The sequence below is a fragment of the Labrus mixtus genome, chromosome 20, assembly GCF_963584025.1.
Source record: "Labrus mixtus chromosome 20, fLabMix1.1, whole genome shotgun sequence".
Classification (NCBI taxonomy): domain Eukaryota; kingdom Metazoa; phylum Chordata; class Actinopteri; order Labriformes; family Labridae; genus Labrus; species Labrus mixtus.
This window is the reverse complement of record NC_083631.1, coordinates 12,812,555-12,956,733: the sequence shown is the minus strand read 5'-3', so window position 1 is coordinate 12,956,733 and position 144,179 is coordinate 12,812,555. Positions and strand designations below refer to the sequence as shown.

At 39.4% G+C, this 144,179-nt stretch overlaps 1 protein-coding gene across 1 annotated transcript; it reads right to left on the bottom strand.

Moving 5' to 3' along the window:
• Positions 1-44,933: 44,933 nt before the first annotated feature.
• Positions 44,934-123,460, bottom strand: hs3st4 (heparan sulfate (glucosamine) 3-O-sulfotransferase 4). The gene is made up of 2 exons (XM_061026616.1): positions 121,959-123,460; positions 44,934-47,084 (listed from the first exon to the last, which is right to left on the bottom strand). Exons 1-2 carry the CDS (start codon positions 122,555-122,557, stop codon positions 46,430-46,432), a joined length of 1,254 nt encoding a protein of 417 aa, XP_060882599.1. The 5' UTR covers positions 122,558-123,460; the 3' UTR covers positions 44,934-46,429.
• Between the last annotated feature and the right edge of the window lie 20,719 nt (positions 123,461-144,179).

Sequence of the window (144,179 nt, the reverse complement as noted above, 5' to 3'; positions counted from 1 at the left end):
GCAGCATAACTTTTGGTCAAATTAACAGATTTCTGTTGGGGTGAACAGATTGTTGCCATCATGACTTATTGTGTTGGTTTTGGTGTTGGATGAAGTGTTTATTGTTGGTGGTCTGTTTTAATTATTATTTTTACAACTGTAGATATTTATGGATAAACACAGAATACATGCTGCTTTAACATACTTTTTTTTTTAAATTGAACACAACGTTGATGGATTACTTTTGTACCAGATTTTAAATGTTGCTACCATGACAAGAGGTTAGTCAGTGTCAAAAGTGGCTTTGATTATTATATTGATAATACAAAACTATAATCCAAGGATTGTAATTAAAATCTCTAATTAGGTTTTTTAATGAAGTCTCAGTTGACAAAGAGCAAATAATGAGTTTGTGTGCAGCAGCACCTTAAGAGCCTCAAGGGGCAGCACTGGTTGCAGTATGAAATGCTAATGAACAGACTCATTCAAAGCCATTCAAATGAGAGAGGATATAAAGCATTCAAGTCCAGTTCTTTCAGGCTATTTAGGACAAAATAAAGCTAAAAATAAAAGTCTACAGTATCCTCTGCAGGCTTGTATGTTTTTTTATCAAAGACAAAGTGCCAGACATTTGAAAAGGTAACGTGATCGTCATCAGGCAATAGAAAGAACAGAAAGAAAGTCTTTTGTCTGTAGAAACAGACAAAAACAGCTCAAAACTAAACCTGACCAATGTTCTTAAATCATGTTACTCATCAGGTTCACAATTTAAAATCTTTGGCTCAACATTCTTTGATCAGGGTCGCCAGATGGCCAAAGAGTTTTAAAAAAGCGAATGCAGGAAGTGCTGCACGGGTGTGAAAAAATACTAAAATAAATAGTGTGCTGATGCTCTTCAGTGTGGGGATCCAAGTTTGAAGTTATTGTAAAGGTCTGCGGCCCTCATAAGGGTCTAGTTATTAAAAAGGCTTTATTTCATCAAGGCTGCAGACACTGCAAACATGCCTACATGTTTCAGCTATACAGGCCTTCACCAGGGCAGGTCTCTGCCATTATATCATGTGCCCTGTGTACACAGGCTATAGTCCTCAAGGCAGGTGGCCTAGGTCCCACTCTGACCCTCAGCACTCTGAGGTGTCATTCCTTGCACTCTCATCCCAGTTTAGAATAGAATAGAATAGCTTTATTTGTCATTGTACAACAAAATTCGGTCAGTGCAAAGAAACCTTTATAAAGTATAAGTTTCCTATTCATCCCACTGTCATGTCCTCTGAATAAAGACTTAAACGCCCCCAAAATAATATTTAAGAAAATAAATGGTCAGACCCATAGAAAGTATAAATAACCGAGAAAGCCTCTATAACATCACCCACTGGTTTGATATCTTACTTTTCGGGGTCTTACGTTCGGCATTAGGCCACCACCCTGTTGTTGTTGTATTTATGTGGTTCTAAAAGTTACTGTATTAGAGCAAGAGTGTGGTGCTGGAGAGGAGCACAGGGATTCCAAATGGCAAGGTGTCTTAGCTGTATATGTTTTGAGAGGTTTGAAATTCCTGTATATTCACAACACAGAAATTAGACTACTGGTATGGGTTTTGTCAGTGGGCATGGCTAAATGGCTCAGTTGTGCCGCTTTTAAATTCTCTAAAATTCAGCCCCCGCAGCAAGTTGAACCAAGGATTTTGAAATTTGTTAGGCAGATGAAAGAAACCAGGACCTACAAAAAGCCTTTTGGACCCCATCATAAAACCAACAGGAAGTTCTGCAATTTAAATTTCCTGTTTAAAAAAAGGGGAAAGCTTCAGTCGATCAACATGACATTTACGGAAGTGCTCTCACTGCATGTTCTGTCTAAAAGACTTGACAGTTCACAGCTTTTCAATTCAAGTCAAGCCCTACATGAACCTGTTCCCTGCAAACAGTTATTTATATTATGTGTTGCGTGAGGTTGAACCCACCTTTACAGCTTCCATTATGGAAATTTTCCAACAGATATCCAGCAAAAACTATATAGTATAGTGTTGCCTTTAAAACATTAATTAAATTAAAAATACATTCTTAAAGAAGTCAACAGTTATATCCAGGTTAGCCCATATATAATGCAAACAAAAATAATTCAATCAATTCATCATAACCCCATGTTCATGATAAAAACTATCATCAATGTTGCTATCATATTTACTCTAATAGACAGCTGGTCACACAGAAAATACAGCCAACTTGTTTGAAACAGAGACAATAAAGCTCTGCATGAATGTTTACAAGCCCAGTGACACAAAGCTTGAAGGATAATCTAAAACCAGCAGCAGCTTACCTTGTCTTTGATTACATTTTAAGTTAAGCATCTTACCGGCTGCCTCCAGATGATCAGTCCACCGATGTCATGTAATACGTATTTGTTTTAACAGTTGATTCTTCACATAATGTATTAAATATTTTACTTTTTCTAATACACATCTACATACCACGTTCAGTTTTTTTATATTAATCTAATCAAACTTACTCAAATTTAAATCATGTATCTTTTATTTTTTCTTACTTTTGAATGTCTAATAAGAGTTAGTTTTTTTCTTTGTCCAAGAACTCCATTTTAACTAGGCACGCCCTATGCAACACCTGGGTTATTGAAGCAGTCTAAGCCCCGCTCCCTCTCTTTTGGCCTGCTAACAGTTCAACCATCTTTTGTACAAGGACTTTGAAGAAAGAAAGGTGCCTTTTTATCGAGCGACTGAATTCATTTTCTGTTGGTTTAGGGATGACTGTGACCGCTCCTTCAGTTGAACAAGCTAAGTGTCTGCTGCATTGTGCTAACATGTATGTCCATGTCTTGGTGTCCATTTCATGTTCAGTGTTTGTTTGCTCAGCAGTATTAGCCATGCGGCTAATGATGATACTAGCTGTTTTGTATATTGCCTGCAGGCAAAAAGGTAGACGCTAGCTGTTACTTTCTGCCCCTATGCTACATGCTATGCTTGCTACTCTTTTATGCTTCCATTCTACATGCAACTTTTGACTCATTATGCAACCTGCTAAGTGCTACTATCGGCCATGCTGCATGCTAGCTGCTACTTTCAAGTCCTAGGCTAATTTCTTGCTGCTAGTTCCTGCTCCTATGCTGCTAGCTACCTTCTGCTCATATTGTACAAGATGGGCGTGTGTTATCTGTTCCTCTGCTATGTTCTAGCTTGTACTTTCTGCTACGCTATATGCTCTCTGCTAATTTTTGCCCATTGTACTACTGGTGGTTCTACTTTTGAATGCCTTCCTTCTATTATCTCTGCTTATTTTCCTTTTCGTCATGTACATTTAGCTGCTTTTCATGCTATTGAATGTTATAGGTCTGCTGAAAATACTCATGTTCCAGTGTAATGAATGTTTTGGGCTGGATTGCTTTTTGTAACATCGTTGTCTTTGTTTTATTGGGTTTCTTCCTTTCAAGGTGCAAGATCTTTGTGTGTGTGCTTCAGGTATAGAACAACAATTGTTTGAAACATATCCCTTCAACATGCAAGCTGTTGGTAAACAATGGTTTAATGGGAAACCCGACATTGCTTTTGCCATATGGAATTTACATTTTCCTAGCTACCTCTTCCTCAGTTAACATATCATATTTCACAAGTTAATTGATTGTAAAAGATTGATTGCTTAATGCACTGACTTATAGCCTTGCTGTAGACAAAGTGTTGGCACTTTTTTACGGGATCCCTGAATGATCTCCATATTTGCTTTTCGTAAGAAAAGTACATTATTATACAAATCCACATCCAACATTAACAACTTTTGCTGTTTTTGAAAATGCAATATAATCCTCTTTGTTCCATCTGATTAGAAGCATGTTTTGTGAGAATACACTGGGATTACAAAACAAGAAAACTGAGTGAATCTATTATTCAGACACTTTTCTTTTTAAGCTAGCTTTTAATAGTGGTCTCATTTAGGACGCAAACAGCAAAAGATCTTAAGCCATCTTGCAATAATTTGTGCAAGATGGTGTCTAAACGGTATTCCTGGCTGTGGGGGGTTCTGCATCTGCAAGTGTGCATCAAATCTTTATTCATCTTTATTCCTTTGCTGTTGCAAGTTTAGCCTGAATCATAAGGCTATGATTCATATAAATGTTGCATTTCCCAGCGGCATTGGTATAATATTGTCTAAATTTGTATGATTATTAGCTTTCTACAAACTTATTTTAGACTTAATATTCCCCTTCTGAAATACCCAAACATTTATAACATTCAGCTGTCATAATAAGCAAAGTGGCAATGAGAACCATTCCCCCTTCTCTTTCTCATTATAAGACCTTTTCCCGCAGACAAATGTGCTGGATGACAGCCCACAGCCCTGGGACTACATTTCTGCGAAACAAGTCAAAGTAAAATATTTAATTGAACACACTTGCCTGCTTCACTGATCACAAATCAAATTTTACTTGTCCTGATCATGCCTCTCTTACCACACTGAACAATCTGACACGGTGCGGGACCTGGGATTTTAAAAGCTGCCTCTTTTAGAATCATTCAGACTTTAATGTGGAGTGAAATGGGAATAGAAAAGTAGCCTCAGGACCACACGGCATTTCAACTATTGTTAGCTTAACATTACTGCTTTTGACTGTTTCAAATGTATGTTCATAATTCAGGATAATAACGAGAGAAGGAATCAAATATTTGGCATGAACTTCCACTTAAATTAATCAAACACAAGAACTAAATGAGGAGAAGATGTCATGCACTAATTTACTGAATTTAAAAAAATAATTTTGAAGGAAATGTAATTCTTAAATCTCTTGGCCTCTTTTGGTCCTGTTGTCTTGCACTGTCTTGTGTGTCTTGTTTACCAGTATTCAATGTCTGATGTGTTTAACATGGTCTCTGAAAATTCTCAGTTCAGTTTTTGGCTGGAAGGATGCATTCAATTTCAGTTGCTGTAAAACTACAATTTATATATCTGTTAACAGTTCCAATTCTGTATATAATAGTTCCAGTATATAATAATGAATGTTTTTATTGTCTCCATGCTTTCTTATTGGGGCTGCTGTGGTTTTAAATATCCAAGTAACAACTCTATTGAATGTGTTAAACATGTAAAATGAAATGTTAAAATGGAAAAGTTAAAATGTTTAAATGGATGGTGACACCCTGAGTTGTCAGTGAAAGGTAATCTTTAAACTCTAAAGAATCTGACTGAATAAAATGGCAGCCTGTCTCTCAGGATTGATCACACTAATCAACCAATCTTCACAGCTAGTTATTTTCAATTGTTATGGAAACTTCAGTCAGAGAGATCATTGAATATTGCCATCAGTGAGTCCTTCAGCAGCTGCATTTTACTTGTCAGACAACATCTGTGAAACCTTTGCAATATACAAAATAAGATAATGAGTCATACAATATTTTTTTAAACCAGCTACCAATTATGGCTCTCTTTAACACCATAAATCATTTTTTCCTGAATTCCTTCCAAACTTCAGAAAATAAAGCTTTGTCAATGTTGCCTGCAACAGTACTTACAGCCTTGAGCTTTGCTGAATCTGCAGCACATCTGGGGATTAAATTACTTAAAATATTGCACAAATAAACTGTAGGTTACAAAAAGAAACTCGTGCAACACCTTAAGATTTCCTCTGCATCATCTTCATCGTAAGCTGCCATTGGCCGGTAAGAGTAGCTGTCCATGCAACAAACAGGAACAGCTGATACCATTTATTTGGAGAGAGCTAAAGAGGGAGAGTAATAATTGTAACCGAGGGATACAGACTCTCTCTAACATGCCTCTTTGCATGCTGCTAATTTATTATTTAGTGCCAATGATGTCTTGATTATTTGTTAAGCATTTGGCCACCTGACAGAAGCATGAAACAGTTGGTTACTGGCATTAAATCAACAACGGCTCCAGCAGACTTTTTTAGATTTGAAAAATTCATAGTGAAAGATTGTACTGTTTACTTGGCTGTGTTGATAAATTCCTGATATTTGTGGCCATTAGGTGATGGTCTGTGACAAACACTATATACAAGGATGAATTTAACAACACACATGCATTTATGCATATCTGGCCTTATAAAAAAAAAAATCTCAGAGGTCTTCTCACAAGGGTCTGCCTGTCCTCAGGACGAGGGCATAACTCAAAGGAAATGTGTATTCACCATCTGTGCTCAAAAACTTTGGAACAGCCAATCCCTTGGTATTAAACAAGCTATGCAAATGTTTCTTTCCTTTCACATTTTTTTGGGGGCATTTTGTAAGCTTTGCAGATTTATTCACATAAAAGGACATACGTTAATCATAGGGCTGTTCTCAAAAAATCAATATGGCAATATATCGTTATCTGCTCTTTGCGAAAAATATGTATCGATGCAGATGTTACAGAATCGTTATGGCTGCAAAGATAACAATCGACCATATGGTGCAGTTTACTTTAAAGGGTTCATATTATGCTTTTTCTGGTTTTATATGCTCTTTAGTGTGTTTTCAAATTGTCCTGTGCATGTTTAGGCACATCTATGTGCAAAAATTGAAAGTCCGTGGAAACGTCCTCCTGTTAGCTGCAGCATTAGCTGCATGTAACGCTCGGTTCTAGCCCCCCTCGATAAAAAATTGCCAGTGTGACGTCTTGTCAGTGTGATATCACTGATCTAATCCCATTGGCTCGTTGTGGCAAGCCCAGCAGCTCATGTTGCACGCCCATTAACTTCTGTAGCACGCCCAAGATATGCCGTAGCTTGCGGTAGCACAGTCATGCTAAGGTGCTAATGTTTTTGCTCCACTCGGAGCCAAAGTGGCTGCATTCCCAATATGGTAAAAGGGGCGTGACATTTCCGAGAACCGTGCTGAGCAACTGACCAATTACGGCAGAGCCGACAGGCCGACCAATCAGATCAGACTTGGCACACGTGGGGACTCTGAACGTGGGCACTTCAGAACCTTAGAGAGAGAGTCAGAAGCGAGCCGGTGCATGGAGCGGCAGTACATGAAAACAGACACTTTTTTCGAACTTTAGCTATTGTGAACATACTTTAGTAGGTACATAGATTAAATATACGATCCCCAAAAAGGGCATAATATGACCTCTTTAACACCATAGCCGATAGCTCTGGGATAAAAATATTTGAATGTATTTCTAGGATCTCTAAGGACCTGAATTGAAGTGTTTTAAGTTGTAGGATACTTCTGTTTCTGCTGTTATTCTCAACAATAAAGAACAGCTGTTGTAGTAAAGTATATGTAGGACTTGGTCGTTATCCAAAATATTGTATATCACGATATTCTACAATTCTACAATTCACTTAGCAGACGCTTTTATCCAAAGCGACGTACATCAGAGAGTAAGTACAACACAAGCAAGGATCTAGAAAAAAGGGAACAATGACATGTATCGTATGGTGGCCTCTGTATCGGGATACGTATCTTATCGAGGGTTTGTGGTGAAATACCCAGCCCTAGTTAATCATAGGTTGAAAAGTGATAATAATTGTAAGGAAATTGCAAGTAAAACAGCACTCAGCTTATCAGACTTATAATAGCATGGTTTTGGTGCTTTTTGTGCTTTTACATTTATACATACAAAGAATTTAACTTGGTGTTTTGGTGCAAAATAATTGGCAAAGAAATAAGGTAAAGTGGCATTCAGTATTCATTTGAAGGTTTTCATTTTTCCACTATTGTGTGAAACACACTTGTCAACAGTGAACATTTACTTTGTTCTTGAAATACAGAAACACAATTAGCTTAGCATAGTTGAATATTTCTGGACACCTGGTTCTACTTAATAATGTAGGATATGTGTGCATCAAAAAGACCCCAAAGCTATCCCAAAGTACAGTATTTGAGCTTTACTCATAAAACCACAAATAAACCTACAAAAATATCAAAGGTTCTTATACATGAATATAACTCATCACCACTAGAGGTGGGCGATATGGGAAAAATAACATATCACAATTTTTTTTGGGCAAAATCACGATTTTATCATGATTTTTTTCATACTGATCTTTAGACAAATTTGTAAGTTACTGACGAGTTCAACCAAACTTATTTCCATGTATAATGTTTCTAAATGCACAAAAACTGTGCTGACAAGTTTTAATCTATTTGAAAAACATATTTGTAGGAGGTCTGGAGGTCTCCCACCCAGAACATCTTTAGCAACAGAAATGTCTTTCCCTCAATTTGATCGATATTTATGCACAATTTGAAGGTTTTCCTCACCACTTTGAAATTATGATTTAGTTATGTGTCCTCTTTTTATGTTCATCAGTAACATTTTCACTCAGTGATGCATTCATTTGAAAACATGTAGACTTCGTGTTCTTGTGTTTCTGTTCTATTTAGCCCTGCAGAGTTCCTACAGCTATAGCTTCATACAGGCTCTGCAGCCTTTGTTCTTAGGCATTGTTTTTTTTTATGACATCATTGGACTAACTTTAGTTTTGTTTATAATCAAACATAATACAGAATGTGTTCATTCTGTGACACATGATCAAAGTAAGTTTTACTGACGGAAGAGTTTAATTCATAGAGGGGGCGGGACATTGTTGATTGACAGACAGACAGTCACCATGGTTACTCACTCTCACCTGGCTGCTGCACACAATGTGTAACATTGTTTAGTGTAATCCCTATAAATTTGGTTATCACAACAGGTGAGCTTCGGGTGGAGAAGCTTGATAGTAACTTCTAAAAACTGAGAGAGAGCAGAAAACACTGACAGCAATTTTTTAAACACCGGGGTTATATCTCCACATACTGTCTGTCTGAGCTCCGCTCTCTGACTCTCTGCAGACTGTTAACGTCTCTCCGGCTCGTTAAACGGTTTGTTGTGTCGCTATCCGAGATGTAAACTTAACTGTGCAGGTAAGTTAAGTGTTGCTCACAATGTGTCAGTTTGGAAAAATATCAGAACAGTTGCATATCACCGGGATGGAATTGGTTTTTCGGACTTTTAAGTTTCATTTTCGTTTTTACCGCTGCAGAGCAAAAAAGGAGGGGGAGACGCGTCTTTGTCGGAGCCCGGTTCTACGATTTCCCTGCTTTGGCAGATCGTCAGCACGTTACAATCCTTCACGATCTAAGATCGTTATATCGCCCACCACTAATCACCACTGAAGATAATGTTCAAATATAAATATAACATATTAAAACATGAAATGGGGGTGCCCAGTCCATAAATGTGCTTCACATTACTTTGGATCCTCACATTAGCTTACTTATGGTGATTCTATTGGCTGTTTGTTCTGTAAATATGCTGCATTTTATGTTTTATTAGTACAGGATTATTACATTCCAGCTCCCCTATCTCCTTAAAAAGTGAAAATAACATGAATTTACTTCCTGTGTGTCAGAGTCGACAGTCCTTCTCTAGTGTTTGATTAGCCTTGTGGCTAGTGTTCATTTGCAGCCCCGTATGCTGAAGTGCTTCTCTCTGAGTCACCATAGAGAACAACTGCAAAGGACTTACTGATTTGTAGTCAAGGACATGGTCCAGATTTGATTAATAGACAACCAATACGCATTAAAAGTTTAATACTGGAATAGAAATGGGGGAATTAACAAGACATCCCTCGAACTATATATAAAAATATATATTTTAGATTTATTGCATTTTAAATGGCATTTCAGTAACTCAGACAATAAATATATTCATTTATGTACTACAATTACTTGCAAGCGTCTTTCTCCCAATACAAAGTTGGTTCTTTTACAAATGTTTACTATAAATTAAATGGTATCATTATAACTCTAATTTTATATGGAGATTTGATTCCTCTAATGGGTTTACAGCATTTATTAAGCATTGTGTTTTCATGGCCAATCGTGAGAAAGCTGCTGCAGTGATTTACCTTTTATTTATCTATTTATGGCCATCACAACCTTTTCTAAGTGATCCACCAAGACAGAGAGTCCATGAGCAGCTCAAACTTTATTCAGAGAACTGAGTTTACAATGTGTAACCTTTTTTTCCCCCCACTGTTCCTACATTCTATGCAATGATACATAACACCGGGCCATGACCTCAGCTCAGTCCAGAGTTTAGGGTCACTGCAGTATCATCCCTCGACCTTCTGTGCACTCCAAAACTTTCTATATTTCCGTCTGTTCCAATGATTTATACATTTCCTCCTAGTGAACCATGCCTGTTATTGGAATTTTTGAGAGAAATGTACCTTCCCTTTTTTTCAACTAAGTAAAATAAAAAATGCCTGTTTTTCTTTTTGACTGATGTGAACATTTTGTAACAAATAACAGCCATTATTGACCTTTAGATTAGAACTCAGAAGTTTTCAAACTCCTCCCTGTCACAAAGAAATCCTATTTAAATTTATGTGTCATGCTTTGTATTAGAGCGTCTGTTTGCCAGATAATTTTTTGCATGACATTATTATTTACATTAACCCGCTGCACACTCTCTGTTCTGGATTTAAAGCAGATTTCTATAGGATTTCTGTGTGCACAGGAAAAGGTTAGGTCGGCACCCTCTCTGCCACTGTCTGGATGTTATTCAACTTCAGCTGTTAAGAAAGCCTGACATACTTCCTTGAAAATGATTCAGAGTTGGCCCAAGAAAATAATACATTTTGTGAATCTCCTGCGATCAATGAGGCTGCTAATATTAGCCAAAGTAAAAATTTGAATCTTTTGAGGCCAAGCTACACTTCAGATAAGAGGACTGTGTTATTTCCTCTTCTAAATCATACTTATTATAATTTTTTCCCATCATCATCTCCTACTGCATATTTTCTCCCTTTTTTGCTGTTCAAGTGCTGTCTAAGTTATTTCTTTACTTCCATTGTAGCATAGCAAGCAGTTCAAACCAACTTGAAATACCACCGTGTTCCATCAAAGCCAAAGTGCTCCGACTGAATAGAGACAAAACTCCTCCATCTCCCACAGCTCCAAATGGCTCGCTCACTATATCAATGCTATTGTTGGGTACACATTCTTTAAAAATGGGTACAAATCACAGGTTGCAATTTTCAGCCAGGTGACAAAATGAATGAAAAACGATGCATCCATATGTTTCACAGCTCAAGGGGTCATTGCAACACTTGAGGATTAAACATCTGTGAATCATGTGTGATGATTCACTGAGGTATATTTTTTCCTTTATGACTAAAAGCAGTAAAGTGGGAAGCAGAAGAGCAGAGAACTGTAAGTTGTTCCTCAAAATATCCAACTTCCAGCTGAGTGACCTGAATTAAGTATTTGGAAAGATGAGAGTTTCATCAGACACATCCTTGCTTGAGTTAAAAAATGAACTAAACCTCTACTTACTTACTTCATTACTAACTTAATGACGATGGTCTCAATATTACTGATGATGATGATGGTTGTGATGATGGTTTTTGTTTGATAATAACGACTTATAAGATGGTTTCTATACTGATTAGAGTTCTCAAGAACTGTCGTCAGTGTTGTGCTTTGCCTCTGTGCAATGCCTGTCAGCACCTGTGTGTCCAATCGGACTCAAAGCTGATCGTTTGCTCTTACTGACATTGTTCCCTTTTTTCTAGATCCTTGCTTGTGTTGTACTTACTCTCTGATGTACGTCGCTTTGGATAAAAGTGTCTGCTAAGTGAATTGTAGAATTGAATTGTAGAATACTTTTGAGTGTTTCTGTGTCATGTAGCTTATAAGCATCGAGATTGTCTGACGTCCCTTGAATGCATCACAAATGGTCGATCCAAACTTGTTTAAAACGACAAACATTATTATTTTTTTTTTTCATTCAAGTTGTATGCTCAACGGGCCTGAAATAGCAGCCGCTGTTTAGCTGGCTAGTTACAGTGAAACGCCACACACTGGAGAAAGAAAGACATTCACCGCGCTACCAAATCTGAACGCTGATAGTTGACTTCCATCCATGAAATCCTGGTACTCAGCCCAACCAAGCCTGACCTAGACGGGTCATTAGACATTAGACTATTTGCCCTTAAAGAGTTAGAAGCAGCAAAGTTAATCCAGATGCAAAACCTTGAGGTGGACAGTGAAATTCACGGTTTGTAATTATTATGAACGCAGACACGACAAGTTTCTTTAGAAGGGTGAATATCCCCAGTCACCTTTAATCTACAGGAACAAACAAAGAGGATCCGGTGGTCAAATCCATGGGGGTAAAGCGTGGCATTTATTAGCTTGGCTTTTGTTCTGAACAAACCCTTTGAAAATATCCACATTGCCCCCGGTAGGCTACATTACGTAGCCTACCGGGGGCAAACGTAGCTAAAAATCAATCAATAAATAAAATGTTTAGGTTGCTAGTTTGGAGGTCATTGGTGAATGTAGCAACAGTTAGCATACTGAGGACATATCCACCTGGAATAAGCACTCACCGATGTCCTGAGTGAGTCACGCTAGTCCTCAAGCATCTCCATTTTACAGGTAGCAAAACAAGTCAGAACCTCTTTGGTGCACAATTATTTTTAATTTCAAGGTGATGGAAAAAAAAATTAAGCTCAGCCACTTTTCCTCATTATGAATAACCTCAGGCAATAATCCTCTACAAAAACTTCTGTCTGGAAACAAAATCTTAGAAATAAGAAGTTCATCAAAATGTATTTATATTTGATGTGTCCAAACCCGTTTAGAAAACTTCTTTTCATTTAACCTTTAACACTTTTTTTTGTTGCATAATCCAGTTTAAATAAATAAAACCAAAATCTTTGCTTGTCCTCCTTGGAAGGAATAACTTTCATCTCTGGCTCCAGTCCCTCTGTCCTACGGCCTCAAGTTTTATTTAATAAAGATTAGTAGCGCGGAGAAATGTGGAGAAACAACATACTGGCTGTATATACTGCGGAGCGTCAGGAGAGAAAGTCTTCAGCTCTCCTGTCATCAGGGCAGTGGAGCGACCCACAGGGCGCCAGAAAAAAGGAAATCCATCCAGACATACTAAACTTCAGATCAAAACAGAAGAATATTCAACATAAAGAAGAGGAGCAAAAAAATAAAAAGGCTTCCTTTGTCACCTTTCTTCTGTCACACAGTCCAGGAAGACTAAATGGACACAAACAATTATGTCTAGTGTTTGGTGATTGTTCTTTGTGGAACACATTTCTACCTCGTCACAGGTGGGTGCTGAGTAAATGCTAAATAATACTTGATATAAAAGTGAGTAAAGTCAAAACACGACCAAACTATTCATTTGTATATTTATGTGCTTCCTAAAATATATTGATCAGTAATGGTTACAAAATATTCGTCTTTTTACTTCAGTTGTTAGCTTGATGTACATTGTAACAGTACGTTTTTACCCCAATAAAATAGTAAAGAATAAGAAACCACCCTATGTAGATCAAGATGAGTTTCATTAGTAATGCACTGAGATAAGACAAACAAATAACGAACCAGCTACAAATGTCTGATTTATCTCTGGTCCAGAAAACAAATGTTTTAGCTATTTAAGGGGTAACAGAGTTATTCTTGATTTGTACCAGTTACAATACTAGATAATAAAGCTATTAACAATAAAATCCTCTAAGATAAATAAGAAATACACCTTTTCTAAAATGCAGTGAGATCCCATTTAGAGTAGGGGTGCAAATGAGTACTCGGGTACCCGAGTCATTAAATAATAATCAGTTACAAAAAAATGTAATTGATAATCGTTTTGTAGTCCACATTTTTGTAAATGTTTCTTGTTGCATTGTGGGTTCTAGGATAGGCCTAATTCAAAACAGAAAAAAGGAGCACACTCAAACAGAAATAAAACTTCAGGTGCACGAGCGCAAAAAGAAAATAGATGACAAACAAAGTGCTGATAAAGGCTCTGCGCTGAAACGCATCCGTTGTTGATCCATACGCTGCTACCCTAACAAAAATATCCCTTTAATTTACCCCTTTATGAATTCACAATGAACAAAAAGTCCCAAACGAAACAAAATATGCAATATGATCTACGAAAGTTCAGTTCAAATTGTCTTTTAAGTCCAAAGAAAAAGAAGGACTTTGACTTTGCGATTACCGCTTTACCCCGCCAAACGAATGACGTTTGATCTTCCAGGACAGAGCAGCATAACTAGATCTTTTCCTATATTTTGGAATTTTAAATGATTATTCTTTTAATAACTACAAAACGGAACAACCTTATAGGGAGAAATAGCTCACAACGGATGGACGAGCGAGATTGAGCGAGTGTGTCATTATGCACAGAGGAGAAAGATGAAACAGATACTTAAATCGTTCACCTGTTCTATTGTAACTTAATTTACCAGAGTAAAGTGTGCTCTACACTGCAGACTGTAGTCTTTGTTAACAGAATGTTGCTGTCAAAACAGCTTCAACGTGCGATGAGTACGCATTGATGTCTGTGCGTCCGCTCGCCTCTAATTATAATAAAGTGTTAAAACGGTCATAAGATACGTCTGTGTGAAGTTTTATTTGTGGTTTGCTGTCTGTTTAAGTAATAAATGTCCTAATTTGAACGTTAATACAAAGTAACAATTATTAAAATCCCGAAGATTAAAATTAATCTATAGATACAGTCAGCAACGCGTCATAGTTGGGGGCGGGGCCTCCCGTGGGGAAAAAGAATCACAGAAAAAAAAAGAACTACAAAATGATTACTCGAGTACTCGCTTTAACAATGGGAATAGTAACCGATTAGAGAAAATTTTGCATTTCTGCACCCCTAATTTAGAGTACATTGGTTTGGAATCTTAAGATGTTTTACTTCCTGAAGAGTGAAGACCAGAGTGGTAGCAACAAATCCGAAGAATTTCCATGAAGTAAAAATGTCTGCAGAACAGAGGGCAAGTGTCTGTTCACTGTGTGTCGCATTTAATACAAAGTATTTCACAATCAATTATATAACACCAAATCTAAAGCAACAATATGTAGGAATAGGGTTTGGTGCGCTTTGGTGCCCACCGAAGGTCTCTGAGTTTAACTGCACTGTCAGGAACGTGTCTGGTAATGCCCAGTCGAAAGATGGATAAGTTCTGTCAGGTATGAGGGTAATTTTTCTGTGAGAGCTTTATAAATAAAAAGATGCCAGTGCATATCACGTCTTTCTGTTAGAGATGACCATCCAACCTTGTTGTACAAGATACAATGATGTGTATTATAGAGGTCACCTGTAATAAACCTTAATACAGAGTGGTAGACAGAGTCGATAAGTTTAAGCGTTGTGGCATGTGCATGCCTATAAATAATACCATGTCCAAGACTGACATAAAAACAGACTCCACAACCCTCTCCCTACAGAACATTGGAAAAACAATTTTATTTCTGTAGAAATAACCAATTTTTTGCCTGAGTATTTGTATAAGATTATTAATGTGGAAGTTAAATGTCAGTCTTTCATCATTCCACATGCCCAGATATTTATATTCTGTGACTCTCTCAATCATTAGCCCATTTCTGGCAACTATCTTGATATCGTTTTTCATTCTGTAGCTCTCGAGAAAAGCATACATTTAGTTTTGTCAGCATTGAGGACTAATCACAGGTCATTTAGGGTATCCTGCAGTACATTAAAAGACTGCTGCAAATTTGTGGCTGGAAGATGTACAGAGTCAGCCGCACAATATAGAACTGTGTCATCAGCATATAGATGGGCATCACGGTTTGGTAGAGATGAGACAATATTGTTTATATATATATAGTAAGTAAAACCGGGCCTAAAATTGAACCTTGTGGAACACCTTTTGTTACTGTTAAAAGATCGGAACAGCAGCTTCCTAGTTTTGCAGATTGTTGTCTATCAGAGAGATAACTCCATAATTACATGCATTTTTACTGAAACCAATATTACACAGCCTTTGGAGGAGCAGGGAATGATTCACATAATCGAATGCCTTAGTTAAATCAAGAAAGAGTGCCATGCAGTGCTGTCTTTTATTTAAAGCAGAGATATTGTCATTAACAACCTTTGTTATGGCAGTAACAGTACTGTGCCCTGTTCTAAAACCTGACTGACATGGACTTCGTTCTGGAAAGAAAATCTTGTAACTGGTCATTTACTAAGGATTCCATCATTTTTGCAAGACAAGGCAATTTGGATATAGGCCTTTAATTATTGAGATTGCCCTTGTCACCTCCCTTATGTAGGGGTGTGACATGAGCCTTTTTCCAAAGTTTTGGAATTATACCATGAGATGGAATGATTAAAAACGCTTAAAAAATATTTTGGATGGTAATTTCTTAAGATGTGTACTCCTGACACAAGCCACCAGGCAGTGATCACTGATTCCAAGGTCAAAACAAGGTTATTTTATCACTTCTATTAGTGATGATCAGATCAATCAATGTGGAGTTTTGAGGGTTTTTTAGATTAGGTCTTGTCGGCTCGGTGATCATTTGAGTGAGATTTAAACTGCAACAGAAGTCTTTAAAGTAGTGTGAAGAAACAGAGAGCCAGTCAATGTTAAAATCACCCATGACAATTACTTCTCTGTAAACATATTTAGAGAGAATGTCTCCTAGATCCTTGATGGAGCTAGAGGCAGCCGATGGGGGCCTGTATATTCCAATTACAACAAAACAATCATTAGAAGCCAACACTATTTCAAGAGCAATAAATTTGAAACAGTTTGGCACAGAGACAACATGTAACAGGGAGACAGAAATGCAAGATTTTATATAGACCACACCCCCTCCTTTTCGGTTTCTGTCTATTCTATACAGAGTGTAATCATCAATAGCCACATCAGAGTCACTAACACTCTGTTTTAACCATGATTCAGTGAGAACCATAACATCAGGGTCTGCCTGAGACACTAATATCTTAACATGATCCAGTTTTTCATGCTTAAGCAGACTTCTGATGTTTAAATGTAGAAATCCCAGACCTTCCCTAGATTTGAGATTGTGTGGTGAATTTAGACTGAGTGAAACAGCACACTCAGCTGAAGGAGGGGTCTCTGGTGATATATAGTGGAGAAATTTATGCCATTTTGGGACCAAAATGCCCCATATTTATTTCCTTTAAATCTCCTGGTCCGGCGGTAATCCATTGTCACCGGAATGTGACAAGAGTATTTGTCAGTACTGAATGTGAAAATGTTAGATATTGGATCAGGTATAGAAGGTGAGATGTGTAATTTGGCGTGTGGCCGACAGGGGGCGTTTATGTTATTACCGACGGTACCATGACGGCACGGAGAAAGAACCACTGACAAATGATGAATGAGTATCCAGAGCGGGTGCACACGTGCCATTGATTGTAAACAGTCACACAGGTAGGCTGGATAGAGTACAGTGAGAAATGTTCGCCGACAGCATCCGTGTGTCCTGTGGACTGAGATGTAGACCATCTCCTCGGAACAATTCAGAACGTTCCCAGAATAAATTAAAATTGTCAATAAAAACAAAGTTAAGAGCTCTGCATTGGGTCTGCAGCCACTCGTGGAGGCTTAATAACCTGCTAAAGCGCCCCACCCCCCGGCCCAACGTGGGGACTGTCATGTACCCGGGGCCGATGATTTGTACCCGAGACGGAGGACACATCTCGGTGTTGGATGCTACCGCTACCTGGGTTTGCTGGTTCAGAGCTGGCGCAGTGTCTAGCCACTGCTTCTTTCAGCAGCCTGCGCCGTGAGGACGAGGCTTCATTTCGGGGTCTTGGTTGATAAGCGGTGGCTGATGGGCAACGTTACTCTCCTGATAGCGACACTGTGGTCAATGGAGGGAATTCGTTGAGGTCATCCGTGTTGTAGGAGCCCACAGTCGGCGGGCCGGGATCAGGATGAGCATCCGAAGAGAAGCCAGCCAGGTCCCGGTACACAGGTGAGGTTGGCGATAATACGTTTTCCAGGACTTTAAACTTATTTCCAAGCTGAATAGCCTCGCCAGTTGGGGGACAGTTGGAGACGATTACACTGCTTGCTCTTAACCTGGGCCCAAGGCTCTTTGGTGAACCTAACTTGGGTTAGATTACTTTCTGCCCCTGGTAAAACTGCTTAATATGAGACTTGGGAAGCACTGATGCATCAGTTCAACATCGGCCGATATTGGCTCTGTTGACAAACATCGGAACATCGGCAAATAATGTGGCATGAGCCAATGTCGGTCGCCAATGTTTATTTGTTGTGCCAAATCAATTTAAGGCTGGTATCTAGTACATCTAACTAATTCAGAGAAGAGGTTTTTTATTGAGCAGATGAAGTCACCTAAATAAATTGGACATAAATCCAATGTGTGGAGCAAAAAGCACACAAACAAAATAATTACACTTCTGTCAGAATACATCTGTCTTCATTCCTAATGTATATGTGTTGAAAGCTTAGTGATTTCTCAGTTCCTTATGGCATCAAAGCGGCTGGGTGGGTCGTCCTCCACACATCATATAAGATCTTCTCATTTGTTTGCTCATTTCCAGGTGATAAAAAAAAGAAGCCAGAGGCACACATCCGAACATCCTCGCTCCATATTACACTTGATTCCTTTTTATTGCTTTACAACATATTTTTAAAAGGTAAAGCAGCCGGTTTTTCTTCCAGCACCTTTACTGATTTTTATGTGAATAGATATGTTCAAATAATGAGTCATGAATCCTGAACACGTTTAGACCGCATTCTCAGCTCTTACCTCCGCCCACTTGCAAATAAGCCCCATCCTGTTGACAATACAGAGAAATCGTGAGTGCTGTAAACAATGAGCTGTAAAGGCCAACACACTGATGTCAGGCTGCACGTCCTTGTTTTAACTCTGCAATCACCAATAAGGCCAGGGGTAAACCACTATCTCTGGTTGCTTTTTCTGACAGTACCACATTCAATCTAAACCTCATTCTGTCAACACCAAAAACACCTAAATTGAATAATTAAAGGTATTGGCCAGTTTTGGAGCCTGAATGTGAGATTTCTTTCTTGTGCAGCTTAAAGGTTTGACAAAAGACTGAGAGTGATGTTTATAGGTTTTCTTAGTTCTTGTGGTTATAAAGCAGTTGATTCTGGGTGCTCTCATATCTCTCCTGAGCGCTCAGGATGTCCGCCCCGGCCCCTGCAGGAACGAGTTCATTCTTTTCAAGGAGGTCAATATGAAGACAATTTTAGCCAGTGATGTATCCTCTACGCTGCAGCCGAGCATTTCTCAACTGTCATAATCAGCCTGGCTCGATAACTTTGAAAGATCGTCCTGGGCAAGGTCAGTCCTCAGTCACTGTGTCCCAGTATAGTTTCCAGCAGCTGATCTAATGTAATCACAGGAAGCTGGAAGCAGCTAAGGGGGCAAGAATGATCAAACACATGCTTCAGTATTGTTACAGAGAGAAAACCTGATTTGGATGAATAAAGTAGGTCCTGTAAATTCGCTTAGGGGAAGAATATGTGGAAAAGAACACAAGACCGACAATATGCATGTACTCCTGAACAACAGAAGACTAAGAGCTCTTCAGTAGAACCAGAGGCGTTGCAGACAATAACTTAAGCATCTCACGTTACAGGTAGCAAACACATATTACAAGTCTGGAGGGTTATCTAGTCTTGGTATCTAGTAGGATCATAAATGTACCTTTAAATCTCAGAGTGGCACACTAATTACAACATTAAGACATTTTCTCATCTGGTATGTAAGAAATTATAATTAAAGATGTCTTCCTGTCTGTTATGAAAACATGTCCGTGCAACAACTCTTAAACCACACAAAGATGTATTACCAGTGACAGCTTCTTCTCATCCGAACACCGTGTGCAGAAAAGCTGGTTGGCAATCATTGGAACTCAGATCTGACAGGCATTGGTTCTTATGATTTCTTAATGAAACTGGACTAATAGTCTTAATCTGACTCGCTCCTGTGATGAGATCTAATGCTCCAAGACTTTGAACAAACAATAAATTAGCAAATCGTTCTTTACTTTTTATGCTGCATTAAACAATAACCTCAACACATTTTTTCCCGGTTCAATTGAAAAAAGAACAACAACATTATAACAAACAACTCTGCTCATTAATACTGTTCTTTATGAAACACTTTATTATCTTTTGATAGTAATGGGTTGGTTTGACGTGACAGCAAACTGACAGTAAAGCTCCTAAAATGAGAAAGCCTTGAATTAACTTCAGTGATTCATGCTGGATTTACACACAGGAAACTCCTACAGTACTGGATGTTATTAAGGGATGGCTGGTTTTTTATGAAGTGGAGCTGTATGAGGTACTTGTCAACAGTAAGCGTATTGCCCACAGGAGTCAGCATATTGTTGTCAGTGGGACTAGGTAACAACTTCAGCACCTCTCTGAAACAGAAGATACCAGCGGCTCACATGTGCTTGCAGTCTGCACCACTCACCATCCAGAGTTTCCTGCTTTACTGAACGCCTGTGTGTTTTCTTTAGGCAAAATTCAAGTTGACTTATACTCTTAGATCAGAACAGCTGAGCAGTGTGCTGCAGGAAGAGGGACACGTACGTGTTGCATCCACTAAACAGTGTTAAACAATTGGGCTATCTGACAGCAAGAATTCAAAAAGATAAAACAATCTAAATGAAGTGTACACTTACACGAACATTGGTGTTTAGGTAACTAAATAATGGAGTACCAGCAATGTGTAGTCTATAGCCTACATGTTGGGGCTCTAGCAGGTTTCTCAATAGAGGGGCCATGCTGACTGGAATCTTCTATTGGTAACACTCTAACTGTTAACAAGTACCTCATACAACTCCAGTTAAAACAACAACAATTATCTAACAATCACAGTCAGGGGTTTGATCATACCGTCTCAAGAAAGGCTACAGCTAACACGAGCTAAATTGAGTGCTGTGATTTATTAAATGCACTGATAGTTTTCAACGGAGTGTAAAAGTGCAGCAGCAGAGTCTATTAAAACAAATACATGGGAGGATGATGCATGTTACATAAACCCTTTTCACATATACGGAAATCTCCTGAAAAACTCCGGAGATTTGGCTACCCGGAGGTTCTTTAGGCTATATGTGAACGCAAACAGCCGCATTTTTGGCGTGGACTTTACCCGGAGTTTCTCCGGCCAGACCCCTTGTATTTTATCCGCAGAATATCCGAGTGAGCTGATGTCTGAACGCGGCCGAATATACTCCGGAGATTTCAATTTGAGCAAATAGGAAGAGAATGACGTTTATATACAATGACCAGTGTCTGCATGCGACCACTACGATCTCCGTGCACGTAATTAAACGGCTGCATTATGTTTTCTGTTCCTCAGTATGTTGTTCTCCTCTCTTTTGTGGATGTTGTCATGTTGTTATAACTTCGTGTAGCGGACTCTGTTGCTACGGCCGCTACTTCCGCGTTGTTTTTTTATGTCACGTCTTACCTCGGGAAATCCCCCGAGCCCCCTCCCCTCTGACAGGGAAAGTCCCCCGCTGTGAGGAGCATATGTGAACGGCTAGGTCGGGAGAATCTCCGGAGAAGTCCTCCTGTAAATATCTAGATATTATCCGGAGTGCATATGTGAAAACGGCTATACACATTTTACCCCATGTGTGTGTGTGCTGATTCTGGTCGAATATAAAACTATAAATACATGGATCATATTTTGGTATTTAGCATATCTCTGCCTATTTAAAGCTCTTATGCGTATCCCTTTAATCCCACGACAACACAAAAAAACAGGCCTGTCGTTCCTCTCTGATTCCAACAAACATGGATTAGCTACGGTATGTCAGACAATAAAGATGGTGAGATGAAGATGGCAAAGCAAGGGCCGAGTGGTTTGACAACAGATTGAGAGAGGGAAAAAAAAAATCGTTTTTTATTGAATGGGATTAAATCATTGGGAGTGTAAACATGAATAGCACACTATGCCTCCAGTACAGAGTGAAACACTCGATTTCCCAGCAGTAGCTTGATGCGGCCAGAGAGTAGCAGGGACTCGACTCAGGGGTAATGATGCTAACTCTCCTTCCATTAGACAGGTCCATAGGAACAAAGGTCGCATACAGTGACTTTATTCTATATGATCTATATGTTTGCAGCAAATTATGCTGTGAAATGTTCACAGGAGGCCACAAAATGTCCATATCTCACCATCTCACCCGTCCCATGATGCAGACTGCGGCTGCAGTGTCTGCACTAAAATAAAATATGCATCGATTGGAGAAGCCACAGGGGTTTTGCTCTTTTGTTGAGCGTATGCACTGGTACTTGAATTGCTGCTATTGGTTCATTAGCAGTGTTCATGCTGTGCACACAAAAATAGTCTTAAAAATAGTGGAAGCAAAATGCACGGATTAGGTTTTTTGTATTTTTGTCTTTAAGCTAGTGTTAAAATAACTGCCTGACACTTATTTTTTTAATAAAAAAAAAAAACAAACTAGGAAAGACAATCAACAGCATGTGGCTAAAAAATACTTTAGCTTCCTCTGTGTCCATGTAAAGTGAGAAAAACACAATAAAATGTGACATGTGTAGTACCTTCTTGAGTGATTAAGTATTGAAACCCTGGTTTCCTACCATTGTAATTCTTCATCGACCTGAGAGATGTTTAAAATCCAGCCCTTGCTGTTTGTAATTACTAGTTAAACCTGGGAGTCTGTTTATGTTGGACATTAGCGCTGTGACGTTTGGATGGAGGACCGTCTATTAAATCCAGTGACCTGAACACCCAGAGGGACTGAGCCCTTAAATAAAACTAAATATCTTTGTCAATATGGTTTTACTGTATTGTTTCTACTTGTATTGCTGCAGGTTCTGGTCAGCCTTTTTAACAACCTATTCATCAATACTTAAAGGTCGCAATATAAAAATGGATTTTCTAAAGCTGCAGAATGTTTACAAGACCAATACATCATTTTAAATAACAGTGGCGTGGCAGCAACCTGAAAAATGCTGTTTTAAACAAGCACCTGGTTTGAATGTATTAAAACACAAACCGGCCGCTCACTATAAAACACAAACGTTCATTCAGTGTATTGCACGTTTTTTTTGTTTTTTTTCCCCCTGACATTGTGGGCAAATTGCAGGTGCATTCATTATCCAGTAATTACCCCGCAGTTAGTCTTCTGGTATATTATTCATTACATACACACTCTGCACAGCGCTGTGACAGGAGAGGTAAAATGAATGAGCTCCGCAGATAGGATCAACCTGCACTTGCATCATTAATACTGAGCTACAGCTTAGAAGTAACCTGCTCTCAAGGCCACTGCTAAGTGACCGCTCACAAACACACAGACAAAAAAAAAACACTCACTAAACCTCAGCCTCCTAATAATGAGAGCACATGATGGCTCCTCCGAAGTCTGTGAAAAAAAAAAAAAATCTCTAAAATCTATTCTTCACATCACGCTGCAAAGATAAAATTCCAGTCCATTATTGCGGGTACAGGTGGCACTTCATTCTTGGAAGTTTTTCATTTCTCTGCCGGAAAGCGCCAACAGCTGGAAAATGTAATGTCTCCGTAAATGATGCTTCGCGCTTGATGGTGAACAGGATGCTTGCAGACTGATAATGTTTCGGGGAGGGGGTTGAAGGCAGGCCAACAAAGAGGGATTTGGGAGGATGTAGCAGCGAGATGGGACAGTGAATCACACTGTAGGGATCACTGCACAAGAGGAGCCGCTCACCTAAATGCAAGCAAAGCTGCAGGGTAGAAGGATCCTTGTGAATGAGGCGAGAATACATCCACATTGTATTGATCCACAAGTGATCCCCGCAGTGAATAAAGCACACAGCACCAAGCAGAGATGTGACAAATCATTAAAGAGAAGAGAAGAGAAGAGAAGCCAATATATGCAAAATATGAAAATATAAGAAACAGAGAAAATGTTGATGGTAAAAATGTTAAATATACAAATAAAATAAGATGTGTTCAATCTTTTTTTAATAATTTCAAGGCTTTGATGAATATTCAACCATGATTGGTCAATTATGATGTTTTACATTCTGTACTTTCTACCATTTTGTATAGCAGAACAGTGCGGTGGCTGCTGTTCTGGTCAAAGATTCTGGAGAACTACGGCCTTCAAATCCATCCGCAGAAAGAAGATATGTGAATTTAAAAGTGTTTTTTTTTTTACAGTAGCTGAAAGGTGAGGGAAACAGAATAACCAAGTGAGATAAGACATAAAAATGTTTAAATGCAACACTTTTGCAGACCACAGTATTATCATGGCAGAATATTCACTTAACCATTTTCATAGCAAAATGCACTTATTTTACATAACAGCCAAGTCATTTGAACTGTGAACACATTTCTTTATGCAACTAAGCAAACACATCTTATCAGGTATTTTTTTTAAACAGCCAAGTACACTCTTTTTAACAGCAAAGTACACTACAAAGCAAAGTACACTCAATTCAGCAAAGTATGCTAATTTTAACAGCTATGTGCAGCAATTGTAAGAGCCCAATACTCTTATTTTAACAGCCAAGTATACAAAATGAACGGCCAAGACATCTAAATTAACAGCTAAGTACACACATTTACCAAAGTACCCTAATTCTAAGAGCTAAATACACTTATTTTACCAGTAGAGAAAAAACAGTTTTTATAGCAAAGTTCACTGATTTTTAAAAGCCAAGTATACTAGTTCTAAAAGCCCAGTACAGTAATTTCAGTAGTCAAGTACACTAATTTCACCCAGCTAAGTACACTAGCCTTTGTCCTCTACAGGCTGGATTACTGCAATACTCATCAGGATCTCCAGCAAGAGCCTCCAAAAAGCTCAAGTATGTTCATATCAGTGCCACGAGGATCCTGATGAGAGTGTGGAAATATGACCACATCACACCTATCCTTCACTCGCTCACTACACTGGCTTCTCATCCATCTCAGAATTCAATACAAATGTCCCTCCTCACTCATCAGTGCATCCACAGCAGCGGCCCTGCCTACCTCAATGAACTCCTCACGCCCTGAATCTCTGCAAAAGAAAATCTCTGCTTTGGCAAGAACAACCGTCTCCATTCACAAAGGTTATGGAGATTACCATTCAATGGTTGCATTTCCAGCAGTAACATACAACAGACTCTTGTTAGTGGGGGAAATTAAATGATTTTCAATCAGTAAAATCATTTATGTAAAACATTCCATGTTGTTATTGTTTCTTTTCCATTAAGGTATGAAGTAATTAACAACTAATACTGCAAGTGTGTTAAAATTATTCCCTTACATATCTTTGAAAAACACTTCCTTTTCCTGATCTGCAACAGAAGTACATTTTTATGTAACTCTAAGCTCTGTAAGAAATACTAAACCAATAAGTTAAGGGCTTACTGTGCAACTTTCAGAGCAGATTTCAGATCAGAACAATGCTCTCTTCAGACACACATCCCTCCGCTACCCCCCCCCCCCCCCCCCCCCCCCCCCCTCCTGTCTCCACACGTCCCCCGCCCCTCCCATCCTGTTTCACTACCAGGGTTCTCTGTAAGGCACAGACAGCAGCAGACGAGTGCTAATAAACAACTGAAAACAAGATTCCAAGACCAAAGAACATCATTACAAGTAATGATATTCATCTCAAAGTTGATTGGGTCTTTTCTTCTGTTTGGAACTCCTTCACTTGTCATGACACACCATTATTATGCACCAAGAAACAGATTCTCTAAGTGGGCGGGGCTCTCTTTTCCACTGTGGTGGCGGGACCAATGGTTGGACAGGAACAAGTTCACTAGAAAAAAAGGTTTTTGCCTCTTTGAGACCTTGACAAGCTGAAGGAAGAGCTGCCCCTTCAATGTGAACACAGAGCAGTGATCACAATTTTCCAGAGGGAGTTTAACCTAAATCTATTTTTAAGGAGTAATTACTCCTGATATATTTACATACAGTATTAGCTTTTTGCTATATTAATATTCAGAACGTTGCTTATTATACATTTAACTTGCATTACTTGATTTGTTTTGGCCACTCAGGAGCAATTCAACAAACTGTAACCGCATCACTGACATAGAATCACTTTATAAATCCCCATTTACAAGCCAACACTTGTCTATTTTCATATACAGGAGACACAGAAGCACATCAGCATTCATTTGAAATCAAGCTCATTCATTTACAGTCCAATTTGCACTCTCTTTTCAGCCCTGGCTTGCTTTCTACTAACTCCTGAGAGAATTATGTGGCTCTGTAGCTGCTAAATGCTCCACTGTGTTCACCAGCCAGTCCCTGACTTTGTCCGTCTGCTGTTTGCTGATGGACAGTTTTTCTTTTCTTTACAAAAAAAATGTCTCCTGTCTCATTCTGAAATGATACTGAAAGCAATGAGACTATGAAACTGAAAGGATGTGCTCGAAGACAGTAAAGCAGTCCACAGAGCAGAGGGGATCTGCCTCCTTGTGTGAGGAGAACATTTGGCTTCAACACTACCCACACCTCTTTCTCTTTAGTAATATTCCTTTTACACATTGTTAATATGAAACTTGTTTTTAAAGCAGCTTTAATAAATCTGGTCAGTAATGTGCCTGAATGCACGGAGGCAGTGGTTCCCAAACTTTGTCTGCCGAGCCCACGCTCTTTGCCAGATGAAAATATTAACAAGCCCCCCTCAGACAGACTTTTTAATCCAACTCTCTGAAGAGGAACAACTCTCTTAAAATGATCAAATGTCTAAAATCTTTCGATTGATTTTTACTTCCGTTCCTGCAATAATTTGTGTAACTTGTTTGGTCCTTTGCTGTGCTACAGATCTCAACATGAAGTCCATCTTTGATCTGCATCTTGATTGAGGCGACTGCAGAAAAAAGCTATTGCACAGAGGTAGGATGTGGCAAAAGGAAGGCGTGTGGCTCTCTTCATTACCCACCGTCGTAGAGGTGAAGCCAGATTTTTTCACGTCGATGTCTTAGTAGTTGTGACGTCCGGTGTAGATTCATTGTTTGCCTTACATTTACTTGGCAGCGTTCACACAAAATTTGCCATGCTTTGCTGGCACTTCAAAACAGTGTGCTTTGCTTTCATTTAGCCTTGCTGTGCCACCCCCCCCCCCCCCCCCCCCCCGGGCGACACTTTGGGAATCACTGTGCTGAACTTTCATTGAAGGGGCACATATTTTCATTAAATGGTGAACTTAACGAATCAACGTGAATGTAAGCCTTGTTTACTGCGTTTTTTCAAACAATGCCTTTATTCTGAAATCTGTACTAGAACGATATTCAGTGAATGCATTGCAAAGCCATTAGCTCTTTCTTAGGGCAAACTGTCTTAAAATAACATAATGATAAATCACATAAGTTGTAGGTTAAGCTATGTTAATAACATATGAACATCAAGTTACATGCAACATTAATTCTTGTGCGATTTCCCTCCAGATCTCTGCCTCCCCTCTCTGACTCTCCTTCTCTGCCCCCCTCGGCAATGCAATGAGTTATTTTTTGTGCCTGTATGTTAATGAAGCACCTGTTTTTAAAGCCCAACACCTGAGACCTGTGTAACAACTGAAACCACTGTACAGATGTGCCAAACAGCCTGTAACATGAAAAGTGATTACTATGTACTGTATATTTTGTTGATGCGTATTGTAATTTACAGTGTACGTCTTTTCCCCCTTTCCTGTATATAATCAATCCTTATAGGATATTTATTAAACCAATGAATTTAAATATCATATAGGCTGATTTATGGTAAATGGACTCGAGCTTGAAAGTGACCATCAGAAGTAACTAATCCTATTCATACATTCACAAGCCGCAGATGACGCAGTGGGAGCAACGTGGGGTTGCCCAAGGACACATCGGACATGTGGCTGCAGGAGCTGGGGATCGAACCCTCGACCTTCCTGTTGAGAGACGACCGACACTTCCAACTGAGTCACAGCCACCCCACCCCCCCACCCCCCCAACCCCGCTTTGGCCCTGATTTGGGTCGAACTTGAAAATAATTTGATGTTAATGACATGCCATAACCTTAAAAACATTGCAAACATAGTTACTGTCAGAATCATAATATTCTATCGGAGCTTTTAAGTTATATCTTTATAGACCATAATGTATGCAGAACCCTCAAATAACAAAATGTCTGATGGTTTAATTCCTTAAAGAGCTTCATTAATACTTGCTTTTTGGCAGTCATGGTACAAAAGGGAAAATGTTACTCTTACAAGAGAGATGGTGATGAGTGTGTTTCTCTTTTCACACACTTTCCTTTAATATTGTCTCTGTTAAGGTCAGGAGTAACTTCTTTCATGTTTAGACTTCTTATGCTGCAATCATTTTTTGCACTACTTTTTCTGTCTTTGGTCTGACAAAAAGGATTTATTTTCCTTGTTTTAAACTTTCCGAACATCCTTAGTCATGTTTCCTCTTATTATACAAGACAGGTATGAGGAAATGAATCCGAAGTTTAGTTACAGAATGCCTTTTTTTCATCCTGCCTGTCCCTTCAAGGAGCAAATAACTCTCCCACTATGAATTTGATATCATACTAACATTTAGTCCTCACAGTACAATTTGAGTTAAAAAATGTTTCACACAACCACCAATTAAAATCTGTCTTTGTTTATCTGTGCCTGCTGCGTCTCAGGAAGACACTGAAAATAGATTTTTGCTGCAGGTGATTCAGAACTGTCCAAACGAGTCCTCACCCGCACATTTTTCTTTTTTTTCTTCCTTCTGCCTGGAATCCCACTCGAGGTTTGGTCCTGTGCCGCGGCCTGGCAGAGTTTCTTGCAACACAGCAACATTCATATTTTAACGGCAGAATATGAATTATGCACAATAAGCAGTGAGAAGGAATTTAATGATGCCTCCCTTGTACAGTCTGCCTCAACAAACGAAGAGTGATTCCCCCTGTCTTAGCTGCGGGGCTGGAGGTGCTGATTTGAACAAATCTTTGACCTCAGCCTGCTTTTCTGCTTCAGGTTTGCAGTCAGCGCACAGGTTTCTGAGGAGGGAGAGGAGAATGAGGCTACCTCACCCTGTCAGAATATTGATCCACTCTGACATCTAATGTAATGATTCTTTGTCACTAAAGAAATGACCGGACAGTCTGAATTTGGGTCCTATCACCAGTGACTTTTAATTAAGACTCCCCTGTCGTCCCCTCCTGACCTCGTCATCTATATCACACGGCAGCCAATGAGAGACGATTTTACCGCCAGCCCAAGAGCGAACGCTTCTCGCACAGAAATTGGATGAGTTATCCTCTGTCGCTCAGTGTAACCTTGATTTGTGTGGCAGATAAAAAAAAATAAAAAAAAAACCCTCTGCCTTGAAATCAAATATTATTTTGTAACAGCAGCAGCATAAACAGATTCTTGTATGCACAGAGCGGTTTCTTTGGATCTTGAAAAGCAGCTCGGCAATCGCGTCTCTAAGCCTCACAAACAACAGACGGACTGTTTTTGGGCTTCCTTCACAAACATTTGATTTGAGCTCCTGGACAAATTTCAACATTTAAACATTCATGTTCGCTCAAACATGCTTGGGGTGCTTATCAGAGACACAGGGACATTGCGCTGGAACAGAAAAGATGCTTTCTTACATACAAATTTGACGATTCCCCCTTCTTGTGTGACTGAACCCATTTCTATTCCATTTACACTTATTAACATCAAACTACTATTTTTAGTAGCGATGAATAATTGAGAGATTTGTGTTGTAATTGTGAAACGGATGAACATTTATATTTAATGTTACATTAAAAGCAACGACCGCACAGTCTTTACGTTGTCTTTCTCTCTTTCTAAAATTTTTTTTCCTACTATCATGATATTCCCCTCTTTCACTGCCTTTTTTTATATGCATAAACATCGTGGAGGTGCGGTTGACGTTATTAGATAGGACAGCTGAATTGAAACAGGGTACAAGGGGAAGAGAAAGTGAGGTTTACATGCACCAATAAGTCACAGGACTGAGTTGAACCCGTAACCAGTGAGACCAGGCCTCTAGTGGGCGCCTTCACTAACTGAGTTCAGCCCGATTCCCACACCTCTTCATTTCCACTTTTAATCAGAGAAAACTTTAAATATCACCCAAGAGCCAATACACAAACAATGAATCAACACTCAAACTCAAGTCAGATACAATTTTAACATTAATACAAAAACATAATAAATTTAATAGGTATGAGTTGCAGCAAACAATCTTCTTCTTCTCCCTGTCTCCTCCTCTTCCTTCATCTCCTTTGTCTCTTCCTTCATCTTCTTGTCCTTCATCTCTCCTCCTCCTCCTTGTCCTCCCCCTCCTCCTCCTCCTCCTCCTCATGCCCAAATGCATTTCTTTTTATTCTTTTCAACTTTAACAAGAAGTGATGTTTCCTGCAATAGGGAGGGAAAAAAATATGATCCTTTTTTCGTTTAAAGCATTCCTCCTTTCCACCCATCAGTTCTTTATTCTGAGGTTAATGAGAACATGTCTCGTTCATTGACAGGTGGTACATGCCTTGTGGTTAACATGATGTTATGTTTGCACAAGCAGTTGTAAATGTATAACATGCCTTTTGATGACTTAGACAGAAATCGTTAACAGGAAACAGCAGGAAATGGATGTCTGAAGGAGGAGTCATTAGTTTGATTCTCCGCCAAATTAAACAAATATAAAATTAGAAGCGTCTGTCTGTGAGTCAGTCTTTATATAGAAAGGTGAAAAGCCTGCTGACCTGTTTGTGTACCTGTGGTGACCATTAATTACTGGATCCTGACTCTGAGAGATATTATTGTAATTATTAATCATGACCCAACGCTGTGAAAAACGACACCAAATCCTCCGTATTGCATTTAATCTTTGAAGTTTGTGGACGCAGACATGATGTCGGGCTGATGACACTGTTGTCCTCAGGTAGCCTCGGCTTTGATGCTGTTTTTCTTAGCCATTAAAAAAAAAAAAAAACAGGTCCGAAATAAAAAGACATTTTAGGTGTAATGTTGAAGGCGTCTTCATTTTTTAGTAGCTGAAATGGTTTTCAAAGTGTTTTAGTTTGTCCGTGCATGGCCCCGGGCTTCCATTTGATTCAAGTCACAACATTGTGAATGCCTTTGGACGTTCAGTCATAGTGCTGAGCTATATTCAGTCCACTGCAGGCTGACTTTTTCCATGATGAATTTAGGCTCAATTTAGGGACACACTGGGCTTGCTGTGTGTCTGGTTTGCATATCAGTGAAACAACAAGGAGTGTTTATTTTTTATGCTCTGAATGAGGATTTTTTAGCCGGCTATAGCCTGCACATAACAAATCCCCTCCTTCTGCAACAGATCAATGGCTCAGACTCTGAAAGCTATGCATCTAAATTATAATTGGGAATACACATACTGTAGTTTTACTGTGCAAAACAGCCCAGCCACATATTTCTGTAACAAATGAATCTTCCTCAGTGGAGTCTCTTCCAGTTATGCATCACAAAAACTCAAACTCATTCCTCCATGATGAATCCCATCTTGCTCTGTCTATTTAGAACCCTTATGGGATGGCAGTTATTTCGCTTCTTCTGCACAGTGTTCCTCATACTACTATCTGCTGTCAATTCCCTATTCAATTAAATGATAAGCCTTTTATTTCACTGTTCAAATGAAAGTAGAGTGTGCAAACTGTTATTTTGACCTAACACATATACATTTAAAACCCCCCCAAAAGTTTTTTTTTGTGCATTTTTTATTTCCCCACGAACATCAGAATCAATATTTTTTGCGAAATCTGCGCGGTAAACGTGGATCCTCTTCTTCTTTCGTCATTATATGAGAGTCTGTGAGAGCTGCTTCCTCCGGTAAAATACATAAATTGGCTCTTCCAGCAAACAGGGGATGGTCTTATTTGTTCAAGACATTAACATATCGCTTGTTGTTTGACAGCATGGACAGCAGGCTGGGAATTCCTGCATACACCAGCGTAATCCCAGGAAGGTTCATTACGCTAAACCTGCTCAAACCTTGTGTACTCGAGGGGATATGTCTTAGAAACCCACACACAACAGCTCGACATTTGAAGCGGTTTCCCTTTTGCTTTTTTTTTTTTTTTCATCTTTCTCTCATTGTCATTACATTATCATCATCATACATTTACCAGTAATATAACCCAACGTGTGACTAATGATGTTTTCATGCACAGACCATATATCTCTCTGCAGCTTTGGTCAGCACTGTTTTGCTCAGGAGTTGGATTGCTCGAGGCCAGAACCTGAACTTTTGAGTCCTGCATCATTTATGCATTGTCAACATCAGGATGCAATGGTTAGAGCAGACTCAGTCCACTGAACAAACATATTGATGTATTTCCACCCATTGAAAGATTAAATCAGAGTGACTGTTTGCTCCATATCGTTCCAATGAAAACAGATTTCTATTTAAAGTTCAGAATGAAGTCAACATCAGCTGACGCTAAAAGCAAAGGAATTAAGCAAAGAGGGGAAAGTCAAGTTTGCTACAGGAAGGGAAGAAAAATATCCCCAAGAACCAAAAAGAACACGGTTCATGTGCACACAGTGAGCACAGCATGTTGTGTTGGCACAGGAGGATTTCAGCTTTTCTACATTTACTTTTATGTTTTAGAGCTCATTATGAATGCAAGACTTGTGAATAACATTTATTTTGTATAAAACAAGGTCATTTTTAACAGTTCAGTTAAAGAGACTTTTCTGTGGTTCAAAGTTGATGCTAAAATTTAAGACTTCATAAGATTAAGATTTACTTTTATTGATCCCTGCAAGGGGAAATTTCAGTTTTTACACTCTGTAGTCATGCAACACACACATGCACACAAACAGGATCCTATGGACATGCACTAGGGGAGGGATGTCAGGGTGACGGGGCGGCCCACGGCGGGTGCTCCTGAGCTGATGGTGGGGAGGGGGTTTGGTGCCTTGCTCGGGGGCACCTTGGCGGTGCTCGGGAGGTGATCTGGCACCTCTCTAGCTACCAGGCCAACTTCCGTGTTTGGTCCGCACCGGGACTCGAGCCGACGACCCTCCGGTTCCCAACCCAGGTCCCTACAGACTGAGCTACTGCCACCCCACGATATGTCACACAAAGTCATCTTACATGCTGTATTATTAGGAGAGAGCCTAAACTATGAGTACAGAATTAAATGAGTGAAATATATACATCAGCACATTGAAGAAACTTGTGCACAATGTTATTCACTTATGATTTCGGACATGACACTGTGCACTATCTGGTGCCTTTTAAATATCTCAAAATATTGTCAGCAATAATGCCACATAGTAGTGGATTCAGGTGAAGGTGAAGAAGTTATGTAGGATCACTGACATATTTGTATGCTGTGTGAAGTTAAACTGGCATACATCCACTTAACATTAGCTTCCCTCGGCAAACCAATTTGACAGCATATGCCCACAGGCGATGTGACACTGTGTTTAGCCCTGTTAAATTGTGCTTCTAGTCTGAATGTAAAATTGTGTTTAATCGACAGAGACATGAGTCACTGGGAACATCCCTGGTTGCAACAGGCTTTATTTTTATTGTAGCAAATTGTATTTGTTAAATCCTTTTAACGTGACTTTTGGTAATATTGCTCAAATTTTTTTATGTCGTTATTTTGTTGTGTAATTTTATAGTCAAAAAGAAAAAATCCTAAAAAATGTAACAACTGTAGGTTACCTTGCTGTTATTCTATGAAGTAGATATAATAGTGGGGGCAGGAATTATATTTAAAATGCTACTCAGACATGTGTGCACACACTACTTCATGCCCCCCAACCTCAACCCACCCCAGTCCAAAAATCCTGGACACACCCCTGTCTTCCTAATGTATGTCAATTTTGCGCAAGTTTTTATTGTAGATTTGGAACATGTAACGGCAAATATAAAATATAAAGGTGAGGAAGATAAAAAAAAAGAAAAAAGAAAACAGTATTTTCTGATGTTGCGTCCAATGCCGAGATGATCAGGGTTGCTAATTTGAAAGACCCAATCAAATATGCTGCTCCTTGCTCTCAACATTTTTTCCTTCAAAAAAGCCAATTATTGCGTAAATTATGACCCATAACTAGTCCCAGTGTAAAGAGGAGGGATACTTTTATTGAACGTTATTGCTCCAGCCGCTTGATCTGAAAAATACACGTTTCAGAAGAGAGCTGTCTGCATCCCTCGCAGCAAAATATCATGAATTTGGTCTTATTTGCATTCAGGCGCGTGATGCTGTTCATCTTCTTAAGATTTATGCCTGCCACATGCAGGGTCAAGCGTACTCCTTCAAACTTTATCTGCAGGCTGACAGAGGCAGTGCGGCAGCAGGAGCGGATAGGAAATCATTTACTAACATTTAGCGGGGGGAAATTTATGTTGACAAGAAACGTAAACCTTTGTCATAACTGGGTAGACAAGTGAGCAATCATACATGATGAAATGGTGCAGCATCCCCTCTTTGGAACAAGAGCATAAAACTGGAAATGACAAAAGATATCAACAACCATTATATCATGAAAGCATTGCATTTGCATGTGAGCAATATCAAATGAGATGTTTAATGAAGACCAGAGTGTTAAATTCATATGAGTCAAGTAGCTAAATGCTGTGTAGGTTGTGTTGTTTCTCATAGTCTGCATCTTGGGCTTCTGTATCTGCCAAGATGCTGCCAAGAGACTACCTGACTCCCTTTGCATCTTTAAGAAAAAGCTAAAGACCTCGCCCAGTCATGAACACCTACACACTTAAAGATATTGATGTTGACAGTGATCATTTTGATGATGAGGACGATGGTTTTGTTTGACAATGACGATGACGATAGTTAGCAAGGTTTTGATGCTAATTAGCTACAACACTCAAGAACAGCTGTGGATGTCGTGTTTGGTCTCTATCCACCTGCCTGTCCAGCACATGTGTGTCCGATCAGACTTAAAGATGTCTGTTTTCACTTACTGATGATGGTTACTTCTTTCTAGATCCTTCCTTTTTGTTTTATTTACTCTCTGATGTACAGCGCTTTGGATAAAAGCATCTGCTAAATGTATTGTAGGCTTACAGATAATGTCCCCCACCCTCCAGTACTGATTGCACAAGGTCATACACTGTATCTGAAGTTCTTGTAAAAAAAAAACATTTCAACCTAGAACTATCTGCTTTTAAACTTTTGGTTTCCTTTTAGAATGTAACTGAAGGTGAATATAAATCAGAATGAGAAAAGAACCTTATGGAACTCAGCTTACTCTTGCATTTATTGTGGACTGAGCAAAAAAGTAAGATCAAACCAGCCAAATGCAGTTCCCTTAACGTAAGTGTTCTAGTCTCTAACAGGATATCACGTTTAATTTTGTCAAATGAAGCACTAAGATCTAACTGGAAAAGTAAAGCAAGACTTCCTTTGGCAACATTCAAACATCACCTCCATGATTAGATCCATCTCCCTTACAACACTCCAATCTAAAACCTGAATTACACTTGAATCTTGTATCAATTATAAAATTCAAATTGAAAGATGTTTCATATTTTTTGCATTCCTGCAAAGTTACTCAGAAAATGAATGCATACACTTGTGACACTCCTCCCTCGCACAAAATAGCCTCATTAGTGCCAGACAATGGGCCACTGGGTGTTGATTCCCTGAAGTGTGAAAGTTTCTGCCTCTCTTTAGTCTCGCTGTAAAGCTACACACTCACTCCTTTCTTCTACCTACGCAGAGTTTTTCTTCCTCCACACAAACACTGTTTGAACAAGTTCACTTCATTTAGATTCTAACGGAGAAATGCAGTATTCTTTCATCGTCTCAAAACGTACACATTTAACAGGTTTTTTGTTGCGTTGCACCATATTAGCCTCGCCATTCTGAGGACTTGTATTTTATGCGTCTTTTTTCCAGTAAAACTCTGTTTGCTGGAGGATTTACTGGACTCCTGTTGTCAGTGTCTTTCAGAGCAGTCAGTAAAAAAAGAATGAGTGCTATATTCTGCTGTGGAAGCACATAAACTAAGCTGAGGCTCATGTGAGGAGTACTGAGAACAAAAAAACTGTAAATGGAAAGAACCCCTTCACTCGACAAAAAGCCCGACGTAAATGTAGGGTTTTTTTTATAGAGTGTAGTGTGTTGTCAGGGACAGACACAAGCGGTGGTGGTAGACAGGATAAAAGTTGTACTTTCGTGACTCTGGCAACTATAATTACAATCACTTTAAAAATCACTCAGAAGCCATGCAGTTTTCCTCTAGAGAGGTGGTGCCAACAGGCGTCAGTTGTAGTTCAGTTTGACAGAACTTAAGAGTGAACAAACCTTTATTGGATTACTACAAATATGGTCAACAGGAGGTTTTTGGCAGCATCTTTTAAAAACAGACACAATGTCCATCTTCACTGGCTTTGCAGAAAAGACGCTCTCGTGCCTAATTGTCTTTTAAGAGGCTAATGGCTGAAAATATCCAAACAGCTGCTCCTCCTCTTCACTTCAAGTTATCCCGACTTTTAAATACCATGACAACCATATTTTACGGAGGAGCTTCAAGTTGTAAACTGCCTACGTTGAAACTGTTTCAGCTGGTGCAACACCTTCCATATAAGTCTGTCAGCTCTGTCCTAAAATAGGAAATGACTAAACTAGGCTACATTTGAATGTACACTAAGCTGGTGCAATCCAGAGCTGACCTTTAATACTCCTTTAATGATGGTCTCAGTATACTGCGCCTAGTCGTTCAAAATATTTAACCTGGATAATACGATCTGGATTTTGGAATACACTTTTATTGCTATCAAGGATCATACTTCATACTTCTGCTTCTACCCCCAGTCCAAATAAATGTCCGTTAGGTAAACTGGTGACTCTAAATTGCCCGTAGGTGTGAATGGTCTGTCTCTATATGTCAGTCCTGTGATTGACTGGCGACCAGTCCAGGGTGTACCCCTCCTCTCGCACAATGACAGCTGGGATCGGCTCCAGCCCCCCTCGACCCTGAACGGGAAAAGCAGTAAAGAAAATGGATAAATGGATGGATGGAACTTCATACACATAATGATGACCTATTTTGGATAACCAGAACTATGAATGGGACTTCATTTGTCCACAAGGGCCCCAATCAATTCTAAATGTTCCTCACCTCTTTTTTAATTTAAACATTATATAATTGATATTAACAGATATTTGGTGAAATATCTTATAGCAACAAAACATCACAACTCTATATTTTTTCCATGCAACTATTCAGCAGTTCAAGAGCAAAATATGAAAACAATTACAAAGAATCAACATCATTGCAAAAATTTTAGTTTTTGGCCTACATTTCGGTCTCGTATTCGACCCTGAATCCGGATCCAGATGTTCTGCTTGGATCAGGATAATGCAGATCAAAGTCAACCGAATTCTACTCAAAAGTTTTGAACACACTTTGGAGGAAGTAATCAATCCTACCTTCTCAGCCCAACCGGTCAAGGCAGATGGCTGTTTTTCAACACGTCTGTTTCTGTCTCTTCAAAGGATATTTTTTCTTGTCAGGTTCGCAAAGTGGTGGCATATTGGTTGAGGGTTTTTGTAGGTTTTTTTTTTTTTTCAAACTTTAACTGATCATTAATCATGCCCTTTGTGTCGCTGCATTCAGTCTGAGGTGTTCTGGAAACAGTGACCATGTGCTATACAGTTTTCCCTGATTGCCCGATGCATAATTAAGTATTCAGAGCATGATAATTGTCCTGGAAAAACATGCATGACTACACAAAACAACACAAATAATCCCCCTTGTCACTTCTGGGATGAAAACAAACTGTGTGTGTGTGTGTGTGTGTGTGTATGTGTGGTGAGAGATTAGAGCAGCTCTGGTGGTGGTTGTATTAATCGATCATTCGGGTGTAAGATGTCAGCCGGACATCATGAAGGACCTCTAACGTCGGGCGCCTATTAATTGTTTTGTTTATGCGGCTCCAATCACAACATACCACACCTCTCCCCACAGAAAATTAATGATTACTGGCAAAAGGTTAATATCCACTCAGCTGAAAATGCATCAACAGTGAATTAATGAGATCATTACCTGCATGGATTGATCACGAAATTAGTCTTCTGTCAGAGCAGGACTTTCTGGGATGTGCAGGTATTGATTTGAAAAATAATGTGTTGGTGAAGCCCTTGACCAGATGGCCTGTGCTGAGGAATACCCTCTGTCTGAGGACGTTCCAAGAAAAAAATAAAAATACTTATATATAATGTGAAATAATAACTTGGGGGAAAAAAGGGTTTTCGCTTAAAGTATTCAGATGAATCTGAAAAAGTAAAAATGCTGCTATATTTCAGTCTAATTTTCTCAAATCTGAAAGAAACTTCTTTTCTCCAACAATCTAAAAGTTTTATCATTAACTCGTGTTTTTTTTTTTTCTTCCACTGGCCTGTTTTTCGCAGTCTTGAGGAGCTAAACTACCAGCAGGTCCCCACGGTAATTTCAGGAATGATTCATGCGCATGAAATATGTCTCTGCAGAAAAATCGTACTGGGTTATTAATTGGCAGGGAGTCAGACATTACGGAGGACTCCAGAGATAAGCTGATTCATGTATCAATCCGTCATTTGAGCAGCACTTCTAAAGTTAACCAGTCAATCCGAATGTGCATCAGAAGTGGAATGTCTTATTAGAGCCAGGCTGTGGCTGGATTGTGCTTTAGACTTTTTCAAAATGTTACAAATTTAAACCAAATGTCTGCAAGAGGGGCAGCTGGTCACCTTCATTTCTCTATCATGAGATCAATCAGCATTCACAAAACTCTTATGTGTCTGACTTGTTAATCCAACAAGCAGAGCTTCTTTTTCTTTTAGTTAATTTGCTATTTTTTATTTTTGCAACCTTACAGAGTTTGTTCTTCAGTTTGACAACTTTTTTTTTTTCCCATTGAAATATTTAAGTTTTTAGTATTAACACCAGCAACAAATGTATGAGACCAACATAGCCTACGTACTGGTCCAGTATGAAAGCTTTCTCATGGCTCTTGGCTGCCTCGTTAAGACTTTTTTTGTAATTTGTAATTCTTTAATACAACTGAAAAATCCTGACTGTTAATTAAAACACAACTAGTGCATTAAATGTGTCAAATATCAAGATCATTAATACATAAAACAGACTGACAAATATAAGTTACTTTGTAAGCCCTGTTGGATTAGTCCAACTTTCAGTCTCTTTGGCCACTGCTAAAACATTTTGTTCAATCTTTTCAACATTTAAATGTACCTGCATTGTAGTTCGAATAGAGATCTACGGTGTTGTTTTTGAGATGTCGGTTCCCCCGCCCGCTGCCGCTCCTCCTATTGTGAGTATTTATGTAAATGATGTAACGGAGCACAGACGCTCTGGCTGAGCTGTGGCAGCAGCAGCGCTCTGTGATGGGGAGCAGAGACTATATGTCTGCTCCTCTCTATCCAGAATAAAGAGCTGTTAAGGAAAGGAAAAGCTCACGTGTCAAAAGGTGAATTCATTTTTTAAAGGGTTTAATATTTAAAAGCAAAAACAAAAACAGCAAGGTCAGACAGAGGTCGTGTTAAAGTTTCAGTGTGCATATCAGACGCTGTCATTTAGAGAAATTGAACTGGCATGTTGAAACTCGAAGGAAACCAGTTTATCTCCTGATTCCTTTTTTTTAATTCTTAATACTGACTGAATGCATCATCTCAGTGCATCTTTGAAAAAAATGAAACATGGCATTTTTTTTTTAGTTTTTTGTTTTGTTCATTTCCTCAGCTCTGGTTTTGGCCGTATCCTTATAATACTGCAGTCTCTTGTAGATTTTATTTCTACTTTTGTGTGTTTATGCCTCAAAATCTCTAATCTTTGTCTGACACCTCATTCTAATATTACATCTGGTTTATCTGAGGATTTGTTTTGTTTCTCTTTACAACTATGAATGAGTCACTTATGCAAATGTTTCCCAAGCATTAACCAAATGTCTGCTGAGATCCTAATTTCTGAGATGAAATGTCATTTATTTCTTCACAGTTTTTAATTTTTTCTTCGACAAACAACACAGGCTCATCGTGAGACCACTGATCATATTCTTGTTTGTTTGTGCACACATGCGTCACACTGTGAATGCTGCATTTGGTGTCGTTCTTAGTAGCAGCTTCAAAATGGACTATTTTGCGACATTCGCTGTTTGCTTGTTTGTCCTCTGGCTTGGATTTTCCAACAGCACAGCTCATAAATATAACTCACTGTCCTTCAGCCAACTCAGAAGTCTCTGACTATGTTCATTAACACCGAGGCTTGGCTTCTGGAGAAGAATCCGAATGCATCCAAGTATGACGTAATCTACCGCAGGCCTGCTCATAGAGGCTGCAGAGGGCTCAGCATTATCGGAATTTTTTTAAATATATATATTGATATCATAAAAAAAAAAAAGTTCCCAGTGTTTCTTTTTCTTCAGTGTCATTACACAAGACCTTGAAAAATGAGACAGCACTGCCCTTGTTCCTCCACTCTGCTGTATGACGGCCCTTGATTCAAGGTGACACAGGACCACTTTATGGAGCTTCCCTGCCAGCGGAGAGGAGAGCTGGGCGTCATGACAAACCCCTGTTCTGGCCTGCAGCCTGAAAACACTCAACTCTGCTCCTCAAGGCCCAGTGTCCTTCAGGTCTCTGATCCTCGTTCTGATCCTCCTTGATACGTAATGTGCCTCACAAGGAGCCAGTAAGATGCAGAACAGGTGTTGCCGGGTAACTATTAGGGAGGGATCAAACGTCTGCAGGACACTGGAGAACCATATTGATACACACACGGGGGGCTGGAGAAGAAGACATGTTGAATTTATCCCTACAGAGAAAAGGGGGAATGAAATCCAACATGTCTTTTGACCCCCCCCCCCCCCCCCCCCCCCCAAAAAAAAGGACATTTTATTTTAACCTTAACTTGATTAACCAGGATTATCATGTGACACTCCTGCTTTATCCAACCACCTTTCACCCCATCCACTCTCTCAGCTATCCTAGGCTGCACATTCACAAATACAAATCCTTATTCTTGAAAAACACATTTGGACATATTCCTGGCTTTGATAACGTTATTCAGCATAACATATTTAGGAAAGCAGTTTACTAAGAGACATTACTGCTAGGAAACCAGGTTGACATAACTTGCGCTGATAACTTGGCAAATTATTCATACTTGTTTCTCTGCCTTGATTCTTCCCTAAACCCATTTCCAGAAAGTTCCATGCCCACTTTACGTATGAGAACTAGAGTTCAGTAATCACTGTATTGATTGAGGAGATCATGGAATGTAATTGACAATTGCACATGATGGAATTGTTAGAGGAAGTAACACAGGAAATGATTTTGAAAGATAATTGTTTTGCTGCACATCTGAAAAATAAAGTAAAGGTTTCTTAAGAACAAGACAACTCAATCATGCCTGAACATTTTCACCACCCCTGTGTGTGTACGTGTGTTCGAATAAGTTGTTGTTGTTGTTGTTGTTGTTGTTTTGAGCATTATAAAACATGAGGGGTAAGGGGATAGACTTCTGGGTTAATACTATTCAGCTGCGACTGGATTACTGCAAATTATCATAGCACAGCGTGAGCGGCCGATGTGATTTCCATGCCGATTTCATTAAACATACATTAATTATGAATGCCTCATTTATTGGTCTACATTATCAACAGGTTTATCTTTCACTGATTACTGTTTAATTGGTGATTAGATGATTACTGTGAGCGCCGACGCTGGAGTGGCTCGTTTTTTTTTTTTTTTTTTCATTTTTGTTTTGAAATTATCTTTGCTCGAGCGGACCTTTAAACACAGTGAACACAGAGCAGCTCATTAATTAACACAACACAGAAAAGTGGATACATAGTAAACAACACAAGGAAGTAAAAAAAAGAGGAGCTAATAATAAGTGTGCTGGACTTTGTTGTGTTTCATTTGCAATAATGAGCTGACCTGTTCTTCTGAGTGTCAAATTTTCATTTTAACCTTCTTTTTCAAACAGTTTCTTTGAGTTGTTTACTGAAGCTGTTGTGTTGACTCAGATTGTGGAGCTCATGGTGGAGTTTTTAAGAATGCAATTGCACACAAGACTTATATTTGAGTTAACGCTAGGACTCCAGTCGGGATCGTAAATCACCCAAACAGAGGAGAGATGAGATGAGGTCTGGAGCACAGATTCATGAAAGGGTTCTTTTTCCTCTCCTGAGGTGGTTTAGGAGGAAGTTCCTGATTCAGGAAGCTGCAGCAGATGAAAGGATTTTGCCAGGTGTCGACTCTGATCTGTGGAAAAGGCATAAACTGTTGGTAGGAGGATGCAGGACACATTTAGGGTTCAGGACAACACCTGAATGTATTTGGTATATAGAGAACATTTTGAAATACCGGTATATGGAAACGACGAGTGTCTTTCAGAACAAGCAGAGCAGATAGACGTTATTATGTTTGGGTCATGAACCTCAATATGTTCAGTCACCGATGTACAGATTTTCCTTTGACACTACCGGATGCATTGTCCTAATTTTCTGTCACTGCTTTCATCCTTTCTTAAACCTGAAGATAAAAAAGAAATCCAGAAGCAAAATGTGAGTGTAGAGAAAAAGATTCTGGTTCATAAAGCAGCTACATTCAACGAGTGACTGAACCATTTTCAGAACATTCCCATGCAGATACAATTTCAAGATGGTAAGATCAGTGATTTAATTTGGGCTTAATCAGATTAGAGTGTAAGGAGAGTTTTTCAGTTTCATTTTATATTCTGATTCTTTCATTTTTTGTTTTGCAAAAATTCAGCACTGTTTTTTCAGAATTACCCATCTTTGCTAAAACTGCACTCTTAGTTAATCTTAAGGCCCTGACACACGAAGCAGACCGCAGAGAACTAGTGGCGACAAAGACCAACTGTGGCGTTGCCTCACATTGCCTTTTGTCTTGGCCAAAAAGTTGCACTTGAACACACTGCAAAGACTACAGCCAACCACCACGTGTGGTCAGTGTACGCGTGAGAGGAAATAACTCTCCATGCCAGCAGGTAGCGGTAGTTCATTAGTATGATACGAGAAGTCCATTTTCACACCACTGTCAGCCACCACTGTTTTATAGGTCGCCTACTAACCGAGAATAGTGTCTAATAAAAAGTTGAAAAATGGCACTGGCGTTGTCAGATTTTGGTCTGTTAGTGGAAAAAGAAGAGGCGGAGGCGACAAATAAGGAGAAACCGCGTTAAATTGATGAAAGTATGGAGCGGCATGCTCAAGGGGCTTTCCTGAACCTGTGTCGAAAACAGGCAGACGGGGGCTGACGGTGCCGGACACACTGCAAAAATAGGGTGACAATTGCTCTGCGACGATCCAACAAGGACCAACGGCCGACGATCTCCTTGGTGCGTCAGGGCCTTTAGTATTTTGTGTATAATCTTTGGTGTCAGCAATGGAGTTGTAGTAGGGCCATAGGAAATAATAGCTATCTATAACAAAATAATAAAATCATGTGTGAATAAAAAGATGAATTAATAATAGAATTGATAAGTACAATTAAAAAAACATGCAAATGAATAACAACTTAAATATATATATATGTATATAGTGCTTGAAATATTACAACTTCAAAACACATTTTATTAAATTATTCAATACTTCTGTTTAAATATATGTAAGATATATATCTATATTAGTATTCATTACATTAGTTGTTGTTTTTTTAATTTAAGTCATTTTTTTAATTGTATTTTTCCTTCCTTATTGCTTTTCCTTTAAGAGCTAAGCTGTCAATAAGCTTTGTGTGCAGGCCTTCCTCTGTAAATACGCTTACTGTATGATTACTCTTATATATGTGTTTGTCATCGTAAGACATTTTCTTCCTTTATTTATTCCCCTTTATACACATGCACATATTTATTACACAGCTATCCAAGGCACTTCCATGACTCCATCAGTCGGTGGATATAAAGAGGACATTTAAGAGACTCTTTCAAAGTAGATTTATACACAAAGTTGACACCGTGTGTGAACTTTTTGTAATCCTTCAGTCAAATGAAGTGAAAAACCAATTAACTGCTCTTAATGGAGACTTCACTCCCTCTGCAAACATGTACCGTTCTATAGTTCTACTTTTCACTTTTCAAACTGAGCTGGATGTTTTTCTGTATCTTTTTCAGCTGTGTTAATTATATAAGAGACGCCTGAATGCAACACTTTGAACCACCTCTCAAAAAAACAGATTATAGTCCTTCACCAACTGCTCCTCTGACTGCAGCTCACTTTGAGGTACATCCAGGAAGCTTTATTTTCACACCATGTATCACTGTTTCAACTCTTTGCCAAATTATCAGTAATGACTGACAAATATGTATTTGTTCTTTATTTTGAAGTGGTGGCTCTTCAGCGGTGACAGCTTGATGAGGCAGGCGATGCTCGTTCATCATCTTCTTTACTTGATGCGAAAAACCACATAACGCAGCGTGACCCCCAGCGGGAGGAACACATGAAGGACAGCTTAGCATGTCTTTCATGCATCGTAACTCTCCCAGGAAATATCACAGACACAACCCTGCCTGTACCCAAACAAGCAAAGAGGTACCAAAGAGAAAGGTGCTGCGCGTTTCTGTTAATGAGAGGTTGGATGTTTTGACACCGCAGAGGAATTCCCCCACATGTGTGATCCTGGATATGCAAATGACAGCAGGATGCATATTACAGATGGGAAACAGAGTCCTAGTGTGCCTAATAACTCTGTTGGTTGCCTTTTCTGGATTTCTTTGAGTAGCTCCACACTGAGTAGGAGGGACTGTCTTGTTTGAAGGCTGGCTTATATGTGTTCTTGTGCTCGAGGCTAATGAATGTAAATTAAAAAAAAGATTAAAAACATCTCTTAAATGTGTGATTAGCAAGTCTTGATGAATCTTTTGTTAAAACAGCTTCCCACCGCAGAATACCAGAGGTGCTTTCGGAGAAGACAGGAAGCTGAAAGGTAAAAAGTGCAGAGAGATTGTCAGGAAAACCCCAACAGATGGCTGCACAGAAAACGCCTCAAAGTGGAAGTAGTGACTGGGGGGGGAGTGAGACTCTGAGGTAAGTGTTGAGGCTTGGCGCTACAAAGGGCAGTATAGTGCTTACTTTGATTGAATCAATGGCTCTGTGTAAGTAGCTGCTGGTGCCGGGCCTCCCCAGGGTGACAGAGAGGTCTGCAGAGAGTGTAACAATCCAGCCATCCATGGCCAGAGAACAGGGAGGATTAACAGAGCAATGCATCATAGCTGTAGCAAGCAGTGATGTGGAGCAGACTGTATTTATTGACTCATTGACTGTATTGATTGTCTCAATTGATGAAAAAGTCCAGAGACAACAGACAGACGCACAGCGAGTTATGCAGAATGAAAAATAATAGAGAAAAAATATGACGTTGTAAAGGAGCATTGCACAGCAAAACAAAACAAAACAACCCTGTTGTTTTTCCACAAAAGCAGCCACCAGTTATCCCAACGTGTGTGGCAGTAAACCTCTGGTTACAGCACATTTCCCTGGCAAACAATCATCTCATTCAAGTTAAGTACACATACAGTAATGGCTTTGGAATCTACCTGGGCATGTATGTAGCTTTTTTCCTTCACAGCAAAAATTCTCTCTGACATTGACATTGTTCCAGCAGCAGCGGTTTATTTAACACGCCATTAATCTCCAACGACAGAAGAGCGCGTGGCAGCAGATGTTGGTTAACAAACTTCTGCTCAGTCCTGCGTTGTTGTTCTTCACCCTCATTGACATGTATTACTGCGAAGAGGGGGTGGGGTGGGGTAGGGGGGGAGGTTGCCAAGCAAGCAGTCAAGGACTGGAAGAGTTAACGGATAGTTTTATTTTTTTTTCGGGAGGCCACAGGAAATTGTTTTTGTCAAGATGCAGGATTGTTTTGATCCACAGCTAACCCTTGATATTTGTAGAACACGCATTCATTTGTCAAATTATGCCAAAACCACTGATACTGCAGCACATCTGAGTGCATGGTCATCAGTATGCTAATGTGTAGCTATGCAGCGAAACAATCCAATTATTGACTGATGGCCACTGTACATCAGCTCCCTTATTGAATATGTGTGCAATTAATGAGTGCAGGGAAACCAGAACACTGACACTGAGGAAATTAACACTTTGGTAAACTCAGACTGACAAAACAGAAAAAGGATTGTCTCCACTCACAAACGGAAGGATGAGCACATGTCAAAGGATTACTGGACTGTGGGTCTATGATTTTCTCTCTCTTCTAAAGCAGCAGGACAGTGTGAAAAGACATAACACAGAGCTCTTCATGGCCTCAGCCATTGAAATAGAATATCTTTTTTGTACTGGGTGCTGGTAAGTGGGCGTGAGGGCAACAAACTGCAGGAAAGTAAAGGGAGAAGAAACAGGCAGAGTTTGCCCTTAGGGCTCATGAGGTAAGGACACTTAACTCATCGCATGCATTGCCATAGTCGACAGGATTTTTATATCAGCTCTATGCTTTAAAAACAAAATGAATAAATCATCTCCTTTTCACAAATATAAATATATTTTATGTTTGGTATGTACAATATGATTTGCCATCATCAACCACATTAGTATTGAAGGGAGAGAAAAAGCATGTCAGTAAACTCTTGCTAATGGATACAGACACTGCAAAGACGGCCATGATTGATTGGCGTGCTCGAGCACTCCCCCTGTAAGAGGAGCGAGACAATAGTTTTTATAATTGAAGGCTGGTGGTGTGGCTAAAAGCCGTTGCCATGCCGCAGTCTGCTTAGTCCTGAGAGCTGCGAGATTCACTGTCCTCCTCCAGCTCCCACTCAAAGTTCTGGCCGGTCATTTGGTAGAACATCATGTTAAAGGGTTTGTAGAACTTGTGCAGCCGCCGAATCACGTCTGGGTCGATTTTAGGGTGAGTTCTCCCTTTGGATTTGCCTAGGCATCTGGGAGTGCTGCTGTCCTCCGGCTTCTTCAAACACGGAAATCCTTTAGTCTTATTGAAGTAAAAGTGTTTGTCTGTGACAATCCTTTTGAGGCCCAAGAAGTCCTGCACTTTGGCCATCTCGCCCGCCGGGTCCACGATGAGCCTCTCGCCGCTGACAAAGTGCATTTGGGAGAGAGGGAAATACTGCATCCAGCTCTCCAAGTGGAGCGCATATATTCCGATACGTAACGCACTCCATGAGGCGTCGATAAGACCCAGCGTCCGGTTCTTGAAAGCCAGAACCTCAAAGGTGGGGATCTCGGGCTTCTTGGACAAAGTCTGCGTGTAGTCTGAAATGGCTCTGGTGACAGGATTACGCACCACAATAATAAGCTTGATGTCCCTGGCCATGGTGTGGATGCGCTTTGGGGCATGGTTAGTCACAAAGTAGCTGGGTGTCTTCTCCATGGTGATCTGCCCCTCCAGCGTTGAAGGCATCAGGTCTCTGGGAACACAAACAGGAAGAAGAGGGGGGGGAAAAAAAATCAGCTTAGCATGGTTTTATCCTGCACACCTCTTGCAGTGCAAATGAAATACCCAAGGACACTGTGCGAGCAAATTTGGTACATTTATTAAGCAGTACATTATTTGAAATTACAAGTGAAAATAGCTGTTATTATCACTGGACATTATGTTGCGAGGAGAAACATACAGCTAATTACACCCGCGGAGTAATATTCCAGAGATAAAAGAAAGGAGATGAAACGGCAGGCAAAGCAAGTATGCTCATTGCTTAATTGACTCCATCTGTGTTACTCCAGGAGCTGTTTTGGAACTTTAATAATGAGTGCGCTGCATATCATTAATACCGGGGTGCCTGGGGTATTGTTTTGTCATACATCTATTATGCATGCATGGCTCACACTCAGGCAGTTTTATTTCTTATGCACACACACTTCCAATGCAATGGGTGCAGGCTGCTCTTTTCTTCTTCTTCTTCTTCTTCTTCTTCTCCCTGAACAATGTGCAAGGTTAGGGGCTGTCCATTGAAGGCAGCCATGATTCATTATAAGATCCAATGTGATAATTTGTAGCACAATAGAAATGTCCCCACCCCCACCACCACCACCACCACCACCTGAGAAATGTATTAGCCAGCCATTTGCCATTGCCACAAATATGCTGGTGAGAATGAGTTGTAGGATGTGACAGTGCAGAGGGAACTATATCACACACACAGAGACGGGGCTCATTTTTACAGTTTCTATTTTCATATCAATAATAAAGCATAGCATTGCGCCTTGAGCAAATCCTTATCAAATGTTTACACTGACGCTCATTCCAATCCGTGCTGTTTTCTTTGTTTGTAGGCTATGTGATTCAGTGCTAAATTGGTACATTAAATCCTCTGTGAGACACACCGTGTATTTAACTACTCACAAATAGCTGCACAGGAGCTCACAATATAATGTAAAGTGAAACAGAATCCAAGCTCACACAGTGTTTTTTTTTTTTTTTCCCTCCCCAAATTAAGTAATGTTAGCTCTGGAATTAACGTATAAACAGCTGGCCAAAATCCAAATTATTCCATGCGGGGGACTCCCAGATTTAGTGCACAAGCTTTCTTCATAATTCTGCCTTAAAACCTATTTCCTTCCTTCCTCCCTTCCCTGCTATATTTTCTTTCCATCAGGCTGCTCCCCAAACCTACAGTTGTAGCGATATAGTCACATCAATCATTTGCATCTTGGACATATTCTAAATTAACTGTTCTCTGGCAAAGAATCCAATTTACTCTGCAAAACATAAGAGCTGTTATGCACATATCGACCACCCTCACACACAGCCATGCACCCATGGATACCAGGCCTGAAAGTCTCACAAGTGGCCTGGTAATTGCATCTCAGTAACAGTATTGCCTTCCTGATGGGTAATTTCCCTCCGGATTATGTTTTTCTCTTGACAGAATAGAACTGTGGTTACTTCTGGGCCTGTAATGGGATATTAAACATATCTACAGATAGAGTACAAAGAGTATTAGTTCCCATTATATTTAATCTTTTTGCACTCTTCTCTTAAATTAATGAATCACTAAAAATGTATTTTTAACCTGTCAAGGACTTCCGCTTTAAGTCAACTCCAAAGAAAAGTTGGTGGTCTGACGGTCTAACACAACCATGTATGTCACAAAAAAATCTCAAATACACCACAGCAAATCACCTTGAAACATCCTGTTTGGACATGAGCTGCAGCTTCTCTAGTAATGTGCTGTGCATCTTTGGAGCATATCCAATTGACAGGACAGATGCACGATGTTCAAGGTAACCTTAACATAAGAAGCCATTGTCCCTGTTTGGCTCAACGCTAATCATCCTACACTTAATTGGAAAACAATGGAAACTGCACAAGCCAAATGCTTTGTTATGTTTCAGAGGCTTCGCTCTCATTGGGAATCAGTCATGGATCATGTACGTCTCAAATGTCAGCGGGACGGAAATCAAAATGCTGATAAACAAGCTAATTTCTCTGTCCGTGGCGAACGACTATTCTGGCCTTGCAGTGTTGTGGAACTGGAGTAAACAAGAGCAAACTGTTAACTCAAGCTTTTTTTTTTTTTTTTTTTTTGTCTCCGCATCAGCTGCACAGCTCCACACAGGTCATTCAGGTGGGTAGCTAAATGAAATCCATAGCGCTAAAGAGGCCCCGCGAACCATCTGCTGTTTACTGCCTCACACTGAGGACATTCAAATTGACATTCACTTTCTTGCATTGCAACACATGTCCAAAGCTTCATTTGAGTTAAAAACATACACAGGGAGAACATATGCGTTGTTCACAAGATTTCTCCTTTGAGAGGTAGTCTATAGAATGTGTGCAAGAGAATTTCCTTTGTTGCAATGAGAGCTAAATGCAAACAAGTAATACAGATGGACTAAGCTGAAGAGTGCGAGTCCGTCGAAATTCTTAAAAGGTGCGAACAAAATCAGTCCATTAAATGCAGCAAAAATATAATCCGAGTCAGACAGATGAATAAAGAAGTAGAAAATCAACCTTTAAAACTACATTCCTCCAGTCGTACTGAAGTCATGTACCTTACTTAGGGAGGAAATTTCATTTCACACCCACTCCACATAAAAATTCGGATCCACACCATGTCCAGTCGTCTCTTAAAAGGTGGATTCATCATTCAGAACGCGCAGTGCACCAAATCCCGGCGAATCTTTGTGTTTGTTAAGACAGAAGCTAATCTCCGCGGATAATCACAACTCTTCATGCCTAAACGCCCACCGTTAAAGTGCTCTGGAACATGCCCAGCCGGTTTTTCCCTCCATGTTGCATTATGCTCCCTGAAAGCAGAAAAGAAGGGGGGATATTTTGAGGTATGATGAGATGAGGGATCATGCTAACACACATCGCAGATACTAATAGGTCCAAGCTGTTTCTGGAAGAAGAAAAAAAGCATCCCTCCAGAGAAGGGAAGTTCTCCCTAATAAAGTCTGGCAGAGGAAATAACCCCCCCCCCCCAAGTCTCTCATTTGGATTGATCACTGCTCTGCTGCAGAGTATCAATCCGCCTGAGCTTCCTCCATGTCATGTCAAATACAATCAATTATTCTAAAAGGAGTCCACTCATAATAAGCTTCAGAGTCCTTGGAGAGAACTTGTTGAAGATGGCGCCAGGGATGTGTTGAGTACTGCTGTGATTCTTTGAATGGTTCCTAAAAACATAATCTATCAACATTATGGAGGTGTGAATTAAAAAAAAAATGTCATTATTTAGTCCTTGTGAGTCATTGCCTTTTGCAGAAGAAACATATTTCATTCAGCTTTCATGAAATTAGTGACAAAAAAATAACGCTGCAGTCCTTCTTACATACAAGTATTCTCCCATAAAGTTGTTTGGACATATTTCCAGTAACTTGGCGCCTTCACTGTCACAGCACGCTGATAATAGAACGGATGACAAAAGGTAATTGTATTGAGGTGTTTCTCTGAGTCTCATTGCAAATATAAATCGAGGGTGTAAGCGGCTATTCATCAACAACAGTCAGTCAAGACCTTTTGAAGTGAGAGATACCGGGGTCAGTTTGCAATGAATAATCCTGGTATTACACTCTGAGTGACATGTTTGTGATCACAGCAGCACAAAGAACAAATACATATATATATATATATATATATATATATATATATAAAGAATGGTCAAATGAGTCATTCTTCACTCTGCTCTCAACAAATGGATGCGTACATGTTTGGCACACATAAACAACAAGCCCACAGGCCACAGCAAAGGGTCTTACAGGGTCTGTTTTGGAGTGGGAGGCACTGTGTTTTCACGGTTAAGGTGCAAAACAAATACAGAGTATACTGCCATTCTCAGCGATCGGATCAGGCTCGAGTAAAGGTGGAGAGTTTTTTTTTCTTTTTTTTTTTCTCTCTCACTGAATCTGACCTTCAGACCTGAGTGCAGTCAGAGGATCCTATAGGTCAGCTTTTCCTGACACTAAACTGTGTCTCCATATGTGTTATTGCAACATGTCCGCACTCTAAACTTGTCCATTAAAGCACCTCTTCATGTGGCCCTAAGCTTCATTTTATGACTACCTAGCTACGACTGTCGCATGAGTTTGGCATATGCAGAGTTTGCTGTCTTCTAGCTAAAATACATATTATTAAATGTCCATTAAGACAAAATGGAATATACCGTTATGTTAGTAATTATAAGTAGACAATAGCTGGTTACAGTTTTTCAAGTCATTGTGCTGACAAACGTCAACATGAGCTTTCTCAGTTTTGCTATGCTGAGCTAGGGTTTGAATAATTACTGACGTATTGAGACTGGTTACCTAGCCAATAGATGTTGGGTGATTATCGAGTGAGAATCCCATGTGTTTTATTTTATATACTTATTTATCTAATTGGGGCAAACCATGTTAATCATCAGTATAAAATACAATATGAAAACATAGAATAGTTAGCAGCAATACCAATTTAACCCTAACCCTAGTCTCAAGATAACATAACCTTCAAAAGTAAAACATAAAAACCTATCAAACGCAAGTAAAAAAAGATGCTTCAGGCATCATTTAAATTGAAATTAATAATATTTCTGGTTTGAACCCCTCATCCCCCTGACATCCATCTGGAGCTGTTCTTCATATATGAGTTTTAGTGATGATAACTTAAAATGTAATGGCAGAAAAAAATAGAATCTTATTTATTTTTATTTTTTTGTCTTCTCTACATTTCAGGATACCAAATCTGTCAAATATTGGTGCAATTTTAACAACTTAATTTGTGACTTTACATAATCTTGACCAAAGCATTTTTCAATAAGGGGTTTTTGTTGCCCCCTCAGGACCAAAAGTCCCCGAGTTGGGAGGGGTCGTTATCATGTGTGATGGCCCAAGGTATGGGCTAACTAAATATACTAGTGAAAAAAAGGTATAGCAAAAAACATCCTGAGGGATAGACCTGGTTCCCGGACTAGTAAGTACAGATTTGATACTACAATGGTGTCCAGTAGTGAGAGTACAGGTGAACCTCCTGCATTTCATTTTGACTCACTGGGCCTCTGACCAAGCTGCTGTTTTCAGGGGCTTGGGCGTATGATTTGACTGAATATTCATCCACCTACTGTGGTTTGTAATATTTTTCATGATTTATTTATTTTTTAACCATGTGAGCTGTTATTTAGAGAATAATGAAAAACTGACAGTCTCCTACTAAATGAGTAGCAAATACAAAAACGTTCAGAAGAAATGACAGTAATTAGTCTTTTGAAGGGGCCTTGAGCAGCAATATTTTTAAATTGATGTATTGGTCCATATATATTTTTTTTTTGCCCACTACTCAAACTATACTAAATATAACTATACTATGCTTATTATGTCTTCTGTCTGTTTGCTACATACATAAGTCTGATATCTACCAACTCCAGTCCATTGATGGATCACAAAGTTCATCATCATACCAACACAAAATCATGATCAGATTTCTCATTGATTAAATATAACAGCAGGATTTCAGTCATGTGATACATTATCACTGTTTGTCTCTCCTGGGACATTAAGTTCTACTGTCACGTAAACCCCGGCTGCTGAATGGAGACACAAAGACTAATTAAAACACAATTCAGCCTTGCTACTCTTTAAAAAAAAAAGAAAAAACGTTATACCAGTATACCATGCAGGAATGTGGGCTTCAGCAGAATATTTGAGGACAGAAGTGACAGCTGGTCCTGATCAAAAACCTTATTCCCCACTCTCTTCCCGAGATCCCCTAAAGACCGTCCCACTTCCAACAGTGGGTGAGCCAGGTACCTCTTCTCCCCACATCACCAGACTGCAGCGCTGAGATCTGAAGCTGTGTTCAGACGCCCTTTGGACATAAAAACATCATGAAATAAAGCACCGCGATGAGGGGGGAAACTGTGGGGATGTTTGGAATGCTATACCACCCGGCATCATTAGTCCATAACAGTGAATATGAGCTGGAGAGTTAGTCTATTTTTAACTGAATTAAAGTCAAGGGAGAAAATGGAAGCAATCTTATCTCAAAATCAGAGCCTCAAAAGAGGATATTGCTTTTTTTTGTTCAACATCAGAACAGTTAAAGTATTACATGGTTTAAAAAAACCCACTGATTTCTCTTCACAAACCTAGAAATACATTAAACCCAAAATAAAATCCTTACATAATGTCTCATCTGTTCTCTTATAAAACAAACAGCAGTCTGACACTCTTTTGAAAGATGATTTGTGTTCTTTTCTTGTTGTTTTTTTTTCTCCTTTGGATGAGCTGATGAGAGCACTTCAGGCTACGCTCGTTCAATTTGATCACAATTGCCCTCAATATTCGTGTATTGATGTTGCCACTACAAAAACAAGCACAGTCTGAACACACACACAGGGAAAAAATGGGGCCTCTGTCAGTGTCATTTAATGCACAAAGTTGGAATGTAGAGAGAAAGAAACGGAGCACAGCATCCTGGAGTTTAGCTAATGCACCAGAGATATGGAAGAATAGTAAACATGCTTCTTCTCCAGCTAACTTAAATGACCTGTCAGAATTGTATCAGTGAAAACCATAGGACTAAAAGGGTTGACTTTAAAGTTAATAAAACGTCACATGTTCCATTTATCTTTGCATCTCCCATAAGTGTTCTCTTACAACCCCCTGAATAAAAGGTTTTAGCTTAAAAAATAAAATAAAATAAAAAGAAGTCCAAAAAACGGCCGTCTGTAATTGGACGTCACACCTGAGTACGTCAGAGTCAAAGGCTAAAATTTACATCCTGAAAATGTTGCAGATCTGGCTCAGTTAAGCAGAACCAATTAATATGACAGTTTGAACATGATAGATTTCTGCACCTCATAAAGAAGAAGAAAAAAAAACGTCTCCGATCATTCCAGTGAAGTTTAAAGCAGATAAAAGTCTGCACTGTCTGACCGCTGCATGTGAAGCAGCATTTTACACAAATACTTCTCATTCAAACTCATTCGCTATACATGACATATTCATGAGATTTGATAAGGAGTACTTGTCTTAACTGGGTTCGTTTGAGGTTACTAAAGCCTGACAGAATTTGTAAGATTTATGAATAGGTTTTTTTTTTTTTTTTTTCCCCAATGAGAGCATTCCTGGCATTTTGCATTTTTTCATTTTCAATCACACATGTTGTACGGAGCCTGCAGAACTGACAAGATGACAAGATTGAAGGGCATCAATGACTGTGTAGATAAACACATTGCTACAGAAGATATGAACCGCTTTCTATTAGAGCAAAGCCATATGGCTGAATGTTGTGTCAGAAGCAAATGGATTAAAAGACAACAAATAAAAAAAAACGCTTCTGTCCTTAATTTTGTCCTTCTCAATGGAGCACAAAAATTCTTGTTCTTTAATTCTAAATGTGATTTATTGATACCTGATTCTTCCTGTGTGTTGAGTGTGTAACTCGGCTCAATAAGGAGGCGTTGTAAGAGAGGCTTGTCTGTCTTTTCTTCCCCTGTTCTATACCCAAGAGGTTATTTTTTGGCAGCACTATCAGTTAAACACCTAAGCATGAACCTTTTGCAGGAAATTACCTATCACAGCCACTTTTTTTTCCCATTTTTTTCCCAATTCATTATGGAGCTGTAGGTCAGTGTGACACCACAGAGAAGAGGGGCCTGCACAAACTATTCCCACTTCTATACGGAAGCATTAGTGCACATCTGCAGCAAATACCGACAGAACCCGAATGAGAGAAACCAGCAGTTTTCTTCTTCGGAGATTTAAGGTTACTAACAAAATGTCAGGTTGAATATCACAGCAAAATGATGGCAGGCAAATGTGTTATGTCTGCCATTTCTCATAGCCCATAAATTGGTGATGTGTGCCATAAAGCTGTTGGAAAATGTCAGTGACAGTCGCTCCCGGAGAACTGCAGTGTATTACAACGAAGTCTACATATTGTATCAACCTCGCATTTGCACCAAATGTGAAATGCAGCCATACAACTTGAGTATTTTCTGGCCATTTGTTTCTGTTAGTTTTGTAACTAAACTAACCTGGGAGAATGCGTAGAAATATTAAAATGACTCTGAACTCAACACCATGATGGAGAATATGGACCAAGAAACTAAACTAGTGAAGGCCACAAGTTACACAACTACCTCACCTCAAACGAGCCCCCATTAAAACCCACCATAAGGTGGCCTTATGGGGCTAACAACAACCACAAACTGACCCAATAAAACCCATTACACACCTAACCAAAGTCATAACACAGGGTTTTATTATCAATAGACAGACTACTCAATCATAAAAGGATCAACTTAGAAACTTAATTAACTAAATACAACAGAATCCCAGACTGCAAGGCACCGCAGTCTAAACTCCTAAAGCCTCTCTCCTCCTGGACGCAGCACCGGGCTGTTACGCTCTGAGGCCAGGTGCGCCTCGTTGTGCAATCAGTAGCGTCACCTGGGCTGGAGACTACAGAAGGGGAGAAGGGACAAACAGCACAGGGAAACATACAGCCGTAACATTTCTTAAATGTGTTTGCTTAGAATCATTCCAACCTAGCATAAGTTTGATTTACAAATATCAAACCATAATAAATGTGAACATCCATTTTTTTTTAAGCTGCTATGAGCCAGAAAAGCACATGTATGCCATGATTCCTCATAAAATCTTTTGTTTTATATTAGTTACACTTTGCTGGATTAGTTTTGCAAGAAAATTAATTAAAAAATGTGTAGATCTCCTAATTCTTCTTCCAGAACTTCTCAATAAAATCTACTTTCTTTTGGCCAATAGGCTGCACACCAGCCTTTTACAATGAGTGCAACATGGGTTATTAATTCACTGCGCTTTGATTTTGATGCAAGAAAAATGTCAAATCAAAGCGTGCATTATGATACACTTAAATGCGACTCTCTATCAGAGGGCTGTAAACAAAAACTGCCCCCTACAATTTAAAATAATAATAACACCAATAAAAATAATATTAATGGAGATTAAGTTAATTAAAAATAAAACTTTGAAGCATTTTGTCTGCAGACTGTTTTCAAGATCAGTCGGCTATTCCCAGGGAGAGATACATGTGGGTGTCATACATTAAACTGATTAAGGAGATGAAGATGATGAAGATCCATTTTTATTTACAGCCATTAAATATTTACAGTATGTAACAATCAGCAGACAATGGTTAATTATGGCATATATTCCTATCTTTAACCCTGAATTCAAACGTATACACAATCCCCTGCCTTCAGCTTCATGTTAGAGTTCCTCACTGTTTAACCTCAGATTTATTAAATATCTAGTCTTGACTTGGATGACCATTAACTGCATATAGCTCTCTCCGAGAGAGAATTGTGTAAAGTTCTTGTCTGGCGGAAGAAAAAAAAAAGGCTTGGAAGATCCGGTAATGATGTGTGTTAGCTCGTTGTCATGCATCCACTAAGGCCGTTAATACTAAAAGACTGAATCTACCTGCTCAGAAATTGGCTGTTTGAATGTCTTTGTGCTAAATTGAATGATTGGATTGATTAACTGACGCAGCAGTGGAGTAATAACTGAATAAAAATATCCTCCGCAGTAGCGCCAGCAATGCTCTGTGACCCCTGGTTGACCCCTTTTTCTTATAATGGCCCCACATGCAGCAGCACACTGACGTGGAGTATCAGTACGGATGTGTATTGATCCTGCTATTTAAACAGTGGCACAACTTGAAGGGCTTTAAAATGAGTCGAGAAAAGCAAAACGTGCTTGAAGTGTTTGGTCAGCAGTTTACAGCTGCGACTGGCGAGCGAATAAATGTGACAAACGGGAATGATTTTCTCTCTTTTTCTAGTGGGTTATAGTGGACGCCTGCTGGTGTGTGTGACTTAGATCATTTCAGACGATCCCACGTAATATTTATGATCCCGAGCAAACAGTGTATTTCAATTTAAACATGATGTGAATCACATAGGAGAAGTTACAGTGTGCCATGCTGATACTGTCAGGAAGCTGTCAGACTTTTCCTGAGCACTGAAGGCATGTATTAATCTTTTAAAATGCTATAGCTCCCAGGTCTATCATATATTTATTTAAATGTATCTCCCACATACAGTATGGGGATGTGTCATACTTTGGTCTTGCATTCAGAGAGCCGCATACTTGCTCCCAAAAGACAAAAACAGAGAAGCAGGGAGGGGGAAAAAAATTACCTTTGTGTGAGAGATTTTTTTAGCTATCTTTCTCTGTCTTTGCACCAAAAACAAACTTTCACACACGTTTCATACACAAAATGCAACGTGTAGTTTGCTGCAGAGGCACCTTAAATACCGATCAAACCCTGTAGCAGGAGTCAAATTATTTTTTTTTCAGCTGCTGTGGCCGGTCATCTGGGCAGTATACACTGTAGAATATTGATGTTGGCTGTAGCCATGGAAGACAGATACAGATGTGAGGAATAGGAACCAGAGAAATGGGGAAAGCCAAACATGATGGACAATCGGGAGGAGTACCAGTGTTAAGTGAAATGAAGGGGCATCAGATAATATTTCTGGACACCAGAAGAGATTTATTGTTGTTGTTTTTTTTTATTTTTTTGGCTTGTTCTGATAAATTAGCAAACAGCATATATGCCCTGATGATGGGCAGTTTGCATCCTTCTGAAAACTGCAGAAATGACACAGATTTGATTTTGCAGGTTGCCTCCTAATTTCAACATTGAGCATCCAGAGGAAACATATTTATCTCACTGCCTCTTGGATGTTGTGCATTCATAAAGCTGTGAGCAGCCCTGCAGCCATCCGATGGGAGCGAGTTGCTTCCTGCATGCGATGCTCATAAACTCTCCCTTGTTTGTTTCAATCCTGCAAGCCAAAACATCTGTATGACGCAGGAAATACACCTGAACACAAAACGTGCATTGAGTTATTAGTTAAACACTTAAAAGTACTGGTAGAAGAGTGTGCATTGGAGGTTTAAGTCAGCGGGGTGTCACCAGATGTACTAACCCGTTCCAAATCAGTCTGCATTTTTTTAAATCTCTAAACTGTCACCCACATTGTCACACAAACATCTGGACTGTCATTTGCAGAAAAAAAAGATTGATTTTTCTGGTAATCTCTTTTCCAACTAGTTTCCAGCATTGACTAAAGCAATTTTGAACCGTTAAAACCGTTATAACCTCATCTTGGCTTGTTGGAGCTGCTCATTGATTGTGCAGAGATTGCTGCTGAGAAACACGAAGTACTATTATCAACAACACAAACGCAAAACAGCCTGATACATATAACTCAAAATAATCCTTCTAATGTCTGCATTTCTCACACTTGAAATAAATAACAACAGTCAAAGTGTTAATGTTGTAAAAGCTGACATTAGGATGCAAACAGATGAAAGGCAAAATCATGTCCAGGATAATAACTTCAACAATTAAGTAACTGTGGCAAACACTGAAATGAGAATTTCTGGCGCTGTCGTACGCCTACAAAAGAACATTTTAGACATTAATTAAGATTGAAATTTAAACGTCAGTAATTAGACTGGTTGTAAAACACATCACAAATGCAGAGATGTTTTAAAAGCATGTTCTTTTATGTCCCTGTGATCTAAAAATGTGTTGGGCTTAAAGGGAGGCAGCGATGTTTGTGCCGTAACATCTGGATGCACGGAAATAGGCTGCTAAGAATGTTATAATCATTCAGACAAGGCCTAAGCTGCTCCATTACGAGCTAAGCTGACCTATCAGTGGGGATTTTTGCTTAATCCAAATTGTGCTTTAGCTGGCGGAGATTGCTCAATTCAGACAGTTGCTGCGAGAAAAAAAAAAAAGGAACAGTTTCACCTGCCATGCAAGTTGCTATCATGGATAAGATATTTATCTCATATATGTGCATTAAAGCTGAGCTATTTCGGAAGCATTTCCATGCACAAGAATTCCATTCTCTCACCACATAAATGCCAGCTATGACCAGTTCAGATTGCCTTAAGCGTGCCTTGACACAAGCTTAATAACCCCAGCTGCCACACTTGCATCACATTCAAATGTGCTGAGTGACAGTTATATTTACAGCTGCAGACAGGGGAACAAACAGAAAAGGTTCTTTAATGCAACATTTACTTGTAGATGCACACGACTGTTGTCTCTCGTCTGACATAAGGCTCTTTTGAGGGTGATTAGGGTGTCATTTTTGGGTATGCACATGTTGTTTTTTGGCATCCTTAGAATCTTGTTTGTCTTTGGGGAGTTTTATTTTTTACTTCTTCACAAGGGGGGGCAGCCACTAGGTTAGAACTGTTTTATTTCCAAAAGCCGGTGTGACTGCAACTAATATCAACGGCTCACACTGCGTAAGGCAGGCCGACACCACACCGGGGAAATTAATTTGCTACAGTCATATAATGGTTGCTTATTTAATCACTGTTAGATTTAATCTAACACCTTAATCTCATTGGGTTGCGTCTCCTCCTGGAGTTTCATACCTGAAGGGATTAGAGACAAAGTTTGCTATGAAGAGGATGAAATCCTGCAGTATGAGCGTGTTGCTGAGCTGTCAGTTAGAAATCTTGAAAATGGTGAAAACACCTCCCTTAAAAGTCTCCCTTCAATCATGTTTATTTCATACTACCAGGATTAAAGCAAAGCAGGCACTTTGCCGCTTTCACAGAGTCAAGACTTGAAGCGACCACACGTGTCTAAATTATGATCAGTGATATCTATATGTCTTCCATCATCTAACCCATGGGTCTCATTCACCAATATCTTTCCTTGTTTACCCCTTAACCCTGGTGTGGTCTTCGGGTCTGTGGGACTTGTTTTAAATGTTTGCTAAAAGACAAATTATGCTGTAAAATAAAAAAGTTGAACCTCAGACTCCTTCGCTTATTTTCTGTGATGAACTTATAGAAGAACATATTTCAATTGCAGTACACTGAATAACCCTCTTCACCTTTATTTCCTAAATGTGTGTGTGTGTGTGTGTGTGTGTGTGTGTGTGTTTATGTTTGTATATTAGTGTGTGCATGCGTGCGTGAATTTGTCTTTCTGCACCTGCTATTCCCGCACAAGGTTGCATCATTGTTTCATTTCAAACACCTACATACTGCTTCCACATTCCTGCACATTTTACACTCTGTCTTGCAGGAACCACTCTACATTTTCTTACCCATGTGCAAATTGGGGACGCGGTACAACAAACGAATAGCTTTGCCTGTATGGCTCATTATCACAAGCGATGAAGAAGGCAAAAAGATTCTGCGCTCAGGGGGCCTTAGAGATGTTTTTTGAAGAGACAGAAGCTTTGGAAGAACATGAAGACAAAGAGTTTTTAGAATACGAGGATCACATTTCTGACTGGTTTTGAAATATTAGGATGAGGCTGACCATCAGCTAGCTCCCAAAATAGTGAGCTGCTGGCCACAAGACCACGCTGTGAACAGCAATCCACAGGACCTGCCCCGCAGCAGCCATCCACAGCACCAAGCCGTCCACAGCCATCCAAGGGAACAGGCCGTCCACAGCCAGCCTCAATGTTTCTAATAAGCTCCACAATCAGAAGTGTAGTAAAACTAGGATAAATATTGGAGATACTTTTGAAAAATGGAGCAATGTCAGAACACAGAAAGGTTTCAAGACTGATGCAGAGCTGGCTAAACACTGAAGCTTCTATGTCCTCCATATGGGGACCCACATGTGCACCGAGTCTAGGGAGGAGGTGGTATGGGCTGAGAAAGTTGGATGGAAAGAGAGAAATCAAAAGAAAACACCCAGGAACAACAACAAGTTTGAATGAACTCTGTGTAGAACCTCTAACCTGCTTATTGGGGCTGTTCCGCATTATTTCTGCCGCTTACAGCCCCCCGAACAAACACAATGATATTATTTATCGTGGAGAAGATGGACAGACAACACCTCGGCTGTGAAATGGCTGTTGCAAGTCACTGAACGTCTCGCTGGTTTTTAATACTCAAAGATGGGAGGAGATAAGAGGATGTAATACTTGAATGGATCTGGGTATAGCCCTCAGCCTTTTGAGCAGCTTGTTTGAGCACTTCCTGTAAAGCCCCTGTACACACCCTTAATCTCCCCAGCAGAGGTAGTTTGACACAGCAAGTGATTCTGCCATAAACACACAGATCACAAATGCGGGATAATGTCTCTGAGATAACATGTATAATCCAAGCTGCCAAAGGGAGAGATTAAAGAGAAATGTGTCAAATGTTTATAGATAGAATAAAACCAAATATTAAACCGTAATCTCTAAAGCCCCCCCCCCCCCCCCCCCCCCTATTGTTATTTCATCTTCTGGACTATGTTGGGAGTGTAGGGAAGATCAATACAAATCATTTGAAAAGTAAGGATGTCAGAATCTGGTAGAAACGTTTTCAATAAACCACTTGTTAAAAAAATCTTCCTGCAGCCTATACAAGTAAGAGCTCCAGTCCATTTACCATTTAGATTAGTCTACACTGCAGAACAACCCTTTTGTTTTGATAAAAACAAGAGATCCTAATCAGTTCAAAAGACACATTTATTGATGCATGAATGTACAATTTAACTTTTTCAATAAAGGTGTCATCTTCAAAGTGTTTTATTTTATTCAGCTGGCTTGAACAAATACAGGATTTGGTCAAAGCTGATTGGCGTCAACCAATAAGTCTGCCTATTCTCGAGGTTTTCAAGTTTTCCTTAAAACATCCTTACATTGCTTCCTCATTGATGGATCGATGTCTGGTCCCTTTATCACTTTTCATTCTCAATTATCTGGAGCACAGAAAAAAGAAAAAACATGAATAAATTGCAATCTGTTGTTGCAATTGCTTTGACATTTCCAATATCCTCTGATGTTGGTTTTCATTCTCTGTGCTCTTTTTAAGTGGGAAAACAATGCCCATTATGTAAATATTTAATGTGCGTTACAGGGATTCAACATGCATAATAACATGCTTCCTTGGGTATGACTGGAGATGTTTTTGGTATTCTGAATACAAAACCATTATGAGGAAGAGGGCATGTTAGAGGGGTAAAAGAAAGAATGAATTTCAAAGAAAATATAGCCAATCATTAACTCCTTAGCCGGAGCAGTCACACTTGATTGCTCCCACAAACTGCTCGGAGCATTATGAGAACTTTTTTTTTTCTTCAACCACTGGGTTGCCCGCAATGTTTTGTGTGAAAGCTTCACTGATAGCTGACACTTTTGTGGTCCGGAGGATAGCGTGTGCTTTGTGACACACAAGACAATTTACTGGCACAGTTGGCTCAGAAACGGCTTAACACATTTTGGACCTTCAGCATGTGTGTATCACCCATACCTGCACAGTTGGAGGCAGTGGACTGAGCGATGGCTTAACAGTCTATAAGAACTTAAATCAGAGGGCAAGAAAGTTTTATGCTACTGTATCACAATGGGAACCAGTCACTCCATGGTAAACATATGATGTATTCCGACATGTTCCACAGAGCTATTGGACGCGTCAATCTAGGCTGCTCTTTTTTTCCAGTCTCTTTTTAATGACGGATAAAGCATAATTCTGGATGTTTTTCTGGTTCAGCTTGGCTGCAAATGTGACATCCATCACTACCAAAGCTGTGCCACAGCTTGGGTGTTTGTTTGGCCCACATCTCTGCCAAAGAAAACTTGCTGACTGGATAATGCAGTGAGGGACACACTGTGCACCAGTACCTCACTGGCTTATCAACTGATAGATTAATATTTGCAAAGCAATCTGTGAGCTCACCATTCCTGTTGTTCCTGTACCAAGTTTATCCATTAAATTGTTTGTTGACAGTTTATTTCTCTATCGTTCTTGTACTTTACATTAATTTCTGTGTCCAAAAGGGAGTAGCTTTGATTTATTTTTCAGAACATACAGTACATTATAAGGCTACCTGATTAAAACCTTTTAAATTACGAGGCTGATGAAACTGCATACTTGGCAGGTGTGTGTTCATTTTCCGTGATGCAAACATATTGCTGACCAAGATATTCCCTTATCAATGAGCAACACTTAAAGCAGGTACACACGCAGCGCAGAGGATAAACAAGTTAAAGCAAATTATCCATATGGGCCGAGTACCGTGTTTTAATTACTCGTGAAACCTGCTCGGGTATCTCTTGCTGTCTGCTTTTCACATCAGTATTCAATTAAGCGCTGTGATCAGATGATTTGGCAGCGTAAACTGCATTGCGGGCTTTTTTTTCCTGCTTCTCCTGCTGTAACACAAGAGAATCTCACACAGAAGCTACATTACAAAGACATGTTTTTTATTTCCTCCGTCTTCTTCTAATGAGTATGCGGGAAACTTGTACCCACACATGAAACAAATGAAAAAGAATCTCACTTTCAAAGCAGAGTCATGCTTTTGCAGACTTTCATTTTTTAAAACAGAGGAAAACTGGACTTTAAATTGCCGTCTAATGTCAGTGTTTCAGGGTTCCTTGTGTGAGTTCTGTGGCACTTTCCATCATTAACCCCTGGCTTTTATCATCCAAGAGAAAGACACTCTTTGTTGTATACACCGGAGACGCCGACCAGCCCTTGAACTCTCTGTGTTACGCTGCAGTGGGTGTGGACGCCTCCCCTCATACTCCGGTCATTTGAAGAATGTAATTTCACTATCAATCCGCCCTCGTAAACCCAGCAGGGTGTGTGAAGTTAAACAACAAATTAATTGCCTAATGACTCTTGAACATACAAGCGCTATATAGTGTATAATCTCATGATAGCAGTCATAGAACAGAGGACTTCTGAAAAGGTTATACTTCAGTCGAGCTGACAAATGCAGTGAACAAGAGGCTATAAGTGCCCCTTGGTAGCAGCCTAGCTTTACTCTTATAGTGGTCGTTCAGATACCATTCAGGACCATACACAGTTGGATGTAGCCGCCATCATGGTTTGGAAACACAGGAAATTATTTTTTAAGGTTAAAAGTTTCAGATAAAAATAGAAATCACCTTAAAATAAATGATCATTAATCATCATTAATGAACAGCCTTACATGAAATCTTCTTGACATGACAGTAAAAGTAAAAGGTGTTTATTTCTAACAGGCAGACCCAACTCTCTCAGGCTTCACTTAATTCTCATCATTATAACATTTTACGGAGAAAAAAAAACGGACCATGAAAAGAAACACATATTTCTCGCAGGAGAAACTCTGGGTGAAGTCGGAACCTCCGGAATATATCAGGAGTTTTCTCAAGAGTTTTTTTTGCATGTGTGAAAGCCCTATATGACAAGATTCCCCCGAACAATTAAAAGGACATTTACAGGCTATAATGTTCAGCTATATCCTGATTCAAAAACTTAGTGCCACCATGCACAACATCGGATCCACCAGACTGGAAACCACAGAATCCTTGACCTCAACTCCATGCAGCATCTTTGGTATGACATGGAACCTCTAACTGTAAGTCCGACCTTATCGCCAAACATCAATGATCAGACGCACTTTTTGTACTGATTGGAAGAAAATCCCAGCCGCTAGATCTCACAATCTTGTGAAAAGCTTTTACCAGAAGCTTTCATAGACCAGCAGATTAACGCCTAGACATCTGGTATGAAATGTTAAGGGACGACAAGCCCAAGTGTCCACATACTTCTGGCCTTCTATTTTGTCACAAAAAGAACAACAGCAAATATATTTTTAACAATATTCCTCGATGTTCTTCACACCATTGTTTTTGCAGAACAAAATTTGTTCCATTTAGGGAGAATAGAATTCACAGTGTGTTCATTTTTTTTTGTCAGTTCCTGCTGTTTTGTCTGAGCAGATGTTGTTGTAATTAATATCATTACACACCGCAGTCATCTTTCACACAACAAGGATTAATGCTTCACGCTTTAAACAGGAAATTTCAAACAGTTGGCCTCTGCCACCACTTTGTGTCTCGAAGAAATTCTAAAACTAAGAGTGTTTTTCAACAGGGATAATCTCAGATGAACTCAAACGGGGGGGGGGGGGGCTACAGAGTTATTAATGCTTTTAATGGACAGTTTTTATATCGCAGCGTAGCAGTTAAAAGCCTGTCGGAAAGAATTTTCTCCTCAATTAATCCTGTGCTTAGTCGATCACGTGATCACATTTAAAATGTACGTTGTCAAGTCAACACCACTAATCTTTACAGGCCGAGCTGAATGTCGTGAGCACAACCTTCGGCAATTTGCATGATTCATGTCAGCATTCACACACACTGCAGACGCGTGCAGTGTGTTGCTATTTTTTTATTTCTCCCTGCTTGTAACGAGCTCAGGAAGAGTCCTGCAGCTCGTTTGGTGGGGGGGGAGAGGGTTTGTGAGCCAGAGGAGAATTTCAGGGCACATTATGAGAAACAATATTATCACGAGGTCCACCTGATGATTGCTTCATTATAAATAGCCTTCACATTGACTTTTACCTCAGCAAGACAGAAGGCTATTAAATGATGCTTTATTCTCCTTCTGGATGTTCATTATTTCCCGCAGCTGAGGATGTTGACGTCTCAAACAAAACGCCTTGAAGTGACCAGCCTAAGGCCTGTCAGAGGGAGTTAAGATAAGCCTCATATGCATTCAGCTTTTTACTCTGTTTAAATTCCATTTGAGGAAGTATTATGTGGTACAATCACGATGAAATCATAAATGCTTTATTTTTACACATTGCATTCTGACCTTGACTGTTACAAAAAATAGAGAGGAAATAAAACATCCATAAGCAGATGCTTCAGACACTTTTGAGTCACTTATCCAGTCTGAAAGAAAGACTTCTTCAATTGAAAAAAATACCCATCAAGTCTCTTTCCCACTGCCTTGTATTCATAATGACTTAATGTGCAGCATTGGGACAAGCAAATAACATCTCATGACGACATTTTCCAACATTTCCGATCCGGCCTGTAATTATTTACGTTCTTTAAGTGCTGTGATGCTGGAAAAAGTGTTCACTTTTACTTACTTTACTAAGAGAGGCTGCTTACTAGAGTGAAATTGGGGTTCTTTTCCCTTAATCACAGTTGGAATCCTTATACATAAATATATTTTAAAAAAAAGCTTCTTGGGGCCTAACCCAAGGGGCTAACAAACCCATGAAGTCTTTAAAGGGATGGGGTTTTGAGCCACTCGGTTTCGAGCACACTCGACATGCTGCAGGTAATTTAAAATGTCTAATAAGTGTGTTTGTTTACCTCTAAAGGTTAATTTTGTAATCTTAGACTGCATTTTTTTTAATGTCCCCCGTCGCTGACATTCTTGTAATCAAATCAGACACTTATTATCCTGATATGATTAGTATTTAGCATCATAGTGTATCCATGGTGTGTCTCTGTTATTCTCAAAGATGTTCAGCGCAGTGTAAGGGACCAGCACAGGAATGTAATAGCTAATATTTGGTATTTATTGTAAATATTTTGTACATTGGCACATGGTATTAAAAATGCATGTATAGAATTAAGAATAACTAACAGTAATTATTTCGTAGATTCCTGAACAATTAAAGCTTTGTGTTTTCTGGAGTTTGCAAGCTTTATTTTCATATTGAGCATACAAATTACAAAACTCTCTGATTTAAGAAAACAATCAGTTATTTTTTGGAACAATACCTCCATGATTTAACCTACAGGAGTAAACAATAGCAAGCTTCTCTGACAATATGGCTTTCATTGGCTAAAACAAGTATGCTAGCTGGATTGTTGTTGTTTTTTTTTTAGCTAAAGCTAATGCCAATTCCCAATGAGTTCTTTTTTTGCAATTTATTTTTCTAATATGTCCTGCAAGAAATAAAATAATATAGATCCCAAAGCTAAAATTTAACAAGCTAGCTGTGTGTATCTTTGCTAAGTCATGATTGGACGATAACTATTTAGGGGCGGAGTTTGGTATATGATCAAAAGGAAAAGTTACTGTCGTCGTCCAATTATCTTTAACTATACTCCCTTTCCTCCGCCATATTAAGTTGTTTCAAGCGCTCCTCAAGGTACTTTTCATTTGAAGAGTGTTTTGATGGTATGACACTCCTTATTGCCGTATTTTAAGAGTGTGTTTCTTGGCCCAAGACAATCCTCCACCTCCGCTGTGAGCTAGATGACAGAGTGTCCCGTCTGGCTGTCATCTGACTTGACCGTGACAGAGAAGCACATGGCTGCGGGCTGCATACATATTCCTCCGCGCCCAATCTGCCTGTGACACTGACACTCTGTCTCGGCTGGAATGAGCTGTGTTCAGCCCCGAAAGCCAACACTGCTGTTTGTAATGGAAGCAGTTTTTGATTTTGTTCTGAATACCTGTCAGGACACATCACTGTTGTTTCTTTTGGCAATTTCAACAAAAGCAGCAACACAACGTACTGTAAGGTCTCACAGCAGAGCCTCCTTCCATAAAAGACTCCTATATAAGGTTTTTAGATAAAAAAAACTTTAGCTTTTTTAATTGCATCATCTTTCCTTTGGATTTTAAAATGATATTTAAAAACTATTCAGTGACGCTAAGCCAGACTTTGCCAAGTGTATTGGATATCATGAATAAAGTTCTTCTAGTGACCTCCAAATTTGATTTGAATTTAATATATCATCTGCCAAGACCATCACTATTCTTGGCAAGGAAGAAGTAGAAAAGCTTGCTGTCACTGTTTTGTTTCAATTAACATAAGCTGTCCTAAATATGCTGAACACTAGTCTTCTTCAATATCCCCCCGGGGACAATGCTTTCAATAATTAACAGCTGTGCTGACACTTAAATCTGTGGCGTTGCTCTGCTTTCATTATCTGTGTCAAAATCATTTAGCTGTGTCATCGCCACTGAGAACGAACAGGAAATTGTAAACGTTTAACCATATTGACATGGCCTGTGTCATTGGAAAACAAATAATTTGACATCTTCGGTCACCCCCTTTGTCAGTGAGCTGTACAGTAACATCACACTACAGATGAATATATCATTACTCTATTTTTGCCGCATTTTAGGTAAATAGGTATTTTCTCCAACGCCCAATTTAGCTGCGAATGATTTTCTTTACTTGAATTTTCACTGTTTGCACCAAGCCAAACTGAACAAGGCTGAGCTGTGCCCATTCTTATGATGCACGTCTATGTGAAATCTTGCATAGTGGTGACTACTGTAACACAAACAAAAATCAGTGAAAAATTACATTATGTGAAATAAGGAAACAAATAGAGTTGTATGCAGAACAATCGTTTCTCTGTTAAACTTGACAACACAAACAAACACAAGCTATCGATATGGAAATTCAGCTCTGCCATCAATAACAAGATGCAATCGGCACCTGCCGGGCGAGGGTCAACACCACTTTTCTGTCCAACACATGCCACAGTTGAGTGAAGAGCTCGATTCGCACAGAGCTGGCCTACAAAAAGCAAACACCTCGATCACAGATGACTCTTTCTTGCCTTCATGCCTTTATTAATCATACTATAAACACGATGTATAACGTTATTAACCCAAGCGTATGCTAAGCTGAGGCGCTCCAGGTGGGCTGTCACAACAATGGGGTTGCCTGGAAACCAGAAGAGTCTCCAGGAGGTTTTGGCAAGTGGCCAAGAAATACCCCAACTACTCTGTACATAACCTCCTAATTTAATTACATCCGTTCTTATGTGCATCAAACTTTGTTGATTTGTCGAATGCACATTAACCTAGCAAGCAGCAAGCTTTGCTACATTACTTCTGTTAGCTTTGGACAAAGCTACGCTAGCTTATACACTATGTTTCAAAACGTTATGCAAAAGCTAAGCTATGGATTAAACAAAAAAAAATAGTTTTTTCTTTTCGTTTCACTATCATTGTGTTTTAAAATTAAGAAGCGGATGGCTCTTGTTACCTATATGGAAAAAGCCAGGCTAGCTTTTTCAGAATGTTTCCAAACCTTATGCTAAGCCAAGCTAACCATTTCCAAGACTGTTGCATCATATTTACAATGCAGGTATGAATATGGTGTCAATTTTCTTACTTTATACCTCTTGGGAAACACAGCTCAAAAAATAAGGTTTCTGAACAGAAGTTGGTATTTTTCTCTAAAATCTTATTGGGAAAAATCATGGCCCACCAAACAAGAACTAAGGGAACTTCTGGAAACAATAGGTGACAATATTTTATTTTCAAAGCCAATAGCCTTGGCCTTTACCTTGTGTTGTACATGCATCTTTTGTCCACTTAAAGCACCTTCCAGACCAAGGTCACTGCTGCTGTACTAATCAACCAGCTGCCTCTCACACAGTCCAAGAGTCCCATATCTTCTCTCATTAACGCCACAGCTCAAGCTCACTCTGCCGAAGCTAAGAGTTGTGCACATTACTTTCTTACCTTGTTATTTCAGCGGACTGACTGAACATGTCACAGAGTCTCATAGTCATTAGAACGACAGTCAGCAGAGACTGATCAACAGACTGAGGATTTCTATAGGGAATAGCTCTCCTCACATAAAGAGATGAAATAGCCTTCCTGTTCTGCATAACAATTACAAATCCAAGGGTATTTTTAAATCTGTCAAGGCACGGTAAGAAGATGATGGTTAGAGAGGAGGACAAATGCTTATGCTTCTGTCTTGCAGCCATGTGTTAGCAGATTGTCGTTCAGCCTTTCTGGTATATCCACAGAGGAAATAAATCTGTCTTTGTCTTGTAAAAGGTTATCCTACATTTCCGTCCTCCCCGACACCTGAGTGAACTACTTGTTGTACTTTAACATTAGAATAAATCATGTCTAAATGGCTGTCATTCTTTCACACGAGAGCTATTTCATAGGTTGCACAAAGGAGATGGCAGGGCTATTACCCGCATAGGCAGAAGTGTTTTGATAGATGTCCTGATAGGGGCCGTCTTGTGGAATCTTGTGAATAAAAAATGTGAAGGAAAACGTCAGTGAAAGGAGTTAAATGTCATCTCAAATACAACGTGGATCAGCCCCTAAAACTTCATTGCATGCCAATTAAAGATAAATATGCCAGGAAAGTGATACAAGAGATGTTGGGTTATCAGGTCACTTGCATTTCCAAGCAATTAGTTGTTCAGTCAGTCAGAGTTGGGTGAGTGTGAGGAACTCTGCAGACCTGGCGCATTGCATCAGTTAGCTCAAATCAAAGCCTCTGACCTTTGCAGCCTCAAAGATTGTCGAGTCTTTTCAGTACAGCGCTTCCTATAATCATAGCATGTACATATCACACAGAGGGCACATCCTGTGACCTCTTGGCCACTTTTTTTATTTTTTATAATCCCCCTCCTCTGTTGGTGCCCTTCATTTGGTCCAACACGTGGCCTTTATAAGGAAGACAAGTAAAGAAATACCTTGTGTGACCTTTGAAATCTTCTTCTTCTACCATTAAAATAGGCCGCTGGTTCCAATACCTTTTCCTCTCTTGTCAAAAATAAAAGTATAAATTAGGCATATACATTAATACAAACCTCTAAATAAGCAGAGAAAAAAAATGAGTTTGATAAACTCACTTGAAGAGAGCACTGACGTGTTATGAATCGTGTAATCGGGGATCGTCATGTGAGCCAGGCAGCCTTGTTATCAATTAACCTTTGCTCAGGTTTTAAAATTCACTGCAAATGAGGACACATTGAATTCAATTTGTACAATTACAAAGAAGTAGCAGGACCAATATAACATGTTCCCTCTGTTCCTGTTCTGCATACTCCTGATATATTAAATATAACACATATTGACACTGCTCTCTGACATTATCATTCTAGCTGCAGAGAATCTTTGCTCATTTTATCAGTGGCGACTGATTAAAATATATTAATTGAATTAAAGCTTTTTTTTATATATTAATATACTAATACACTAATTGACTTATTGGGAACTTTAAAAGACTGGGAAAATACTAAATAAAGTCAGAACTAAAAAGAATAGCTGATTAAAATAAAAATCTGTCCGTCTTAAATTCCCCGATGGTAGCGGAAGAGGCTAAGCTTATATCATAATGGTTTAAACTGAATGTACACTGCCTCTATCAGAACTAAACTGACTTTATTTGACTTTGCAAATGTTAGGATTTATAGATTGTTTACAAAGGAAGTGATCAATATTTAAATGAAGTGTTGTTATTGATTGGATGGATATAGGATTCACTTGACAGTCTTGCTGAAATGCACTAATGTACACAACTCGGATATGTGTCTGTGCCGTAATTGCTTCATTTCAGCTTCCATTCTGTGTGAGCACCTAAATGGAATCATTATTGCTGCAAATGATACGGCTATGCAGGTGTGAATATTTCATAAAGGTTTGTCTTTGCTTTGGTCCTTAAAAAAGAAATATATACTTCCTCCAGAGCATATGTTGGTTTAAAAATCAGAGGTTTACCGTGCAACACTGAGTTTATTTACTGTAAAAGATACAACTCAACACAGAATGCAACAGAGATCTTCAGCCTGTAGCAGTCAACACAGCAGATTCTGAATTATTGATGCCTTTTGTCAGTTCTCTAAGACAGTCATCTCCCTCTGCCTGGAGCTTAACAGGTTAATCACTCAGCCACATTAAAACCCAGATTTGCACACAAAAGTATGCATGAATTTGGATTATGGGAGGCTATACATGCAGCATACAAGCAGGGATTGCACTCTGGAGAAGGAAAAAAAAAGAAAAGAAAGAGAGCGGGGAACAAACAATATCATTAAAAATAGATGTTTGTCTTCTCTTCCAAAACAACGCATTTGACCAAGTAATGGATTGTTCACATGCGCGATAGAGACACAAAGACGTGGGCTATTCAAGCAAAACAATGCGGCCCCTTTGAGAGAGTATGATCGCAGGGAAAGTAGTGCATATCTTAAACATTACGCTTTACACCCAGCAGGGGGGCGATACGGTAGCAGGAGTGCTTGGGAAAACTGCACGCACACTTGTAAGTAAGGATCGTCTGCAGCTGTATTTTTATTTCATTCAACTTGTGACGTACTGAGTCCTTTGATGTTTTATGCTGACGCCCAAGCCTGCAACCTAAAATCATCTCTCACAGTCGTTGAGCTGTTAGACGTGTGCTTTTGTTTGACGGGCCTACTCCATTTCCTTCTCAGTCCACTAATTGGTGTAAGTGAATAATCCGCCACAGCAGTGACACTAATAGATGTGAATGTATTGATTTTTCCATTACTGTGATGACAGTAAAAAAGTGTGAATATGAGTGTGAGACTCCTGGGGTTAGAAGTTAGGTTGATCATTTCTGATCATCCTTGCAACTTTGGTGTTTTTGGCATTTCTTCTTTGTAAGAAGTGTGTATCACACTTCAATTTTGTGAAGTGTGCCACGGGGCTTATTTACGCCTCTCATCCATCATGGCGTTGTCAAAAGCACTTTTAAACTCTTATCACATCTTCTGGGAGAAATTAAACCGCACAGCAAAATGAAAAATGTGCCTCGCAGCCATGATAGAGGGTGAGTGAATGCACATCACTGACATTTCTACTGACAAGTGTGGCCATGTTTAGAAAAAAAAATGCAATATATGTCAATATCCTTTATACAAAAAAAAAAAAAAAATCTGCTCCAAACCTCATATCAACCAAGACCTGGCTGAGGGATAAAGTTTGCACCTCTCGCTGTGTGGTTACCATAGTAACAATAAGAAAATATCATACCAGGGCCATCTGTTTACTGGAGGAAAAGAAAAACATGAATAGAAAGAAAGAAAAAACATTAACATACACATGTGTTGTATGGCCATGATGGATCAAAGGTAGGCAAATGTTTCTTTGAAAATACTCTTTAAAAAGGTATGAATTTATATGACGATGAACAGGTGAATTTCATTTTCAAGAATCCTCTAAAAGGTGTGTTTATGTTATCATCAAAAACAAGTCGACATAGACATACATACACTGTATCTAAATATATTCTACATAATAACAATGTAAACATAAAGCATAGAATCAACTCATGTCCATGTTTTATTCACCAATATTGATCTTTTGATACTGAATGCTCTTGTCACCGAGTGGCGCTGGCCATCATATGGATGAAAATATCACATTGGATGACGAGAGGGTGGAAGACAGAACATTTTGAGGATTCTTTCAGTTCTCTTTCAACAAGAGATCACTCTCTAAAAGGAGCTGTATTTTAAGTGCTGTGTTCGCTGTTTAAACTCAAAACATAACAAAAGAATAGGATGTATAAGATGTACTTTGAAGACTTATTTTTACATCAAAAAAAGAGCGCAGTGTATTATACACTGGTGCGACCAATAAACCAGTACAAAATGCTGACACGCACTGTCATTAAGTGCAGCCGCCACCATCACCACTGCACACACACCACCTGATGTGATTGAAATCACCCCATTCATTTTGTGTGTAAGATGCTGTGCTGGGATACATAGCGACACAGACCAGGCTGGCTGAACATCTATTCTCCCTCATGAAGTCACAATCATGCATTTAAAGAAAATGCTGGTACGAGTCCTATATTAAAGTTAATGAGTGGAAAGCGCAGGTGGGCAGCACGACCTGTAGGCCGTGTGTGTAGGCCAGTCACAACTTTCACCATAAAGCTGAGAGCTGAACTACTGTACTCTAGGTAGTGGGAGAGCAAACTCAACAAAGAGCAAAACAGATGGCACTAAAAGAGTGACAGCTGAGTAGAGACTGCAAGTTGTGGACTTCACTGAACACAATAGAAATTGTTATGCAGGTATAGTGTTGTAGTCAAAACCAGACTGACCAAGACCAAATCATACCAGAGACCAGAGTGCTCCCAGACCGAGTGAAGACCAAAACCAAGGCAGGACGAGACCGAGACAAAGACCGGGACATAAATATCAATGAAAAGTAATCATCTTGTGTGCAGCAGGCGTGTCACTCACTTAGAGCGTAACACCAGGAAGGTTGTGACCGTTACCAGGGGATAAAAATCAAATTATTAATATATTGCAGTTATTTGTTCTTATAGAAAGGGGCGTTTTCCTTCTCATCACAGTAATGACGTTGAAAATAGCCTGTCAGTGGTGGACTTGACTGGTCCTGATGGTCCTGATTTGAAATCCAGAGTCTGCCGAGTCTGAGACCGAGACAAAGTGGAGTAAAAAAAACTTTCAATTCCAAACGAGACCTTCAAAAAGTGGTCTTGAGACTACAACACTGCGCAGGTAGACAAGGTTTAAACCTTTTATCTCTCTGGTAAAACCCTACTAAGCAGACTGCGTTTTACCACATTCATTTAAGGAAATAAATCATAAAAAAATTCTACAAAAAAGAAATAAATCAGTAAATGACAAAACATTAAAGCTGTTTCTTGAACTGATGTATCGCTGTTACAAAGATGGCAAGAAATGTCTAATTGCACTTAAGCAACAGTTGACAGCAATAAATCGTACAACAATATTCAGAAATTAATTTAATGATCTTGGAACAAAGCCAGACATTTTGAACCACTCTGAGAGATGCAATACACATTGAAATTTAAAAAAAGCACCCAGCTAAGTTATCCTGTCAATGACGAGTAAATCAATGTGATTTCTGGAACATCAACAGAGAATATTCATTTGTTAGACTAAGCGACATATCACACCTATCATAGCCTCAAGCTCATTGGTTGTGCATGTCCCTACATTGTCCTTAATTGCTAACTGCTGCTTAAATGCTAACACTATGAAAGTGTTCAGCAAACATTAATGAGCAGTAGTTTAGAGAGAGGGAGAGAGAGACAGCTTTTAATGGATCGTTGTGGAGCTGTAAACCTTCATGAGTTTATTTATGAGCTCAGCTATGAAGGATAATGTACATAAAGTGATGTATTTACATTTTCTCAGGGAAAGGTTTTATTTCAAAGGCCTAAAGGGAAACGCTATCATTTCCTCCAAAGTTGTGCTATTATGGAAATAATCATCTCTCACTATAAAAGAAATGAGTGTGTCATGCAGACGAGTCATGAATTAATGGCTTAACCTTTTTGGCCAAAAATCACCGCTCATACTGTGTGTTTTATTAATCGGTCATATCATTTGTGTCTAGACAGATAGCAGTAGACGTATTACAAACACCCACATCGTATTTGCATCAGGTTTTTCTGACAATCTCAAGTTTTATTTTCAAGGCACTGCGAAACAGTATTTTTTTAGGATTCGGGGTCTTGCCAAGTGATACATAACCCTTAAAAGATTAGCAGAGACAGATTAAAAAAGGGGCTGTATCATTACAAATTCAAAATCTGGATTTTTTTTTTTTTTTTAGAGCCTCACTTAGCTGTGTACTCCCTTGTAATCCTTTTAAACCCCACAAATTCAGGGGAATTTGGGAAACTAATGCCACGCCTGACCGCTTTGATATGCCAATGCTGCTTTAGCGCCGCAGTGTAGCGAACACAGCCGGTTATGACATCTAAATCACAGTTTTGTCAGCACACGTGGGGGAAGACAGTCACTTTTAATGTTCGGCTACAACTGGAAAATAAGCTCCGGAGGAGGGCATCAGGAGTGATCATTAGTTTGCAGGAAGTCAGTGCCTTTAGCGGGAGAATTATATCATGTCAGAATGAAACAGAGAATAATCATTATTAAAATGAATGACAGCTAAAACAGACTTACTACCTTGGCATGCTAAATGTGCTCAAACCGAATAAGGTATGACCAAATGTATCCTGGGAGAAATAAATCTAACGTGATTTCATGCCAGATAAGTAAAATTAGCAATTAGCAGAATACAGCATGCCAAGAGACAACCTCATGATTTCTAAATGTCTTATGATGGAAATCCTAAATAAGCCATGTGCTATTTACTGTGATGTTCTGTCTGCTTGGCTTCAAACCGGCCCCTGAAGGCAGTCCGTGACAGAAAAATATACATGAATATACCATCTCTAATTTACATGGCTGATGTCAAACATCCCAGATAATCCCCGAGATACACTGTCTTTCCATACTGCAAAAATAATGGTGTCTTTATGTGTCTCTATTAGTTTTTACTTCTAGGTGACAAAGAAAGACTGTAAAAATAGACACAGTGATCAAAGGCTCATGTGGGACTGGTTGAGAAGAAAAATAATTCATCAGTAGCAGTCGGAGAAAAAGTGGGTCTGCTGCTCACTCACGTCTGTCTAAAAGCAAAGTCGGGAAAAAAAGAAAAAAAATGCCAAGCCGCCCCTCGCATGTCTCCTCTGAGAGCCAGGTGCACAAAATCACCTGAGGTCACCAAACCCTACTCCCACGTGGGCCATCCATGCCCTGGGCAGGCGCTATCCTTGTTTAAAAGCTTTATAAGCGGGTAGAGGAAGAAGAGGGGGTTGTCATATAAAAACTAAAAGCAAGAGAGAAAAAAAAAAGTATTTGAACGCGGGTCGGGAGAAGAAGAAGAAGGGTTTGGGGAATAAACCGAGTAGAGAGGAGGCAATTTTTGTTCACTTTCCAATATATCTCTGTAAAAAAACAAAAACACTGTCCTGAAATCTTTAATGGCTCTTTCATTTAGGACAGTTTATGTCACTCTGATCAAACAACACTGAGCGCGAAACAGACTTGGACACAGGCATAAAATGTAGATGAGACACAAAGGGTTGAAAAATAACACAAGTGGGTCTGCTGAATACAGGACTGTAAATTTATTTCAACATCAATTTAGCCAGGAGGAGCAGAGCCTCGCAGTGTACAACCGACATAATTAAACACTTAGTCGCTTCACACGCAGCAGGTTTAAATACTCCCCTAAGGTATGTCTGCTTCTTCTTTTTTTGTTCTTGGAGAAGTAGCACTTATGCAGATGACACTCCGTTTTTTTTTTATTGAGCACATGCAGTCACCGAGCTAATACAGTACAGTGTTATGTGAATCTGCATTGTGAATTACAACAACCCCAACTATGAAAAGGGAGTTGGTCAGGTGAGAAAAAAAAAAGGCTCATGATTTTTCATGTTATTTTAGTGCAAGCTTAGAAATATGAGAATCTTCTTTTTTTGTGTGGCTTCACACATGTAAAGACAGTTTGATACACCTGGGAGACCTTTAACCTCACATGTCCATCCCTCACATGACACTGTCGGGGAAATACTCAGCAGTATTTATTTAATCTAGCATGAAGTGTGAATATCATACAGTCCCTGAGATACTGAGCTGATGAACTTTCGCCCTGCTGTGTGTCACTACAGTGTAGTCTCCCTGCACACTTGACACCGCAGCCCCATCACCGAAGACGGAGTCATGTGTGATTTTGAAAATCTTCAAGATTTATGAATGTTATGCACACAATAAACCTGCCTGGATTAAAGGGGCGGATTCACTCACAACTACAATTCTTCACTTTTGCACACTAGCAGGATTTATTCCATATTTATTTTGGATTATTACAAAGTACATGTTGCCTGTAACATTCAAATCTTATGGTAAATCAAAGAGGTCTACGATCTGTTTTTTATTATTAGACTTATGGAAAGCAGACTCATTTGTTGCCTCAAACTCTGGAAGACTAAGTCAACCATAACAATCCTTAGAAACAAGTTTGGTATATTAAATGTCAGCCCATTTACAATGACAAAAAGAATCCAAGAGAAATCAGAGGCAGGAAACAGCGCAGCCTAACCGAAGATATTAAAGCCAGAAATTGAAAGGGGGAGACATACAAAATGGGCAACATACTTAAAAAAAAATGGTATGATCTATGGTGGTGTTTAATAACTGCTTAGGGGAATAAGAAAAAGTCTGTCTCTAACAGTTACAGTTAGCATGTAGCCATTACATTAGCAGGACACAAGACATTCTCTTTGAAGTGTCCTTATCACCGTTTGGGGGATTGCTTTCAACTATAATAACCACATTACTGTATTTCATCCATTTTTGATGATGCTTGATTTTTTTTTTTTTTTGTCACTTTGCCAAAACTCCAAGCACCACAAATGGAATTCTGTTAACTTACATTCTATATCGTGTGTCTGTCTTACTGTTTGCATGATCATGTACCTCAGAAAGTAAGTAAATGTGTTTTTTTTTTTTTTTTTTTTCTTCAATAAATATTCAACCTTCTTAAACTTTTCCACATTTTGCAGTGTTACAATCTGGAATTCAAATAGACCTATTTGGTCTATTCACTGTCTAATTAACAAAGAAGAGCGCTCCAAAAGCAGAAATCTGTTTGTATGCACATGTTCATCTGATGTTAGTTTTGGGGTTTCAAAAATTTTAATTTCCTTTGTATTCATTTTTGTTGTGTATCATGTAGAAAATGTGCAATATCACTGGCATGGGCCTGTCTTTCTACATGTGGATGGCTGATTCCTGTATTTTTCATTTTCTTTGAGCAACTTTGGAGCCAAATATGTTTTGCCCTCAAGTCAGAGACCATTTTTCAAGGTGCTGTTTACGATTTGTCTCTATGATTTTTGTAATAAACTTTTCGAAAGAAAGAAATGTCTTTAAAAATCAATTATCTCCAAAACCAAAATCTAAAAATGATTTAGTTGACAACTCTTTCTGAAACATTTGCTCCCCTGTAGCTGTACTTGCACGTATGTTGGAAAATGTTTCATCACCTGTTTAGCTCTCTGTATTCAATTGTGGAATGAAGAGTATTGAATATTCAGCGAACACTAACTAGTACGTCATCTAACTCTGCTCATCAGTAGGAGCCTCATTAGGCTGAAAGCTTCAGGAGCAGATCTCAGCCATGTGACAACACTGTCAGGAATGTGAGGTAGAGGAAAATTTGCATCTCAAAACTGGATCTTTTTCCACCGGGCAACATGGAACGCCGGGTTTCTCGCTGTGTTTCATGTACATTTCCAGTTGTCAGTGTTACCCATGTCACATTCCCGGGCATAACTCTGTGAAAGCAACCCGCTGTGCTGTAAACGAGATGAGATGAGTCCTGTTGAGAGGTGGCTGCACAATCTGTCTCGTCTTGTGTGCGTCTGACCTTCTAATGATCGAGTCATGGGCACCGGGATGGCAACCTTGTCTGAAAACTGCAACTCAAGCCCTAGTGTGAGGAGGGCGATATAAACGGTTAAGACTATAGCGCTCAGAGACTACTCTTTTTTCATAGCACCTTGCCGAGCTGATAACAAAATCCCTCTGACATTAGGGAGCTAGCTGCCCTCCCATTTTAATTACCTGGGAAACTGCAAGCCAAACAGTCTAACCATAGCCTCCAGATGCTTTGTTGGCGTTTGTCATTTTAAAAAGAGATAGGAAAACTGTCAAGCAGGGCTAACCCCTCTTCAAACTGGCACATAGATTCCCAGCTAATCCGGGTGGGACGGTGAGACTGAATGGATAAACACAGACTAGAAGTGAGTAAGTAAACAATCTTAGCTGCTGCTCACAAGCATAAACACCTCACCTCCAGCATAAAAGAGTTGTTACTACATTGTCATCCGGGCAAACAGAGGATGTAGTACAGTGGTTTTACTTCGGACTGGGGGGTAAACGGCAAACCAGTATGTGGTTTTATTTATTTATGACGCTGCTTTAGCTGTTACAGGACGGGGGAACATTTTTACGAAGACTCTTCATCTGAGGATGGCTGAAAATATCCCTGAATAAGACAGGGACTAAAAAAAAAACCTTGTTCTGCCATTGTAAGCAATATGCCCGGGGTGAAAAGGCGCTAAAAGCAAAGGGCTGCTCGACACTCCTCTCTGCTTAATGGCATGGAAACACTCAGGTCAGGACTGGTGTTTCTTTATGTTTGTATTGGTAATGGCCGAGCAGCTTCGCTGATACATGCTCGAGTAATTAATGAGGTCACCGGATCAAAGTGCATCTTTCTTTTTTTCTCTGAAGAGATCTCAGAATGAAAGAACATGGTGTCTTTTATATATCATGTCTTCAAAGACTCTTCTTTTTTGGTCATAAAAGTTTTCAATAAATGTCTAATTCCTTCTCCTATATTAAACATTTACAATTTTTCTTATGACATTTTTTAACAGCATGAATTGACAAAAATGTCTCTGTGGGAAGACAGAGGTTTGACATTCCCTTTAAGCCTGACAACATACTCCTCAAATTCATGAGATAGGAATTCAAAATTTAGGTTTTTATGTACTTTATGTGCTATGTCTGTTTCTGTCATTTATTATTTGGCTTATGGTTATTTTTTTCTTTACACAAGAAGCCTCTGTAGATATAGAATATACAGTTTTGGCTTTCAAGATATATTCAGACTGTGCAAAGTATCTTTACCTAACTTAAACCCTTACAATAAGAAAAGTTGTGTCAAAATGTTCCCTTGGATTCAAGGACGTGTCCAGACTTTTTGGACCGGGGAGGCCCAACTGGGGTACTGAATTTGTGCTGGGGTGGCCTGAAGTTTGTGCGCACACATGAATGAAGAGCGTTTATTTACTCTTTCTGTCTGTACTAATCACATCGACTTTTAAGTAACACAAGATAATGGCAATTTATACACCTGCAATTACTCAAAACAATGTGTATGTCCAAAGTCTTTCAAAGATACAAACAAACATCTGCACACTGAAAACTATGAGCTGCCTGTTATAACACAGCCTGACTAGTGAATTTCAACATAAGTCCCACCTCTGGCAAGGCAAAAAGCCAATAATAGTCAAGGATTTCGGGGTGGCACCTGGGGTGGCCAATCAAATTTCAAGTGGGGCCCATGCCTCCCCTCACCTCTGGACACACCCCTGCTTTAATTGACCATGAGATTACAAGTTACATATGGCAACATTAGTCTCTTTTAGCACCAGTAGTGTAGCTGCGTATGCCTTTTGTTTAGATGGACACAGTGCCGAGTACGACATGACACATGAAAAGGGGTACAGTAGTAGGTCTTTCTACTCAAAATATTGTGTATAGTATGCAATGATAGACTGTGTAAAACATGGACGTAGACTCAACATTGGTTTCTGAAGAGATTATGTTATGTCCAACAATGGCTGTTATCATATTAGAAAAGCCGACTGATCCAAATTTTTGATCCGATCAGAAACAGATAAAGAGATGAGCCTCTTATTATGCTAATATATGCATACGTCTTAAGCTTTGGCAATCAAAAGGGTTTAGTTATTTTAAAAAATCTGTCAAGTTGCAATTTGTATCACAAGAGCTATTGAGACCAATCTTATTTTTGACCAGGCTGTAAGCATGTTTATTTCTGCTTTAATAATTGGCCTTTTTTTTTACATGGGGCCTAATGAGTGGTGTGAAACTTCAATTTGTTCTGAACTTTTGCACCGGCTTCATTTTCCATCTCCAGAGTTTGCTGCTTGTTTGCAACACAAGGCCACCAAGAGGTCCTGCATCACTAGCAGACGACCAGACTCCACCAGAAGGGTTTGAACATTGCTCGGGTTACTTTACTGGCTCTGCAGTAATGAAGAAATTAAAGAGATTTTCCTGAAAGAGAGATAGCATCATTTAATTATTCTGGTTTCAGGTTTCACACGTTCTTACTAAACAGTAATCAGTGTCGTCTGGACTCTTAAGTAGCACGGCGAGGTGATGATGAACGACTCTGAAGGAGACTCCTATTTTTCTCCTTGATGAATGTTATCGCTCCCTTTTCTGCCATGTTTTGGCCACTCTGTTCTTGTCCACTTTCAGTAAGTCTCACTTGAGATAGTGTCAGAAGAAGGGTATGCTGAGCACTTTAACATCGCCTCTGTTCTTGAGACACTCTTTGTCTCTCGTCAAGTATCCGACCAGACATGGACAACTCAAAGGTTATCTGTGGTTAGTCTGCGTATACTGCCATTGAGGATAACACCCAAAGCACAGACGTCTAGATCTTCTTCTACAAAATGCAAAGCCAAACAAAAAAAAAACAACCTGGTGGCAAAATTCTGTTTGTGCATATTTGTTTCCTAACAGGTTTCCTCCCAAGCAGTGTTTGTGCTGCGGTAAACAACGCTCTCAAACCCTGACTAAACTGAGTGATTTTCAGAAACGTGAAACAAAATGTGTCTCAGGAGAGGAGAAAAAGAGAAGTGTGCTCATTTGATTTACTGCAGAGACTGCAAAGAGGAAAACTTGAAAGACACAGGTTTACTAGAGTGAGGCAAGGCTTCCCCTGGCACTCACTAAATTATCTTTTTCACTTTGAAAGTTAGAAGCAGAGTTAGAAGTAGGAAAACAGCCTTTGGGGGAAAAGATGGGCATCTGTTTAGAGTGATATATTTCCACTGGAAACTTATTTGAGTTGATTACATTGAAAATGATATTCAATCAGGGTTTTAATGCATTTAAATTCTAATTGAAACACATAAAAAAAAAAGCTAAACTGAGGACACATTCTCCATCCTTAATTTGTGTCCCTGCTATTATTAATTTCTTAAACTTTTATCAAGGTGACACGTTACCTTGTGCTGTGAATTCGACAGGTTTGTTTTCAGATGCAGAAACAGTTTAGTAAAAGCTCCGCTGCTAATGTTGCTAATGCTAACAATTACAATCTCCCTGTTTAATCTAACTGCCTACCTAAAGACCTGAACGGAGACAAATTGTTTTTGAATAATTGCATTTGTCAAAAGATATAACTGAAAATAAAAGTAACATTGACCATGACCGTAAAAAGAAAATGCGCCCCTCAGTTTCCAGTCATAAACCAGTTCTTTCATATCCTTCCAGCGGCTGATAAAAGGGTGAAAAGGCCATCTTCCCCTGTGATAAATTACGATTCCTCTCTGTGATTCTGACATGTGGTTCTCTCTGAAACGTTCTCCACATTTAACACTTTACACGGACGGTGCTTTCCAATTGGTTTGCCAGGAGTTAGAGGCATTTTAAGAAAAGAGGGGAGAGGGAAAAAAGGAAAACCAGTCGAGCATTTACTACGTACAGAAAATGTCTTTATCCCTTAAGACAGCATAGGGAAGTATGTGTAACAGGATAAGTGCTGTTTTAGACATTTCCTTTGGCTTTTGAAAGTTCAATCCTTTATTTTCTATTTGATGTTTCACACTTGTAAACTAATTGTTGACTTCCTATTGAACTGTTTGTCCATGATTCAGTTTAGAGAGATATGTGTAAGGTATTTTCCAGTGGTGGGGTGTCACACTTACTCAATACTGTAGTTTGTTAAGTTGTAGTTCACATAAAATGTTTTACACCATATCTTCAAGTACGAGTTAATTCTAGAAAGAAACATTGCATTTTGAATTCACTAAACTGTAGTAAAATCTACTCTATGAAAAACATAGCTCATATTTTACTGACTTGTGACATCTTACAATGAGAAGCAGTTTACCGTGTCTTGTGATGTGTACGAGTGTTTTGTAGTTGCAGCAAAGAGAGATTTAACCTCTCATCCTTTTACTGTGTTAAAAGTTTCTGGTGCAAAGTCGTAAAATAAACTAATATTTCACACACAAAAAAATTAAGAAAACCGAAAAATTCAAAATTAGAACATTTTTTGTTTTTCTTTCATGAACATATCAATGATACTCTGACACATACATAAATGATGTCATCATTGGTTAAGTATCAATCAAAGACGGGGACATTTTACTTGGAGGGTATTTCACTTTTTAGGCTTCGTCATATTTTGCTGATAATATATGAGCCTGTGTTCTTGCTGATGTTGTTTCTTTCAAGATCTTTTCCAGATGAGTGTGCATTCAGTGTTTCAGTTAACTGTTGAACCGGTTCATTTGATTTAATGAGCAGCATGTGCTTATAATTACTCTAATTAATCAGACATTTTGACAAGGATGCAGTTCAATATAGAAATATTCAGTCAATATAAATGCACCCACAAAAGCAAATTGATTATAGTGCGGCCAGGAGAGCTTAGAATTAACACACACCCATGATAAACAAGAGCCCTGAATAGATAATAAATATGTTCCATGTACTATTTCACAGAGGAAAAAGTAGTTTACCTCCGACTAGAAAATGTCACGCAGTTGATGTACAGCGTCTACCTCTGTTTGCTGTCATTCCGCTCGGCTAAGAACAAGTGAGGCTCAAATGATCCTGAGCAGCGGCCTACATCGCCGCCTATAGTGCTTGTTTAAGGCCCCTTGGTCATTTGGGGGAAGAAGAAAGAAAAAAAAAAAGCAGAGATAGTAAATTTTTTAACATATCTCTTCATTTATTTATTTTCTGCATGCTCGGTCCCTTTGTGTCGTCCATCCCGGCTTGAAAGCATGCTCTCTGGTGGGCTGCCACAGGGAGCCAGTCATGCAGTGTAATGTTAGAGCGGGCTGGTGTGACACACAATAGCATATTCAGGCGGGAGAAAGTACACGGTATCCTCGCTGAGACACAACATCTCTGGTTTATCAAACAAAAAAAATCAAAATTCCCTTTGCACAACAGATTCACAGAATATTTAAAGTAGCAAAATTATGCTAAGCCGATGTATCCCTATTTTCTCCATACTGTTCATATATGAATCACCTCGTTACTATATCAGTATCCATTTAAATGTCTGTAAATGCATTTAGGGCAGCCTGACAGAGATGCAAAATGCTTGTAATTGTGATCATGGAGCTGGTCACACCATAATGGAAAGATTACAACAATCCACACAAGCCACCTGGATAAATGTGAGGTCTATAAATAACCAGCCTCTCCTTATACTGTAATCAAAACCGCCATTACTTTAATTTCTCCTTTCATTTATCACATTTATATTTGACTTTGAACTGGAGGTGTGTAAAAATGTGTCAGCTGCAGAAACCATGTCATCCTAAATCACAGAGATAGCTGCTTCAGAAGTATGTCTGTCAAAAAAAGATGAATGTTTAAGGAAGAAAGCATAAAAATGTATCACAATACGGCTCATCTTGCTGTTCGGGGGTAATGTATGAGCCTGCATGTTGTGCAGGGCTGTAATGAATTGTCACAGAATACCATCTCGTGTGCCTTGAACGCTGTCTGAGAACAAAAGACAAAGGGATAACATAGCTAGTTGTCTCCGATATTGGATATTGCACACTACGCCCGCAGAATCGCTAATGAACTTCATCCAGTTTCATGCTAATGGTTATCAGGGTGATTTCACTCCCCTGGCTTTTGTGTGTAATTATTGATTGTCCCAAGAAAAGGTGGGGAGTACAAAGCCTGGTAAACAGCAGGTAATTAGTATTTTGGACCTTTGGCGGGATAATGTCCTGTGTTGCTTTTATCTGTATGCATGAAAGCGAGAATGTGAGAATTCTCTTCACACGAGATACCTTGGAAAAGACTCACAGGCTGCAATCTTCAACATGTTAACAATTAGAAATAAGAACAGGAAAACACCATTATTTTCAATTAAAGCCAAAGCTTAGAATCACAGTTTCACATGGAAGATATCTAAGCTTTATTTGGCCTGAGAGCCTGAGAAAGAATACTTTAACATGTTATTTCAATATGCCGACAATTGTCTCATTATCATGATTTATCTGAAGCTCTTCAAGAAAATACAACGGGTGAATTCGTCTTCTCCCAGAGGATAAATGGCTCAAATTAAATATCATCTAGATGGTACAGGCTTTTATATTCATAGAGTGTCTTAGCTTGGGGACCCAATGGTAGTTTCGTGGTATAATTGTGACGCAGGATATCGCCCGAGGCACCCGTGTGTGGGGGTGGAGAAGGTGAAAATAAAAATTGCTAGGTGTCTGCCTTCTCACTGCTTCTTCTCAGAGTCATAACCGAGTCCAATCTGAAGGCACATGGTACATGATACTCCTGGAGTGCTCCTGGAGAGAACCTGTGCGTCTGAAACCATGTGATGAGACTTTTAATGTGCATTGTGTAAAAACATCCAAGTATTACTAATTATGGGTTGGAGAAATGAACTTCAGACCATGCCTCAGTATAAAACGTATTGTTCACAACTGAACTATCAGTGTGTACGTCATTTTATTCAATCATTTAATCAATCAAATGTCATAAATATATCAAAGTAGACCTCATAAATACATTTCCAAATACTAAATACATAATGTAGATATACCTACATAATGGACTGTGTTACCAAATGTCAAAAAACCCACAGATATTCCACCTAAAGGAGCTATATGTAACTTTCAAAAATACTGCATTTGTAGTGACACCGGAGGCCGTTAGGCGAACTGCACCAGTAACCTGTTGCTCACTCTTGCTGGCGTGCTCGTTCATCATCGGCCGTGAAACACTGGATGTTTACCGGCATAATGTTTACAGAGGAGGTAAGTGGTCATACACATGTGAAAGTCTGTGAAGGAGTCTGTGTTGTGCTAGAGGCCGGTCGTTTATTTGAACTAACAGATTCCAGTCTCGGCAGGCACTACTGTTGATCTCTGTAAGCGGAGCAGAGTGAGGAGGACGTCAAGAACGCGCATATAATGTCACTTCCTGGTAAAGCCATATTTCTGACGACTAATAAATCATTTCAAATTTCTGTAGTTGACACAACATTTTTTGTTATGCATCAAACAATAAATGCTAATAGCTAATTCAGCATGACTTCCTACAATGAAAAGTTGTAAATCGTTAACTTATGTAGTCCAAACATGGGCAAAAATGTTTTGTTTTTTTTCATAACACCAAACACCACTTAGTGAAGATGAAAACACATCAAAAAGCAGCTTTACAGTGTGCAATAAAGATTTGCAAATCAAAATGTAGCAAATTGCAGTTGTGGATTAATGTCATAATAATTACATATTACTTTGCTAGTTATTAAAAAAAAACATTATGAAATTTAAAAATTGTGTGAACAGGGAGACAAAAGTGAATTGCAAAAAGGGTCATATTCACATAATCATTCTTTTCATGGGGGTTGGAGGTAGCAGGAGAACACCTTGTTTACTATTTATTAAACTCCATTTAATACAGTAGCTCCCATTTCTCCTGTCCTAAACACTGATTACCAAACACTCTGCAGGCAGGATGCACGGTGTAGAATCTGCTCCAGCGGAGCATTATTTCACAATGATTGCAAATGTGAGACAATACCCGTGTGACTGCCGCTCATGGAAGTGGAAGTATGACTCCTATTTCCATCATGGAAGCAGCCACTTATCAACCAGAAACCATTCTTTTAAACAACATTTTTCATGTAGACTGAAACAGAAAGCTGATTTGTGCGGCCTGGTGAAGCATCACCTCTGCGAGCGCTGCTCAGCTGACCCGAGCCTGGCTGGAAGGAAACAACAGACTTTCATGAAACACAACACACCATTAACAGACATCTGTTGTGGATCACTCACTCCAAAATGTCAACACTGTTACAGGCTGGCACTTTCTTTTCTCCTTTCTTTTCCAGTCCTGAGAGCGAGTCGGTGAGGGGTCACCATTAAAAAGCCCCTGCAGCTATACAGTACATGTGCATGTATCATTTATGGGCTTCGAACAAAATACAAACAAGGAAAATGATCCCAGGAAAAACAGGTAGAATGTTGCAAAAAGATCACTGTCCAGGATTTCTGTAGACCATTTCATGAAAGTTTTAATTATCCTATTATTTTTGTCCCTCAGCCTGAACTTTTCTTTCTCTCTTCAACCTTTTGAAATACTGAAAGACATAATTTAGTATAGGGAATCGAGTGCCAGGTTTGAGAAGAAATATGCATAAACACCAATACGAGGCTCAACATGTGGTAGAAATTCAAAAATACTTTGGGTGCACTCACGTCAGAGCTGTTTGGTTTGTTTGAAACAAACAATGATGCGCTTTGCTGCATAGTCTGGAGTGGTGTAAATGCTCACTGAACTCTGGTGTGGACCAAAGAACTGAATTCTGGTCCGCTTGAAAACAGGGGTCTCGGTTCGCTTCCAAGTGCACCGCAGTTCGGTTCGCTGATCTGAACCAAACGAGGGAAGTGAACCAAAAAGCAGTGCATTGTGGGTTGAATTTGGTCAGTCATTCAGAATAAACAGCAAATGTCAAGGTTTTCCCAATGTGGCTAAAGTTAGTATTGCTAACAACACCAGCCTTCAGTCCTCCTTGCAGGTTAAAGTATACATGCCTGGGCTAAACATAGTAACATATTACTCCCGTCGAAATGCCCGTTTAACCTGACACAGCCGACACATAACTTCATCTCCATTTTATAGATCAAAATACTACAGGATGCCATACTTCCACTATACTGCTGTTTATTTTGGGGGTCACAGAGCAGCATTAGGCCTGGATGGTGGTAGCCAATGACTGGAGCTACAGCCCCAACTAGTGGCAGGTGGCTACTATACACAACATTTGACAGGCTTTTGGGGAACTTTACAAAGTGAAAGCAAATCCAACTAAATTAAAAATGCAACAATATTGCAAACTCACCCCTGAGTCCACGGAATGTCGTATGTGAAACATTTATGGATTTATGACTTCTTACCAGTTTTAAACCCCAAGTTCATGATAAACAGATCAGCCTTGGTCTTTTTATATAATATTTGTCTAAAGACAAACATCCTACAGTGCAAACATGTTGTATGGCCAAAACAGTCATTCGGAGAAATGAACTTCAAACTCAGGAGCAATGTAAATTCAAAAACACATGACAAAATGCTTTAAGGAAATACAACAATGAAAATGTAGTAAGTAAACGAAGTAAACGTCTAGCAAAACCTCAAAACAGATGCATTGACAGTAAACATGCTGCAATTCGTAAAAAAAGATGTAAAGTCAGAAATCCCAAACAACCAAGAAACAAAGAAAGCTGAAAGGAAAATGCAGCAAATCGTTACAGCATACATATCAATTGTTTCAGGGCTGCAGCTTGCAATAGTTTGGCCTGTAGTCTTTTTGCCATCTGAAATAATTCATTAACAGTTAAATGTGCAGTTAACATGCAGGTTTGAGCATAAATACTGTTAAACTAAAGCATTTAATGTATTACAAAGGACCAGTTGCCAGTGTGATATCACAGTAGCACAGTATTTGGTGGGTTTGGAATTATTATATCTTGGATGTATTCCAATATGGCAGAGAAAAACAGAATCTGAAAATCAACTGCAACACGATGCCTGTATGTGTGTTTATTCGATACCAAGAAAATACAGAAGTAAATTTAATGGATTTAGTTTTATAGCCTTGCTGCTGGGCGGGTTCATAACAAACACCACCTGCAGAGGCATATGTTGCCTCCGTCCTCCTGCAAGGATAAATCAGTGCACTGATCGCAGAATAAATTCCAAAATGAGTTTACAACTTTTACTGCATATCGTCTGCTCCGTAAACGTGCCTGTGAGTGAAGTAAGTTATGGTGATTATGAATAACTTTTGGACATATTTTCTGGTAGTTTATCTTTTGATTATTCATTTACATTTTGAACTAGATCTCTTCTAACAGCCCCTCCCCCGATCGAACAGAGACCCCCTCATGAACGACAAAAACTGATGGCAGCCTGAATTTCCTGTGAAGTCGGCTGAAACAGTTCTGATGTAAAAGCTACACAGCGTACTGTTAAATCTTTTAGAGATGTTTGCAAATCCTCTGAGTGGCAGCACAAAAACCTCCTCTTCTCTGTGTACCTGCTGCATTATTTAACCACCTTCTAATGACACTAAGCGCTCTGAAAATTGAACAAACTTCATGGAGGCACCCACTAATATAAAACATTTCATTTACGCACATGTGTGGAGGTAGTGCAGACATAATACAACGTGTCCTATAGCTGGCATGTTCTCTGATGGACGGGCTGCCTCCAGGCTCGGCTGCCTCACCCTGACACTACATGACCTGATTGATCACTGCTGCTGCCAGTCTTCCCGAGAACTGCCAATATCCAAATGTCTTGCCAAAATAAAGGCGTTAAGTGTAATGGCAAGTTAAGAACCCATCCACCATATTCACATGGCAGCCAGTTTCTGCTGACATCATGTTGTGGGTGGGAAGCTCAAAGTTTCTTTTATATCAATGTGCTGAAAGCCAGGAATGTAAATTATGTAAATTATGATAGGGGAACTACTGATTTTGTAGTATTTCATGGCTTCTTGATTGCAACTGTTAAGACAAAGACTTGTTAACATCCATGGGGAACGACATTTCATTGTAAAATGGCTAAGCCCCATTGGCTATTGTTAGCATTTCACCAGTTCCTGGCTAACATCAATATTGTAAAAGCAAGTTGTAATTTTACCATTAGAAAACCTTTCCTATTGCATTGTGTAATCCGATCAAATGGATGTGTTAGTTCGGAAGGGAGTTATTGCTCGCATTTCAACAAAACAGTAACACAATAGTCCGGCTAGCAGATTCCCACCAGCAGTTGCTAATGTTAGCAGTAGGCACATAGCCAATTAAACGTGTAGTACTTTATCATTTTCATAGTACTTTTGTTGTTCTTTCCCCTACAAGAGCATATTGATGCAACTTGTATAGACGTTCATGTTCTTTCTCCATCTTCTCGTCTTTACCTATGCACATTATGACTCATCATCAGGTCATCAACTTGACAGACACTTGTGGCATCTGCTTGAGTAGAATCTGTTGTTTAGTGTATACTTATGTAGGCCCTATATCACAATGCATTCAGACTTGCCAAGTAAAACCAATCACCGCAAACACTGCTTGCAAGTTATTTTGTAAATTTAAAAAAAAATGGTTATTGCTTACTTTTTAGAAGCTCCACATGTACTATTAATTTGAAATCATTTTAATTCATAGAAAACTCTGGAGAGAGGGGATTTGAAGACCCAGCTTGCCCCTCCCTCCAGCTTTCATTGCAAGTTATACTTAAAGCTGGAGCTATTCTTTCAGGGGTACACTACTGTCCTGTTTGCCTGGTTTAACAACCACACCATATATTCGCTGTCACCGTGACCCTAGGGGGTTCTTTAAAGACGCCTCACTGTTAGCGGCCCGCGATGCTATAGAAAGAGCATGAAAGCTGCAGCAGCTGATCCTTTTTTCATTTCAGTGCACTCAGCACGTTGGGCCCATAATGCCTTGAGTGCTTGCCTGAGCTACATGACATCACTCAGCTCAGCCACTCTCCAATTCGAGTTTCCCCCTCCGATATCCAGGGTAACGAGAACAGAAAACTCGAAGAGAGAAAGGTGGAATAAGGTTTTTTTTTTTTTTTTTTTGGAAAGCTGGCTGGCAAAAGCTTGCCCGCGGCAGGGCACACCAGAAAGCTCTCCATGGTACACACTAATCTGGCCACCCACTAGTTGTGACCTATGTATTCCCTGTGTGAGCGGCGTACTCCAGGACAAGCCCACCCTTCCATCACTGTCACACGCTGCACTAATGAGAGCCAGAGGGCGTGAGGTCAACGACTTAGCTGATTTGCCTGCTGATAAGTGATCGCCAGGAGGTAAAGCAGTGGAGAAACTGAAAAGCAGACTTCTCTGCATTCACCAGACCAGGTCTCATTTTCTCTTCCCTGGGTAAAAAAAAAAGATGGGTAAAAAAAAACCGATTGCATACTTTAGCCTCGTCTACACAGTGAGACGTCCAGGGAACCAAACTAGGCCGATAACCAAATCACTGCTACCATTACATTTTCATTATTAAGAGAACATGGTGTTACTCTCTGTGTAATCACACCCCAGATGTTTTTTAACCTTAAGCAGTGTTTGGTGCATTTACTTCTTTGTGCATAACTGTCTGTTATTCCTAATGGCACAATAAGTGATTTGAGAGTTAGATGGCCCGTCAGTGATTTCAGCATGCCACTCACATTCATAGGTAAGTTATAACAGCCCCCAAAACTCATTTACTTGTGATTATACAGCTGCTACTGTAGAAAAGAGAGAATGGCTGCAACTGTTGAACTTTTAGCTTGTAATTACAAATCAATTTGCTTTGTGTAATCTGACATGCATAGGGAAAGCAGTGCAGCAGAATTAATTAAAGAAAGAGGTGGTGAGTTATTGGGATGCAAACCTCTTTTCTGATATTCACAGCTATCCACATTTCTCCTATTTACAAAGGTTTTTTTTTTTTTTTAACCTGTAACACTCTTGAGGGGTACAGGTGCGACTTCTCACTTTCCTTTATATAGCGCATATTCTGTGGAAGGCAACACAGTGGTTAAAAGGAAGGTGATGTGCAGTAATTATTTAAGGAAGGTGATGTGCAGTAATTATCCGCACACCTATTAGAGCTGAAAATGTTTTTCCCTCTTAGCATCATGTTTCTATTTTATCTCACTCTCTCTTAACTTCAGTTCAGCACAGTGGTCATTTTCAGGATTGGAATCTTCAAAGATGTTACAATGCCACTGCTGCGTTCAGTGTTTGAATATTGTACATGTGTTGGGAACAGTAAACAGCTGGAGGATCATTGGGCCATATTTTGTGGTTAATCATTTGGTTTGATTAGCTACCAATTGGAAAACGCCGTGGTCAGCTTTTAACAGTTTGAAAGTGCAACATAGTTAAATTGGAAAGGTGTTCATCCAGTGCTTACGTTGTTTTTGTGAACATTTGTGTTTTACAAGATGTGAATCATCACACAGTTGTGATAGTTGTGTTAAAAATCTTTGACACCTGCTTCCCAACCTAGCTCCTTCCATTACATTCCTGCTGTTAATGAGAAGCTAATTTGCTAAGCTAACAGTTTTGTATGAAGTTCAGTATGTGAATTTGTTTTTCTTTTTTTTGTTTATTAAAGATCAGAGTTGGAAATCAGAGAGAGAGAAAGTGGGGAATGACATGCGGGAAAAGGTTAGATTTGAACCTTGGTCGCCCGCTTTGAGGACCACAGCCTCCATACAGGGGGCGTGCGCGCACTAACCACTGCGCCACCAGCACAGCCTTTAAGTTTAAAGAACTGCAGGGCTTTAGTAAGACAATTAATAGGCTACATCGACATCTTGTCACACTGCTTTAATATAAAATTATCACTTCAGTTCTGAAACACAGCTACTCAAATGAGCATAATCTGTCACAAACACTCTCTCCATGAAAGTCCCATATAGTGGGGTGAGCGCGACACATTTGTTAACTCTGACTTTTTACTCACCCAGGAGATTTATTTTCAGAACCTCACATCCCCTCCCACTTTCTCACACCTCCACCTGGTAACTGTAGTCTCACTGCTGATGCTACCTGCTGAAGGTGCAGACAGAGACACTGCCAGAGGATTCTTCCAGGGGGTTTAGGTGTCTATTGGCTGTCCTTCCCTAAAAATAACACCATGTGGAATTTTAACATGTAAAGCTTTTTTTTTCCCAATTCCTATGATCACTGTGTCAGAGAGTGGATACGTAAAGAAACGGCAGAGAAAGAGAAGACTTGAGAGTGTGGGATGTGTGGCTAATTTCATTCTTTGGTTTAGGCGGGTGTGAACACTATGGAATAGTGTTCACCCACATACTGTATTGTCCAGATTAAGCTGGTTGGACAGCAGCTCTCCTGGTATTTAATCAGCTTCCCCAGGCTATTACCCCAGTATGGGGGAGTGCAAACACCCAGTATTGTCTTTTCTCTAATTCTATGCTATCTCTTATTAAACCAGCATGACGTGTGAGCAGACATGGCTGGTGCAGTGTGTGTAGTGTGTGTGTGTGTGTGTGTGTGTGTGTGTGTGTGTGTGTGTGTGTGTGTCCTTCCTCAAAGCTTTTTGAAGAATGACAGGCGCACAGGAAGCCCATAGAGAGGAGGCTAAATGAAGGAATATCACAACCTCTAAAGCAAGGATTTTTAATTAGCTATTCAACAATATAATTACAAAGACTTTGAGTAACAATTACTCTGAATATATGACCTTCAGTGCTGTTCACAGTAACCAAATTGGCATTGCAGCTATATAGCTGTGCTGTCCTTAGAAATAAATTATTCAATTATGAAATTATACTCCATTAAAAATAATCATAGACATACTGTGGAGGTATGGGGGAAATGTTTTTTGAATTTGTATTGGTACTTCTATGACTTTGGCTTGAATCTGTTGGTCAAACACCCATCAAATTAACGTTTGTTATAATAAAAAAAAGTTACTTTATGACTTCAGATTTGTGTTTTTCTTTAAGAGGGAAAAATGCTATTGTGACTATTTAGTAAAGAGTTAGATGACTCAACACTATTTCTTGTAACGTTTGTTACTGAATAGGCATTAATATCAAAATGTGCCATTTTGCAAAAAAGTATTTCATATAGGCACAGACATACTGTATGTCACATATTGTGCAAAATACACTGTACCATGGTGTTCTAACACTAACATGTGTCCATAGCCTGCCTACAAACCCCCCAATTATAAGAAAAGTCCATCCTCTCCCTCTTTTGCCTGCTCCACTTTTCAGAAAATGTGTGCTCAAAAAGGCTGTTTGGATATGTTACCTTTGTGACATCACAAAGGGCAGTAAGCCCTCCCACTGGTGGATGACAGCACCAAAGCTAGGTGTTTGTTCTGCCCTCTTAGTCTGCCTTCTCATGGTAAATTATCAGGCATGGTTCAAAAAAGCCAGAACCCAATCCCTTCCAGAGGGCATGTGGTCAAACACAGCTCATTTGCATTTAAAGCTACAGACACAGAAACAGCCTGTTCTGAGCAGGGCTGAAATAGAGGGGTTTATAGACATGATCAAATATAGGATCCGAGAGGATTTTTAACAAGAAACTTCACAGACATGTTTGGGCCGCTCTGAGAATTATTTAAACGTGTTCTAAAGGAGGATAATATGTGACCTTTAAAGCAACATTCACCCTGACCCATGGAGGAATTTTGTTTTGTGTCTCTTTCGCGCCCACAGGGATTTCTCTGAGTTGATCATAATGTTTATGTTATTATTCATTAAGAATGAATGTTAAACAGTGTTGTCAATGTTAAACAAAGATGTCACAACATACTGTATGTTTTAATCAAAAATGTTAAATCTTTTGTTTGTACCAAAACATGTGTATGCATGAGCAGCAGAGCAGCCTGAGGAGAGAACTCAGCGGCGGTTTAGACGTTCTGAAAGAACTCGCTCAACAGATGAAAAAGTGTGAATCTTTGTTAATGATTGAATAATCTGATTGGTCGATCATTATCAAAGAATCAGACCGGAGACAGTAAGACTCGACTCTTTTTCATGTCTTCCTCATTAAATGGAGAGAAGATGAACTCTCTCAATGTATACTTTATCCATCTTTATTTGTCATGTAATTTTGCTTTACTGCAATGCTTTTAAACCTTTCAGATTAATTATCCGATGCTCTTGAGTGTAAAGTCTGGACAGCACAAGCTGCTGTAACACAAAGACGCTCTGATTTACCACAGACTGCAGACTTCTGTGTTGCAGTCTGATGTGTCTTTGTTCTAAAGATGAGAAGATTTGAAAGCTATGTCACGCTTTCATCTCAGACTGACTGACTTCACAGGCTGGCTGCCGCGATACAGCCACAATTTAAATGAAGTGTTTTAGTCTATAGATGCAGACCCGTGTCCAAAACAAAGGACACGCTAAGATATCATTATAATGCAGACAGAAGCTACAGAAAGAGAACACCATACACAAGAGCTCTTTTTATATTCCTCTCAAAACCAGTTCTTATTTTTGGTCTATTATGTTTCTGATTCAGAGGCCTTCAAAGGGAAAGACAAAGGAGATTGACTTTGTTAAATACTATAGGTCAGAAGCCTTAAAGCCAGGGTCAAGCCTCATGGAGTATTCTCTGACCAACTGGAACCAAATCAGAGACAAACCACCAACTACATATGCAGTGCACTTTTAACACTCGCAGAAATCATCACATTCCATGCTAAAAATAACAAAGCCAAGAATCAACACAAATATTGCTAGCACTAAAGGAAAATCCAAGTTTTCAGTGTCTCTAGCTTCTGTCACTTTGGAGTTATTTTTTACCTGAAAGTTGTCAAATTAGCTACATGCATGAATTGATATGGAGAATGTAACTTCAAACAAGCTTAAAGAAAACTAGAAAACCCAGATGCATTGTGAAAAACATTATCATATGGTAATTTTGCTAAATTGAAGGATTTGTACAGAATTTCAGGATTTTAGAATTTAATTATAGACTTATTGCATTTAAAAAATCAAACAGTATTAATCACAAATTAACAAATTAAAACCATCACACAAGAGCAGAAGTTTGGGTTTTTGCTGGTTTCTCAAAGTTTAAAAATACCTGGGCCGAACCAAATGAGTCGATCAGAAGAGTATGTTTTGAGAGACTTTCAAACGTGGTGCATTTTTAGGGGCGCCTGTAGCCTAGCGGTTAGTGCACGCGCCCCATGTACTGAACTGCACGGAGGCATAGTCCTCCAAGTGGGCGGTCCGTGTTTGAATGGGACCTGCGGCTCCTTTCCCGCATGTCATTCCCCACTCTCTTTCAGACAGATTTCCAACTCCTTTTCACTGTCCTCCCTCTAAATATAAAGGCATGAAAAGCCCAAAAATGAACCTTAAATAAAAACAAGTGTATTTTCTGATACTGTATGTCATACAACCTGTGATACATACATGTTTATGTATATTTGATGATTCATATCAGACCTTGTTTGATTATATATTTTTCAAGTGACTCTTGTTATATAAATGAGCCTGGGGATGAAATGAAGCAATTCTGCAGAGACAAAAAAAACTTTTATTCATGTAATATAAAAAAAAGAACTTTTTTGTTTTATGTACTAAAACATATTTGTGTCATTGAGTCACACAGTAAACACAAATGTGTCTAAAAAGCGTCCTGTGCAGACAGCCTGCTACATTAAACAAGACCAGCAGTGTCAAACTGATATGAAACAACTGTCTTTGAAACTATTTTAAGCCTCAGTGTCATTAGTGGTTAGGAAACAGAATTGTATGAATTATCTCAAAACATTTATCACAGAGCTGATCTGATATCATTGAGCGTATTCTTAAAACAGTAGTTGTGCGTATTTCAAAGAAACACCTAGGTTTTCTATATGGTTGTTAATCATTAGCGCTGAAATAAGCATGTCTTACCATCTACTAGACTCAACACTCTGAAGGCTAATTCCCAAAAAGCTGATGCATGTCATCCTCATCTTATCCACTATTATGTGAAAATGTAACAGCAGCGGTTTAAAGTGTCAGTATCTTCTCATCACAACACAAGAGGTTCCTGGAGTTTCTTTTTTTTTGGGCATAATCTGCATTCATTACCATCCCTATGTATCTGCCATCACAAAGTAGTAAATTACATGAAACATTATTTAGCTGAATATCGTCACACGCAGCCATCTCATTACTTTCCTTGATTCAAGGGTAGTTCTCTGGCTAATCTGTTGTGCTGTGTCAAGGGCTGATTCTGATTAGCTGGCTAGCAGAGTGAGGAACTCGCTTTGTTGTTGCTATGGTAAACTGTGTCTCCACACAGTGATCAGCTCAGCATTTCAAAAGAGGATTTTTTTTTTCCCTCAGTGAATGTCTGAGGAAACTGAATTAAAGTAATCAAATTAATTAGAACATTCAAAAACCAAATGTCAGAGCAAAAGGGAACAAGAAGCATGTGTGCTTACAATGGTATATGTTGAGTGAAGACTATTCTTATTATAAAATTTCTCTTTATATAACCAAACAAACACAGGGACAAATGTTTGATTCATTGCATTTCAAGAGTTTCAGAGGAAAGGAAAACTTTACAGTACATAATGTAATTCAAATAATATACTGCCACTTGTTTATTTCTTTACATTTATTCTATTGGCATCAATGTATTACTTCGAATCCCTGTGAATATTTTGGGACCATGTCATTTTGTCCAATCACAGCAGCTTTTCCATCAAATCTGCCCAATCATATCCCTGCTAGAATAGTCATGTACATCACTAGACTCATTTTCTTTTAATCAAAAATAATCCCCTTGTGGTATTAATCAACTTCAGATACAGACACTTTTCAGTGACCATATACAGATTAATTCAATATAACGTCTTGGTAATCATTTATCTATTTGTCTGTGATGGAAACTGTAAGTTGTCCACCACTCCATCCCATTATTCATGAGGAGGTATCTGTTGAGTTGAGCTCCAAACTCCTTAAGGCTGAAAAAGAAAAGTGGTGGTAATCAGAGTACCCTAAAAAGGTTTCTCATACTGTCAATAATAGTTATTCTGTGTACTTTAAAACCTTTAAAATGTTGTGTTTACTATTTTAACTGATTGGAGCTTTAAAACGTATTTTTTAGTTTTTAGGAATGCTCTCCAGGTTCTATTTTTTACAAGAAAAAACTACGGAAAGCATGTTTTTAGAACTTTTGTATCCAGAGCCTTTTTGCTACTTAGAACACTTATCAGAGTTGAACATATTTGGCACAATTTAAATGCTAAAGCAACTTAAAAAAAAAATTAACATTGCAACTTGAGTGCAACTTAAAAAAAAAAAAAAGCTGCTGTGATATCAGGCATTTTAGATCAAAATATTCATGGGTGTGTCCAGAGGGGTGGCCAGGGGTGTCATAGGCCCCCCTAGAAATCTGATTGGCCATCCGAGGTGCCAACCAAAAAAATCTTAAACTGAAGTGATTAGCTCTCTGTCCTGTCAGAGGGGTGACTTGTGTTAAAATCAACTATTCGTTTTTTTTTTTTTTTAGCAAAGGCTGCTAGTGTTTGTTCATATATTTTATATATAGTTCAAATATTTTATTTTATTTTCCTTGTACTTTAAATTGTTATTACAAACTTTCAACATCTATTTCATCAAACAGATTCATCGGGAAAGGAAAGCACTCTGTCCTACTTGAAATGAACTAACTGGCAATTTGTCAGGACTAAAGCATTGCAAGTTATTCAGCAGAAGTTGTCATGCACTTTTTAAAGTACTTTTAATTGAGACTTTGAACATAAATCTCATTTGTGTCATGGGGGGCGGGGGTTAGGGTTGGCCAATTTCCATTATTGTGTATTATAAGTAGATATGATTGGTTATGTTAGTAAGGGTAAATCATTCATATTTATTTGTGTGACTTTGTGAAGACATCATACTTCAGGCCCCCCCTGCAGAAGTCAGAGCCCCAGTCAAAAAAGTCTGGACCCCACCCCTGACCACATTCAAAGAAAAAGCCCCCGACATCTCAGTGAGACTGACTCAGGGTGACTTACAGACTTATTACAGTGAATGAGAAAATTATTGCACAGTGATATGTAGGTCTCTAAAAGGGTTAAGTGCATCCACACCTCTGGCTCCGCTTTGACAGTGTAAGTGTAAACGGTGACTGCTGTCACACACAGGCTGGTATCACTACAGCCAGGATGAGCGAGGACAAGAATGGAGGTTTACATTAACATACCATCTCATTACCATATTAACAGAGTGCATGAAACTGTGGCCCAGGCACTTACCTCCATTAAACTACAGCTGGATTCCAAGGTCAAGGCTACATTACGTTCAAAAAGTCTAAATAAATCACTTTTTCAAAGCACAATATACAATATAAATTCACTCTGAAAAAAGAGGGTCAACAATGTTCAGGTTTTTAATAAACGTGAAGTGATTTTTTCTTTTTTTTTGTGCGAGGGCGGTTATTATAATTTCAAACAATTTTCTGATGTTTTGGGCTTGTGCTTAACCCAGGCTTTATTCTGCTCAAATGACATTCATGTTGTTTCTAAATCTGCTGAAATATTCACAAAAGGGAAACGGAACAAATGTGAAGAATGTTTGACTAAATTCTGCATGTTGCCAGCAGAGAGAGGCACCCATATTACTAGGGAGGTAACATTTAATACTATACTGTTAAGAAGAACAAGTGTCACACACAGATTTGTGCACAGTTGAGTTTGACAGATGGTTAGGACTGAGCCCAGCGCAGGTTAACATACGCTAACGCAGGATGCTAATTCCCATATCGGTACAGCGGCATGCTGTTTACATAATACTCTGAGGGGAAGAGTGAACCTCAAACTGCATGCTATTTTACATCATACATACCGCAGTTTCCACATTACTGGGCATGCAAACGTCTCCCTTTTAATCAATGAGTCATACAGTTTATAAATAAAACACGAGGGTAAAACATACAAGGAGTGTTAAAAGGTTCTGTTCATGGAAACGCTAGAACAGGCAGGACGTGTGATTTGCAACTTTTAACGTGTCATGACTGTTGGTACCAGAGTCTTGGAAACAGCTGATCTTCAGGGATTTTGGCATGCTACATGGTCTATATTTAACCAGAAGTGGCGTGAGAAACTGAAGCAAACATGGAGTCAGAGGAGTATGGCGACAGGAATAGTGAAAGGGAACATTCTGATGTTTTACGCGATTGGCTTAGCCTCAAAATGATTTATATTTGTATTATATAGCACTTATTATTACACTATTATTTACAGAAAAACCAACATGAATCCATCATGAGCAAGCAATTGGCAAATGTTTCAAGAAAAAAAAAAATCCTTTTAAAAAAGCAGAAACCTCATAGAGAAGCAGACTCATTGGTGGACAGCCGTCTTTCTCAACCGAATAGGCAGAACACAAATGTGATAGAGAGGTAAACTAATGTAACCTCAAGTGATTTCTAACTGACTTAACCAATAACTTTCTTTTGATATGAACAAACATTGAACAGCACCAGACTCATTGGTGGACAGCCATTTACCTAAACCAGTGTTTATACAGATGGCATAGAAAGTTTGATAGAGGGGGGACAACTAACATAACCTAAGGTCGTTTCTGACTGACAACCCAATAACTTATTTTTTCCACTGCAGGCAAAAACCTCGATCAGGACGAGACTAACTGGTGAAGAGCCATGGGCCGAGAAAGAGGGAAGGGATAGTGAGATAGTCAGAGATAACAAAACATCAAGGGCGAGGTACAAACATAAACTAACATTGCAGCACTTCATGTTCACTAACCCCCAATCCTCAAATACTCCATGTGCGCCGCCGTCCGTCAGTGACGCACACTACACCCAAGTTCGCTGCCACTCCAGTCAATCATTGTGTTTCACAGCGAGCGCCGCGGTTAGTCTCCTGATCGTGCCACCAGCGCCGCTACGCTCTGCTCCGTATGAAATTCAGTCTGAGTCTATTTTCGACGGAGTGCGCTGCAGGTCCGCGTCAAGCGCTGTCTGACGGAGCAAAACCGTGGCGCTGACTGGACCGCGGCGCGCACAGAGTCGGTGGGGAATGGCGGTAACATTCACTCTAGATCCGAATGGCCGGTGGCTATATGAGTCCTTTCAAAGGTTAACCTAATTCTTTGATTTATGTCTATCATTCCATGTGACATTTTTGTTGAACTATTGATGTAAAAAAAATATTTTTTGTGAAATAGTTGGAATAATAAAAAAAAGATACTATTTCTAAAGCTTCTTATTGTTTTCATCAAACTCAGTGCAAATAGACCTTGAGAATAAAAGCATCTTATTTGTTTCAGATATTCATTTATATTACACAATGTTCAACGTGGTGCGCAGACAGGCTGTCACTTTGAGGAATGGCTCATCGTAGTGGCGCCCATGGGCAGTGTGAATTGAGTCGCACAGCTGGAGATATGTTAAACGTAAGGCGAAGTGACAGAAATGCTAATCAAGTATCAAAACTGACACCGCGTTCCCATCGATGCACATCACGCCTTCAATGATTTATTAGTCAAAGTGAAAGCATGTGTCACTGTGTTGAGTGCTCATGGGTAAACACGGTTCCCGACCCCCCACCCCCCCTCGCTCGGAGCTTGTACAGCACTCTGCTGATAGCGCAGTTGAAGAGTTACTTTTAAAAATAGGTAAGCCACACGCAACCTATCTCAGCAAGTCCCTTTAAAGGGCTATTATAAGAGTAGAAGGTAAAGGGTGCTGTGTGTCACTACTTCAAATAGGTTCTTCTGCTGAGTAAGCCCCCCCCCCTCCTTTGCTCGACTCCCATTCCCTTCCTGTCCCCCAGATCAGAGGGAGGACGGAGAACCGCAGCAGACCCCAATTACCACACTGCTCATTCACAATTCTTCATTGAGCTCCTCAATCGGTGCTCACTACAGCATTCGTTTAGTCAGGATATTCCTGCCAGAGCCGTGGGGAACTGTGGGGTGGAGAGGTTAAAGACTCCACCGAGTTTTGGCACAAGAACCGAGAGGGGACGAGACATAAAAGACGGCGAGCTCTTGCTTTTTTTTTTATACCCACACTGGATAATATTTGCATCATGGACAGAGGAGGGAAGAAAAAGTTGCCTGTTTGCTCTGTCTTCACTTTGGTGTTGCCAATTAATTCTGAATTTCTTTGTGAGTGGATTGCTGGAACAGGGCCTGGTTTGATGGATAAACAATGCTCCAGTGCATAATTTAGCTGAGCATGGGAGTGAAAACATAAGATCCATTCACTCGCACTCTCTCAGTTGTATTCTTAGCATCCACTTAAGCTGACTGCAGGGTTGTAATGAGATTACTGTGATTGAACAATAGGAAAAAAAACTGATAAATGGATACTTTTATTGACACTTGAATGTTTGCAACGCCACGTAATCACACCTGCTCTCCCCTATGCAATAAAGACTATCACATATAGTGATAAATATTGGAATAGCTGCTATCTGCATAATTCATACGTCTTAACATCTGAGAGAATGCCCGCCCCCGCCAAGACGTTTCATTGGCTGCCTCACAAATCAAGTCGAGGCCCATGCTGCCAAGTTTTGCAGCTATAGTGGGTTTTTTCATTTTTAATAGCAGGGGAAGGAAAAAAAATAGAATGGCTAATGATGTTGATTATTCAGTTGGGCAGACCAACATGTTTGGTTTTCTTTAAGAAGCGTGTTTCATCACAGAATCGTTGACTTCCCGTATAGATCCCCCTGTCCTTATGCCAGCACACACACATACACCCCCACACAAGTGCACACACTTATAGGCACAATTACCTCTCAAGGATCCTATTTGCATGAAATTGTTGCAGTAACTTTGATGGTGCTTTTCGCCCATCAACAAGAATTATTTGTTTAGGGATGTAATTAATGCACAGCTTTTGATTACTTCAATAGATAATACTCTGAAATTAGTATTCAACTCTGGGCAGAATATATTCACACAAAATTATAATTATGTATAATCAAATCCCCCCCCCCTAACCATGACCCACGGTGTCACATGTAGATATCTATTTTTTCCTCTAGACTGACTACTTCCCTCTCAGGGAGCAGTTATGTGGATATGAAGTCTGCTTCTCTGCCAACAGTGTGGACAGTAGGAGCTGTTGTTGCATGACAGTAGCCCGAAGCAATTTATGCTTTCATGTGAAAAGTGAAGGGGAGAATGCTGCCGGAGATTAATGGTACATAAACAATATAAATGACTGTATAAGCATGGGAGGGTTGTCCTTTGTATGTTCGTGCATTTATTTTTGTTCTTTCTTTTATTTCTGTGTAATTCAGCGTCTCCTCTTGTAAAATACACTGCAGCTTTTTGATGGTACATTTTGCAGTTGAGTAACAGTAAAGGTGCTTGCTTGGGAATGTTGATTATACAGGCATGGGTTAACTGTGGCTCAGTGGTAGAGTCTCTCCATCGGAAGCTTGAGGGTTCGATTCCCAGCTCCTGTGGTGACATGTCAACGTGTCCTTGTGCAAAACACTGAACCCTGCTGCTGCGTCGGACACTTTACACAGCAGCCTCTTCCATCAGCGGGTGAATGGGTAAATGTGATATGCGGTGTAAAAAATTGCTTTGGCGGGGTGCAGATGGCCTAGAGGTTAGGTCACATTCCATGTGCAGAGGCCTTGGTGTTCCAGGCGGGCGGCCCAGGTTCAGGTCTGACCTGTGTCACCTTCCCCTCTCTCATCCTGATTCCCTACTCTCTCCACGGTCCTATCCAATACAGGCAAAAAACCCATTAAAAAAAACACTTAGTTGTCAAAAGACTAAAAGGTGCTATACAAGCTCAAGTCCATTTACCATATAAGGATAAAGACAAGATGAAAAAATTATGATTCTTCTGTCAGAACACATAAATATATTGTCAAATGATTAATCCAAATCTGATATGTGCAGAAAGCAGACTGCTGCAAACACAAATCTCTGCACTGCACTGCTCATTTACAGTGACTCATTTCCCCCTTTGTTTCATTTCAAACAGGTTACTTGCGAGCCCTGAATTACCAGTGCTGCTCTAAATATGAGCGGATAACTATCATTTCAGTTTATGTTACAAGATTTACATCAAAACAGGGTTTATTTTACCCCTGCATTCCTAAGGAAAAAAACCCAAAAGATATAAAAAGCATTTTTTTTAGGAAAGAATCATGTGTTGCAGGAGTTTGCAGAGTGAATGAACATTACGGGCTCTTATGAATCTTCCCCAAATCAATTTTGCAGGCCCCTGGGGTTTTCTAATGGAATGCAAATGTAAGTATACCGCAGGGAATAGTACCTTTAATTAATTTGGACATAGACCGCCCGTTTTGGACGTGCGATTGAGGTGTAAACAGATGCTTGGCAATATCTCCTCCATGTAATAAAGATGTCCCCATAGCACTGCCAAATAGCTCCAATATGCAAGTGAGGAAATTCACCCTGTGCACCCTGATTTATTTGCTGTTATTAATGGGGCGGTGTTGAAGGAAGTGGTCTGTGGCTGCCAGCACAATATCTGACCTCTGAGAGAGTATTAAATCAAGGCATTAGGGAACGCGGTAATAAAGTGAACTTGCAACAAACAAACAAACAAACAAACAAACCACAGCACCGGAAAGAGGAGGCTGAAATCACGCCCAAGGGCTTCTGTCATACAGATGAAGTGGACATGGAATACAACTCTCTAAAATGTTGTTAAGTTAGGTACAATGTTACAGAGAAGCTCTCCACGTCAAATCAAACTCACTCAATTCCTCATGTTCACATGCTTGCTGTCTTCCTTTGACGTCACACTGAAGATGAAAGGCTGAAATGCTGGTATAAAAATCTTCAAGTGTATTCCATGTTGTATATTGTAGAGTATAGAGCATCCACAGCAGATCAATTTCACAGCTTTTCAATTAATGAGAAAGATAGTGAAGAGGTCAGGCTGCATTTTAAGGGAAAACAACATTTTTGATTATTTATTTTACTTATTTAATGTGATTTATTTGTAAGGGACAGATACAATATACATAGATGAACATCCATCCAATGCAAGGGTCATAATGTTCATAGCGGATGTTCATTTGCACCCATATGTAGAAGGGCTTTTGTTTGAATACAATATTAAAACAGTTAAGTTAAAAAAGGTAAAAGAAAGGATAAACTAGATAAATTAGCTATACCAGTAAACAGTTTCCAAACACTTTGTAGCTAATGATCAAATATACGCCTTTCTTAGTGTTTCTTGGAGATATTGGCTTTCAGCAACTTAGTAGCTAAGACTATTAATAATAACGCTGGCAAATGCTAGCGTTAGCTGTTGCCTAACTTAAGCTACTGTGTTGTGAAATATGTGATCCAGATTTTTGACTTTCATAGGTTTTATGTTGCTGATCAATCTGATAAATGTACAATTACAATGATTCACCATTCAGCCTAAATACATACAACTTACAACCTTGAAAACAGCCGTACAAACCAGCATTTAGCTTTTAAACGCAAAAAGGAAAATGACTTCTGTGTTAATATGGTCCACGAAACAACAACTCAACTTTGATCTTTTTTTTCACTATTACAACACAACACTTTGGAGACTAGTAAATATCAACAGACTGTTGAGAAAATCTACGAAAGGACAACTGACAGATGGACTTTCAGACCCTATACACACACTAGCATTTAGCATATCCACCAGCATGGCTAGAAGGAGCCAAATATCACACAAAAACTTGTCCAGCAGACTCTTAAGAAACTACTCAAAGACAATTCTGGACTGACAGAGGTCCAAACAGCATCCCCTCTGGTTTTGGCTATCAGTCTGCATCCTTTTTTTTTGTATCGGCTTGCACTTTTTTACTAGTTTCATCAGCCATTGATTTTTATCTTTCTTTGTTTTGCCATAATAGCCGTTGACTGCCAACCCAGCTGGGATTAGAGAAAACAGTTCAAATTCCGCCTACTCTCTATATCGAACCAACCTCTGCCGGGGTGATGGACGCTGCTGGAGATTATTCCTGTTATGGCAACTTGACACCCAGTTTGTTTCTCCCATGGAGAAAATAGCAAATCTAAGAGCTTTTATCAGGGAGTCATAGGCCGTTTTTTTTTTAGGATTTTAGGAAAAATAAAAACTTCACAGAATAATAATAATAATAAAACTTACTTTATTTTTTATTCTCTTTGATACAGAGAATGCAAAAAGTACACCGGAAAATGGAAGGACAGTTGATTATTTCTAGACAAATAAATTTAATATAAAGTTGTCTGATATATTTGTGACTTCTAATCAAGCTCTCGTGATCGTGACCAAGATCGTGAGCGTACTGTAATTTTCCCCGAGCTGCTGCTGTATGCAAACAGACAACAGATGCAGCAGCCACGTTTTCAAACGGTCTCCTGTCTCCTATAAGCAATCTGTCTGTCAACCCGCACTGTCACAGCCTTTACACTTTTATCTACCCACACAATGCATAGTTCCATACAGAATGCTTAGTAAATTTAAGTGTACCATTCTGAGCTATAGGACCGCACAACTGCCTACAACTGTTAACTACATTTAAACGTATAGATTAGACTAATATAAATGTCCTATTTATCATAATTTAAATACTATACATTCTTCACTTCTTTAAAGGCTTCATATGCGATTTTTTGATCCAGCAGATGTCGCCCTTGAGCACCAGCATGAAACCAAAACAACTCTGCTGCATTGTTGTGTTAGCATGCTAATGCTAGCAATCTTTATTATGCTCGTATCTTCACACTGCATGTAAATTTACCTGAAATGACCATGATCTAGACACTTACGTGGCATTCAATTAATCAGTGAGTACAGTATGTTATTCTTCTTTTCTCTAGTCCCTCAATTAATCAACTTTTATATGCGAGGGGATGAATGAATGTAAACAAAGTGAAGATAGGACTCAGAATATTCGGAAAGCATCACAGACAGTGGGACTCGGGTGTTACACCCATTGTAGACAGTCATGACTCACAGAGTTATTTTCAGAGGATATACTTGATTTCTATTATATTTAAGTGTGAAAAATCGCATATAAAGCCTTTAAGAAAATATCAAACCTCTTACTCTCTGATCTTTCAAGGATATTCTACCTCACACTTGGAAGTAGCTGGTGGTCTTAGATATTTCAATGTTTTCCACACTCAAAGCTCAAAACCCAGACGTTCTTTTTTTGTAATTGCATCGAACAATGGGAGCTTGAAAGATTACATTAATTTTCACTGCACGATTTCCATGCAGGACAGGGTTGTGCTTTTCAAAAAATGCTCAGCTTTCACATGTCAGAAAAGAATGACTGCAGAAACAAAAAGCAATGAAGTCATGGAGAAAGAAAGAGTCATGTCTGACTCTGTGGGTTAGCACTTATGCAGGGCAGGGGGCACGGCCTCTCTGATGTCAAAGTGTCGGCGCAACCCACTGTCTCATTATTACTCTGAATAATAATTTGCCACCACGCCTCTGCAGACACTCCTCTGTGGACTAAAGAATGGTAAGTGTGAAATAATAATAATTTTGTATACTTATTTTTTGTTATTGACATTGAGCTGACTGCTTTTGTGAAGAAATTTAATAATAAGCAATGTTTTTTTTTTTAAAAGGAAACACTTGCTGACTTTTCTGGAGAGCAATTAAAGTGGATTGATTTGGAAGTGGGTGAGTGTTTAAGATAGTAGTTCTCAATCCAAACCCTCAGGACCTAAACACCTGCTGGTTTTCACTCAGAACCTGTAATCAGGAAGTGGTGCACACCTGGGACGCCAGGTGAAAGCAATTACCTGCAATCAACTAGCTGGCAGGAGCTAAGGAAGCAGTGCTCAGGAGCCCCAACACCAGAGTATCTAATGATTCCACTGTGAAAATAGAGGTGCAGCAAACACCCTGTTGAGGTGGTTTATAATGACATGTTTTTATATGCTTAGTTGTTTTAGAGATATGCTTAGACAGTATAATGCATTATGCTGATAAAAGTTGCCTAGCAAGTCTCTAGACTCCATACTCCACGTGTGCTAACTAGGCCTGTACGATATACAGAAATATAAGCTTTGCAATTACATGTTCAATATTGCAACAATCGCAGAACCCATCATCATGTGATAGACGGTACTTGTCTCTTGGAACGGACGATGATTTCTCAGCAATTCCGGTGAAGTCAGTAGTTAGGGTTTGACGACTTCCAGGCAAGACTACTCTTTCTGTGCGGCATTGAGTTCTTGGTTTATAATAACGCCCGTTCTTCTGTTAAGTCTCAGTTCAACAGTAAAATATAAGTTATAGAGCGGCTTCATTTTGGCTCACTTCAGCAGAATAAGACAATTTTGTTGTGATTTACTTGCAATTAAAATGTCTTAAATTGTCTGAAAGAACAACATCATGGTGCAGATTTGTGGAAATGTTTGATTAAAAAAAATCTGTTAGCTGTTCTTTTATGCAGATGTCTGTTTATAGAGACAAACAAAATCATTGTCAGAATATCGCCAATGGGAGTCGGTATGATAAGGCCCAGATAAAGGTTCCGCCTGTTTTTTGCTGTCCACATGGACAGTTTTTTTCTGCATACACCAAAGCTTGGTAATACATAATGGGTCAATACGGGTCAATACAGCTCAGACTACAAATGTACTGCAAACAGAAACCAGAACACTCCACTTGCTGAAAATCCAGACCCCTGTGCACAGAAATAGATTAATCTTGCAAATATGATATAAGTGTGATACATAAGAATTAGAAAGAACATTCTATTGCTAACTCGCGTTTCTATGTCTATCTGCTTTCTTCATGTTTAACACAATACCTTTGTTTGCAGCATGTGTGTTCTAAATCCAGTATTAACCCAAAAATCATTTTTAACCACCAAACTGGCACAGATTAACCCAAGGATAATTACAAGTAAGCAAGTTTGAGCTTCATCTGACTGCATCATCATCATAACCAGACCTCCATCCAATGGGTAAATGTATGCATGCTGAGTGAGAAAGCATTACTTTTTAACATCAAGTATTGATCGCAATAAGCAACACAATAAGTTACACAAATGAATGATGTATTGAAACATGTAGCTGCTGTTGTGCCAATGTGTGATGATCCATCTGTTCAAAATGTGACAATACAACGCTAAGACCATGAAATAACATATGCACATTACAACCAAAACAAATTATACTCTATATTATTAAACTCAAGGTGTGAAATCCCCTCCTCTGGCATTACATAACTAATTATCATGGCACATTGATTTTCTAAACCCAGAAGCCTGTCTTGAGTTTACCCAATGTGCAGAGCATGCGTGTTTATTCCTGTAAAAATTAGGTGTTTTCCAAATCAAATTTAAGAGAAAGCCAGTGGCTCTGAGCTGAGACGACGCAGAGCCGGCAGCTGCTGCTGGGATGGCTTCATTTGTATTCTGCAGATAGCATCAGAAATGTAGGAAATGTTAATTGGAGACAATGTGTTAAGAGGCAGATATGGTCTGACATGTAGCAAGCATAATAGTATTAAGGATTAATTAATTATTGCAGCATGCTGAGGGTAAAAAACAGAATGCCATCCTCAATCCATAGAAATACATAATAGATGGAAATGATAGCAGTGAATGCTAAACATTTGCTTGGACAAATATTCTCCAAAGATACTGCTCAACAGCGTCCAACAGTGAAGATGTTGACAAAGCTTTCATTTATTACAGAGCCACAGCTCGGTGAGCATAGCCCCAGTGACGCTGATTGGAAGGCTTGTACGGAATAAGCCACAGAGCCCCAATTTCGCCACAAACCTATATTCATTTAGTTCTGCAGATTTATACATCCAGCTATCTGGGCACGAAAATCCAGCATGACATGAGAGTGTATTCTGCCCTTTTGAAAACGAGGGCTAATCTCTCTTTCTTTCACGAAGAAACCTCAATCTCCCAGTGACCAGCATGTCTCATATGATGCAGCGGCTGAGCCATAAATTGAATTAAATAAACCCATTAGTTACAGCAGCTACCTTCTCACCTCGGCCCTGATGTTCTTTCATGGTTACTCGGTTGTTTTATAAAGACCAGAGGACAGAGCGTAAGACTGGGACGACACAGTGACCTTGAGTCAAAAGACAGAGAGCGTGTCCTTGTTCATTACTCAAATCAATTAAGAAGGCCTGTTTCCAGCGCCGCATAGCCCCCCCCTGTGTTCTGCAGGTGTTTAAAAGTAAATGTATGCTCACTCAAAAATCAATTCATACTTAGGATTCTGCCGCCTCCTTTCTTGTAGACATGAGACAAACTAGAGGTCGATCAGAGTAGAAAGCGACTATTGGGAGATTCGCCATGGACGTACTTAAAATGCATGCAATGACTTAGCCAGTGCAGTTCACATGAACTTCTTTATGAAAAAAAAAAGCAGCAGAGAGAAGAAGTCAAGGATCTTAATCCTGCAGCAGCCTGAGAGCAGACTGCTCTGTTTTTACACTTTTGTCCCTGACATCCTCCTCAAATAAAAACACTCTGGATTTTGGCCCACGTTCTTATAGTTCTGTGGTGATGAAGTTGTTTCTTACAGACACACTTTAAAAGCTTATAAGACATTTTCAATATTTTATTTCACTGGAAGAGTAGAGGGGAGCTCACAGGCAGCAATACTTAAAAATATGCTTATTCTAATAATATTCAGTGGTACTGATTGTCATAGTTCATGACAAGTGGTAGCTACAGATGTGGTGCAAAGGCTTTTTCATACCTCAGATTCTCAATGAATAATACAAATACTTGTAAAATGATTTCAGCAAATCTCTAGGACTGTCTTTCTCTCTCTCGTTCTTTGATGATACATGAATCAATAGTCGTATTCAAGCTACAGTATAAGCATACCAGCCTTCCAGATAAAAGTCAGACTTGGTGAAAACTACTGCAGATGAAAGGTCTTTTACAAAGCAAGTTTTGACTTGAGGTAGACTTGCATGTGGACTAATAGATTGCCTCAAGTTAGCTTACCAAAGTCAGCATCGGTAGTGTTTGAAAACTCATTCTAAAGTGTGAAAATGACCAAAAAAAGACCAGCAAACACCATCTCTTCACAGTACCCTCTGGTTCCCTTTGGTTCTGCAACACCACATTAAAACTGTCCTGGAATAGTCAGTATTTTTATACTTATGTACTGTATGCATCACGTACAGGTGCAGAGCTATAGAAGACAAGTTTGCACCCTCAATGCGTCACAATGTTTTAATAATACAACTCAGGTCACAATACTGCATAAGGGGGAGTATAGCGGAGAGAATCGATCCCATTATTCCCCGCCAGCCTCGATGTCATGGTTTGTTAGTGTTTTGATTGAACACTAACCAGGCGGCGGAATTTACATTTTCATAATATGTACGGACACTTGAAATTCCACCATGCAAAAGTCTGCACTGTCAGCCGGTAACAGTGTGTTTCACCTGTATCTTTCTCTTCTTAACATGGGTCTAGAATTAATCTCTGAAGCAAAGTCTGTCCATTGAGTGCAACGGTTTAAGAAGGTCCTCTGTTGGAAAAGTTAAAAGTAAAAAATTAGTGTGGCAAAAAGTTTTGCAAATGACATTGACTTTTTTTAGACCCTATTTCCCCTGTAAGCCACGACATAAAATACTGCAGTGTTGTAGGTTTTATTTTAAGTCACCATGCTTTAAATAAGTTGGCCTTCCAATAAAAAATGTACAATCGAAAGCCCCGCTAAATTAGCCACATTAGCATCACGGCAGCAATGAAACAGTATAATATGCACTAATTCAACTATAGGTATTAACAGTTTTTCTTGTTTCTTTTTGACTGATAAGTCATTGTTTATTTTATTGTGTGTGGTTGCTTTGTGCAGTATGCATATAAGACGATGTCTCACACATGTCAACAGCTCTAGTAGGGGAGAGCTGCCGACATGGTTGAGGGCAGGTAACTATCTAGTTAGAAAGTCACAACACGTCAACTCTCCTCTAAATCTCTAACGCAAATAATCCAAATTATCCAGGGAAAACAATCACCTTCTGATAAAACAATTAGCAATTAGCATAATCCCTACAAAGTGTCCTTTTGAATTCCAGTGGCTTAATCCAAGTCACAGGGGAGTTTGGCAAATGCCATGGCGAGTGTTAATGACTTTCAACATGCTAAATGGGAAGACTGAAACATCTTTCAGTAGAGTTACGTAAATGTGATTTTTACTGATCCCATGATTTCCTGTGCAAAGCACCAGTCAATCCACTTGGCTGAGTCTCTACAGTATGTAAGAAGTGTGTTGAGTGCAGTTTACACATCTAATACTCGGCTCATGCATTGTTTCACACTGTGCTAAAATTATTCTAACGGAATACCCCATGGTGATTTGTGGGAAAGAAAGAGCATGAATAAGTAAACAACATAAAGCGATGAGAAACTTCAAAGGCGATGGGACAATCACAGCAAACAAGATCCTGGAAGCCAATGAATGTGTTTGTCTTTGTTTGTGACAGTGACTCAGGGGTGTAAACAGAGGAATTAGCTCGCACCTCCGGAGTCTCAGCACATCACACAGCCGTAATTGAATTAAGTCTGTCAGGTTGTTGCAGAACGGTGGACACTGTGAGGAGCATGAGGTGCATCTGACTCCGAAGATCACCTCGAGCTTATAAATGCTACAAACTTTTCAATTTAAAAAAAAAGGCTGAAGTGGCATCTATGTTTAGCAGCTGGTCGGAAACGTTAATTTATTGGCTAACACACATGGTCCAGGGTTCCTCGATGGGGAAAAAAAAGCAATATTCTGCATATGTCTCCTGCATAATGGTCGTAAGAACGGCAAATGTTTTCACCCCCCCCCCCCAACCCTTTAGCATAGCAGTACAGAGGCACCTATCAGCTCATGGACACACATTTGAAACATACTCCCAGCAGTCCCTGTATCTTGGCTCCATGACCATTCCTGTCAGGTCTTTCCCTTTGACTGAACAAATGCATCAGCTTGTGTCATGAGACCACATCGCTCGCAGCCAATAAGGAGCACGAGCGGCGCAAGTGCTCCAGGAGATGTGGAAGGAAAATTGGAATCTTGACAAGTATGATTGACATGCATGTTTGTCCCTAGGTAGTCTTATTTGCAGAGATTTAAAGACGTCTGTAAAGCAGCATTCTGCACAAACAGAATCATTGTTCCTCCAGACTAGAGGCACATCAATGAAATTCTGTTGCATGAAAATAATCATGGGAGAAATGAATCCCTTTGAGCATAAAATGACTTCAGCTTATACTTTATTTCAGGACCAAAATAAATAATTTAACAGCTGAAGCTATGTCTTTCATTTGCAGACAATCTGTCTATGTCGTGGAACAAAAACACAAGCCTAAGTCCTCCCTTCCACTCAGTCAAAAATGCAGGAGAAGGCTGCTCTGAATTTTATCAGAGCTTTTTTGATGGACACAAAAATAAAGTGGATATGAGAGTTGATGGTGAACCATAACCGGAGGCTACTTCATAGCAATGGAAGGAGGAAAAAAATGGTGAATTAAATTCTAACCATAAGTAAAATAGACTTCCACTTGAAAGCATCGGAGTGTAGCTACAGCAGGGCAAGAGAAAGAGATAGATGTGTGTGTGAGGGAGAGGAGGAATGCACATGAATTCTGAACAGGACCGACGGAAGGATGAAATTGGCTATACCCATTAACTGCTCAAGAGGGTTTTTTTCTCTCTCTCTCCATATGCTAAAAGGATGGAGCGGTATTACTACTTCCATAATTCTCATGTTACAATAGAAGTCGCTAGAAAAAGATCAAACCAATCTGTAATCCTGGGATGGAATGAAAAGGGGAGCCTCTGTTCAGCCAAAACAAAACACCACTGAAAGGAAAGAAATACTCCTGAAAGGTAATTCAGCACTCTGCTCTGTACTGTATAGTGTTGATCCATCGTATTAGCAGAGAATATGAAAGCGCGTTTACGGCTGTACTAATTAGCCGAGATGAAATAGTTTATGGCTCTTCTTGTTCAGACTCTAATGGAATTTGTGCAATAGAAAAAAGGACACTTTCACCTGACGATTCCTCAATATGACGCCAGATGAGGTTTGTGAAATCTTTGACAGTCCAGCAGAAAGTGATATCCAACTGGGAGAGTGCGACCCAGTCTCCTACAATTTACAGCCAAGCAGCTTTAGGTCCAAATCAAGGAGTCATTTTCAATGAATAATCAAAAGTATGAGGACTAACCATGTAAGTAATTAGTTTTCCTCTAATAATCAATCTTTGAAACAATAAAACAACAACTAGTGGCCTTATAGTAATACAGCAAAAAGCAACACTGAATTGAATCACAACAGAAGATTGATTTACTTTTGCAATGCATACGTAAATCCATAATTTGATCCCTTACCTTAATGGAATACAAAGACATCTTCATTCATGATGCTGGTTAGATAAGAAGATCGATACCACTCTTGCTATCGCACTACATATTTTGCTTAATATGTTTAACCTAACTTGGCACAAAAGGTAGACATCTGGGGGGATATCCTCGGCTATCTATAGCTCACAAAGCACTTGTTTGTATAATATGTTGTATGCAGACTAGATTACCAACAACTTGAGTCATAAAAATACCTACATATTGAAAATGACTACACTGTTATATAGAATTTGCGAGTTGCTGCTCTCACACTGCCACAGCAATACTAAATAATATATACATTAATATGAATATATAGCAAAACAAATAATGCTAAAGATACTTTTATAATGCTGCAACTCAGTTAGTAAACTCCTTTTTGATATGAGAATCTGGAACTACTAATTTTCAGTAATTTTCCCATCATTGCTTCTAATGACTACAAACACATCATATAACCATTATTGACTCCTGTAACTTGATTCAATCATTTTGGGAAACCAGTGACGATTCATTGTGCCTATGCATACTGCTGCACCACTTTCACACTCAACAAACAGCTGCATGTTTGACAATCTGAGAGGAGTGTCCTTTTACGAGAGGAGTGTCCTGGAGAAGAAGACTTCATTATATCGGTGATATAACATGTGTGTATAGCATGGCTCCTCTTCATCACATTGATTTGTGTGGGAGAAATAGGCTGCCCCTGTCTATCTGAAAGATATAATGAGTTATTTCCCCGTGCTGTGCTGCATCCAAAGAGATGCTCAAACAAGAAACAAACATGATTGCTCCTGTGGTAGCTGGAACCTCGGAGCTCCGTGATGCTTGGGATTTTAATCAAGTGGAAAGAGGGTGTGGAATGAGAGACTGTATTGAAGCGGTCCACTCTCTCGACAGCACAGGGGTATGCTGCTAATTAAAAAGTTTAATTCCACAACTGCAGCACTGGCATTGGAGCACTCGGAGGTGCGTCCTTGTGAGTCTTGGCGCCGTCTTATCAGGCGTCGGCAGATTTCTGCCACGTCGAGAAGGCGCAGGACAGGGAGCCACTGCAGCAGCACACAGGCCCCAGCTGGAAGGGATGGCATCCGGCCTACTCCTGGATCTGGCCCACCTTGCTCTTTTTCCCCCAATCTCCCCACTGAGAGGAGTCACAGGCTCCCAGTCAGGTGGCATGAGTCAGGGGCTAAGCTGCCCGTGGAGCAGCTGAGAGAGGGGAAGCAGGGCTAAACAAGGGATAAACGCTGGATTTAGTCTTTCTGCTGCTGGGCTCGGCAGTGGATCCGTGTCTACATTACACACCTCCTCACGGCCCTGTCTAACGACCGGAGGTTGAAGGTACACAAAAGCCTGTGCTGTGAGTACACGCTGTTCCTCTAAAGTCCCCTAGCAGCTGAATCAGATGAATAGACTTTAATATTCCACAATAAGAAGGTGTGAACTCTGTTTCTCTAATAAGGTGAAGAGTGAATGCGGTGGCCTTGGCTGAGAAAAAAGTTTTAAAGCTGTGATAACATCTATTGATTAGAACATATTACAACCCACACACCGAGAGATTTCCTTTAGTAATTGCGAGACTAATTCTTTGACTTCCTTTTAATAGGCCAAGTATCATGAAGCGTCAAAAAAAAAAAAAAAAAGATGACTTAAAAAATTCTTCAACAACAGTGACAAAGTTTCAGAGTAAGCGTGGATCAAAAACGATGTCTTCTGGGACTAATCAGCGCAGCGCTGGAAGCTATCGCCGACTCGTTTCTTGGCACAGGGACACCCTGAAAGGATAAGATCGCCACTCCAAAGATTTATAGGAACATCCCCTCAGCTCTTATTGCAAAGGGGGTTAAAATGACATTTTTAATAACACGGAGATATTAGAGCTTGCGAACCTTGGCAGAATTTTGGTTCCTGTTGGCTGATGTATCTTCTAAATTAAACCAAAGAAGACAAAGGATCATAGGACGCATTATGCACATGCTGACCTGTCATAGATTTTCTTGCTTGTTGACCTCAAATATCCAAATTTCAGTCAATAATCACATTTTCTTAATTAGTTTTGTTACAAGCTTGTAAAATCAGGACTTTGTCGCAGTGCCTATGAATGAAAGTCATGAAACTACCTTCCAAGTTGTCGACAGTCTGGCCTGCCCGTTGCTTCGTCTTTTTCTCCTTAAAATATCCTTTTTAATTTAGTGCTGCCAAGTCCCGACTGTGGGGCTATGAGTTTGATAAACGATGTGTTCACCTCATAAACAGGTGAGCTTGGCAATAAATCCTTTAACGCCGGGTCATACCCACAGAGTCCGCGGTGCGACTCGATGCTACTGAAGGTGGCAGCTGTGGTGTGTTCACTGATGGAGCAAGAAGTTATTCAGAAAAGCTGCTTGTGCTTTCAGATCAAGGATATGTGGATATGTCTTTGAACATGACTGCATTTTTTAGATTGACCTGACTGCTGTTATGTTGGAGTGTATGCTCTTATAGAGGCAGATATTTAAAGAACAGTGAATCAATTTTATTTCCTTTGAGGTCTTACACAGAGACATTTTGAGAGATATTTGAGGTTTTTGGCTAATGCTCATACACTCAGGTAAACTATATATATATAATCCTATAAGGATTGCAGATTTACATATTGTTTTCATGTTGATGTATCCAGCTAGTGACTTAAAGCTGATTCTATTTGCTAATTCAGCTCCATCATTCTGCATCAGACTTCCACAGTGAATTATTGCTGGATGTTTTTTGGGGAATTCTACCAGTGTGCTACATGAAGGAGACTTTTCTTCAATCCAGGATTGTTTATAACATGTGGATTTCACAAAGTCTGTACTGCTTGTAATAGTACCCACACACACACACACACACTCGCAAAAAAGACAAGAACTCAAAGGCAGAGTTCCTGCAAATTTAAAGATCAGTGTTTCACAGCCACATTGATTTTTGATGAATTTCACATGGAATTCGGTTCAGATCTGTGCTTCTGTGTTGATGTAGCTATATCTCTTGACTCTTGTATGGATTTTTCCATAAGCATCAGTTCAACTTTGCACCCCTGGCACACACACACAACCGGATTGTGCGGAAGGCCAAAGATCAGAAGACGAATTCATATGATATAACGTACATTTCTCCTTATTTGGATTCATAGGTCAGAGAGGTGTTTGATAAAGCGTTCAAGCCTCACCATTGAAAAAAATGACTTGGTTGAATATTTGTGACATCATTTCTTTATTATTACACGGCACATTTCTCAGACAATAAGCTCCTCATCAGGTTCTTTCAGTGTGGAAAAAAAAGCTTGTCCTCCTCCCTGTAAAGAGACTGATAGTTCTGCTCCCACTCTGCTGACTGTCCGGTTCATACATCAATGCAGAGCAGAGATCCATTGAGTTTCACTAGATGAGAAAGCTCACGCCTCCCGCTGTATTATTTGATCGAGTCACACGTGATCCTCAAGTGGAATTAATCTAAAAACGGCCTTTCTGACACTATTCACGATGATGTTTTAGCAGTGTGGTGGGCTGATACTGCCACTGTTAATCTGCACAAATGACTCAAATGTTTAAGTGCTTTAAAGAATGATTATTTTCACATCTTTTCATGTTAAATTAGACCATCTTTAAAAGAGAATAACAACAGATATGTCAACAGGAACTCATTATATTGTTTTCTGATGTAAAGAAACCACATTTTTTAAGTTTTCTAGTAATAATAGTGAGTGATACAGCAATCCATGATTCATTTTTTATGTTTCTTAGCTGTTTCTGCTTTCAAACACCATTTTTAAACACTGATCTAAAGACTATTTGTGTGCTATTTTAGAAAATTGGAATAACCAAGCAAAAAGGCCCCTCAAATCATGTACGATAGATGATCAACGGAATCTTTTAGCACAATTTATGAGGCACATTATGTGCCCCCCGAGCGCTGGCACAGAGCTGGAGTAACATTTATTGTTTTGGTCATAATACATCGAACATTCCCAATCCCAGGACTGGCGTTTGCACCAGGTTGAGGCGTGCTCAGGAGAACACATAAATTCATCTTTGCGGCAGTGGCTCATTCTCTTCACTCGGAAAAAATAGAGACGACATCAGAAGCGCCAATTGGCTGTTCAAAGTCCTCTGTGTACGCTAATGACGGCACTACATTGCTAATTGCTTGTTCAAGGAAGCCCAAAACACACTGCGGGAGCAGTCCAAGAGTGCTAAAAAATAGCACCAATCACCAATCTGAGCCCATCTACGGAGGCTCACAGCAGACGCTCAATAAACTTTGGATCCTGATGTGAATTTTAGATGTGTGCAGAACTTTTCATGGAAATCGAACTCAGCTTCTACATGAGATAATGAATCCTCCTCTTGCCACATCCAGAAGTGATAACATCAAAGAATACATTACTGACTGTAATTACAATTTTCTAAACAACCCGATGAACCAAGCTCACAAAAAATATAACAAATTAAAGAGTAAACAGTCTCAGTACTCTAACCTTTTATAGCCACTTTTTAAAATGTTCTTAATGAAGCTGTTCAGCCTGGCAGTTGCATCTCACACACAACAGATTTTACTGCTTTTCAAGCAAGATTTAAATAAGATATACATAGTCATGAGAAGGTCATAGTAAGTTTGTAGTTTAGTAGAAATACGTTGAATGTTATCAATCAGATGCAAGTGTTAATCATTATCAAGCTTGCAAGCAAACATATTCAACCCTTAAATGTTAATTTAATTCCTTTACTCAATAACATGTTTATTCTATCTGTTCTAGATTGTTGATTTGATCACTTTTTTAAATTTCTCCAAGAAATCTTTCAGCTAAAGAAGTTTTGAAATAATTTCACTCAAATGACGTAATGCTTGAGACTTGATTTAAGAGCATTCCTTAGGATGGGTTCTCTAATTTGGATCCCTTAAACACTATAGGAACTTGCAACTCTCTGCTTGTATTGACTTCAGCAGGAGCCTGTCAGTTGTTTTACCTCCAAACGCACACTCTGTGTGAGAGAGGAGTGGGCGTTTGCTGCTGCCTACAAAAAAAGAACACGTATATAACCTGTTTTCTAGCGCTGTCACTGGTGTTTGACCATGTCAGACAGGGTAATGATAACATCCTTGGAGGGAGCAGATTCTTTATGAGTCTTTGGCTCAGCTTTACAAAAGTGAAAGCAAAAAAAAAAAAAGAGAAGGAATTTACAGTTTCGCTCCTGGACAGAGAGGATCAGTCTTTTTTTTTTACAGCAGAAGGAAAAATCAACTGAAAGTGGCAGAACTAATTCTGTATTTAAAGATTTAACTGTGGACTAACCCTGCTTCCCATGACCTTCAGTGACCCTACACCACTGCAGAGGTAAAGGCTCCAGGCTAGCCTGAATGAATCCATAGTGTATACATTTCCTATTTCATGGTAGGATTTTTAATTCAGAGCACAAAACTCAACAGAATTTCCCTTCATCTTGGATTCTTTCCTCCAGAGAATCACACACACTAGCAGAAAAGTAATCCTCAAACAAACCAAAAAAATAACAACATCACAAACATTATTTTTTCTTTCTCTAAAGTTAACTAATGAGTAGGACAAACTGTAGAGGACAAATTAAATTAGCAGAAACACAGACATCATTTGATTCACAGTGCTGATAACACATGAATGCAGTGTTTTTCATAAGATGCAAGAACTTGTGCAATGCCTTTGGGGATATGTTTCCCCATACTTTGTCTGTCACATCCATCAAAATCGTGGAGCAGGTGTTTACCAAGACAGGCCCCAAATTTATGAATCATATTTTTATGAGACGACCGGTCTCATCAACTCCACCAATGTCAAATTGTTGCAAACATCTGTAACTGATCATAATTTCACTTCCATTAAGTGCACATTAGCCTGAGCGGGAGACAGACGCAGTATAATGCATCATTTAAAACCAAACAAACAAACAAACAAACGTGGGGTGAATGACTCTTCACATCAGTGTCTGGTCTCGACTCATGATTGTTTTTTAACCGTTTAACAATTACCTTAAGAGGGTTGCAGAATATGGCTTACGTGCTCCTTTCTGTCCTAAACGCAGCCCTCCACACAGGACAAGAGCAGATTTAAAATGAAGGCCCCATCAGGGTTTTGTTCAGCTAAGGGGCCCCTGAAACCCACAAGCACACTTATTATTATTTATGTAAGCATGTCATCCTCCTGTCTAATGAGCCTTTCACCGGCGTCGTAATGAAACAGCTTGCATTAACACAAGCTAAATGAGCAGCCGAGAGCTCCCATGTCTATGCAGCAAAGATGAAAGCAGATGCTCTGAAAAAACCCAAACACAGGGCATGACAGACCCCGGTTCTACGGAGGAAACATAAGGGACTTTGAGTCAGCGGCGTTCTCATGCAGCTCATTGACTCCATTAGAAAAAATCTTGAATTCCCCAAGTCAAACATCATTATGTGAGAACAACGCCGAACACAGCCGTGACCAACTGACCATGAATGAACCCCTCAGATTGATTTTTTTCTCCCTACCATAAACACTGACGCGATAAACAGGGACGACGTAGACTGATGAACTCAAAGTCAAAGTCAAACATCACATACATGGAAGGTGGTGTCAACAATTCACACCCGGCTGAGAGCACAAACAGAGGAGTTTATAAAAAATATATATATATCTGACAGCACTATTCAAAATCAGATTACATATAATTCAAGTAAAGAAGGAGTTCTGGTAATTGCTGGATTGAACCGTGTACTTGTAGAATAATATCAGAGTCAACACAAGGGGAGAAAGAGATCAACAACTTGATGCAGTATAACAGGTACTTCACCAAACTTTAAATGTAAACTATGGAACATGAAAGTAAATGAGCTGAAAAACAAGCCATGTTCTTCTTCAGTGTCATAAATATCCCCTAGTATCAAGTATCAACATTATATCAATAATTTAGGATAAGCGGTTATTGTCTCACTGTGTGGTGTGAATTTCATTTATGCACACACACACTACCAAAGGGGAAGGAAAGGATCATTTGAATTTGATAAAGACTTAACATTTTAAAATCTGACATATTGCTTCTCCTGGTGTCACTGTAACATACGCAAATATTCTCCATCTTAAAACTCTTGACAACTGCTGCTTTGGTGACAGATCAGTAAATTGGTCTGTTTGAGTACAGTTCTGTTTTTAGTGAAATTATCTTTGATCACAGTTGATCTTTAGAATGGATGGTCTTTGCACAGTTTCCATTTAAAATCCTGTTTTTGTGTTTCATAAAGTTTCCATATGTCTGGCAAAATGACCACAGTTAGTTACAGGACCACCAGAGTGATGGATAGATGTTCAATAGAAACCATGAATGCATCACTAGACGACACTTTTTATGTTTTAGATCATTATTTCAGGCTGTGATTTCCTTCCATAGCTGGTAAAAGAAATGAAGGAGGGAACACAGAAAGTTTCGTCTAGGTTTTTTTCAGCTTTGAAATATTGCATTAGAACATTCAGATCAACTTTAAACTTTTTAATTGAAAGATCTCCACTAAAAATCGGTTTTAATCTGATTATTAGTACAGCAAGAAGCGTTTACGGTTCTGTCTCGTGCAAGTTGATTTCCAAACTCCAGTGACATAAAGTGAGCATTTTAAACTAAATGGAATTGTTAATTCAATGTAGTAAAGAAAGTAAAGTACAAGTAAAGTGAAGGTAATCGCGCTTAAACCTGCAAAACACTTTTAAAAAAAAGTGTTACTCACCGGTACCAGTCCAGTCCCTTCTCGTAGTTCCTGTCAAAGAAATGGGGCTCGTTCCCCACGGCTCTGACGTCGGGGTGCACCCTCAGAGCCTCCAGCAGGGCTCGGGTCCCCCCCTTTTTCACCCCGATGATGATGGCTTGGGGAAGTTTCTTCTCTCCGTAATCCATGGTGCAGTTCACCCTGAGTTCGCTGTCCGTGGTGCTGAATTCCTGGTGCTCCCTCTCCTGCGCGCTGGTATGATAAACCGCCGCCGCAGATTTCGTCGGAGACGCCTGAGTCCTAATCCACTCCACGGTCCTCTGCTCGGCCTCAGCATGCTCCCTCGTGCCGGTCACCGCGGTGGTCCCCTCGGCCTCGGTGAATTCAGCTAAGCCCTGGGAAGCGGAGTAAAGTTTCTCCCTCAATGTCACAAAAGTTGTCTCCTCCGTCACCAGCCTCCCCTGATACGCGTAGTTCTCTTGCAGGGGGAACTGCAGCGAGTTGTAGCAGCTCATCAAGCTGTAGAACAAGTAGGTGACAGAGAGGGAGAGGGTGAACATGAATAAGATTTTCCGGGGCACTTTAGACGTGAAAACCGAAGTGCTGGACCAAAATGCCATCTCTGATAGCAGTGATCCCCTCAAAGAAGTGGCCAGACATGTTTCCACCCCGAGTCTTGCATGGACAAAAATCAACAGCAATAATCAGTCACTATCAGCGCTGCTCCAGCTTTTTAAAAAAAAAAAAAAAAAAAAGCCTGGAGCTGGACCGAACCAAGCTATTCCAAGCTGAATCGCATATTTATAAGGAAAGCCGGGGTGGTAGATATCGTTAAAATTCCGGAAGAATATCGCGTCCCCTTCTCTTCAGTATCGATTTCTTATTCCAAAGGCTGACAGACAATGTCACAATTTATTGGACTGAACTTGCAGATTTGAGAGGCTGGAGGTCTGGCGCCCTTCCAAATGAGCAGCCTGGCTTGAACTGGACTGAGTGTGATGATGAAGGAAATCCTGGCATTTTAATAAAGAAAGCGAGGAGGAGAAAAGAAGAAGAAAATGAACAACAGAGTGTTTAAAGTGGGCTTCTTGTCGTCCAGTCCAGTCTGCGATCCAAATCCATCAAGGCAACCTACAAATCCATTGAGTCTTTCCAACAATCCTATACGCGCTCTCTCTCTCTCCCTCTTTGTGTACTTTGTGTAGTAGAAAGTCGGCAACCTTTTGCTCAAAAACATCCACTCTCCCCTCTGTGTACACGGCCGCAGCTCGCCGTCCTCGCGCTCTTCTCACATTGCTCGGCTCCTACGATGTGCGCATCGGCTGGGTGAGCTCATCTGAACTGAAGCACTGTGGAGCCACACAGCACAACGTGTGTACACCCACTTTTTTCCTCTCTCCTCTATCCGTGCACAAGTAGGCTTATAAACGTCCGATTTCCTTATCTGAAGTCCTCCGCGGAAATCTGTTCTTCCTCATTCAACTCAGCAGCAGAGATTGGGACTCACAGCTCTAGAATACTAGAGAGCTTATTTTGTTCAGTTCTTTTTCGTATGTGTGCAGAAAGTTTTCTTTAAAAGTCCATCTCAGAAAGCTGATTTTAATAGAGATTACATTTTACAGAAAGCTCATGCCTGCACCCTGCTGGTTTTCTGCGGAGCACTGCATAAGTTCATTTACAAAATAAAAAAAAATAAAAGAAGAAAATCATTTATTTCTGATCAATGTAAAAGCGGTTTATATGAATCAACTTGGATAATGAGCAACATCGTGTGTGGAATTACGATGGTGACTCAGGAGGGGTGTAAAATCCCCTCTAGATGTTTCTAAATGTAAGAGAGCAGGTGCAGAAAACAAGCTTGAATTCTGCATTATGCTGAGAAGGAGGGTAATGCTTACACGTATTATACACTGGATTTATTATACATGGCTGCAGACTATAATTAGTGATGTGCATATTCACCAGACCTTAACTTGTACACTTTGTTGCTGCAATATGAGGATTTAAAATTGCACACTACTGAAACGTCTCCCTGTGTTAGAGAACCTCATTCATCACACACCTCCAACACACCAGGATAGCCGGCGACACACTAAGCACTGGGGTCCTGAATAATTTGCAATGCAAGACTTGGCTCATCCCTAATCCACAATTATATATTTCAAGTCTTGTGTTTAAAGTGTAGATAAATGTGCATGTTGCTTGACCAAATGTGTCTCCCTGAAACTGTCTGTTGCCTGCTCAGCGTGTCAACAAGAGCTGACACAAAGCCATTCTGTGATATGGTTGTATTGTTACTAAAGCACAACAATAAAGCAAGAGCTCTTTTGAATTCAGGCTGTATCAACCAAACCAGAAAGTCTATGTCACCCAAAAGACAACTACCATGATGATCAAAGCAAATGTGTCTTCTGAATTTTCCTACAAAAATATTTTTTAACCAAATAGAAATAGTGTGTTTGTTGGCGTTTCTTCATTTATTTAAAGCACCTACTTTGAATATTATTTTCCAATAACAAAGCATTAAATATCGACGTTAAAGTGGTAGATGGTGAAACAGTCAATTAGCACCCAAATTCAAAGCTACCCCTAGCCCCAGTTAGCCAATTTCATCTCTATTTTTTTTAGATGTTGGGTCCCTAAGTATTATATTATAATAAACTCATGTCAATCTTAGTCTAGTTTTGTTTCTTGTTATTTTATTTTAAGGAAAAAAAGCTGTAAAAATCCATTTAACACACACTGGTGGACATAACTTGGCTAGCTGTATCACTCCGAGGGAGACTGAACTAAATGAACCTATGTGTGATGCCGAACTATTTGCTAAGAGAGCGGAACTTAAAGGTAAGTTTAAAACATATATCTGAAGCCCCATGCGGTGGTATGGAGGACAACAGCACTGAGACTTTGAATTCGACTTATCAGTATGCTTCAGCTGTTCTCAAATGAGTTCACCTGTGTTACAGATTGATCAAACTGATACCTTGATACCACACAGGCCACCAGAACAACTGTCAAAAGAAGATCAAAGAATCTTTAAGATAAATGTGCACAATACAAAGTAACATGTGGACATGCAAAGAAGTAGCAATAGTGAAGGAAAATGTAGTGAGTTCCAGTCAAGTTGTGCAACTAGTTGCGTTGGTGGAGCCAATTAATTTGAAAACAAAACAATAATTCATAAGCTGCTGTTGCATTCTACTGTTTCATATGCTGCTTGTAGAACTGCTGTATGAAAGCAAAAAGGGAGTTCTGTTTTAGTGAATATCAGAACAGCTGTGATTATATTTGCTACTTGGCATTAGGCCTCTGACGTATGACCGTATTACAGGCTGTGATTTGCATCCATGGTGTTATTCAGTACAAGAATACCATCGGTACGATATGACACGATTTAGCTCATGGGTTGTATATATTTTTATCATGAAAACAATGGCTTAGCTCCAGTTTGTCCCAGTCTGTCTGAAATATCGAGTCATTTGCAAACTGGACCTGCATTCAAGCGGTGCGGGTGATTGGTTGTGGGGGAAGACAAGTGTTTGGAGCACAATTGTGACTGGGTGTTTGGCAGTCAAGAGAGCGTAGGAGAGCTCAATGGGTTTGCTGAAATTGTCGCATTCGTAAATTGCCACTCGTAGAATCAGAGGGGCTCTCTAACAGGAACTGCCCTGTTAGTAAATCTGCACTGTTATCAGACTCCCTACCTGTCCCTCTCTCTCTGTCTGAGAGTCACCCTGACAGAGATTTTTCTGAGCATGCTCAGACACTCGGCCTGTGAAGTGTTTGCAGCAGAAAGCTTCAGTGTTAACAACACGAGTGAAGTGGTATTAAGATGGCCGCCGCCACTCAACGCTGATGATGAATTATTATCAGAGCGCGGAGGAAAATATATTGACCCGATTTATCTTCCCTTTTGTTGCGTCTGTTATCTGAGTCATTCATAAATCGCTCAGACATTGTTGGTCCCTGCGGGAACTTCGAGCTCAGATTGTGTCTATTTGCATTAACAAATAAGCAGTCACTCAGGAGAAACAGAGTTTATTGAAGTTTACTTTGAGTCCTGACAGCTGCTTTATTGAGAAGATAATTTACTGGTTTGTCATAAAGCAGATGTTAAATGAGCATATTCTACTTTTGCCTACAGGAAACAAGTCTTTAGAAGATTTAAGCAACGCTGACGGTTTAAAACATCACATTTTACCACCCTTTTTAGTACGAGAGGTTCAAATTTCCTTCCCATCTCCTTGCTCCACATAAATTAGTCACAAACAAACCCTTGTGCCAGCACACGCTCAGTCTTCATCTCTACAAGACTGAGTCTCACAAAGCCTCTGTGCAGCCTCGCATTAACATTCACCTCATGTCTAGATTGTATTCAGATATGAATTATCCATATTACATTTACACCTGGAATTAAAAATGTGTCTCAGCCATCCAATGTGTCTGCGGCTCCACTCCAATTACAATCCCCAATCCTGACAATATCCACTCACTGTTAATGCAAAATTACTCATCTCATTTGTGAGAAATATCCCCTCACAGTCTTTCAGAGGAGGCTGCCGTGATAAGTCGACTTTATACTCGTGCAGTGTATGATTGCGTACTTTTTCTCTCTCATTTTAAATTGCATTTTCCCCTGTTTGAATATTTACAGTATTCAATACAAGTAAATCTGTAAAGACGATATTAAAAAAACTTTATCTTAATATCAAAACTATGTATCTTACAGTAGTTGTGCTGTTTGTCGTCAGGTGCAGATTACAGGAGTTTTTCAGGGCATTAGCTTCAGCTTCACACAATGATTGGTGGTGAGTGCATTGTTCTCTGTGGCCCCGGGCTGGGGATACAGCCAGGATAGACTGCAGGCTGTTAGCACAGATGAGTCCAAAGACTAAACTACACTTTACAAAACATCTGCAGTTGCTTCTATGGTGAACTAACACAGCAACCAAGCTCCTTACGTGTCTGATTCGTCATCAGAAGAGTATCTTATACTTAAAAAAAACAAAAAACCTGCTACATTATCCTTGACCAAGTTTTCTTAGATGCACTACACATGAATCGGCTGTGCTGCTTATGCAAAATGCATCAGGCCCCTGGCACAGTCTCAATAAAGTAACATCTCTGAAGCTGCTGCACCCACCACCTTGAGAATTGGGTCTACTAATATGAAGTGACCTGATTTTGAACCCTGCCACAGACTGAGCCGGTCTGCAAGAGCTGAGATGAACAGCCATTGTGGGGAGGTTTTTGGCAGGTCTGCACTGTTACACTGTTCAGCGTGATTTAAGTCACAGTACAGAGGCCATCCCACCGAACTCTTTTGTTTGAGTGAGGCTGACAGCAGAGATGGATTAATAGGCAGCGGTAGTGATTGGTGTTACCATCAATTTGTTTGAAAATACTTTTGAGATATTTCAGACAAGTCAAAAAGGGAGTCAATGAAACAACATTAAAAAACACAATTAAGGTAGGACCCAAATGCAGTGAAATGAAACTCTAAATTGTCCAAAAAAAGTGCTATTTAAATGCGCAAATTGGCATTGTAACCTCTTAATGATAAATGGACTACAGAGTCCTAAATAGTTTAAGACACGTTACACTTGTGTGAGGGAATATTTTGGGATATCTGACAATTACACAATAGTGTATAAGTGAAAGGGACACATTTTTGGTAGAACCCAGATGCAGACAAACTACACTGTATAGCACCAACCGATCATGAGCACTGAGCAACAAGTTACAGTGATTTAGTTCAAAAAATGTAAATACTGTTACCTCTAAATCAGCAATAGGCCACAGAGTCACAATAAAGTAAATTATGCAGGAAAACCCAAGCCAAGGAGTTAGAAAAAAAAAAAAACTAGTTGCAATCCAATTCTGCAGTCTCCAATGAGTAATGGACTACAAGATCAAATTAAGTACATTCAACAGTTTTACATTTGTGTGAAGGAATGTAGAGATACTCCAGAAAAAGAGTAGAGAAAATAAAATAAAAAGGAACACATATACATTTGGACCCATACTCACTAAAACTAAACTCTAAGTCATCAAAAATCCAAATATTTGCCATTTAATTCAGGAATTTTCAATATTGCAGCCTGAGAGTAATTGACAACAAAGTCCAAACAAAGAAAAGTACTAGTTGCATTCTTATTAAGGATACATGAAGCTGGGTAGAGCTCCACGCTGCACGGTGCCGACTCAGGCTCAAGAGAGTCTACACTGTTGTTGTCTGTGTTTAATGAGGATAACAACATTCATGAGCAAAATGCCTCCGAGTGATACTTCAAGGCATATTCCTTGTGAAATTCTTTGAAGAATTCCTCTAAACAAAGATTTGAAAAACGAAGATTTCTTATACAGTTTTTCTTCATTAGCAGAAGAATTCTTCAAATGTTTTTCTGAGCATCTCATGAGAAAATGATGTTCTAAAAAAAAAAAAGAATCTCTAGAAATACCAACTATAAATGCCACATTTATTGCAACAAAATGTGTTTACATCTAGCCAACCAATGAGGGCTGTCAGATATTTCTGGGCCTGGAAAATGTATTTGGATCAGTATCACACAGACCTCAGAGGAAAGCCTTTCGTTTTTGGTTAGCATACCAAATATAATCAGAAATCTGGTTAATGCATATGGGCCAAGCAAAGACATATATTTCGCGTATCCAGAGACCTGAAGCCTGGGGCCGTGCATATAAACAAAACCAGGGATGTATAAACACAAACACAATGTGCAAATATGTGTCCCACTCTGCAGCAGTGCATCCTGGGTATGCACTGTACTATTTTGACGGGAATTGCAGTATGATGGATGTCAGCAGAAAGAGAAATGGTTTGTGACAGCTTTGGAATGTGGTGCAAGGGCCATGCTAACATGCTAACATGCTAATATTGAGTTTTTGTCAAGATTTTGACATTTCTTACACTATTAATATAAAATGATAGCATATCAGCCAATAGACGACCTTTGTGTTGAGATGTATTTTTTTTTATGTAAATATTTTTTATTCTTTTTTTTTTTGGTAGATTTCTGTAAGTTTGGTTGTGATGGTCCAGTATAACAAGCGTACAGGGATGTTAAACTTTGTAAAGCAGTGTTATGGGAATTACATTTAAAGCAGACTTGTGTTACACCTTAGGTTTTGAGCCCATACCTCCCTGGCTACAACCCTGGATTTGGAGAATGCTTGGAGATCATATTGGAGCAAAAACTGATCAAAGGGTCTCTGACCCCACTATATATAGAGATCATCACTTGCATCATCACGGATGCTATTGAGAGGGTAGGATGCAAAAATCCCAATGATTGATTTAAAATTCAGTCCCCAAATTAGAGAGATGATAAAACCTTCACTGTATTTGATCTTGCACTGAAATAGAGGTCAATTTTAATTACGACAAAAAGTGATATTCCTGATTTGAGACTATTAAATAATGAATATCAAGAATTTTTGATTGAGCCTAAGTGAATTGAATCATAATGCTGATGTTTTTCATTCTTACTTTAATAGATTTATTATCGCAGCCTTGGACAAATATCTTACACCAATCTAACACCAATGAATGACACATCAGAGAAAAGGAACAAACCAAAGAAAAATGTTCTCTTTTGTGAGGAGCCAAATGTCAATCATATCTATTTCAGTCAGGATAGGTTAAACTATTTGAGGCTGCTGATCAAGTGCTATGTGAATTTTGAGTCTCAGACAGGAGCAGGGTGAGAGAGAAACAAATATGGAGAAACATCTCGAGTTATAACAAATTATGGCTAATTGTCGCAGCTGACAGATATTGATCTGTTGGCTATTAAGCTTGTTCTTGGCAATGTACAATTTCCCATGATTGTGATTTATGACCACAATAATTTGCATTGATGGGAGCTTTCTGTAAATGTGTGTAGTTGTTTGTCTGATTTGTGTAATGGTCCTCATTTGTTATTCTTTATAAATCATTTCCCCAGAAAAACCCTCTGATCCTCCATTAAACACATACATAACAGTTCAGGTGCTCTGTTTTACAGAACTTCCACATTCAGCACTCACTCAAATAGTGACACTGTCCCTCTTTTACATTTTTGCAAAGCTATGGAAACTCCTGAGTGGGCTGTTGGAAACTGGATAACCAATCTGTCACTTTAGCTGTTTGTGAATTGCTAAACTTGCCAGCACAGTTCAGCTGGGTCACCTGTCACAATGACTAATTGATGCTGAGATTGACAGTATTGATTGTATTGCAGATCTGGGAGGAGATGCTTGTAGTTGTGTGCTCAATTTAGGAATCACCTGCGTCAAAATGCACAATTCCTACTGTAAACCAAGTGAATCATAAATGCAACAACAATGCATGTCCCATTTCAATATCTTTTGAATATGGCCAAGGAAGGCTGCTTGTAAGGCTGAAAGTCCCACAATTAGCAGCCACCTCAGCCAGCTTTTACAGGTACATGTACAGTAAGTAAGTGAGTGAGTAAGTGCACATTCCATGTTTAGGAGATATTTTGTGGATTTTTGTTGACGTGAACCAAAAAATTAACCAATACTGTTGGCGGCTTTGATTTTGAACCATCTTAATTTGAAGGAGAAGTATGTTCACCTACTCTATGTGTCACATACAAGGTCTTATGTTGGCCTATAGGGTCAAACTTGACTTTCTATCATGTCACATTGTCTAAAAATGTTTTAGCAGTATTTACATTGTTCATGAATTCCCAAACTACATGTCTTAGAGTGCACTTGAAAAGTACGTAGTTGTCTGGAAAAAACTGATTTTTATTTTACTTCTAAAGATGATTCCAGATGTTACCTTGACCTTGACCTTGACAAAATTCCAGATGTTACAACAAAAAGTTAAAGTAAACTTTTTTCTCCTATCCTTACATAAGCAATTACCGTCATTTCAGTTAAGCATCATGACATCAAATTTATCCTATAAAATCCTAATAAATTATGTTACAGTTGTTTTAATAAATATCTATTTCTGAAGCAGAAAGGCTTTCAAACAGTCTCTCATGATTCTGATTTGGCCAGTGAAAGCATCAGTACAGTGATAGGGTTTTTGGCAGTTCTACAGTTATGTCATCATCATCTTTATACAAGTGTTGTTTTCTTTCCCAGCAGTTGTCGCACTGCAAAGTCAGAGCAAGTCTATTAGTCGACGGGCCCCTCGGAGGAGAACTAAAAAAACAGCCTCTGTTTGGAGCGGCGTTCCTGATTCTAAAATGTACTTCGCTGCGCTCATATTGTCTGCTCTGTTTTTCAAATGGCCGCAGTGTCAATGCTGAGCTGCAATGATAGATACCATCCTTTACCTGATCAATAATTCTGCTTCCCTCCAATGTTGTCCGGGCTGCCACACCGCCGACTAATTAGATGATAAAAAGTGATGGATGTGTATTAAACCTCGGCTGGCCCTTAAGAGAACTCCTCTGGGCATTGTCCCATTTCTAGCTGACCTTTTGAATCCCAACTTTATTGTACGTGGATGCAGTTCTACCAATTTGTTGGATGTTTGTGATGAGGCCATTGACTTGTATTGCATTGATTAAGATAGATAGATAGATAGATAGATAGATAGATATATATGTAGATAGATTCTCACACTTAAACTGTATGACTGCACTGAAGGTTTTTTAAAATCTTAATTGTAGTAACGCAGAAACGTTTTCACAAATTTGCTCCCAGATGAGTCACATTGGCTTTGCTGAAAGAAAAAAAAGGGGACAAATTATTCCTGGTGGAGTTTGTTGTGCCGGAGAATCCAATAACCTCTATGAAGGGTCATATGTTCAATAGCATCCTATACCCTTACTAGAGGGAAAATGTAGGAGGTGTAAATCAAGGCGACTCCGGGTTCGCTTAGATCGAGTAATTCCCAGCAGGATTAGAGAGAGAGAGGCCACAAAATGCCCTCCTACAAACAGCTGCAGAGTATTTGTCATATGACCTGTTTACCATCAAAGTATGGTACTTTTTTCAATAAAAAAAAACATCTTAAGCATTTAAACTTCCTTTAGAAATTGTTTATATCTCACAAGGGCAAAAAAAAGAAGCTGTAAGACTGTTTTTCCCCCAACTGCACAAAATGACCAATACTCTGTTTTGAAGCAAAAACTCATTTCAAGACTCTCCTAATCTCAACCTCTCATCTACTGCTCCCCTCGCACTCTCCGCTGCTCAGCCACAACAGCCCGAAAACACCTTGTGCTCAAGCCCAAAAGGTTAACCCAAAAAGCATTTTGCATAATAAATAGCTGAAAGGTAATCAGCTCTGTCAGTTTTTTGCCTCTAAAAAATTATGAGAATACTTGATTTTTTTTTTTTTAATCTTAAATTGCCCTATAAGACAATGGAATTAATGTTTGGTTAATGTGGATGTCACAGTCTTTCTTTCTTTCTTATGTTTAATGAAACACTTTGCAGAGGAGCTGGTGTTTTTCTCCCCTTTCCTCATATTGTTTACTCATGCGTTTTGATCATGTTTTCTTTTTTTTACTCATCCTCCCATTGTGCCAGCGTGCTATCTTTAGGGTGTTGATGTTATACTGATGCAACGCTTGGCCCTGCTGAGCCTTTTTTTCTTTTAACATGTCAGAGCACAGCAGCCAAATAACGTTGGCTACAATTAGAGCAGCGGGGAAATGTTCAGTTTGTAGGCACCGGTACAGAAAAGCAACATCTTGAATGAGTTTCTTTAGGAGATGGCTTTAAAGAGCGCTTTGTTCTAATGACCTATCTGTTGAAAGTGTCTCGAATTTATGACATCCATTTGCCCTTTCCACAATTTGTGATTTGGAAGTCAGTCCCAGGAATAATGTCCTCAGTGGAGTTGCTGTAAAGCCTTACTTTTCCCGAGGCGTTGCAGTCTGGAGCTGGGTGGAGTGATCCGCCTGTGACGCCCCAGGCCTTCTCCGGAGTCGCTGCTCCTGAGTTAGCAAGACGTCCCCCGGTGCCTCCCAGGTGTGGCTCCCTCAGCATAATTAAGGTGGGATCTGCCAGGGCTTCTGCGCCAGGGTCATTCATCAACTGGATCACCCGCAAGATTAATGTGCACTTGCTGCAGCGCTCCAATGGATTGCTGCCACTTGCTGAGATCATTAGCGTTGGCCTCCGTATGACTGCGGAGGGCTCCGCTCAGTGGATGGGGAGATTTGCAGCTTTGCATACTAAATGAACGGTCCATCATTGCCTAATTAAGAGATTATTGGAGACACTTGTGTCCAGTACCCTGGACAGTAAACCATAACTGAAGGGCAAACTAGATAGATTAGCTCCACCTGCTTAGTGGCAAAGTGCAAAGTAATGAAACTGCTGACAAAAGTAAGCTCAAAGGAGAACGAGGAGGGAGTGCGTCATTACACGCCATGTAAATCACAAAGGAGCTCAGATTTAATAACTCAGATTTTACAGCGTAAGGAGTCCAGATTGCAACATTCCACCATTCAAACACTGTTAAGCTCACTTCATTCTGCTGACAAGCATGTACGGCACTTCATTAAAGACTTGCAGAGTTTGAAATAAGATAATCAGAATGTGCTTGATTGGCCAGGTATCTGTGGACATATGAGGAACTTGACTGTGGAAAAGTAAAATATTATGAAATGGTGTAACTTTATTCTTCATAGTAGTAGTCTTTGTAAATCATTGATTCTGTGCTCATCAAGTTATTGCAAAACAAAAGCACAATTTTTTGTTTTTTAACCAACAGAGCAGTCAGAATAAATCAAAAATTCAATTAAAGCGTACTCATCCATTTTAAAAATATATGAGGGTGTCTTCTCACTTTTTTAGTTGAGATGGAAAACTTGTTGGTTTATTATTTGAGTGCCGGTTTTGCTTAGTGGATAATCGCACGCCACCTGGGCAGAGCCTACCATCCTCAAAGTGGAGACTCAGGGTCCAAATCCGACACTCTGTGCTTTGCTTGTTCTCATTCCCCCTTTCTCTCCCTCTCTCTCTCGTTTATTTACCAATCATTTTTATGCGTATAGCACCAAATCACAACAGAAGTTTACATATGCCATTTTACATATAAGTAGTTCATACTTTTCTGTAAATTGTAAGTGCCAAAAAACACATCCAGCACATCCAACGTTTACAGAGCAACCTTAAGGTGAAATTAAAGTTGTGCTTGTGTCCACCTGGGGAATATACCGCCCTATATTAAGTCCCTTTGAGTCTCTATGAATTCCTCTGGGAAATATCTGGCTGTTTAGCAGCTAAATGCGCCGCTATGTTCACCATTCAACTAGTCATTAACTTTGTATGTCTGCCATTTGGTGCGGAGCAGGTGGTGTACAGAGAGTTTTAGGAGCCTCGCTGAAATTAGCTGCCTGCTGTGGTAGATAAGACTCTAAAGGAACGGTGAGGTAACACTGTGGGACAGACAGCAAGTGAGCTGAACTTTGCAATAAGCTATTTATGGACTTTTCACATGTCTTTTTCGTTCTTGTTATATTTCTACCATTATACCAAAGCGGTACAGTATCACTCAAATGTTGAGTTTGCCTATTTTTGATTCATGCAAATATCAATCTAAGTATTTTATTGATAAGGTGCCAAATCTCAACAGACATTGTCTAATGGAGCCGTGCATAGTGTCCATACTAACAGTCTATGTGTGAGCAAAACTCCAAACCAGTCAATAATGTTTGTTCATGAGTGAAATGAAATGTGTGAGAGGATACATAATCCGGCTTCAATTCACCACCTCACCATCTGTGTCGCAAAATTCATCTGCCTCCAAAATGTTCAAATGCAGGAGTGACAGTTAGATCAGTGGATAACCAGTTTCCTGTTTTTGTAGATCACAACTGTTGCGTGGGAAGCGGCTTACACAAGTTTCAGGCAATGATTTGAGTGTACGCGACAGTTATAAGTGAGACCCCAGGTAAAGATTGGACACTTGTTATATATTTTATAGATCTAACTTAATCCACCAAATGACCAAGCACTTAGCAACAATGGCATGGGGAAACTTCCCATAAAAGATGAATGTACAACTTTGTATTCCTAACTCCCTTGAGCAGCATCATGAAACCAAACCAAACTGCTGTTTGGTCACACCTCCACAATACTAAAAGCCTCCGATCTCCTCCAGCGACACACATCCAACCCCCCTCCACTTGAGGACTTTAGTGCAAGCCGCTGACAAAATTGACCTCGGACAGAGCTGCAGTGGCCTGTGGCCTGTGGCCTGCATTGTTGTGGGCTAATGTTAGCACACTTAAGTTAGCTTCACTTTGCATAAGAATTGACATGGAATGACCGTGATCTAAAAATGCTTACGTGTCATCAAAATAAGCATGTTATCCTTCTTTTCTCTAGTCCTTGACTAAAAACAGCTTTTATATGCGAGGGGAGGAGTGGGCCGTCTCTTCCATGTAAACCTGACGTTAACAGAAATCCGACAACAATACAGCCATTAAGACTCGGGCTTCTCACACTCAGAGAAACATTTGCATAGGATGTACTTGATGTCTGTTATATTTATATGAAAAATCTTGCACATTATAAACCTTGTGCAGAAATACTAGACTGTCATCTGCTGCGACTGAATGGGCTGTGAGAGTGAGGTGAAGGGGCAGAGAGACTGATGAATAGAAGCAAACAGAAAACAAAGACATATATACACAGCAACTAAAACAAAACAGATTATATAGACTGGCAGAAGCAATCAAAATAATAATAGTAGTTATATGAATAATTGCTGCAGGTATGATTTTATATTTGGGTATAAAATCTCAGTCTATGCCCTCGTAAAAGCAGCTAAAACCTTCAAAGTGCTGCAGAGCTGGGTTTGTAATACTTCATAGAATTTAAATTACTTGAACTTAATGTTTAAATGGAAGCCATTAAATCAGAGAGAAGAGCAGATCAAACTTTTAGAGGAACAACTGCCAATTACGATAGAGGATGATAATTATTTTCTGCCATGTTGCCCGTCAACATACCCGTCATAAAATGCGTAATATGTAAGTAAGTGAATGAAAGCACGAGGAGCCTCCACTTGTTGTGTAAACCGATCGACAGTTTCACTTTGAGAGGCGAAGGGGAGGGCTGAGCTCCTCTGGCTGTAAGCCTCCCTGTATATGAGGCTTGTTTTTCATTGACTGTGTCAGGAATCAAGAGGGCTAATCCCTCAGAGACTTCAGATGAAAGTTTCAAAAGAAATAATGAAAGGCGTACTGCCTGAGGGTGCACATCGGGGTGAACGTACAGCAAGCTGGAGAGAGAACAGCAGCGGCGCACAACAAGCAGCAAAGGAAGAACATAACAGCTTCCCTTGCTGCCACCCCCACCAGTCTAACTATAAATCACATATTCTGTCTCCAAGACATAAACAAATACGCAGCAGAGCACATCAGAAACTTGGCACGGCATGAATACTTATAACGTTTTGCAGCTTGTACTTTTAAAATATCTGAATGATCCGTAAAAATGACGAGGGACTTTATAAAAGGGGAACAAAAGAACACTGTTTTTCCCCCCTATTGGCTGAGTATCAAGATGTCTTTTTCCAGAATGGTGAAATCTTCCAACATGAAGCATTTGCATATTTTGTGACTAAGATATATGTAATTACAGGGATGTGCAGTGTATGATGCAAAGCTATTGAATCAGAATTGGCAGTAATGTTTGGAAACGGCTCTCTCTGTGTGGTTTGAAGAGTGTGTGTTTGTGTTTATTTCTCTGCGCCTGTGTGGGTGCATGGGTGAGTGCCATGTGAAATCTGGCCACATTGTAAGGTAGGTAGATAGGAAAATGTGAGACCATTAGTTTCATATTTTCAGAGAAAAACAATGTAAATTTGCTTTTTTGATTCAGGAAATACATTTATTTTTAGTTTGCACTTCCAGCTGCTGCGCATGACGACATCTTTTTCTTGCCGTTAAAAGATAAATTGGCATGCCGAGAGATAAGTCGGTGTCAGACATTCGCCATTACTTTCATCGGGCTTACACAAACAGATCCTTCTCGTTCTCCTGTAGACTCTGACCCAGGGGCCTGAGCTGCTCAGAGTGTGCAGCAATACGTCTGAAGTGACCACATTAGAATGCCATACAGTCCACGAGCCATGTGCGGTGAATGGAGAACAACTCCTAATGGTACTGCCAGAGAAATACATCTGCATTCTGCTGGTCATGCAAATGTAAATGTCTTCTTTTTTTTGCTTCTCTTTATCCCTCCCCCCACATGGTGATGATTTGTAGGTAGGGCCAGGCTACTTGGCCAATAACCCTCACAATTATTTATGTGCAAATAAGACTTTTGAAAGACGCTGTTAAGTCAGATTTCTTTACACAGGGAGATCCATATAACAGTTAATAATGGTTGGTAAAACTGCTGGCAGCCTCAGGCAAAGCAGACAAGCCATATTTTCATAGAGGCTTAAAGCATTGCTCATAAAAAAATGGCCATTTTACAAAACATACACTCCTCTTGCTGTGCCCTAGATACTAAACTATAATTAAATGAGGGCTAAAACGTCTGCCTATAGTTACGCAGACTTACATACTCTGGTTGTATGGCAACAGAGACGCTCACTGTGTATTCAGCTCACTCTATGTCATTTGCCTTCCTGCCCAGTGTTGAGCACACAGCCAGCTTGTAAAGCACACTGGTAATATGCTTTCTGCTGGGAACAGGTGCAGAGTGACTGGTCAAATCAGCATCAAAAGCGTATGTTATAGCAGACTGTGTAGTTCTATGAATACTCACTTCCTACAATGGTTAGGTCCAAAAGACTCAGAATTGCATGATTATCATTTTCATATCAACCCCAAGGTTAAAAGGAGGGTTAATACAAAAACATCATGTATTTATCGAGTCTGAAAGTTTTGTCACGTAACTATATTAAACTCTTTCAATATATTCATTCATTCAATGGAATACATTGCACATCCACTTGAAGGATCGGAAAATATCTATGAAGAGGCAGGATGAATGATGAAACGAATACTCTTAGAATAGAATATGGCTCCCAACAAGCACAGCAAATACAAATAACACAGCTGCTATGAATGTTGATGACAACAATGACAATAAGAACTTCATCTACACAGCACTTTTCAAAATCAAGTTAAAAAGTGATTGACAGTTTAACAAGGCAAAATAGAAAAAACAATTACACTAATATACAAATACAATTTAAAAAATAGATATGGCCCCAAAACATCAATGAAAACCGATACATTATTAAAAACATGCTAAAGAAGAATTACAACAAGCCAGCAGTTAAGAAAACGCCAGACGATAAAGGGGAGTTGTCAGATGAGCTTCAAAAGATGGCACTGAGTTTGCCTGCCTTACATCTCCAGGCAGTGAGTTCCCACAGCTGTGGGGCAACTTTTCTGACTAGTCGAGTTTTAGAAGATGCTAGCAGGGCTCTGCAGGAGGATCTCAGGCAGCGGTCAGGCTCATCAGGATGACGTGGATCCCTCTAATGTTTGATATTAGGTACATTTATATGTCTGCATATAGGCATCAACCTAACAATCTCCCCATCTGCAAAGTCAATTGCACCTGCCTTCAGAAAAGCATGCTAACTTCTTATATAAGAAAACAGTAAAGTATACCAGCAGATGATTAACACACCTTTAACTCAAAGCACCGCTGTGTGTAAGTGCAGCTTTGCACACAGCCTTGCTGTTAGCATGATCATAAACTCTAAAGCTGTGTTTACACAGCAGGTGTAGCATGAGCAGCATCTTTAGTCCCTGTTTACACAGGATGTTTTTTTATGTGCTTATAACAGAAGAAGTGAGACCTGAGCATGTTGATCCAGTTTCATTTATCCGTATGTTTTAATGTTAGGTTTACATCGCTTGAAAGAACACTGGTGGTGCAAAATACCATATATACTGTATTCCATCTGGCCTGCTGATTGAAACTGTCTAGCTGTCGGCCTGACAGTGCTTCCTGAGTCCCTGGCGAGCTGTGAGGAGCGCTGCACATTTTCATGCACAGAAAGAATAGCGGAGGGAGGCAGCTGTCTCTGATTCTCCACCTGATTTACCAATAACTGACATGCAGAGCGGATTTTCACAATAGTTCTGCTCTGCTGAGCTGGGATTTAGTTTCATACGTTGCATCAGATGTCAGAAAAACAAGAGGGTCAGAGTTTATTGCAGGCATCAGAAGAAAAAAAAATCAGATTCAAGTCCCCCCTTGGGGGCTTTCATAGCAAACCTGAATCACATCTTTCTGCACACCTCCTTTTCCTCAGCTATTCCTCCTCTAAAGTGTTGTTACAGTCTCAGTGTAAACATCGGTTCTGGACATTTTCTTTTAATGCACAGGTTAGCACTGATGGCTGATGAAGCTTTAAATGTGGCAGCCTTGAGACTGTGTAATAGAAAAGCTGTCCCAAAAGTATCAGCGCAACCAATGGTTAAACTGTTGCTAAACCCTGTTCTAATTCATTAGCTTCTCACTGTGTGAGATGTTCTTTTTCCCCCTGACGGACCATTTAAGCTTTTAACCCACATGAGTTTTAACCCTGATGTGTCAATTATGCAGTCAGCATTCAGTACTAGCTTTAAAGAAAACATTAACTAAATGCTCCATTAGAAAATTTTAAATTGATTTTGACCATTTTGATGAACTGTCAAGGAGGCATGTTTGCACCACAGTTTATTTTGTATATGTCGGATGAGCTGCAAGAAAAAAAAAAGAAGGATTTTATGTTCCTTCCTCTGAACAAGCATGGAGTAATTTAAAGGATTTATTATAGCACAGGCCTGCTGGGTGCAAAGGGAACATTTGTCCAGATGTGAGATTCAGGATATACAGTACCTCTCCATTCAGAGAGGACCAGAGGGTAAATGTTCGCATGGACAAGAAATATGTTCCTGCTCACTGGAGTTTGATAACAGCCAGACAGAGGTTAAGTTTATCCACTATGTCCAGAGATAAAGATTCAAGTTTGTTTTTTTCCATTTCTTCCCAGATACGCTGAGTTCTTATCAGTAAGTGTGACATGGTGGAAAAACAGAAAGCCCAAAGTTGTTGAAACATCTCTCTAAAGGCAGAACAGTCATGATTAGAAATGGTTTTGGTTACTGTTAGACTGTTGTCTAGTGATAAATATATCATCATAATTTTTTTATATGAAAGACTATCTTTTTTGAGGCAAAAACCTTGACTTACTTAACATGGTAGAATATGACACGATATGATGCGCTATGTTACACTACATTACATTACGTTACACTACGATACTGTAATTATACAACATTATATAATATTTTAAAGAGGACATATATACCCTTTTCCACCCTTTGAAACAGTCCCCCTGTGGTATAAATGAAACATATGTGCTGTGCTTTGATCAAAATATAACATGAATCAAGCACCAGAGGAGGTTTGTGACCCTGTATAAACCAGCTCCCTCAGAACACTCCGTTTTAGTGTGTGTGTCTCTTTAAATGCAATGAGCCCCTCCCCCTGAGTTTTTCTCAGTAGATATCACTCCTTCCCTAGCGAGAATAAAAATGGCAGACCTGCGCAAAAGTTTTGCTCTAGGCCGGGGATGGAGTCCATGGGTGGAGATACCAGGGGAGGGGAGGGTATTTTTTTTTTTTACCAGAATCCCACTGTGATGTCACAAGGAGAACAAATTTGAAACGAAGCATTTCTCTCTGTTGTAAGACTTAAATCTCATTTTGTGGTTCTGTAGACACTCAGGTTACCCAAATATATGTTCAAAAACACTGTGAAAGTGGATTTTTCTGAATAGGTCCCCTTTAATGGCATTGTTGAAATGTGTCTCCTATTTATTAGACCAGCACTATAATTGTTGTAGGTAAGTACACCAGTACCAGCACATTGGCTAAACTCTCCACACTCTGCTCTTATTTTGACAAATGCATTGTCCTTCAGATATCGAATCAGAGATCAGACGGTCCAGAGACTGAATAAGAAATGGTTTTCAATTTTCAGTTGCAACATATGAATATAGAAACCTGAGTGAAATCCTACCACACTATCTTTGGGGTGTATAAAACATGCAGTGTATAAATGTATGAATCACTTCATATATCATCTTGTCATAGAAATTGAAATATTCAAACAGCAGCTCCATGTTTTCACCTTGCATGTGTGGATGAGTAGTGATTTTAATGGCTGACAAATTAAAAGAAAGACCTAAAAAGAAGCCAAACAAAAACATTCATCCGCTGCACAGAGAAGGTCACAGGGAGCTCGCAACAGACTGCACAGGGACCTTTACAGATTCATGCCACGTTGTGAATGAAAGCAACCCGAGCTGTACCATCAATTGATGAGACTCTGCGCTGTCTAATTAGTCTTATCTGTGCTTCACAAGAACAAAAATATGTCATTAAAGAGAAAAATGGGATAGAAATGTTTGAATGTGACTGTCCAAAGCATCATGAATGGAATATATCACCAGTTTAATTCTTAATTATCTAATCATTTTGAAGCTGTGCCCGTGTCAGTGCCGGTTTTTATGGTGGTGCCACGGGTGATTGTGCCCAAAATGACAAACGAAGATTTCAATTAAAGATGGCTTTCAAAGAGGAAAATTATACTGGTCTGTCCTATAGACACAGTCTTGTACTGCTGGTAGGTGTGTCACTAAATCCTTGATGGGGCATCAAGCTGCAGGAGGAAGTGAAATGAGTGAGACGCTGTGATGAATCAACCTCCTAATGGGCAGCAGAACTTAGAAAGAAGGATTTATACCCTTTTATGTATTTGACTGGTTTTCTTTTACAAAATCAAAAAAATATAGCTTGATTACCACTCTATCTCCATGTGTCAGAAGTGTACCAATGGTCCATCTCAACCACTTGAAATGTTCATTTTTCTCTCTGATGTAAAGCTGAATTTTTCCAGCAGAGCGATGACATTGTAGCTGCAATGAAAAGTGACTGGAGTGCACAATGTGGCTGAATGAATGTTCACAAATAAGACAGCTTCTTTATCAGATGATAGACATGTCTGCAACGCATCCCGGGCACATGTTTGCAGAGTACTCCTGCAGTTGAATTTTTAGACATCAAACGGTGTCATTACGTCTGCCTGCATCAAGGACACCTCTCGCTTGAAACAATTCTGCACTCCACCGCGGGCGAGTTGTTACTTCTCGGCAGGTGCCTGTTGCAATTGGAAGTATATAAATCATAGAGCGGGAAGGCTGTCAGCCGTGATGACACTCCTCATAAACACTGCTGACCGCTGGCCATGGCATTGTACTTCTTCATCAAGCCTTCTCCCATCAGAGACGAGTGCTGAGGGCGCCGTCCACATCCTGACTCGAGGGGAGCACCAAATTCTCTGTCTTGACGGTGAGAAAAAAAAAAAAAATCATCTGGAGTGCAAAGCTTTGAATTGTTGTGATGTTTCCCTGGCAAAAATTGAGGGCCAAGCGCCCTAGGCATTGATGAAGCAAAACAAATTTTGATTGCAGCAAGTTTACATCACATTGTGATACCAAACAGGCTTTTATCAACCTCAGCAAGCTGGGCCACCATGATTGGATGTTTGCTTCATATAAATATTTCTCTAAAGGCGATTTATAATAATGAATACAGATGGAAAAACACAGACTTGATGTAGGTCTACACAGTTAATGAAGTCTGATGATAATTCAGTAAGGCAGCCTCAATTTGATTTAGTGGTTTAAGAAATATTCTGTTGCTATAACAGAGTGAGCTAATGCTAAAGCTAAGCTTCATGATATTTCTTTACTATGACTTTTGGTGCTTTTCCAGACAATATGCTGTATTAGTAGAAACAGCAAAATCTTCAAAATAAGAGCACAAATTCTTACTAGAAACTTTCTTAGTACCTTTAACATCGGACGTACAGTAGCTGCTGAAATATCTCTATAAACATGAGATGGGATGGCTATAATATACGGCCCCCAGAGGATGAAGCCCTGTGTCTTTAATATTCCTTCAGGTCATTTTAAAGAAATACATTAATAACTGTGGTTTAGGTAAAATAAAAGCTAATTTCCCACCAACATGCATGGTCTTCATGACAATCCCCCTATCCCCCTATGTGGAGACCACTCGTAAAAACGATGCTTATAAAGTGTCTTCTATACAATGAACCCTTTATCCAATTAGAATGGAGATACAATTATAACTGATCCAAACCAAACAAACAGGTAAATGTTAAAAAAAAAAACAGGTAAAAGGTAATAAGACCAGAGCAGCACTAGAATTATTAACAGTCTTCAGAAATCCCCAAATTTCAACTGGTGTTTTCAGGAGGAAGATGGAGAGATCAATTCTATCCTAAGTCTTTCAAAAGTTCAGGTCTCTCAATAAAAGGTGCCTTCACTTTATTGCTAGAGCGTGTGAAAAAAAAAAAAAGTAACATGCTTAAATGTTTGTTTTTTTCTTTCATGCTCAAGGGAAACTTACATTAAAATAAAGTAGTATGTGATATGGTCAGTTACAAAGTTACAAACAGTTAAGAAAAAGAAACGAGTGAAGATAGTCAAATATGATGGTTAATCATATCCTGGAAACAGAAGGTATGAGGCTGATATACTGTCATACAGCAGTTAATATCTGCACAGTTCATATAAAGTGATGATCAGGTTTATACATGTACAAAAGTTGTAACTTATAGTGTAACAAAGCCAGAGTATAGGATCATTCAGAGACACACCACTGAAGAGAACATGAAGTCCTCATGAAGTTACTATGAGAGGAAAGATAGTTGGTTAAGTGTTTGTCATCTGTTAATTAGGACAAGTAATATTATTGTATATTTGTGAATTTATCTGATTCCAGGTTTCATAAGATGGAGAGTAAATTGAGTTTGACATTTGTTCTCGACTTAGTAATGTTTCAAATGTTTGTAGCCATGATTTCTCATTGATATTGTTAGTAATCTTCCAGTTGGAGGCAATGATTCTTTCAGCACCCATAAGGCCAACATTTAGCCTATGAAGAGTTTAAGGTGAAAATATAGCTATAGAGACTTAAGATCAACTCTAAATACTGGCAGCCATTGCAGGCCTGCTTTGACAAGTGTAATATGGTACACATTTAGTGCCAGTTAAAATTCATGCTGCAGCACTTTGAACAAGCTGGAGACCTGCAATTGATTTTTTTTTTAGTTCAGCAGGCAAATATAGTTGGAGTACAGTCCAGTTGAGATCCAAGAACAGCATGGTTAAGCTTCTCTAAACCAGCACGATACATAACTGACCGGTTTTTGAAATGGATTTCTGGGTTGAAGAAAGCACGTCAGCAC

Bases quoted from the DNA above. Each gene is read 5' to 3' on its own strand.
- hs3st4 (XM_061026616.1), bottom strand. From the start codon at position 122,557: ATGGCATTTTGGTCCAGCACTTCGGTTTTCACGTCTAAAGTGCCCCGG. The intron at 47,085-121,958 runs GTGAGTAACACT...TTGTGTTCCCAG, and splicing joins AAGGGACTGGACTGGTACCG to AGACCTGATGCCTTCAACGC.